The sequence below is a fragment of the Pelobates fuscus genome, chromosome 6 (assembly GCF_036172605.1).
Source record: "Pelobates fuscus isolate aPelFus1 chromosome 6, aPelFus1.pri, whole genome shotgun sequence".
Classification (NCBI taxonomy): domain Eukaryota; kingdom Metazoa; phylum Chordata; class Amphibia; order Anura; family Pelobatidae; genus Pelobates; species Pelobates fuscus.
Genome location: NC_086322.1, coordinates 31,182,483 through 31,326,661, shown reverse-complemented (window position 1 = coordinate 31,326,661; position 144,179 = coordinate 31,182,483). Strand labels below are relative to the sequence as shown.

The following is a 144,179-nucleotide window of genomic DNA, read 5'->3' as shown; positions in this document are numbered from 1 at the left end:
GTTTTCAAAGAGAGAGAGGTGGCAAGACGTTAAGCCTGTTAGTAAGGAATTATTATTGATTATAAATGTTCTCAAATAAAGTTTATGTAATATTTTAAAGCAAGGAAAACTATTTTCATTTTTAATTGATTGAGTATAGAAATGGATCTACATTTGTTGTTCTACAGTAGCATGAACAAAGTCAAATGGTTGATCTACATTATTTCTGTGAATAAAGTTGTTATCCCAATTTAAAGTCTGTAGCAAAATTTACAGATCACATGTGAAGGATGAAGAGGTGGTGCGCAGGCTTTTGCCCAGGTAGGTATCGACCCCTGTGCCTATCCTCCTTCTCCCAGGCAGGTATCGACCCCTCTGCCTGTCCTCATTCTCCCAGGCAGGTATCGTCCCCTCTGCCTGTCCTCATTCTCCCAGGCAGGCATTGTCCCCTCTGCCTGTCCTCCTTCCCTAAGACATGTGCTGTCCCTTTTACCTGCCCTCCTGCTCCCAGGCATGTATCGACTCCTCTGCCTGTCCTCCTTCTCCCAGGCTGGTAACGTCCCCTCTACCTGTCCTCTTTCTCCCAGGCAGGTATCAACCCCTCTGCCTGTCTTCATTCTCCCAGGCAGTTATTGTCCCCTCTTCCTGTCCTCATTCTCGCAGGCAGATATTGTCCCCTCTTCCTGTCCTTCTTCTCCCAGGCAGGTATCTTCCCCTCTGCCAGTCCTCATTCTCCCAGGCAGGTATTGTCCCTTTTCCTGTCCTCAATCTCGCAAGCAGGTATTGTCCTCTCTTCCTGTCCTTCTTCTCCCAGGCAGGTATCGTCCCCTCTGCCAGTCCTCATTCTCCCAGGCAGGTATCATCCCCTCTTCCTGTCCTCATTCTCCCAGGCAAGTATCGTCCCCTCTCCCTGTCCTCATTCTCCCACGCAGGGCCGGCCTTAGGCCTTCAGGTGCCCTGTGTGAAAAATCTTAACAGCGTCCTCCCCTTCCCCCCCATCTATGTGTATGGGGATTTATTAAATGAAAATGTGGGGAGGCACTATAGGGGAAGATGGGGGAATAGGGGAACTATAGGGGTAGACGGGGGAGCAGAGCAATTATAGGGATAGATCGAGAGCAGGGGCACTATAGGGGTAGATGGGAAGCATGGGCCCTATAGGGGTAGATGGGGTAGCAGGGGCACTATAGGGGTAGATGGGAGAGGTGCGACATTATAGGGGTATATGGAGAGCAGGGGCATTATGGGGTAGTTGGGGGAGCAGGAGCACTATAGGGGTAGATGAGGGCACTATAGTGGTTGTGGGGAACAGGGGCACTATAAAGCAGATGCACTATGGGGTAGATGGGGGCTCTATAGGGGTAGTTGGGGGAGTAGGGGCACTATAGGGGTAGATGGGGGCCACTATAGGGGTAGTTGGGTAAGCAGTGGCACCATAGGGGTAGATGGGGGCACTATAGGGGTAGATGGGGAACAGGGGCACAATAGGTGTAGCTAGAGGGAGCATGGACACTATAGGGGTAAATGGGGGCACTATAGGGATAGATGGGGAACAGGGGCACTATATGGGTAGAGGGGGTACTATAGGGGTAGATGAGGGGCACTATTGGGGTAGATGGGGAACAGGGGCACTATATGGGTAGAGGTGGGTACTATAGGGGTAGATGGGGAACAGGGGCACAATAGGGGTAGATAGGGGGAGCATGGGCACTATAGGAGTAGATGGGGGCACTATAGGGATAGATGGGGAACAAGGGTACTATACGGGGAGCAGGGGCACTATAGGGGTAGAGGGGGGCACTATAGGATAGATGGGGGCACTATAGGGATAGATGGGGAAAGGGGTACTATAGGGGGAGCAGGGGCACCATAGGGGTAGAGGGGGGCACTATAGGGGTAGAGGGGGGGCACTATAGTTGTAGATGGTCTCACTTACCAGGCAGCAGATTTGGGCCTCGGGTAACTCCGCTCCCGCCGGCCCCTTAGCTCCGCCTCCTAGTCTCTCTCTGCTAAGCTCTCTCTGCTAGATGATAGGGAGGGCAGGGAGTGTGCAAGCTGTGTCGGCCACATGGCGCTCCCTACTGCCATGTCGCCCTGTGCAACTGCACAGCTCGCACACCCCAAAAGCCGGCCCTGCTCCCAGGCAGGTATCGTCCCCTCTGCCTATCCTCCTTCTCCCAGGCAGGTATCGACCCCTCTGCCTGTCCTCATTCTCCTTGGCAGGTATCATCCCCTCTGCCTGTCCTCTTTCTCCCAGGCAGGTATCGTCCCCTCTGCCTGTCCTCCTTCTCCATGGCAGGTATCGACCCCTCTACCTGTCCTCCTTCTCCTTGGCAGGTATCGACCCCTCTGCCTGTCCTCCTTCTCCCAGGCAGGTATCGTCCCCTCTACCTGTCCTCCTTCTCCCAGGCTGGTATCGACCCCTCTGCCTGTCCTCCTTCTCCTTGGCAGGTATCGACCCCTCTGCCTGTCCTCCTTCTCCCAGGCAGGTATCGTCCCCTCTATCTGTCCTCCTTCTCCAAGGCAAGTATCGACCCTTCTGCCTGTCCTCCTTCTCCTTGGCAGGTATCGACCCCTCTGCCTGTCCTCCTTCTCCGTACCCAGCCTCTTCTTTGATCAAACGTTTAATTGACCTCCAATAACCAGATCATTGTGAGCAGTTCCAGAAAATATGACTTATAGAACCTACTTCCGTATTACATCTCCAACATGCTGATGGAGAACCTAAAAACATTTTTTTGGACAGGCGCTGGGGAGTTAAAAAAAAAACCAACTCATCCAAATTTTATTTGAAGCTTCTATATGGTCAAGACAGATTTTTTTTGTTACTCTCATTGTCAGTTGCCATTGAGCTGGGTCAATAATAAAATTTAATTCCTTTTCCCATTTGATCATATATGGTAGTTTGTTAGGCCTAGCCACCTCTATCAAACATTTATAGCATAGTGATAGGAGTCTTGTTTGTTTTAATTTACCCATACAAAATTTCCCAAAGCCACTTATCTCCTTCTCTGTATGAGAATGTGTTTCACTCTTAAATAGGAAAACATTTCTTTACTGTCAAGTCCATACTCCAATTGTAAATCAGAAAAAAGGTTGTATACCATTAAGATCACATAATTGGAATATTTGCCCGATACCCTTCTTTTCCCAGTCTGAGCAGTAGGAAACACTCCCTATTGGAGCATATAACATAGATGTTTCCTTTTTCATCAGTTTTGGTACCCATTCATTCCACATTTGTATAGAAAAACAAGTTGTAGCTAGCAGCTTAATCCCTTTAGGCTGTTCCTGTGGCATCACCCATATCAAATCCATCAACTGATAGGGGTTCAATATTGCCTGCTCTATTTTATACCATAGAGGTGTGTCTGTTTGCCTCTTTCTTTCTATGCATATTATGGTTATTGAGAAATCATTCAAATCATTCAACAATATAATGGCACAGGCTTCACCAATGAGTCATGTGCACGTGTGAAAGGTGACTATTCTAAAATATCACCTAAATTATCGTGTTTTAACCCATTCTCCTTAAATTACATTTACATTTACATTTGCCTCTTGTTTTATTTTGTGATGTATGTTGCTCACATACTTTCGATATTTGATTCAATGCTATATCCAAAATGATTACACTAGTTAGCTGAGATCATCTTTTTTCTTGAATAATGTAGGTTACTTTTTAGTGTCTAGCGACGCTTTAGCACAGGTTTCCTGTGCTATGATCCAGGAAGTTCCCTCTAGTGGCTGTCTAGTAGACAGCCACTAGAGGTGGAGTTAAGCCTTCAAGGTAATTATTGCAGTTTATAAAAAAAAAACTGCAATAATTACACTTGCAGGGTTAAGGGTAGTGGGAGTTGGCACCCAGACCACTCCAATGGGCAGAAGTGGTCTGGGTGCCTGGAGTGTCCCTTTAAGTTCCCTCTGCCTCTTATCTATATATTTGGCAGCCAAAGTCATATTCCCCTGAGAAGATAACAATATTTGTGATGTGTTGAAAAATAAGGAAAACAACACATGAGAAGAATTTGGGAATTGTTATAGACAACAAACTTGACAACGTGTTAGCATTTGCTAAGGCCAGTAAGGTATTGTCATGGATAAAAAAGTGCAGTAATTCTTGGGATGAGAATATAATTTTGTCTCTTTATAAATTACTGGTAAGACCACATCTTAAATGTGCTGTGCAATTTTGGGCATTTGTTCTAAAGAAGGCACTGGAAAAAGTGCAGAGGCGGACTACATAATTTATAAAAGGAATGAAAGTTTTTTGTTATGAAGAAATGTTAACACATTTAAATCTGTTTAGTTTAGAAAAACAGCACCCCAGAAGGGATGTGATAGCATTATACAAATATAATTAAGCCAATACAAACCATTGTCTGGAAATCTATTCATAAACAGGACTTTACATTGTACACGAGGTCACGTATTTAGACTGGAAGAAAGGAGATTTAGTCTGAGGGAAAGGAAAGCTTTTTTTGCAGTATGAACAAAAAGGATGTGGAATTATCTGCCCGAAGAGATGGTTTTATCAGAGTATATGCAGCTGTTTAACCCCTTAAGGACACATGACGTGTGTGACACGTCATGATTCCCTTTTATTCCAGAAGTTTGGTCCTTAAGGGGTTAAACTGCAACTGGATGAATACCTGCAAAAACATAATATTCAGGGATATACTGTTTTGGTAGGGTAACAGCTGCTTGATCGAAGGAGAGATCTAATTCCACTCTGGGGTTAAAAATAGCTTCAAACGGTGTTTTGCCTTCTTTTAGATCAACAGCAAAAACAGATGTAAAAAGGTTGAAGTTGATGGACACATGTCTCTTTTCAGCCAATGTAAATTTGTGTAATTTTGTGTAATATGTGCAACATATTAATTGGTTTCAAACATCTGCCAAATCTTCACACCACCAAATAACACTTTTCTCTTTCGCTATCCTACATGCTTCAGTCCTGTGTCTAAATTCTCAAAAATGAAACACAGGCAAATAATGACACAGATTGAATGGTTAATCTACAGGAACAGTAGATCACAGGCAAATGAAGATACAATTAACGCCATTGGACCTACATGTATATTTTGTATTTGAACCAGAATATCAGCCCTTTAATAAGTTGTGTCTTCAATTGTCATTATTATTTGTATTACCATTTATATAGTGCCAACAAATTCCACAGTGCTTTACAATATTATTAATGGGACTTTAATACTGAGGCAAACTATTACAGATATTGACATGAATAATAGGTTGATTAGGACCCTGCACGAATGAGCTTGCAATCTAGAGGAGGAGGGATATCAAAACACAACAGGAAGAGCAGTGTGGGGTAATGAGACCAAGGTACAGGATGGAACAATAGCAGAATTGAAATGTGAAGGGGTGAACTATCCCACTAATTAAGCTGAAAGTGTAATGACAGCTAGCCTTGGAGTCCATAGACTATTCTAAAGGGGTGGGATTTAAGGAATGCATTAAAGGATTGACAAGTAGGAAGCCTGGTGGGGTCATGGCTGTGAACGAATGTGATGTTAGTGATTTGCTGTTCCTGAATAGTGTGTCGGGTAGCAATATCCAATTGTGGAGCTCTGTGAGGGGCCAGGTCTAGGCTTTTACTGTTTTTATGTGTAACACCTAAACTTTACCCATTATTGTTTAATATAGCGATTTGCTAATTAACTGGCTATGTGAACTGTACGCGATAGGATGAGAGTTTCGCATTCGCCAAAATTAGCTATTTTTTTATTAATATGATAAGCTAAGCAATTTTCTCTGTAATGTGATATTTCATACATTATATTTGCCTGAGAGATGCAGCCTTCAAGTGTAATGGAGCCTAAAACATGATTAATTGGATCAAAGGATAACGATGGGCTGGCATATTGGTCAAAGTGATACGTTTTGATTAAAATCAATTCTTAATTCTAACAGAATTAAGCCCAATCCCTGGCAGCAGTTGAAAATCTACCTTTCAGCAGATGAAACTAAAGCAATAGCAAAATTCATTGATTCTCAGACACCATCCCTTCTATGCCTAAACCCAAGCCTCTGAGATAATTTATATTCTTTCTTGTATCCTGTCATGCTGTGCCTGTTGTTATCTGGCCCTGGGACTCTCACATTTAACTATACATTCATTTCATCTACCTTTTTAAGAAACACATTTCTTGTAACAGAAATTCACATCGTTAGAAATCCCATTAAAATGACATATCTAACACCACGTTATCTTTGCTCAACTGCTGCTAGTAAATAATGCGTAACCTGTAGACCTAAACTATCTTACTGGAAACAAACGGTAACCTTGACGACTCAGATAAGGTGATCACACCTACCACTTCTCAGTGTAACAGACATAAAAAGGATCTCCCTCTTTTGGTGCTGAGCAGAAAAGCTTAGAGACGTTCAGCTCCAGTCAAAGGACCTACATTTATAAGGATGCAAATTATGGCGATTGCGTGTATATTCAACCATGATGTAAGTGAAACAAACACCAATTAAAAAAAGGATACAAAGGATCGACTATGATATTAACTGCGCCAGACATTTTGTCTCTGACTATTTACTTTGCTACTTTATTTGGAACAGTAGCAAACCTCGTCTTGCTCTTCGCCTTTATCGGCAATGCTATCAAACACAAAGCCTTTCAGCCTCTGGACAGAATAATAACCAACATGGCCTTTGTCAACCTTTTGCTTTGCTGCTATAAGGAGATACCCACGCTGTTTGTATTGATCAGCTCCAAAGTGTTTGGATCCTTAGGGTGCCGAATTTTGTTATATGTTTACCATACCCTCAGGCTGGTCAGTATTTGGTCCGTAGAGAACCTGAGCTTTCTTCATCTCATAAAGATAAGGAGACCGAGTCACCGGTGGTCAAAATTCATCCATAGACATCAAGGTCAATATGTAAACTGGTCACTTGCCGGCTGTTGGGTAATCAGCATCTCCTTCCACACGCCGTATCTTTTATATAGTGATCCAATCAATTCAAGTAATAAAAGCAACCCACTGATGACAAGCACCCACTGCATAGGTCCCACCGATACTACTCAGCTTAAAATCCTTACCTATGCTACAGTGACCCTGGATTTCATGTTAATAATCCTGGTAATTGTCCTAAATGGATTTACAATAGACCTTATCTGTAGACACAGGAGGCAAGTGAGAGACACGATGACTGTCAGGCGTAGCTGGAACAAACATACAGCTCAAGCTACGAGGATATTGCTTTCTTTGCTCTCGATCTATGTGGTCTGTTGGATTTCCAGTGATATGGTGTGGATGGCTATTGTTTCTGGCCTAATACAGAATGATTATGAGAATGACATGCTTTCTGCGCTGTATGGGATTTTGTCGTCAGTTTACTACTCTGTCAGCTCTTGCATAATGGTCTTTGGCTACAGACAAGTGAGAGATTACTTAATGGATATTGGTTGCTGCTGCCATTGTAGACTCCCAACAGCTGTACAAAGCATGGAAAATCCACCATAGGAAATAGTAACACTGTAAGTCTCATCAATAAGCAATGAGACACCGTGTTAGGGAGTAATCGAAACAGAAAGTTTGCCATCTGTTTTGTTATAATAAATATTGACAGGAACTTGAGGTTCCATGCCGCAAACTCATTGTAATCGAGTTAAACAATCATTTTTTTTTTTACAGGGACTATCAAAGTGAGTACTGGACATGAAATATATTGCATGGGAGATATTTTGTTAATCATTTGTATAAGGCTTAGTTAGAGAACGTTTGCTGAAATGGAATATTGCTTTCTAGCCAAACCTTAAGGCACTCTATAGTGTCTAACTTATTCTTAAATACATTTCTGCTAGACTTTAGGATTCTTAGAATTTACTTAATTAAGTTGTGTCAATGAGAAATATAATATGTATTAATCCTAATATCGGTTTGCCAGTGGTCAATATGAGCACTTGCTTTGGATAGCCTTAAAGAAACACTCCGAATGCCATACGAGCTTCAGCCCACTGCAATGCCCCATCATCCTTCCACTTAATTTGTCTGTTTTAAAATGGTTAGTTCCACTGAGCTAACTGGGGCCATGCTGAATTCAGTGAAAAAAATCAGTGAAGGCTTCTTCTGTAGGAGAAGATGTATGCTGCACAGGAACCCTGAGGTCTCAGGTACGTTAATTAAAAAAAATTCTAGAACGGTGTGACAAATTATTCTGGGAGCATGCCAGGGCACTCCTGGTACCATAACCACTACACCAGGCTGTAGAGGTTATGGTGCTTGGAATGTTCCTTTAACCTAGAGCTTTCAGGGGTAAAGATATTAAAGGACCACTATAGGCACCCAGACCACTTCAGCTTAATGAAGTGGTCTGGGGGCCAGGTCCATCTAGGGTTAACCCTGCCTGCTGTAAACATAGCAGTTTGAGAGAAACTGCTATGTTTACATTTGGGTTAATCCAGCCTCTAGTAGCTGTCTCATTGAAAGCCACTAGAGGCGCTTCCGCACTTCTCACTGTGATTTTCACAGTGAGAAGACGCCAGCATCCATAGGAAAGCATTGAGAATGCTTTCCTATGGACTGACTGAATGTGCGCGTGGCTCTTGTCGCGCATGCGCATTCAGCCGATGACGTCAGAAGGAGGAGAGTCCCCAGCGCCGAGGGAGCCCGGCACTGAAGAAAGGTAAGATGTTAACCCCTTCCTTCCCCTAGAGCCCGGCGGGAGGGGGGCCCTGAGGGTGAGGGGGACCTATTAACACTATAGTGCCAGGAAAATGAGTTTGCTTTCCTGGCACTATAGTGGTCCTTTAAGCTTGTATTCCTTGGTCAGAAATGCAGCTAAGAAGTAAACCAATGAGGGTCGGTTTTAAATCTCACCATAGTATCGCCAGGAGAAAACTCATCACACTGTACGTCAGTGATGTCTTTGCACTGTGCATGCTTGCTAACCAATTTCAAGCTGCAGTTACCATTATGCTCAGCCAGTGTTCACTACCGACAGTCATGGAAATGTAACTGACAAACATCTGCCTTTCCCAGGTTATCTGTTGTGTGTACGTCATGACAGAGCAGTTCACAAATGTTTTGGAGAGGGTTGCCTATTGTCTTTAGAAAGCTCATTTTAAACAGTTTGTTGCACTGGTCATTATCTGCTTAATAGACTAAATAAGTATGAATTTAAAAAATAATCTCCCTGTTTTAATGTGTCAGTGGTTTCTGGAGACAAGGAACACTCCAGCGATATAAATTGTTGTGGAGTCTCCTGGGCTCCTTCTCACCCATATTTTCTTGTAAATATAAAGAGTTAACTTACCTTAAATTCAGTGGCAAGATGGTCTCTTGAGGCAGCTCAACTACACCTGCTGGGAGGTCATCTGATTAGGTCAACTGATTAGACTTATACATTCACATTCTCCATTCTCCTGAATTGCAATTCATCCAAACTTTGGGCAATGAGTGGTTCATCTAAATTTTGTAATTCCAAATCGCCATATGAGCGCATTACGAAGAAACCAATCCAAACCATGGACTGGTTCGGTTTATTCATGATTCAGTGTTCTTCACCTGGTTATGGGACCCTAAATAAAATAAATAAATAAAATTAATAAATAAATCTGAAATTAACAAATGCTTACATTTGCAATAAAATTCTAAAAAAGAGCTCATATAAATGAACATTGACTGAATGTAAAACGCCATTTTATTTGGTCTTCATTTCAAAGGAATCGGGTTGGCCGAATTTTGAACAGAATTAGCTTCAGGAATTGATATAGATAGATAGCTAATTACATATAAATACTATATTATATTTTGCAGTTGCTAGTTGCTAAATTGTCCCGCCATTCTGGTCCGCTCAAATCTTTTTTTAATTTCTTTGGAAGAAATTTGGACGAGCTGAACTGACGCATGGACGTAATTTGGACGAAATGTATCCAGTGGAAACCAGATTTTTCCACCTTGAACAGGTTTTGCAAAGATCATCTCTCCTTAAATGCATTTGACAGAGAATAACAATTGCCACTGTGCACCTGCAATACTTCTATGAAATGCACTGACTTTTGCTGTGTTCTATAGCACAAACCAATCAAGAATAGCACCGAACTGGTTGTCTGGCTATGGTAAAATGATCATTTCTCTTCAAATCAGCACCTTCATAAAGTGAGAGGGGGTGGCTAAGGCAAGCTGAAGTTTGTTATGGGTTGGAGTGCTGCTATAAGCAAACAAATAATACATATCAAGTGGAAATAATGCTCGATAACCGTACCTATGTATTTGTGTGCATCAGTGTTACTGAACCCATAAAACTGGTTTAATGTATTGATTATTATTAATGGATTAAAGAAATAGTAAAAGGAATAATAAGTCAGCCATTAACCCCTTAAGGACACATGACGTAAATATTCCGTCATGATTCCTTTTTATTCCAGAAGTTGTGTCCTTAAGGGGTTAAAGACCCTTTTTTTAAAAAAATTACTAATTAGCCTGCATACTTTTTAAAATGTAAACATTTCTTCCGAAAATGTTGAATCCATATATACCAGTATCCTTACTAAAGTGAGAATGTAAAGGGAATGTGCAGTTATCTGCTGGCTTTGGGATGTATAACCTATTGCTATTTATTGTGAAAGCTGCTTGTGTGCACTTATCAGCTTGAGTTAATTCAGGGAATCGTTACTTCATTTTCAACTCAGTGACTTTGTGTGCACCTATATAACCACTGCACATACATACTCCGAGCATCATGGCCATTTCAAATCCTTGAAGTGGTCATGGTGGTTGGAGTAACCCTTTAGCAATTTTTATTAATTTGACCTGCTTTTTTTTTCTACACCTGCTTCTGATTTGCATAGGTGTTATATTAATATGTGGTATATTAACTGCAAACCTATTGGATTGGCTAAAATCGTTAAGGTGGTGGGGTCATATGCTGTTTTGGCCAATCAGCATCTCCTCATAGAGATGAATTGAATTATCCATGCAGAGTGTTGGGACGCTGAACGGCAGGGCTGCTTACTGTGCAGCCCTGAGCCAGGAAGCCCCTCCAGTGGCTATCTAAGGAGTGGCCACTTGGAGGTGTCCTTAGGGGCAATGTAAACACTGCCTTTTCTCTGAAAAGACAGTGTTTACATGAAAATGCCTAAAGAGAGCTATTATACTCACCAGAACAACTACATTAAGCTTTAGTGTGACTATAGTGTCCCTTTAAATTAGGCAAAGTAAATGTGGCTGCTGCATCTAGGATGCAAATGAAATCTGTGACTCTTAGCCGCTCAGAATGTTTATGAAGTCCTGCTGAGTTCACAAATTGTTCAAGTAAGTAATTATCTCTGATAATATAATCCAGCAAATCAGGAAAATTGATAGTTATGATTATATGCACCCTGTATTTTATTTTCTATGTCATTGTCAATGGGACACAGAAGGATGAGGTTTAGCACACCTTTTGGGATAAGAAACAAAAAAAATAAAAACATGCAAACATAGTTACACAAAATCACTGGCGTACATACCGCGGTCGCGGCCGCCCTGCGACCCGGGTATGTACACCAGTGCAGCCATGGACGCATTTTGCCAGGCTTCTCTCCTGGGGGGCCCAGGAGCTGGCCACCTCAGGGCCCCCTGAGGCTGGCAGTGGCGTCACTTTGCTAAGCATTCTCCCCTGCCCAGCTCCCTTGCACGCACCGCAGTGACGCCGCAGTCGGAATATGACCTCACTGCGGCTGCAGCATCAGTAAGCGGCGTGCAAGGGAGCTGAACAGGAGGATCAGTGCTCCATCGCCGCCAGCAGTGACCGTCCATCCAGCAGCCCCACTGGACCCCAGGGAAAGCTGGAATCTCTCAGCACTCCCAACGGTAGGGAGGCCGGGGGATTAAAAAAAAAAATGTGAGTGTGTATGTGTGTTAGTGTTAGTGTGCATGTGTCAGTGAGTGTGTTACTGTGTGTGTTAGCTTGTGTGTGTCTGTTATTGACTGTGTGTCTGCTAGTGAGTGTCAGTGAGTGTGTTAGTTTTTGTGTGTCAGTGAGTGTGTTACTGTGTATGTGTGTCTGTTACTGAGTGTGTTAGTTGTGTGTTAGTTTGTGTGTGTCTGTTATTGAGTGTGTGTCTGTTAGTGAGTGTGTGTTTGTCAGTGAGAGTGTATGTTTTGTAAGTGAGTGTGTATTTGTGTCTGTCTGTGAGTGTTTATGTATGTCTGTCACTGAGTGTGTGTCTGTCAGTATATGTGTGTGTCTGTTAGCTAGTGTGTATGCGTCTGTTCGTGAGAGTGTGTGTGTGTCTGTTAGTGAGTCTGTGTGTGTATGCTTGTCTGTTAGTGAATGTGTGTTTGTTAGTGAGAGTGTATATGTGTTTGTCAGTGAGTGTGTATGTGGGTCTGTCACTATGAGTGTGTGTCTGTATGTGTGTGTGTGTGTGTGTGTATGTATGTGTATATCTGTGTGTGTGTGTGTGCCTGTATGTGGGTCTGTATGTGTATCTCTTGGTCTGCATGGGTATCTGATTGTCTGTATGTGTATCTGAATGTTTGTCATGAAAAGACCACTATAGTGCCAGGAAAACAAACTTGTTTTCTTGGCACTATATAGTCCTTAGATCCCCCCCCACCCTTGTGGCCCCCCTCCTGCTGGGCTGATGGTGTTAAAACCCCTTCAGCACTTACCTTTCTCCAGCGCTGGGCTCCCTTGGCGCTGGGGATCTCTCTGCCCCGATCCCCCTCAGCTCTGAATGCGCATTTGCGGCAATAGTTGTGCGTGCATTCAAACCGCCCATAGGAAAGCATTACTCAATGCTTTCCTATATACGTCCAGCGTATTCTCACTTTGATTTTCACAGTGAGAATCGTGAAAAGCGCCTCTAGCAGCTGTCAGTGAGACAGCCACTAGAGGCTGGATTAACCCTCAGTGAAACATAGCAGTTTCTCTGAAACTGCTATGTTTTCAGCTGCAGTTTTAAAACTAGAGGGACTTGGCACCCAGACCACTTCAAGTGATCTGGGTGCCTATAGTGGTCCTTTAAGTGTATGTGTATCTGCATGCACTGGCGTACATACAGCATTCGCAGGGGTCACATCCCTGCGACCCCTGCGACCAGGTGCCCGCCGCCATGTGTTGCGGCCCCGGCCCGCGTAGTGTAAGCGCCGGGGGGGGGGGGGGGGGGAGGGGCCACGGACCAGTTTTCGCACCAGGGCCCCATGAATCGTGTGTACAGCACTGCATGCAATTGAAATCAAAATCATTCAACCCCATTGAAAATCAGGTTGATTGATAAAATATACAGATTTTCAGCTCTTTGCAATAAACAAATCAAACAAAAACAATTGAAATAGCTCAACACAATGAATGATTCAAGTGGTTTCCACAAATTTTACTGAAAATGCAACTTATAATGACTTCTCCAGTCTCAGAATTATTCAACCCCTTCATGGCAAGCATCTTCCTATGTCCTATGTAAAGTCCTGTTTATGAATATATTTCCAGACAATGGTTTGTATTGGCCACGGATATATTTGTATAAATCTTATCCCCTCTGAGATGCCGTTTTCCTAAACTAAAGAGGTTTTATTTTGTTAACCTCTCTTCATTGCTAAAATTGATTGAAGTTATTTTCACTTGGTGCACTGTACATATCACAAAATAACTTTGCTCAGGAGGATTTTATGCATACCTTTAGGAAGTATGATGCTAGGACAGGATTGTGAGTGAATTGAATAAAGTACATAGCAATAACAAGTGGAGTGGGCTAGCATGCCCACAAAGGAGATTAGTTAGCACGTTGACCTTGTGTAACTGGGTGTCTTCTCTAGCAAATAATACGCTGTAAAGTCTGCCCATTTCAGTGTCTAGGTGAAATAGGGCGTACATGCCTATGCTCAGGGATAGATTAACATAGGGGCTGATGGAGCTGCACCTCCAGGCCCATGCCTATGGCATAAGACCATTGACTGAAAAAAACCTCTACACATGCTCTTGCTTAAGTATGGAAACTTCAGAGGGATGTTGGGAAACAAAACATTTGTGGGCTGGCTGACAATGAAATTAGTTAAGGTAAAGCTGACTTTGCACACTATGCAAATGGTCTTGCTGCTTCAGTCTCTCTAACACTGTGGCATGTTCCCTTTCATCTACACTCACTACATACACCTTTTCTTTGTCCCAGACCCCCTTTTTGGGCATGTTCGTCCCTTTCGGCGGTTCTGGTTACGTCATTCATGTTATCCCGCCCACCGACATTCATCTTTACCAGACACTGCTGTTAGGGGGTATGGATTTACTTGAAGATGAAAGCGAGAGATCAGCATAGGTTAAGTGTTTTCTTATGGTTATATCCTGTGAGTTTCCATCCAGCACCACCGTTGCCAGATACATGACGCTTCGGAGGTATGACAGGTTTAGTTACCAAAAACAATAGGACATGCTATGGATAGCGCTAAATAGATTAATTTTACAACTTTCTAAAACACTGTTTGTATTAGCAGCATCTTATTAGTGTATTAGCTCCACAACTCTTAATTAGACAGAAAAAACAAATATAAAGCGCGCTGTGCCTTTAGACTGTGCTCACAAAAAACTCTTGTGTATTGCAATCAACCCCGGCAAGTAAAATATTTCAAAGCAACAAAGTGCTTGTCCTCAAGATAAACCTGTAATCACTTGTGTAAGAAACCAATATTTGTGCAATATGTCATGCAAATACACCTCAAAACTTATGTTTAAATATTATTACAACATTCCACATTAAAGTGCATAAATATCATTATATATTCTGTGTAAATCAATATTAAACTTAAAATCAAAGTGATAATAAAATCAATGTGCAAATAAAATTTTCAGTCACAAACGTTGTTCACAGAGAGTTAATTTTCTACAAACAAAAAAATACATAAAAGGCAGATAGTTTAATATTGCAAACACAATTTAATATTTAAAAAGAGGTATATTATAGTATTCACAAACATTAAACAGGTAAAGAGACTGCTCAGGCTATTTGCGCTTGTTCACTGTGTTACAGTGTACCCAGGATCTATTTCCTTGATAAATTCGATGGACAGCCAAGAATAAAGATAAACAACTTTATTCCACTTGATAAAAACAGCAGGCATTAAAATGTGGGTCCTTTTAATCACCGTCAATACAATAAACAGGATTAACATACGGTTCACAGATACCGCCACTTCTGGCATCCGAAGCTTGTTCCGGGAGGCGGAGTCCACAATGTCCTGCGTCACAACGTGATGACGCATTTTGCCACTATTGGCTTCATCAGATCACTGTTTTAGTGTTTTCTGTCGATACAATTCTATAATTAGGCCCATCATAATTGCCAGCCCCAGGCCGAATGGGCTCTTAATCCGGTCTTGTCTGTGCTAAGTAATAGTCATGTAGGTTTACAGATTGGTGTAGCAGAATTGTATCCATTATGTGAAATTTTAAAATTGTTGCACATGACATCCTTCTTCCTTTTGAACAGTTTTTTTTTATTTCAAATAACCAGAAGCATTGTATTTGACCATTTTATGTATTATAATTTCACAAGAATACACTCTATATAAACCCTTTTTCAGTATAATCTAAAATATGTCCTGCTTGCCCACGTATCTCTACGTATTTTCTACAAAATGTAATATTTTTATATATACCACTTAGCAGCGATCTAATCCCACACATAATCCCACTCAGACAATCGCACACACAAATGCACTTAGACAACTCCACATAGAGTCACACAATTCTTCAATTGCCTGTTCATGTAGTGGGTTTGCAAAGTAAACAAATACTTAATCTCCACACTATGAATGTGTGTTTGGTGATAAGTACTGGTCTCCATCTTAAAAAAAAAAAAAAAAAACACACTCACATTAACAGAAAAGGCAAATGTTTGCTCTCTAACACACAATAGAATCCTAGTTTTCACCCTTTTAACATATGTCTCTTATCACAAGAGTACAAAGCTTCCTCGTTTACATTAACCAATTTTGGCCCGGTAAAGGTATAACATTAATTCTCAAAATATGACCAGTAAAAAATATTCAGATTGCATTAATATGACTCATGCTGACTAGGGACTGTTAATAAATGAAATAACATTTATAAGCAATGGGTAGAAACTTCCATTTCTGATTTTCTGCAATTTCTACAATTGTGCTCAGAATATTTATCCAACTGACTGCAGAGTGGTAGCGGCCCCCCTTGACCCTAACACTAAGTCCCTAATTCTTAGGCAGTTTTTAAATAGTTTTGTTATTGATGGATGGATTGGGGTAAAGGCAGTGAGCTATGGCATGCTGTTTCAGTGTTACTCCAAATAATGGTCAACTTTTGAAATGCTCTGTTTTGGCAGCAACATTTTCAATAATAACTACACATTGTAATTGGATGACAAGACAAAGTCCCCATTAAAAAAAAAAAAAAAAAAAAAAAAAAGAAATAATATTGGAAACTCAAATTGGTTCACTGAGAAAGAGGATAGACATTAAAACAGGACAAGAATGGTTCACTTTGCACATCATTTATTCCATCGAGAGTTTTAGGGAGGAGGTAAAATTAAGAGGTATAATAATGAACAAAATGGTGTATGCAGCCTCCCAACTACATCACACTTGACTTACTAAGGTACAAAGAGTCGTAAACATACAGAGGAATAAGAGCAAAATATACTGCTAGCAATATTATTTTATTCAGATAAATATTAAATAAACGCATTAGAAAATTGTTACAAAAATAAGTATCTGTCCATGAGTGAAAGGGTTAATTGTACAAACCTAGTGAGACCTTACACCTGCTTTATTTCAGCCTGTGAAACTGTGACACCATTTAGTGAACGGAAAATATTTGGGAAAGAGTGCAGGTAAGATTTATCTTTGGTTTTTACTGAATAGCAAATATCATCACCTTTTTTTATGGTTTCCTATAGAGTCCTTGCAGGCTGGTTGGAAACGTTTACTAACTGGTGAATAGCATTTTTGGAATTACTTTGTTGGTGAATTGAACTGTATGATTTGTGTTTCTAAATATAAACAAAACTGTTAAAATCTTTGCCTCTTGAATGCAGATATATTTTTTAATTTCACATTTCCTGATTCTCCACTGCTCAGTTTGGTTAGGTTATGGACAGATGAACATAAAAGATAAGAACCTCCTTCAAAATATAAAATGCATTGTACATATCATCAAATATGCTTTGGTTCTCTCTTCCCCAGAATTTATATCCATGTTAGAGTGTGTGATGAACCGCCTGGCACTCTGACCGAGTGCCTTTCACCAATCGATGCTCCTAGTGCTCTGGGGTCTCGCCGTCCTTCACCCACCCTGGACCTAAGACCAGGATCCAGCTTCCAGTGGGCAGACCTTTCCTACTCCCAGAGAGCATAGCAGGAACAGCTCTTATAAGAGCTAGTAGTGATTATAATTCCTGGGGAGTATAGTGATATAGCAATCCCCAGGATAGATACAGCCATTTCCCCGACAAATGAGATGAGACTTTATGTTGAAGGTAAGAAGGAACATAATTGTAATGGACACACACTGGCCGTTTATGCAAGTTTCCCAACAATGGTGACACCCAGGTGGACCTTGTTGGGCACAGGGATACAAAGTGAATAAACCAATAAAAACAGAGTCATACAGTGAGACACCCCCATACACAAACAAGATAATCCCTCCTTTGTGCTTGGGAAATAATTAAATCAGGACTAATCTAACCCAATTATCTCCAAGCACAGAAAAACATAAATTTTTATGAAACCCCAAAAAGTCCCTTAAAAACACATAAAACCCCATAAAAATTACATCCCCTGGTAGCCCCGATCTGGGTGAACAACATATCCTAAAATTCACCCAGATCCAAGTAGAGTTAGATTTTAGTTTTATTGAATCACTTATGTGATTACAAACCCTTCAAATAACCATCATCACTTCGGCAATTCGGAACTTCGGGACTTTGGCTCATCGGTTCGGTTCGGCACTTCGGAACGTCGGCACTTCAAAATCTCGGAACTTCGGTACTTCGGCACTTCAACACATCGGAACTTCAGCACTTCGGAACTTCAGCACTTCGGAACTTAGACATTTCAGAATTCCGGGCCTTCGGCACTTTGGATGTTCTCTTGCAGCTGCTTAGTAGATAATTCCCTAATTCTCACAATATTAGGGAGCTATCTACCAAAAGGCTGAAAGACCTAAATTGGTCTTTCAGACAAATTTACTGATACTAAGTAAAAATTACTTAATATTAGTCAATTCTGCCCCTACTCGCCATACCGCGAGTAGGGGCATGTCTATTAAAAAGTAAGCAGCAGGTAGCTGCTCACTGTAAAAAAAACAACAAAAAAAACACAGTGATCCCCCGCCCAAGCCCACACACGTGCTGCGCGAATGGGGGCTTCTATAGCCCCCCCGGCCCCCACCCCTGAGCGGTGGGTGGGGGCCCAGAATAGGAAAAATGGGGGGGGGACATATTGTCCTCCCCCAGGCCCCCACCCCTGAGCAGCCGGTGGGGGCCATAAATAACAATGAGGGGGGGACCTATTGTCCTTCCCCACCGGTCCCCCCCGAGCGGCGGGTGGGGGCCCTAAATTAGAATAAGCAGGGGACCTATTGTTCTCCCCCCGGCCCACACCCCTGAGCGGCAGGTGGGGGCCCTAAATACCAATAAGGGGGGCCTATTGTCCACCCCCTGGCCCACACCCCTGAGCCGCGGGTGGGGGCCCTAAATAAAAACTGTAACCCCCAGGTGACTAGGGGTCCCCAATCCCCTAGTCACCCCCTCCCCAAAAAAATGATGAACCCCTACCTACCCCCCTCACCCTAAAAATAATGAGGCGGGATCAATAACTCGGTACCTGTAAAAATAAAAAATAAAACTTACCATTTGATGTCTTCTTTTTTCTAAAATCTTATTTTTTCAGCCCCAAAAAAGACAAAATAAAAATCCATAATAACCGTTACACTTTGAAAAAAAAAAAAACCTAAGCGCGAAAAAAGTAATCCATTTTCACCCATGGATGGCACCGCACAGACTGAGCTCCGCAGGGCGGGGGAAGGCTTCTAAAGCCTTGCCCCGCCCTGCAATTAGGCTCAGAGCATTCTGGTTGGTTGGTTTAAACCAGGGGTCCTCAAACTACGGCACACGGGCTGGGTCCGTCCCACCAGGGTCCTGAACCCGGCCCCAGCACTCATGGCCACCTGATGGGCCCTATATCTTTAGGGGCCCGGTTAGCGCTGTGGCCATGCAATAGCGCGACCGGGCCCCTTTAAAAATTTGCAGCCGCAAAGTAGTGCTGGGAGGAAGTGACGGCCGGTCACTTCCTCCAAGCTCCCTCCACACGGGAGGTAAGAAAGACAGGCCGCAAGGATCGAAGAGCCACACCGACTCCCATCAGCCACAGCCACCCTCCTGCAAAAAAGTAAGAAAAATTAGCTGTGTGTATGCATGTATGCCTGTGTGTGTGTTTGTATGTATGTATGTCAGTATGTGTTTGTATGTATGTCTGTGTCTGTGTATGTATTTCAGTATGTCTGTGTGTGTGTATGTCAGTTTGTGTCTATCTGTATGTATTTCAGTATTTGAATGTAGTGATGTCCCGAACGGTTCGCTGGCGAATAGTTCCTGGTGAACATAGCTTGTAAGCGTTCGCCATGGCGGGCGAATATATGCGGTGTTCGGTCCGCCCCCTATTCGTCATCATTGAGGAAACTTTGACCCTGTACCTCACAGACAGCAGACACATTCCAGCCAATCAGCAGCAGATCCTCCCTCCCACCTCCTGGACAGCATCCATTTTAGATTCATTCGGAAGCTGCATACATTTTTTTTTAATTTTTTTTGTGTTTATTATACAATATCCTCCATAGGCAGTAACCTGTGTTTATTATACATTATCCCCGATAGCCAGTAACCTGTGTTTATTATACATTATCCCCGATAGCCAGTAACCTGTGTTTATTATACATTATCCCCCCACAGCCAGTAACCTGTGTTTGGGAGGGGGACCTAATGTCCTCCCCCCTGGCCCCCACCCCTGAGCGGTGGGTGGGGGCCCTAAACACAAATTGGGGGGGAACCCTAATGTCCTCCCCCCTGGCCTCCACCCCTGTGTGGTGGGTGGGGGCCCTAAACAAAAGTAAGCGGGGGAGGACCTAATGTCCTCCCCCCTGGCCCCCACCCCTGAACGGTGGGTGGGGGCCCTAAAAACAAATTGGGGTGACCTAATGTCCTCCCCCCTGGCCCCCACCCCTTGAGCAGTGGGTGGGGGCCCTAAATACAAATTGGTGGGGGCCGGGGGGAGGACAATAGGTCCCCCCCTATTGGTATTTAGGGCCCCCACCTGCCGCTCAGGGGTGGGGGCCAGGGGGGAGGACATTAGGTCCCCCCTTATTAGTATTTAGGGCCCCCACCCACCGCTCAGTGGTGGGGGCCAGGGGGGAGGACTTTAGGTCCCCCCTTTATAGTATTTAGGGCCCTCACCCGCCGCTCAGGGGTGGGGCCCAGGGGGGAGGATATTAGGTCCCCCACTTATTAGTATTTAGGGCCCCCATCCACTGCTCACGGGTGGGGGCCAGGGGGAGGACCTTAGGTCCCACCCCTTCTTAGTATTTAGGGCCCACACCCACCGCTCAGGGGTGGGAGCCAGAGGGGAGGACATTAGGTCCCCCCCCCTTATTTTACTGTAGGGCCCCCACCCACCGCTCAGGGGTGGAGGCCAGGGGGGAGGTCATTAGGTCCCCCCCCTATTAGTATTTAGGGCCCCCATCCACCGCTCAGGGGTGGGGGCCAGGGGGGAGGACATAGTGTAATACAGGGCTACTGTGTGTAATATAGAGATACTGAGTGTAATACAGGGATACAGTGTGTAATATAGAGATACTGAGTGTAATACAGGGATACAGTGTGTAATACAGGGATACAGTGTGTAATACAGAGATACTGAGTGTAATACAGGGATACTGTGTGTAATATAGAGATACTGAGTGTAATACAGGGATACAGTGTGTAATACAGAGATACAGTATGTAATACAGGGATACAGTGTGTAATACAGAGATACTGAGTGTAATACAGGGATACTGTGTGTAATATAGAGATACTGAGTGTAATACAGGGATACTGTGTGTAATACAGGGATACTGTGTGTAATATAGAGATACTGTGTGTAATACAGGGATACTGTGTATAATACAGAGATACTGAGTGTAATACAGGGATACTGTGTGTAATATAGAGATACTGAGTGTAATACAGGGATACTGTGTGTAATACAGGGATACTGTGTGTAATACAGGGATACTGTGTGTAATATAGAGATAATGTGTGTAATACAGGGATACTGTGTATAATACAGATATACTGAGTGTAATACAGGGATACTGTGTGTAATACAGGGATACTGAGTGTAATATAGAGATACTGTGTGTAATATAGAGATACCGAGTGTAATACAGGGATACTGTGTGTAATATAGAGATACTGAGTGTAATACAGGGATATTGTGTGTAATACAGGGATACTTAGTGTAATATAGAGATACTGTGTGTAATATAGAGATACTGAGTGTAATACAGGGATACAGTGTGTAATATAGAGATACTGAGTGTAATACAGGGATACTGTGTGTAATATAGAGATACTGAGTGTAATACAGGGATACAGTGTGTAATACAGGGATACTTAGTGTAATATAGAGATACTGTGTGTAATATAGAGATACTGAGTGTAATACAGGGATACAGTGTGTAATATAGAGATACTGAGTGTAATACAGGGATACAGTGTGTAATACAGAGATACTGAGTATAATACAGGGATACTGTGTGTAATATAAAGATACTGAGTGTAATATAGAGATACTGAGTGTAATACAGGGATACTGTGTGTAATATAGAGATACTGAGTGTAATACAGGGATACAGTGTGTAATACAGGGATACAGTGTGTAATACAGAGATACTGAGTATAATACAGGGATACTGTGTGTAATATAGAGATACTGAGTGTAATACAGGAATATTGTGTGTAATATAGAGATACTGAGTGTAATACAGGGATACTGTGCGTAATACAGGGATACTGAGTGTAATATATAGATACTGTGTGTAATATAGAGAAACTGAGTGTAATACAGGGATACAGTGTGTAATATAGAGATACTGAGTGTAATACAGGGATACAGTGTGTAATACAGAGATACTGAGTGTAATACATGGATACAGTGTGTAATACAGAGATACTGAGTGTAATACAGGGATACTGTGTGTAATATAGACATACTGCGTATAATACAGAGATACTGAGTGTAATACAGGGATACTGTGTGTACTATAGAGATACTGAGTGTAATACAGGGATACAGTGTGTAATACAGAGATACTGAGTGTAATACAGGGATACTGTGTGTAATATAGAGATACTGAGTGTAATACAGGGATACTGTGTGTAATATAGAGATACTGAGTGTAATACAGGGATACAGTGTGTAATACAGGGATACAGTGTGTAATACAGGGATACAGTGTGTAATACAGAGATACTGAGTGTAATACAGGGATACTGTGTGTAATATAGAGATACTGAGTGTAATACAGGGATACAGTGTGTAATACAGGGATACAGTGTGAAATACAGAGATACTGCGTGTAATACAGGGATACTGTGTGTAATATAGAGATAATGGGTGTAATACAGGGATACAGTGTGTAATACAGAGATACTGAGTGTAATACAGGGATACTGTGTGTAATATAGATATACTGAGTGTAATACAGGGATACTGTGTGTAATATAGAGATACTGTGTGTAATACAGGGATACTGTGTATAATACAGATATACTGAGTGTAATACAGGGATACTGTGTGTAATACAGGGATACTGAGTGTAATATAGAGATACTGTGTGTAATATAGAGATACCGAGTGTAATACAGGGATACTGTGTGTAATATAGAGATACTGAGTGTAATACAGGGATATTGTGTGTAATACAGGGATACTTAGTGTAATATAGAGATACTGTGTGTAATATAGAGATACTGAGTGTAATACAGGGATACAGTGTGTAATATAGAGATACTGAGTGTAATACAGGGATACTGTGTGTAATATAGAGATACTGAGTGTAATACAGGGATACAGTGTGTAATACAGGGATACTTAGTGTAATATAGAGATACTGTGTGTAATATAGAGATACTGAGTGTAATACAGGGATACAGTGTGTAATATAGAGATACTGAGTGTAATACAGGGATACAGTGTGTAATACAGAGATACTGAGTATAATACAGGGATACTGTGTGTAATATAAAGATACTGAGTGTAATATAGAGATACTGAGTGTAATACAGGGATACTGTGTGTAATATAGAGATACTGAGTGTAATACAGGGATACAGTGTGTAATACAGAGATACAGTGTGTAATACAGAGATACTGAGTATAATACAGGGATACTGTGTGTAATATAGAGATACTGAGTGTAATACAGGAATATTGTGTGTAATATAGAGATACTGAGTGTAATACAGGGATACTGTGCGTAATACAGGGATACTGGGTGTAATATATAGATACTGTGTGTAATATAGAGAAACTGAGTGTAATACAGGGATACAGTGTGTAATATAGAGATACTGAGTGTAATACAGGGATACAGTGTGTAATACAGAGATACTGAGTGTAATACATGGATACAGTGTGTAATACAGAGATACTGAGTGTAATACAGGGATACTGTGTGTAATATAGACATACTGCGTATAATACAGAGATACTGAGTGTAATACAGGGATACTGTGTGTACTATAGAGATACTGAGTGTAATACAGGGATACAGTGTGTAATACAGAGATACTGAGTGTAATACAGGGATACTGTGTGTAATATAGAGATACTGAGTGTAATACAGGGATACTGTGTGTAATATAGAGATACTGAGTGTAATACAGGGATACAGTGTGTAATACAGGGATACGGTGTGTAATACAGGGATACAGTGTGTAATACAGAGATACTGAGTGTAATACAGGGATACTGTGTGTAATATAGAGATACTGAGTGTAATACAGGGATACAGTGTGTAATACAGGGATACAGTGTGAAATACAGAGATACTGCGTGTAATACAGGGATACTGTGTGTAATATAGAGATAATGGGTGTAATACAGGGATACAGTGTGTAATACAGAGATACTGAGTGTAATACAGGGATACTGTGTGTAATATAGATATACTGAGTGTAATACAGGGATACTGTGTGTAATACAGAGATACTGAGTGTAATATAGAGATACTGTGTGTAATACAGGGATACTGTGTGTAATATAGACATACTGCATATAATACAGAGATACTGAGTGTAATACAGGGATACTGTGTGTACTATAGAGATACTGAGTGTAATACAGGGATACAGTGTGTAATACAGAGATACTGAGTGTAATACAGGGATACTGTGTGTAATATAGAGATACTGAGTGTAATACAGGGATACAGTGTGTAATACAGGGATACAGTGTGCAATACAGGGATACAGTGTGTAATACAGAGATACTGAGTGTAATACAGGGATACTGTGTGTAATATAGAGATACTGAGTGTAATACAGGGATACAGTGTGTAATACAGAGATACTGAGTGTAATACAGGGATACTGTGTGTAATATAGATATACTGAGTGTAATACAGGGATACTGTGTGTAATACAGAGATACTGAGTGTAATATAGAGATACTGTGTGTAATACAGATATACATGCCACAGTCCAGGTGTTAGTCCCCTTGAAACTACTTTTCCATCACTATTGTGGCCAGAAAAAGTCCCTGTGGGTTTTAAAATTCGCCTGCCTATTGAAGTCTATGGCGGTTCGCCAGGTTCGCCTGTTCGCGAACATTTGCGGAAATTCTGAATATTTTATGTTCGCGACATCACTATTTGTATGTATGTATGTATGTTTTTGTGTGTATGTATGTCAGTTTGTGTCTATCTGTATGTATGTATGTATGGATGTGTATGTATGTCTGTGTGTATGTCTGTCTCTGTGTATGTATTTCAGTATGTCTGTGTGTGTGCATGTCAGTATGTGTCTATCAGTATGTATGTATGTCAGTATGTGTCTATCTGTATGTATTTCAGTATGTATGTATGTCTCTATGTATCTGTCTGTGTTTGTGTGTATGAGTGTATGTATGTCAGTATGTGTTTGTATGTGTATGTCAGTATGTGTCTATCTGTATGTGTGCATGTCAGTATGTGTTTGTATGTCTGTCTGTATGTATGTATTTCAGTATGTTTGTATGTATGTCTGTGTGTGTGTATGTATGTCAGTGTGTGTATGTATGTGTTTGTATGTTTATGTGTGTATGTCTGTCTGGATGTATTTATGTATGTATGTGAATGTCAGTATGTATGTGTGTGTATGTAAGTATGTATATGTCTATCTGTCTATGCGTGTCAGTATGTATGTCTGTCAGGATTTATGTGTGTGTATGTATGTACTTATGCGTGTTTGTGTCTGTAAGTAAGTTAGTATGCGTATATTTGTCTGTATATGTCTATGTGTCTGTTTCACTATGTATAGGGATTTGTTTAAAAAAAAAATGTAAAACTAAAGTCCAGCCCCCAGCAGTGTCTGAGGGACCGTGAACTGTCCCATTGCTTAAAAAGTTTGAGGACCCCTGGTTTAAACCATACAATCAGAGTGATCTGACAGGTAAATGAAGGGACTGGCAGGTAAGTCTCTACATTTACCTGTCACAGCACTCTGATTGGTTAGCTTTAAATCCAGCCAATCCGAGTGCTCTGTGTCATTTTACACAGCGTGGGAAATTAACATTCGGAATGAAACAAATTGCACTTGTCTAGTAATCTCACTCCGGCTCTACCCAAGGTTCCCAAACACCAGCTCGTGGTTTATTTTACTATATATAAAACACCAGTAATGAAGCTGAAATGCAACAAAATTATTTGTTTCTCGGATTTGTGGCTCCATTGTTTCCCCCTGTTTTACCTCTGTTCACATTAACAAAATAAACAAACGAGAAATTATAATTACTAGAAAAAGAGATGCAGTTGCAATTTGATGGATTTGTAATTCCGTAAACAGAGAGGAAGGCCATGAATGCTGCTGATTTGTTTCAGGAAACATGTTTGAACTTGTGCCTCTTTGTTTTACATTGGGAGTGACACATTGGTGAACCGAAAACAAAATAAAATGAAACAGGAATATAAAAAGGCATCGTAAGGAATATTTCGGTAAAAAATTAGGAATAAATAGTTACAAACAAGTAAAATGTCAGAAAAACATGCAGAAATTCAGCACGCAACCTATCATATATATCCCTCATTGTGTGTGGCTATGTGTGTTTGTGAATGATTGGCTGAATGTGAGGAGGTAGGATTTTGGCTAACGGTGGATGAATAGCACTGTGTCCTTGGTCCCAGACAGCAGTGTATTGGGCTAGCCCTCTTAATACTTTGAAAAAGCCCATTATATTGCATCCCCAAATCTTCTGACATTGATTATGCAGATACGTGTGAGTTCACGAAAAGCCTTAGATGATGAACATTGTCACAGGAATCTGAGGCTCTGTGCCTAATACGAACTGTAGCCATGAAGCTCTTAAATGGAAAATCCACTGTCTGGAAGTAATGTCATTGTCATTGTACATTTACACAGAATGTAATCTGGTGACAAAGACATGCAACAGCACAGCCAGGTTGATGTTCGCATAATGCACTTCCATTTCTCACTGATATTTTGTTGCCTTACAGGGAAAACAGATATTCTAGGGCATAAATGCAATTGTTTTGAACTAATCGGAATCACTAAAACAAATTGGCAGCGGCCGTATTTAATTTATTTAGCAGTAGTACTAATGCAGTACATGGCGCTGTTGTTGATGACTGAAAATCTACTCAAAACCAAAAACAATTCAAAGGAATCTAATCATGCCCCAACCAACTTTTGCTCATAAGGACATTTTTTTTTTAAATAGGCTTTTTTTCCCAGATGCCAGTCATTGACTGACAAGGGAGAGCAGAGAGGAGCTCTCACAGGAGGTCCCTCTTGTCATGGTGTTAAGCCGGTCAGGTAAGAAACTTTGGTCAAAGATAACGTTTGGTTCTTTATTGGTAACTTTAGACATGGTAACTCACAATTTATTATACTATCAAGCCAAAGTGGGTGGAGGAACTTATAAAGAGGAAGGTAAGTGAAAAAGGGAAACTGAAAGAAAAGAGATTTGGACAATAAGTCCTAAACAGGTTAATCTATAAGTGAGATATTGACAGAAGGTAGATGGAGAACAAATAAACGAAATTATAGGCATGTATAAGGAGAGAAAACAGAAATCAGGAGTTAGGCAATATGCCCCTGACAGGTTATTAACAATATATAACTAGATAGTAAGGAAAATCTATAGATTAAAGTACAGGTTGTTTGGAGGGACAAGACAAACAGAACAGAGCTGAAAGGTTTCAGAATTGCAAGTTAAATAGACGTTTATAGAATCAGCCCCCTGTTTCGGAAGGAGTACTGATAATTCAGGTAAATTATACTTTGCAATACTGGTTAGTAGTGTAGACCAGGTTGATATAAAGCAGGTTGGCGACCTTAAGCAGGCTGGTAATGTAGATCAGGTTGGTAATATGAAGTAGATTGGTAGCGTAGATCTGGTTGGTAGTGAGTCTGTTAGTTTCAGGTAAGTTTATAGGAGCCAGGATCAGAAATTCTTTCAGATAGACCATGAACTTCAGTCAATGTAAAGGCCCCCTTCCGAGCAGGGTGTGGTTCTTTATGTAGTCATTCAATCAAGGCAAGTGAGAGAGAGATTGTGGATTAAGACCAGTGGCTAGGGAGGCCACTAGTGATGGAAAACTGAAATTGTAGAAATAAAACAAAAGAAATGAAATGATTTTGGATCCTGATACGTCTGCTCTCCCCCATAGCATTGCTATGGAATATCCCCAGCTGGCGCTTCTAGCACTGGCTTAAAAGTATAGGAACGGAGTGACGTGATGTCACTCCATTCCAACAATGGCACGCTGGCAACAAAGCCACGGACAAGATTTGTCCTGCCTGGGGAGTCCTAAGCAGGGCAAATTTACAGAAGACTTTTGGAGAAGCAGAGGAAGGCCAGGAGGTGGTTGTATCTTTATGATATGTTGTGTATTCAATGTGTATGTTTTTCATAAGAGGTCTACTTTAATTTGTATGTATCTACTTTTTATTTTGTGTCAACAAAACTGGAAACAAAGGATTTTTCTATCATTTTTTGTTCAACCCTAATGTAGCTGATGAAAATACCTAAAGATTATTAACTTACTCATCTTGATTTTGGAAAAAAACTGTACTACCTTACATCTCTGACAAAGTCGCAAGGCGCACATTGCTGTTCTGATGTTGTATATCTTCTGAATTGTGATGGTTCTGTAATCAACAAAGAACTATAAAAACTGACAACACAAAATGTGTCAGTTGACTTATTTTTTTTACATAGTTTTAGCCGATCTTAACCAAGACATTGTTAAAGTAAGCAAACTCTCAAAAATCATCACTTTCGCTGAATAAACAGAAAGGCTGATTTAGTAACGCCGTTCGCCATATGTGTTTACCAAGCCAATGGCAGGAACATTATATATCAATCTCCCTCTCTAAATCAGCCTATTACCTATTAATGCTGCTGGATGAGATACTCTAATACAGATTTAATACCATGGTAAATAGATTGGGATGGAAAATCCATGGTCTGAAACTAATGTTTGTCCGCATTATAAGATATCAAGTCATCAATATCCTTCAACTAAGACCAAAGAATGAAATGGATAGTGATTTAATCTTTCAACTGAAGGCTAAAATGCACTCTTGGATAAACAGTAAAGGATCTGCTTTGCTTTGTTGCCAAGAGTGAGATAAATGGAATACACATTGATTTATTTTTCCATATTTCTTGCCTTGAACTCAAAGTGTTTATAGAATATTTAAACGAAAACATGTTTTCCTGCAGTGCATCCTCTGGATTATTTAGCTTTGTTTAAATCCTCTTCTTACAGGCAGACTCTCTGGAGTTCAACAATTCTAGCATGCCAATTTCAACTTCTTCCGTTAATTCTTAAATCACATAGTAGACTGGTCCAGTTGGGATGTCCGTTTATTGAAGCTTCTGATTGAGGTTTCTGTGTATCATTGTCAAGACTGAGTTAAATGAATTCTAGAAAGGCCTGTAATGGAATCCTGGGTCAAGGTGACTCCACTTACAGATGGACGAAACCATTTTTGTTTCCTATTTCAATAACTCTCTCTCATAGTCTGGGAGCAACACCAAAACAGATCATGGTGCCACCAGGGGTGTCAGGAAGACTGTTTCACAGTCTGTTACTGTCTATTGTTGCTCTTGTTTGTTCAATGATTGTCTTTGCAGTAGAGGCAATGCATGTAGTGAATGCATTGTGTGTGTGTATAGTGAATGAAGTGTGTGTAGTAAACCCAGTGTCTGTCTGTAGTGGATGCAGTGTGTGTAGTGAATCGCCTAATAAATGCATGTGTCATTTTCCCTTCACCAGCCATCAGTTTGTCACATTGTCCCCTTCTCCAGCCCTTATGTGTATGTAATTGTCCCCTTCTCCAGTCCTTATGTGTATGTCATTGTCCCCTTCTCCAGCACCTCTCTGTATCATTGTCCCCTTCTCCATCCCCTCTATGACATTGTCCCTTTATCCAGCCCCTCTGTGTTATTGTCTCTTTCCCCAGCACCTCTGTGTGTGTCATTGTCACCTTCTGAGTCCCTCTCTGTTTCATTGTCCCCTTTTCCCCAGCCCCTCTGTGTGTGTCATTGTCACCTTCTGAGTCCCTCTCTGTGTCATTGTCCCCTTTCCCAGAACCTCAGTGTGTGTCATTGTCCCCTTCTCCAGCCCATCTGTATGTGTAATTTTGTCGCCTTTTTAGCCCCTCTCTATGTCATTGTCCCCCTACCCAGCCTTGATAGGTCACTGTCTCTTTCCCCAGCCCCTCTGTGTGTGTCATTGTGCCCTTCTGAGTCCCTCTTTATGTCTTTGTCCCCTTTCCAAGCACCTCAGTGTGTGTCATTGACCCCTTCTCCATTCAATCTGTGTGTTTCAAATTTGTCCCCTTTTTAGCCCCTCTCTATATCATTGTCCCCTTCCCCACCCCCTCTGTTTTATAATTCCTTTCCCTTTTGTGTGCCCTCCTCTCTTTCCCCCTTGCACACCAGCTTATCACCCCTTCATGTAACGTGGCCTTGTGGATCATGATTAAGGAGCTTCTGTTTTCTCTTCCCAAGAAGCTTGGTGCTCTCACTGAGCACTTCCTGTCAAATTGGGTAGAGGATAAAGCTCCTCTACTACAGTGTGGTCTGCTGGGCCATGCTACATGAATTGACTGGCAGCAGTGCTGTCCGCCCTACACCTGACGGACACCCAGAGCCCAGATATTGGGCCTCCAGGGCCAGTGCACCGTAATGTGGCCGCCTGTGTTCCTTTATGTTATCTCTGGCCCTGAGTGGATGCAGTGTCTGTATTTGCGTAGGGGATACAGGGTCTGTGTTTGTATAATGGATGCAGTGTATGTAGTGATTGCAGTGTTTGTGTAGTGGATGCAGTGTCGGTGTAGTAGATGCAGTGTTAGTATAGGGGATTCAGTGTATGTGTAGTGCATGCACTGTGTGTTTGTACTGTTGAATAAGGGCTATGAAAGGTGAACAGTTTTTTAAAAATATTTATAGTTATGTTTATTCTCCCCTCCCTGCCTCTTACCTGTTGCTAGGAAAAAGGAGACACTAGATTTCCTGGTGGTCCGATGGCACAACTTGCTTGTCCAAAGAAGGAAAGGAAGGGGTCAAGGAGTATACATTTTCCACCTCCACCACCATCAGGTCCTCTCCTCTCGAAAGTTGCAAAACCGTGGCAACGTGTTGGCATGGCAATCCTCCGCACAGCACGCAATGCATGCCGGAGCTTTGCCATGGCAACCTGCGGCTCGGGAGAAAAAAGGCCCTAATGCTTCAGGAGGTGGAAAATGAGACTCCTGGGCCTCCTCTTCATTTGACAAGGCAGCAGAGGCCTGGTACTCGTTATATATAAGCGGGTGCAAGGAACGTGATGGCCATGGGCCAAGCCCGGCAGGGGAGATCACCGGATCTCCCCTGTTGGCCCATGCAGAGCTGGCACTATCCAAGCGTCGGCCCTGCTGTGTGCCTTCATGGGTCGGTGGAGAGATCAAAGATCTCCCTCATCGACCCACAGGCACTGACAAGCCAGTGGCTCCGCCGGGTTCCTTTCACGAGGTTGGAGCGTTGCCACGGTTACCATGGTAATTCCTTAGATCTCGCGAGAGTAAACTGTAGCTCCGCAGGCTAGAGTTCACTACCCACTAGGACCACCAGGGATGGCTGCACGGTTCCCCCTCCCAGTCAAAAGGTAATAAGAGAGGGGGAATATAAAGTTTGTTTTTTAATAATACACATTTATTTATAAAATACATATTTAATATATTTAAATTAACCTGTCTCCGCCACACACACAGGCCCTCCAAACATATTCACACACAGCACCCTCACACACACACATACACTCACACAGCATCCTCACACTCACAGCACCCTCACACACACTCACAGCATCCTCACACTCACACAGCATCCTCGCAATCACAGCACTCTCACGCACACACACACACACACACACACAGCAAACTCTCGCACACACAGGATACTTACAGCACCCTCACACACACACACACACACACACACAGCACCCTCACATACACAGCAGCATCACACTCACAGCATCCTCGCACTCACAGCACTTTCACACACACACAGGACACTCACAGCACCCTCACACATACACACATAGCACCCTCACATACACAGCACCCTCACACTCACAGCACCCTCACACACAGCACCCTCCCACACAGCACCCTCAAACACCCTCACAACACCCTCAGACACACTCACAGCACCCTCACACACAGCCCTCCTTACACACACACACAGCACCCTCACACTCACAGCAGCCTCGCACTCACAGCACCCACCCACACACACACACACAGGACTCTCACAGCACCCTCACACACAGCACCCACACAAACAGCACCCTCACACACACAGCACCATCACACACACAGCACCATCACACATACACAGCACACTCACAACCCCCTTTACACTCACAGAACTCACACACACACACACACACACACACAGCACCCTCACACACACACTGCACCTTCACAATCACACACAGCACCCTCACAAACACAGCGCCCTCACACACACTCTTGCAATCTCACACTCACAGCACCCTCACACACAGCACCCTCACACACTCACATCCCCCTCACACTCACAGCACCTTCACACACACACACAGCACACTCATAGCACCCTCACACACCTCACACACACAGAGCCCCCTTTACACTTACAGAACACACACACACAGCACACTCATAGCACCCTCACATCCACACACACACTGGGTCCTTCGCACACTAGATCCCCTACACACACACACTGCACCACCTACACACACTACATTCCTGACATACAATCTCCCCTATGCACACACTACATTCCTTGTAAGCAAACACATACTACATTCTCTAAACACACACTCTCTACAACCCCTACACACACTACATCACTTATACACACACATTAGAGCCCGTATGCACACACTCGCTACACCACAATCAGCTCACTCTACACACACGCAATCCCAGAAGTAGGCTCCAAATAGTGGATGCAGAGTATGTGTTTCTGTAGTGTCTATGTGTAGTGGATGCAGTGTCTTTGTAAAATAAGGCCTGTAAAATAAATAGGGCCCATCTAAGGAATTAGTATAGAAACGTGTTCTGAAAATTGGGAGTGGAGGGTGGGATACGTGCTGTGCCAATCAAGATACAGATACTAGCTAGAGGCGGTTAGTACTTTAACCCCTTAACGACCGAGGACGGTTCAGGACCGTCATCGTCATTTTTGCATTGCCGACCGGTGACGGTCCTGAACCGTCCTATGGGTCTTATGTACTTACCCGATCGCCGTCGTTCCCCCGGCGGCGATCGGCGGTGCTCCCGGTGTGGGGAGACTGTCTGCAGCCCAGACAGTCTCCCCGTGGCGGATTAGGACCCCTGTGGCCATGTGATCGCTCAACACAGTGATCACATGGTCACAATAGGTGTCCATGTGTCTGCCTGCAGGGGGACTGTCTGTGCTGACAGGCAGTCTCCCTCCTAGTGTAAAATCATAAAAAAAAATAAAAAAAGGTTAATAATAATAATAAATACAAATATTATTATATATGTCTCATATATATAATGTCATATTAAGTGTATTTTTATATTAATACACACGTATATATATATATATATATATATATATATATATTATATATAATAACTATATATATTGTATATATATATTATTATAAAATACAAATAATAAGTAAATTAAATTAAATAAACAATTTTAAAAATAATAATACAAATTTAAAAAAATATATATATCTATATGAAATTTTATTCTAACTGTATTTTGATATTAAAATATATGTATTTATATCAAAATACACTTAGAATGAAATTGTATATATATTTATGTATATATAAATAAATAAAAATAATACGAAATATACATATGTCCATATACAAAATTACATAAATAATTATATAAATATACACGTAGACTTCAAATATATAAATATTCATAGATATTTAAATTCTATGTGCGTATTTATGTAATATTTTTACATAATTAAGTAATTTTATTAATTGCAATTTGAGGGTCCAGCCTGCCAACCCAGGCCGAAAGTCCAGATAATTTAATCTGCTAGCACTGTATTTTACCCTGTAACTTTCTATTACACCCTAAAACCTGTACATGGGGGGTACTGTTTTACTCGGGAGACTTCGCTGAACACAAATATTAGTGATTCAAAACAGTAAAACATATCACAGCGATGATATTGTCAGTGAAAGTAACGTTTTTTCCCACATTTTTCACACAAAACAGCACTTCTACTGATGATATAATTGTTGTGATACGTTTTCCTATTTGAAAACACTAATATTTGTGTTGACAAAGTCTCCCAAGTATAACAGGACCCCCCATGTACAGATTTTATAGCGTTTTTGAAAGTTACAGGGCCAAATATATGGGTCAAATATTTTTACATTGAAAATGGCCAGGTTGGTTACGTTGCCTTTGAGAGCGTATGGTAGCCCAGGAATGAGAATTACCCCCATGATGGCATACCATTTGCAAAAGAAGACAACGCAAGGTATTGCAAATGGGGTATGTCCAGTCTTTTTTAGTAGCCACTTAGTCACAAACACTGGCCAAAATTAGCGTTCAATTTAATTTTTTACTTTTTTCACACACAAACAAATATGAACGCTAACATTGGCCAGTGTTTGCAACTAAGTGGCTACTAAAAAAAGACTGGACATATCCCATATTGAATACCCTGGGTTGTCTACTTTTAAAAAAAATATGTACATGTGGGGTGTTATTCAGAGATTTATGACAGATAATAGTGCTACAATGTCACTATTGAGAAATTTGAAAAAAAATGTATGTTTTGAAACCGCAATATCCTACTTGTACATATAGCCCTATAACTTGCAAAAAAAAAAAGCAAACAAGCATGTAATTACTGGGTATTTTAAAACTCAGGACAACATTTTGAATCTATTTAGCAGTTTTTTTTATTCGCTTTTGTAGTTGAGTAAAAGATTTTTCAAGTAAAAGAAAAAAACAACATGTATTTTTTTCAATTTGTCATCATATTTTTTTTAAATTAAATTACATGAGATTATATAAATAATGGTATGTAAAGAAAGCCTTTTTTGTCCTGAAAAAAACAACATATAATTTGTATAGGAACAGTAAATGAGAGAGCGGAAAATTACAGCTAAACACAAACACCACAAAAGTATAAAAAGAGGCCTGGTCGCAAATGTACAACATCGCAAAAACAGTCCAGTCCTTAAGGGGTTAAATAGCCAAAACTAGTCCCTTCCACAACTCCAGGCTCCCGCCTTTATATTTGTGGTTGGGAAACGAAAATCCGTAAACTGTAAGGTATGGGCATAACATAATAAACACATAATAGGGAATATACATAAATCGGTTGAGGTGTGCAGATACCAACGTACCAATAGGCCTGTGGAATAAATACGGCAACAATTGAAAGCAAAACACGTAATTTGTTAAATCAACAAGATACAACAAAGGACAATTATTCCAATAAAACTTGGAAAGCTTGTCTGAGTTCTATTTCCAGTTGAGGAATATAGAGACAGTATGCTGACGATTTTCAGCGTCCCAATTTCTTAATAACATGGGCTGGTATTGATACCGGAGAAACTGACGGAAGCGAAGCACAGAGAGATGGACACAGGTTTCTTCAGGAAGGAAGAGATTCTTTATTGGATCACCGATCGGGACTCAGAGGGACTAGCGTCACCAAAATACAACAAGTTCTGAGCCCCGGACAATAGTGCAGGCTCCTTATATAGGCACATAACTCCTCCCATATTAAGCTCCACCCGCACATTCTCTTGACCAATCAATACAAGTAAGAATTAACTTCCTGCTTGACCGCATGGCTTGTCCAGCACAATGGAGGAGGGGAATACTACATCCTGTATTCTTGCACATGCTCCGTACACTACTGATCGTATCTTGCCTCGTGCAACCAACTGATCGATACGTCAGCATATGCACGTACACATGCCACGTGGTAATCTCGGCCTACTAAATTTATTTTTACCGAGATTCCACCACATTCCCCCCTTTGATGCCTCTTGATATTTCACAATTACTTGAGGCATCACTTAACCTTGGTTTGCATACACCGCAAGTTACCCTGAACTAGACCAGACTTATCTTATGATGTGAATCTTCAACACTCATCTTCCTGCATTGGTTCTCCCTGATCTAGAGCCTCATATTTATAAATTGCCATTATCTGTGCAGCAGCCTTCCTCTCTGCTATATTTTCTATCAGGCTTTGCACAGACCTAACTACTAAGGGTATAAGACACGGTAGGAGTAGACACAACATTAAAATCAGTAGGACTCCACCTACCACTGCCTTAAGCCCTCCAAACCACTCATACCAGCTACCAAACCAACTACTTGGATTGTACCCTTTCCATACCTGAGTAGGCACATGCGCTAGTTTAACCATATGGCTAGTAAGCTCAGCTATTGCTTGCCCTTCGTCATCTATTTGAAGACAGCAATTGCTCAGGTTAAACTTCCCACATACACCTCCCTCTACTGCCAAAAGGTAATCCAAGGCTAATCTATTTTGGTAGACTGCTGTCCTCATCCTGGTATTATGCTTCGCTAGAAGATTGAGCGCTTGTGATGTTTCGTTAGTAATAATCTCAACCACCGCCTGTAATCTTATAATACGGTTGAGCATATAAATAGGGGTTCTATAACCAAAGGTACCATCTTCTGCCCACGTGGCTGGCCCATAATAATCTATGATACGCTGGGGAGGCCATTCATCATCTTCCCAGGCACCTATCTCTATGGGTCCCCTTTTCTTCCTATGATTCACATCATACACTTTAACACCTAAAGTCTCACCTGTTTCAATCGGTAACAAGAAGAAGGATGGTTTGAGCATACCCAACACACATGCCCCTTCCCAGTCCTGTGGCAACTCCGAATAGGCTTTCTTACCACAGATCCAGTACAAATTTGCTGGGGCTCTCCAGGTAGATGTGATGGATAAATCAAACCACACATCCTTTAAATTGGCGTATCTAGCAAACGGGTTAGATGGTTCTGAGACATTTGAAGCCGACCACCAAGTTGTATTCTTTGTATCATCATCATAAGCTTTTTGCCCTAGACAAGTTAATTCTCCTACAGAAGTATTATACATTATTCCTTTCCTTGCTATGCAAACATAACCTATGATGGAGGTCTTTAATCTCCACTCAGATTTACCTCTAACACTCATATGATAATCGGCTTGTGTAGATATTAGTTGGTCAACTGCCTCAGAACCGGACATTACCTCCTTTGCTTCCCAAGGCCATTGGTCTCCCATGTTAGTACCTCCACACACATAGCAGTTGGTAACATTAAGACTACCGGCAATACTTTCGGCTAAATCAATGAACAGGTTTTTAGCATTATGGGGGATCTTATTATCTATACTCATCTCTTCATAAAAGGAATGGTATACTTGATGAGTTTGGGAGGATACCGTATCAGTCTCTATCCCTATAAACAATACTGTCCCAGGATCTAAACCCGTCCCGTATATTTGAAACCCAAATAAATTGCCATACTTGTCTAAGAACTTATCGGGGTTATTTATAAGTATATGGACTGGGTTGCATTCCATAGACTTACAATATGGGCTGGTAGGCAACTTAGTCACTATCATGTCTTTGTCTACTGTCTGTCCCCAAGTTGCCCACCCCACACAAGACCAATATGGGCAAAAGTTATAGTCTTTATTTGGGCATCTAGGACTCACATATTTATTTTTACTACTGGGACAAATATATTTATCATTAGACCCATACGTCCTCTCCCATCTAAGATCCCCACATACATTCCACGGCTTTCTACCACTTGATATCGCCTTACACGCATCAAATAGCAGAACACCCGAAGAATGTACGGATTCTAACACCGTCTTATTAATTAGGGTCCCCTGAGGATCTCCATTCCTGAGAGTCAACCAAATTGTACGGGGTTGATACTCTGGACTGAAGCACCTAGGTTCTCCTACTCCTAAATGGCACACACTATAGTCTATATTTAGGTATCTACATCTTGATACATCTCCTTTACACTCATATTGTGAATGCCAAATTAGGGTTTGGGAAATATGGTTACCTGTTCTTGTAGTCTTAATGCATACCTCACAGCTAGGAGTGTCGGTACCTCTACCTTCCTGAATATAAAAATACACATAAATAAACATTATCATCAACACATCTTTCGCCGCCATCCTCAGTCTTCGTCCGTGCGAAGGCACCTCAGCTTCCAGGATGTAAGGGCTGCAGGGAATGGAGTTCTGCTCGTCTTCACAGGAGTCCCTTCGAGACTTTCCCTGGCTTATATACTATACGTCGGTGGGCGGACAGGCTTTATTATGGCCTTCTCACTCACGCACCAAATCCCAAAAATAATAAAATTTTGTAATCCACAATAGTTCCTCGTTACTCCGACTGAGTCGTGCGTTTTAACCGGATCTTGCAGGGATTCTCTGGATCTGCTGTAACTTGCCAAGAATCGACTGCTGCTGGTTTAACCCTGGAGTGATGTATCCACGGAGTCACTTCGGCTAATTTTATCGCTGTAGGGGTAGACAAAAGAACAACATAAGGACCTCTCCACTTGGGCACTAACGGTACATTATTCCACTCTTTAATCCACACTTGATCTCCTGGATGATAACTATGAACTGGGGGATAAATATTTACAGGTAATCTATCTTGTACCCATTTCTGTACCTCCTCCATAGTCTTACCCAACTCTACAACCTGCTGCCGGGTAATTCCTTCTTCCAACTGACTCAAGTCCCCCCTTAAGTTACCAAGTACGGGAGGTGGTCGCCCATACATGATTTCAAAAGGAGAGAGGCCCATCCTTCTGATAGGGGTACTGCGGATTCGCAATAAAGCTATGGGTAAGAGAACGTTCCACTTAAGTTGGGTTTCCTGACACATTTTAGCCAACTGATTCTTAATAGTTCTATTCATTCTCTCTACCTTACCAGAACTCTGGGGTCTATATGCCGTATGAAGCCTCCACTTTATACCAAGCATATGAGTCAGTTGTTGTAGGCACTGATGAACAAAAGCTGGACCATTGTCCGATCCTATAGAACAGGGTAGTCCATATCGGGGTATTATTTCTCGTAGCAGGAATCTCACAACTTCTCCTGCTTTCTCTGTACGAGTAGGACATGCTTCTACCCAGCCTGAATAGGTGCACACAATTACCAGCAGGTAACGATGTCCACCCGATTTAGGCATCACTGTAAAGTCAATTTGTAAATCGGACATGGGGAGTCCCCCCATAAACTGGACTCCTGGTGGCTTTACTGGTCCTTGTCTTGCATTATTTTTAGCACACGTTACACATCTTCGTACAATGGCCTGAGTCAAGTTGGACAATCTTGGTATGTAGAAATGTTTTCTGAGAGATTCTTCTGTGCTGTCTCTCCCAGAATGTGTCCCGTTGTGATAATTTTGGACAATTTCTACCGCTAGTGATGCTGGTATGACTATTCTTCCATCTTCTAGCTGATACCACTTGTTCTCCAAATACTTTCCTGGTTCAGTCTTTAACCACTCCTCTTCTTGAGCTGTATAAACTGGAGTCCATTGGGACAGTGGAGTTGGTATAAGAGCAGCTATATGCCCCACATATTCCTGTCTTCCTGATTCAGCAGCACGCTTAGCTGCACTATCTGCCATCCGATTTCCTTTGGTTACATCACCATCTCCTCTCAGATGCGCTCGACAATGTATGATACCGACTTCTTTCGGCTCCCACACTGCTTCCAATAGTTGTAGGATTTCAGCTGCGTACTTGATTTCTTTGCCTTCTGAATTCAGTAGTCCTCTTTCTTTATACAAAGCTCCGTGGGCATGAGTGGTTAAAAACGCATATTTGGAGTCCGTGTAGATGTTCACTCTTAAACCTTCAGCCAATTGTAACGCTCGTGTCAGTGCTATCAATTCTGCCTTTTGTGCTGATGTTCCTTTCGCCAGTGGCCGAGCTTCTATCACCTTGTCTATTGTTGTTACTGCATATCCTGCATAGCGGATCCCTTCTTTCACATAACTACTGCCGTCGGTATAATATTGAACATCGGGGTTCTGGATGGGAAAATCACGAAGATCTGGTCTACTTGAGAATACTTCATCCATTACTTCCAAACAATCATGTTGACTTTCAGTAGGTTGTGGCAAAAGGGTAGCTGGATTTAAGGTGTTTACAGTCTCTAAATGCACTCTTGGGTTTTCCCACAACATTGCTTGATACTTGGTCATACGGCTGTTACTAAACCAATGATTTCCTTTGTAATCCAACAACGTCTGTACTGCATGTGGGACTCGTACATAAAGTTCTTGACCCAGAGTGAGTTTATCGGCTTCAGCTACTAGCAGGGCGGCTGCAGCTACAGCTCTTAGACAAGGTGGAAGTCCGCTGGCCACTGCATCCAATTGCTTAGACATGTAGGCAACAGGTCTTTGCCATGATCCCAAGTACTGTGTCAATACTCCCACAGCCATTCTTCTTTGCTCATGTACATACAGGTAGAATGGTCGTGTGTGATCAAGTAGACCTAATGCTGGGGCACTCATCAAAGCCTTCTTCACATCTTCAAATGCCGTTTGCTGTTCTTGAGTCCATAAGAAGGGGTCGTGCTCTGTACCTTTGATAGCTGCATACAGAGGTTTTGCCAGTATCGCGTAGCTGGGAATCCATATCCTACAGAAGCCTGCTGCCCCCAAGAATTCTCGCACTTGTCTTCTATTCTTGGGTATCGGTATTTGGCACACAGCTTCTTTTCTCTCTGGCCCCATAATTCTTTGACCTTCAGAGATATGGAATCCCAGATATTTGACAGTTGGCAAACACAACTGAGCCTTCTTTCTAGACACCTTGTATCCTGCCTTCCAGAGAATGTGTAGTAGATCGTGCGTTGCTTGCTGACAGATTTCTTTTGTAACTGCTGCTATCAACAAGTCATCTACATACTGTAACAATACACACTCTCCTGGGATGGACTCGAAATCCAGTAGATCTTGACTTAGAGCTGAACCAAATAGGGTAGGTGAATTTTTAAACCCTTGGGGCAGTCTTGTCCAGGTCATTTGGCGTTTTGAGCCCGTTACAGCGTTCTCCCATTGGAAAGCGAAAATACATTGACTTTCTGCGGCAATTCGGAGGCAAAAGAAGGCATCTTTGAGGTCTAAGACTGTAAAGTAAGTAGCCCCGCCCGGAATTAAAGCAAGCAGGTTATATGGATTGGGTACAACTGGATGTATACTAACAACCGCATCATTGACTGCTCTCAAGTCCTGCACAGGTCGATACTCATCTGTACCGGGCTTTTGAACAGGCAGCAATGGGGTGTTCCAGGGGGAAGTACAGAATTTTAGGATACCATACCGTATGAACTTATCCAGATAAGATTGGATGTTCTTCTTAGCCTTCTGCGGGATGTGATATTGTCTTAGGCTCACTGGATAAACCCCAAGTTTTAGTTCAATTTTAATAGGTGGAATATTGCGGGCCAGTCCTGGTGGGTTGTTCTCTGCCCAAACTCCTGGTATGTTGAATAAGGACTCATCACTCCTAGGGTTTTGGCTAGTCAACGCTGTATAAAGTCGCCACTCTTCTTCCTTTGGTACAGATAATGTCATAATACCTGAAGGTCCATTAAACTTTAAGGATGTTGTTCCATTTGGTAGGAACGTAATCTGCGCTTGTAATTTTGATAGCATATCACGTCCCAGCAATTGGACTGGACATTCAGGCATATAAAGGAATTGATGTTTTACTACGTGGCCTCCCAATGTACAGAGTCGACTTTTAAGAACCGGTTTTTCAGCACTTCTTCCAGTTGCTCCTATTACAGTAATAGTCCTTCCAGATGGAGGAGCAACTAGATTAGTCACCACTGAATGTTCAGCACCAGTGTCGATCATGAACGCACTCCTTTTTCCCCCTATTGATACATCGACCATAGGCTCCGCTCGACCAAGGGGGATGGAGCCCGGTCGGTATCAATAGTCCTCCATGACCGTGTCAGCCAATCCTACAAAGTCCCTGCCTTCTCTATCGCGGGACCTTTGCGCTGCTGGGAAATACCTATCTTCCCTAACACTTCCTCTGTTCCCATTGCTCCCTCTATTACCATTACTCCCTCCGGGGCCTCCTCTACCTCTCGCTCTGCCTCTAAAGTTTCCGTAACCTGCCCTGGGTTGGTCTCTCTCGTACTGCTCTCTTTGTGGACATTCGTTCCTCCAATGCCCTTCTTCCTTGCAATACGCGCACTGATTCCTACTCAAAGGCTCCCTACTCCATCTACTATCGCCTCTATCTGGGCCCCGTCTATCTACGCCTGCGATCGCTACCGCTAACATATCTGCCTTTCTACGCATCTTGCGCTCTTCCTCTTTCTTACTTTCTGTTTACCTATTCATATATACTTTATTCGCTACCTCCATTAGTTGGGTGATGGACATACCTGCAAACCCTTCTAACTTCTGTAGCTTGCGCTTAATATCTCCGTAAGCTTGGCTGACAAAGGCGGAGTTCACCATTCGGGAATTATCTGCGTCTTCCGGATTAAAGGGGGTATACAAGCGGTATGCCTCCAATAATCGGTCATAAAAGACACTGGGCGCTTCATCACTTTTCTGAATCACCTCAACTGTCTTCGACATATTAATGGCTTTCTTTCCTCCGGCTTTCATGCCAGCAATTATAGTGTCTCTATAGGCTCTGAGTTGAACCATATCAGCACCATTTACATTCCAATCGGGATCGGTGTTGGGATAATGTGTTGCGGCCCATGCTGATGGATTGGCTTGGTTTAAAGTACGGGCTTTATCCTCTAGCGCTTTAATGGCCGCTTGATTAATTCTTGTCCTTTCCTCATTGTTAAACAAAGTCATTAATAACTGCTGGCAATCAGCCCATGTCGGGTTATGTGTCTGTACTATTGAGGTGAACAGATCAGTCATAGCTTGTGGTTTCTCAGTATACGAGGAATTGTGGGTCTTCCAATTTAAGAGATTGGTTGTCGTGAACGGGACATATACGAAGACTGGGTCAGCATGTGCCATTTGGCCTGCGGCATCGATATAGGCTTACCCGGGATTCAGACGAAGAGGCATCTGATAATGTTTTAATTGTTGGGTACCGGTCAGTTGTCGGGTTTGTATGGGGCTACGTGGAGGGGCGTCAGTTATGGGTTCCAGTTGGGGAGAAATAGGGTATGAGGATGTGGGGGCTTGGTTTTGGGAAAAGGTTGTAAATAAAACACTTCGAGCCGAGCTAGAAGAAGCTTGACCGGAAGTCTGAAGTGGCGCCAAATCAGGATATTCAGATCTAATGGGGATTGGCTCTGGTTCCGGAAGGGGAGATTTAGTACGAGAGGGGGTGGATTCTGTACTGGAGGAGGAAGCGGAAGTGGATGAGGGCAATGAGGGAAGGGTTGCAGGACTTCCTGCATTTGCGTCACTTCCTCTTAACGGAAAGTAAGGGGGCGGCAAAGGGATCTCGGACTCAGGGGGCGTGTCCAAAATGGGCCTAACACCAGTCCTAGTGGACAAACAAGTCCTAGCTACCATGAGGCGACACTGCTCCTCGTGGCACGTCTGAATCCATTTTGGCGAGTCATTTACGGCCTGTCTCCAACAATCAATATAAGGAAACTGGCCGTAAAGTTCAGGCCTACCCGATACAGCCACGTGTAAGCGCTGTACCAGAGTTGGATCCAAACTGCCACGTGGCGGCCATGCCGCAACCAAAGTAGGCCACTCCCTAGTACACAAAGTGACCAAACGTACAGGAGACATTTTAACCCCAAAATCACAAGTTTTGAATCCCTTTTTAAAATTCTTCACCATACAACCTAAGGGATCCGGAATCGTTGACTGCGACGCGCCCATACTTATCAATGGAACGTCGTTGACAACGAATACTATGCACGCGTACTATTCAACAGTCACACCCGTTTCCTCTGGCAACAGCACCATGTGGTACAGTTACCAAGTGAAACGTATACAATAACACAATAAACACTCAGGGAATTCCCGTACACACACAGCTGTTACACCAGTCACTAGATAATCAATATTATGCCCTTTGGCGAAACTATACAGTCACCCACGCTATAATTCTCTATATACGAATTACCCGTCTATAACACACCCCAGTAACATCGTCTTTTACAAATAGCGGTTACAGTACGGTTAGCATAGGTCAAAGCACAAGTTAAGGTCACAATACAATTATTAGTGGTTATGGTGTTAAACATGCAATGGACGACAATGATTAGTACTTATATACAGTGTCAGTAAATATACAGGGTTATGGTACCGTGCACTATAATACAGCAACACACTATTAACACTCTCGCTAGACGGCTGAGCTCGCGCTATCTAACAAGATATACACTTTACTAAACAATCTTTATCACATTTACAATTCCCAACTAAACTATTGGCCAGTACCTTGATGGACTACCTAAAACTATGTACACCCGTTTTGGTTAGCCACACTGCCCAAGCACCACATATAGCGAGCTAGAGGACCGAATTTACACAGGCGCCTCTTAGTCGATTACTATCAAAAATCTAGTGGGTTCCAAATTTACACGCCTTCCCACTTAGCCAAGATAGGTTGAGAGCTAGCGAACCGAATTTACACAGGCGCAGCTTAGTCTCCCGGTCCCTCCGACCTAGCGAACGTAATATACACCCTAGAACGCTAGTCTAGACAAGACACCGGTGTCCGGCTAGGGCTATTTACACAGGACCCCGCCTGACTAACCAAATCAAACGGTCTGACTAAAGAGCGTTCGATTGAGCGGTGCGCCTTCGCTCCTTCCCTCCGACAGAGGGGGCAGATTCCATACACAAATAACCCCTTATGGGCCTACCGCACAATCGGTATACCCCTAGTGGGTCTGCCGTCTAAAACAGCAGTTATCTTACCTCCTCGTTCCTGAACCTGAGTTCACACTCATCGACGGGGACACCCCAGCACTTCTCACGTAGAGGCCGATGATCTCCTGGACAACAGACCAGTGGCGCCGAGACGAAGGGAGGTCCACGCAGAAGTTCAGGGGTGCAGCCGTAGAGAACGTGGGCAAAGATAGACCGTCTCACGCCTCTGCCTCTCAGCTACCGTTGAACGATGAGCTTCCCGGCCAATGCACCAAATGATACCGGAGAAACTGACGGAAGCGAAGCACAGAGAGATGGACACAGGTTTCTTCAGGAAGGAAGAGATTCTTTATTGGATCACCGATCGGGACTCAGAGGGACTAGCGTCACCAAAATACAACAAGTTCTGAGCCCCGGACAATAGTGCAGGCTCCTTATATAGGCACATAACTCCTCCCATATTAAGCTCCACCTGCACATTCTCTTGACCAATCAATACAAGTAAGAATTAACTTCCTGCTTGACCGCATGGCTTGTCCAGCACAATGGAGGAGGGGAATACTACATCCTGTATTCTTGCACATGCTCCGTACACTACTGATCGTATCTTGCCTCGTGCAACCAACTGATCGATACGTCAGCATATGAACGTACACATGCCACGTGGTAATCTCGGCCTACTAAATTTATTTTTACCGAGATTCCACCACAGTATGTTTTTTACTAGAAGCAGTTAATGCTGCCCCTATCCAAAATGAATGTGCCGAATAAAGTGTAAGATTCAGGCCTAATTTAATCTTCAAAATTCTTAAATACGCTTTCCTGGTCCTTTTGTCCTCTAGTACCCCACACAGTGAGCACTTATCAGACCTATCAGACCGCTCGGCCATGCTACACACAGCATAGCTCTCCCCTCCTGCCGGACACCCGGGAGCCACGGACCCGTGCCAGAGCAGCTGTGCACCGGCCCCGAAGGTATCCAGACGACCCACGGTCACTGGAGTTAGGGGCTCGGTCGCAGTCGCGACCCCTGCAAGCGTGGTGGGTACGCCACTGCCTTGGACACACACTGACTCACACCCCAAAAATTAAAGTGTCCTTCTTTGCCCATTTGAAATGTTGGGAGGTAACTGTGTCGAGTACATGGGGTAAGTGAGTCCAACAGATCAGCTAGTGGGGGTTTCAGGGATAAGTGTGGACCCAAATTCTAGGAATGGGGTTTAGCACAACATCTTATAACAACTAGGAGGATTGGAGGAGCCTCTAAGCGGCAAAGAGCTTCATTCCCCCAGAGTGTTTTAATTTATTAGAGAATTCAGTTGTGTTTTTGTTTTACAGTTAACCAGCATTCTAAATGTTAAAATCCCAGTTGTAGTTTTATTTTTGACAATGACATTTGACATAATGAATAAAATAGATTTAAATATTAGCTACACTAACCTGCATGCACAATGCTTTTAGTTATGGATTTTTTTAAATAATGCAATAGTAAATGCACAATTCATGACATATGGTCTGAGTGCAACATGAAGTAAAAAAAAAAAATAGCAGTGCGGCGCTGTTAAACACAATATTGAATTTTAAAGTTTCACTCTACCGCTTTCATCTTCCAACAACACAATCTGTTAACCTGAAAATTAAACAGAAGTTTCCATCTCAAACCGAAAAAGGGGGGGCGCATTTCACTATCTATTTTGTACAGTAAGTTTCAAAAACATCCAAGAAACACTATATATACTGGAAATAAATTATATGCGTTTCCATAAATAGCTGGGATAACATTAGAAATGAAGGAAGGCAGAGCTATCTCCCCAAACAGTTTACCCCCCTCCCCTCAGTGTTGTGTATTGGTTGGGTCCACGCTTGCTCCGGCAGGAGCGGACTGAGGGGGCGTGTCCCGGGATCGTGACGTGTAGCTATGGATCCCGTGCTGTACATTGCGGCTGCCGCGCTGCTGGCAGTGGTGCTGGTGTTCGTAACCAGAATCAGGGGGCGGGCGGAGCAAGGTAAGCCAGGGGTTAAATACAGCATGTGAGGGGTTAATGTGACCTGTATACAGAGTGTGAGGGGTTAATGTGACCTGTATACAGCGTGTGAGGGGTTAATGTGACCTGTATACAGCGTGTGAGGGGTTAATGTGACCTGTATACAGCGTGTGAGGGGTTAATGTGACCTGTATACACTGTGTGAGGGGTTAATGTGACCTGTATACAGTGTGTGAGGGGTTAATGTGACCTGTATACAGTGTGTGAGGGGATAATGTAACCTGTATACAGTGTGTGAGGGGTTAATGTGACATGTATACAGTGTGTGAGGGGTTAATGTGACATGTATACAGAGTGTGAGGGGTTAATGTGACCTGTATACACTGTGTGAGGGGTTAATGTGACCTGTATACACTGTGTGAGGGGTTAATGTGACCTGTATACACTGTGTGAGGGGTTAATGTGACCTGTATACAGAGTGTGAGGGGTTAATGTGACCTGTATACAGAGTGTGAGGGGTTAATGTGAGCTGTATACACTGTGTGAGGGGTTAGTGTGACCTGTATACAGATTGTGAGGGGTTAATGTGACCTGTATACAGCGTGTGAGGGGTTAATGTGACCTGTATACGGCGTGTGAGGGGTTAATGTGACCTGTGTACGGCGTGTGAGGGGTTAATGTGACCTGTGTACGGCGTGTGATGGGGTTAATGTGACCTGTGTACGGCGTGTGAGGTGTTAATGTGACCTGTGTGAGGGGTTAATGTGACCTGTGTACGGCGTGTGAGGGGTTAATGTGAGCCGTGTACGGCGTGTGAGGGGTTAATGTGAGCCGTGTACGGCATGTGAGGGGTTAATGTGAGCCGTGTACGGCGTGTGAGGGGTTAATGTGAGCCGTGTACGGCGTGTGAGGGGTTAATGTGAGCCGTGTACGGCGTGTGGAGGGGTTAATGTGAGCCGTGTACGGCGTGTGAGGGGTTAATGTGAGCCGTGTACGGCGTGTGAGGGGTTAATGTGAGCCGTGTACGGCGTGTGAGGGGTTAATGTGAGCCGTGTACGGCGTGTGAGGGGTTAATGTGAGCCGTGTACGGCGTGTGAGGGGTTAATGTGAGCCGTGTACGGCGTGTGAGGGGTTAATGTGAGCCGTGTACGGCGTGTGAGGGGTTAATGTGAGCCGTGTACGGCGTGTGAGGGGTTAATGTGAGCCGTGTACGGCGTGTGAGGGGTTAATGTGAGCCGTGTACGGCGTGTGAGGGGTTAATGTGACCTGTGTGAGGGGTTAATGTGACCTGTGTGAGGGGTTAATGTGACCTGTGTGAGGGGTTAATGTGACCTGTGTGAGGGGTTAATGTGACCTGTGTGAGGGGTTAACGTGACCCGCGTACGGCGTGTGAGGGGTTAACGTGACCCGCGTACGGCGTGTGAGGGGTTAACGTGACCCGCGTACGGCGTGTGAGGGGTTAACGTGACCCGCGTACGGCGTGTGAGGGGTTAACGGGACCCTTGTACGGTGTGTGAGGGGTTAACGGGACCCTTGTACGGTGTGTGAGGGGTTAACGGCACTGTGTGACCAGGGTGCTAACATGGCATAGACCAGGGATAGGCAACCTTCGGCTCTGCAGATGTTTTGGACTACACCTCCCATGATGCTTTGCCAGCATTATGTGTGTAAGAGCATTATGGGGGATGTAGTCCACAACATCTGGAGAGCCGAAGGTTGCCTATCCCTGGCATAGACTGTGTGTCATATTATAACCCTGCGTACAAACATGGCATAGACTATGTGTTATTTTTTTAACCTTGGGAGCTAACATGGCATAGACTGTGTGTCAAGTCAAACCCTGGGCACAGCCTGGCTTGGTACAAACATGACCTGTCAGTGCAGCTATACAAGGTACAGCTCCTGTAAGTATATATTCAGAGTAGATCCAAATTGAATGGACATCATGGACACTGCAACTATGAGTGTACATCCCAGACTGTATGGTTGATGTTTGTAGATCTTGGGCACAGACTCGCTGGCATATGGGCACATCGAGTTTGCAATTCCAGAAGTACACTATTAAAGATTTGTTCAGTTCATGCACACGTTACCTAGTAACAGTTTAGGTGTCTTATGTAAAAAATGTTTTAGTTGTGTTAACCCTGCAATTTTTTAACCTAAAGTGTAACTGCAGCCAGACCACATCATTGAGATGAAGTGATCTGATGGTCTGGGTGTCTTTAGTGGTCCTTTAAAGGGACACTGTAGGCACCCAGTCCACTTCAGCCCATTAAAGTGGTATGAGTGCTAACTCCCATTACCTAGTTTTTAAAACTGCAATAATTACCATGCAGGGTTAAGTCCTCCTCTAGTGACTGTCTTCTAGACAGCCACTGGAGGGACTTCCAACTTCTTAGACGACTTTTGGTCGTCTAAACGATGCTGGACGTCCTCAACCTATGCGGACCTCCAGTGTCGCCGGAATCCCCATAGGAAAGCATTAAATAATGCTTTCCTATGGGGAGGTGTAATGCGCATTAGGTCTCCCCCGCCAGCGGACGAGCGTGGGTGAAGCCTGAACCGACGCTCAGGGACATCAACGCTGGATTCAGGTAAGTGTCTGAAGGGGTTTTAAACCCCTTCAGCGACGTCGGCTGGGGGGTGCACTCCAGGATTCTACATTGCCAGGAAAACTAGTTTGTTTTTCTGGCACTAGAGAACCCCCTTTAAAGCCACTCTCTGATATCACAAAAATCCACTAGGGGTCAGTAATCTACTTCAATAGCATGCCTTTGCCATACAACCTTTCGTTGTATTTACTTAGTTTGTATTTGTCGTAGAACACCTTTAATCAGTGTGATTTATGAATAGTGAATTTGAATAGATAAGAAGTAATAGAGAAATGTAATCCTCGTTTATGCATCTTTACTACAATAATCCCAAAAAGAATTTGCCTTACGCAAGCTAAATAAAGTCTTTTATTCTGTTTTAGTATATAAAAGTAATGACATACATTACAAAACATTAGGCAAAGGATGGCTGCAAACCCTTTAATATTTTGCCAGCCTTAAAGGAACACTCCACTGCCCAAATACAAACAAAATATATAAAAGAAAAATATACCTCCAATGAAAATAGATACGCTGGATTCATATTTCACTGATAAAACTCAGCAACTCAGGTTTTTGCTCAAAAAAGCAGGAGCAGCTGGATAAAAGGTGAGTTTAGCTAGTTTTATTTTCCAGGGAGGCCAGGTAATTTTAAGGAAGCAGTGGGACGCTGTGATGTAAAATAGTATATTTAATTATGACCGTGTTTAAGCCTTTAAGCCTGGCAAAGCTTTAATGGGATATACATTTGACCATCTTCATATTAAACTGTTCATATAACTAACCATATTGGTGCTCTGGGATCTGCTGGTAAGTGCAACGTTTAGGATTCACATAGCTGCTTTTTTGACTATGAATACAAAGCTCTCTGGATTATCACATTTCTTATAAAATCTTGTATATACGGTTGTTCAAATTTACCTTTTGTTACTAATGTGTGTTTTCTGACTTCAGACTAATTGCTATTTTGGTTATGCATGCGTTCCTTTTTTTTTAAAATATATTTTCTTTATATTCTTTTTTTAAATAAAAGCATTTATTGTTCAAAAGGTGTGTGTTTTTTGTTTTTTTGTTTTTTATCTCGTTGTTTGGTGATGAAAAAACTAATTGCCAATTTTAAGACCAAAACAATGAAATTATGTACCGTAATATTTCCGATACGGTTATCTTGCTCTCTATCTATTATTCAGTATTTAATAAATCACCCAATAAGTGGATGTCATGAAAGCATTTTTCATTGTACCTGCACTAAATGTCTTGCCTCAATAACTGCAGGGAGTTCTGAAATTACCAGTTTTATTATGTTTCTTTATAATCCATTATTTATTTTATTGTCTACTTATTTGCATGTTTCAAATGACTTGTATATTTTTTAACCATTTTTTTGTTTGTTTAATTTGAAGCTGACCAGGAACAGCAGCATAATGTTGCCGCCACGGCAGCGGCAAGGCCTCGGCCCCAGCCAGTGGAGCGTAGGGAGGGAATGCCGCGACCCAGGAGGAATGTTAACAGAATGATGGCTCAGGCAAGAGCACGACACTTAGAGGAGGAGAGAGAAGGTAAAATGAAACATGCCATGCAATTTTTTGATGATCAAGGATGGCAGATCTCAGTAGCCTTTGCTGGTGGGGAAATAAAATCACAATTGTATTTTGAAAGATAAAGAGAGTGTGTCAGGTTGCTAATGAGAAATGGGGGTGGGGGGGGGGGTAACCTTACTGGATAACTAACTAAAAAGAAGAGGTACAAGTAAACCTGGAGGATACAATAAATCTAGGTAGTAAACCTACAGGTTACTAGTACAATTTCAGCAACCCATAATCTGATAAAATATAACTTTTAATAATAAAATATTAAAACGAAAAAAAGCACAGTCGCTATGTGAAAAGAAATAGATAGTTAGAGGAGAGAGAAAACATAATAGGGATATTTATCTAAATATCATTCCCTGATAGAGATCTAAACTGTGGACTCGACATTCACCGTGGCTTTTCCAATAGTACATAACCTTGTTCACTAAACAATTAGCTGCACGACGGGTAAACTAGCACCACCTGCACTATCGCTGCTATCGGTTTTTAAAGTAGATCCACTCATCCTTCACATAGTAAAATACACTTTTACACAAGTTACTAAATAAAGTAAATGTGTCAAACTACAGATAACATCTAGCAGCAATTGTATACTCTAAGGCAAATAGGTTGTGACATTAATATATCTCACTCTAGCATGGAATTATTAGTTCCCCTTTTAAGACCAGGAAATCGAATATTTTTGGCCAGTTATTTCTCTCTTAGCATTTATATGTAGTATTTGTACAAATGTATGTAGTTTTATGTGTATCATAATAGTGTATGTGAAGTATTGATTTTAAATGGTACCATGGTCAATCGCAGCAGACTCCATTTTAGCTACAGTTAGAGTAGCACCATTTATGTCAAAATGGAGGAGCCCAGTTGCCAGATAAACCTGTGTGAATTTCTAGATTTCATTCGATTTTTCACACCTCTCAAATACATATTTGTTAAATACTGGGGCACGTAAACATATTAAATCTTAGAAAAATACAGTTCCCTTTAAAGAATAAATATATTAATATTATTATTTTTTAATTTATAATTGTAATTTTAATTTATTTGCTTGTGTGGCATCGTGACCACATACTTACGCACACTGCACCCGATACCTAAAGTGTCATGTTCGTTTTCCTTGCACTGCAGGACCCTCTAGTGCCCCTCTACCTTCCACCCCCCCATCCCAAGTTTCTGAAGGGGTTAAAACCCCTTCAGTGACTTATCGGAGCCCAGCGCCGATGTCCCTCGGCGCTGGGTCATGCTCCGCCTTCGCTCCTCCCCCGCCAATGCACATGCGCGGCCGTTGGTGGGGGAGACCTAATGCGCATTCGCGGCCATTGCATTAGACCTCCCTATAGAAAAGCATTGAATAATGCTTTCAATGCTCTCCTGTGGGGGTTTTGGTGACGCTGGAGGTCCTCACATAGCATGAGGACGTCCAGCGTAGTTTTAAACCACTTTTCGTGTTCTATGAACACGGAAGTTTCCTCTAGTGGCTGTCTAGTAAATCACACTTGCAGGGTTAAGGGTAGTGGGAGTTGGCACCCAGACCACTCCAATGGGCAGAAGTGGTTTGGGTGCCTGGAGTGTCCCTTTAACCCCTTAAGGACACATGACATGTGTGACATGTCATGATTCCCTTTTATTCCAGAAGTTTGGTCCTTAACGGGTTAAATCAGAATATCAGACTCTTCTTAATAAGCCTCTGAGTGCCTATTCTGCAGTGTGGTTGATTGTGAACATGATCATGCATATGTTGGTTGACCATTTTAGGGTGAGAAGTCACTCGAGTATTATATATGCTCAGAAGGGCATGGGTGCGTTAGTGGTATATACGATGTTATTGCAGTTCTATCCAAGGCTAAAAGGTTAACTCTTTGAATGCCAGGGCAGTGTTGGAATTTATGCAAACTGGAAAATGTGGGCTTTCTTTTACTACTGTACATATATGCAGAAAGTGGCACTTTCATTTGTGGGGTATTGCAGAAATGTACAAACACCCGCCCCCTCACCAAGGTGACATTTCGGCTTGCATGGTGGTGCATGAGGGGAAGCTTTAGTAAAGAGATCTACTTATGTGTAACCCCTCTCCTCCCCTTGCTGCTGCCATTATTTATTTATTTATTTATTTACTTATTTATTTATAACTGGCATTTAGATATCGCCAACATATATTCCGCACTGCTGTACAATTGGAGAAAATAAACACCTTGTTGTACACAGACAAATACAAAAGGTAAAAAGGGCCCTGCCCGAGAGCTGAGATCTAGCCATATTCATCTCTTGCGTCTCTTTAGCTTCTGGTGGGTTCATCTGCAAGGAGATATGCCAAGTATGTACTCATGCTTCCTGCACACGGACAGCAACATTCTATCAGCATCAGTTGCACATTTTGTAAGATGTCTGTTGCTAGTAGAGTGTGATGCTGATAGGAAAGTGCAGAATAGAGTGGTAGAAGCTCTACCCATTGCCACATTTTCACAAAATATGGCTCATACATAAAAGTACATACATTTTCTCAGTGAAAATCCAATGTAGTCTATTTTATTTTTTTATTAAAGGGACACATTAGTCACCAGGACAATTACAACTTTATGTAGTTGTTCTGGTGAGTATAATCATTCCCTGCAGGCATTTTCATGCAGACACTTCCTTTTTAGAGAAAAGGCAGCGTTTACATTGCCCCATAGGGACACCTCTAGTAGCCACTCCTCAGATGGCCACTGGAGGTACTTCCTGGCACAGCCATTCAATGCATCTCTGAGTCGGTGCTGATTGGCCAAGCCTGCCCTCGTCACGCCCCCTTGCCGATTTCAGCCAATCCAATGCTTTCTCTATGGAAACACATTGGATTGGCTAAAAATAATAAATTCTAGGAGGCACACCAGGGGGCCGGGCCAGCTCCAGTGGAACTGCTTGAAATAAGGTACATTTTATTACCTTTTAAGGGGGCAAGCGACCTAAATTGTGGCGTTAACGCTATAGGATCAGGAATACACCTTTGTGTTCCTGACCCTATAGTGTTCCTTTAACCCCTTAAGGACACATGACATGTGTGACATGTCATGATTCCCTTTTATTCCAGAAGTTTGGTCCTTAAGGGGTTAAAGGTACACATTTGACAGTACTGTTTTAAAGGGTAAATGTCACTCCTGGGAATTGCACAAGTGGTAATCTAGGAAAATTAGCAGCGGGGGTTTTATATAAAAAGCGTTGTGTTCTAAAGTACTGAAACCAGTGGAATCCGTTAGTACATTGCGATGGTGATTTGGGTAAATGCACATGCTTCCGATATTATTGACAAACTTAACCCTGTCTGCAGGGATGGTTCTGCCATTGTAATTCAAGCTTATACACTAAGCACTAAAACTACTGCATTAACTGCGCCATCAAACACATCTCTATGAAAAGCATTGGATTCATGTAGAATGGCAAATGCCTGCATGAGGTGTGTATGCTCCGTTTTCTATAGGAAGCAGTAAATTGGACGAATTTTTATTATTTTCTTTTTAATTTGGGAGTTTAGAATTTAGACACTATAAGGAACATATCTAACTTTTAGTTTGATTTATTCTTTCTTTTATTATTATTCATACTCTTTAAAGACATTTAAAACATTTTGTCAATATCAACAATCAGGACGGCCACTCGACCTAGGGAGCTGCCTTGCTGTCAAAAGTAGCATACATGTTTTGTACCTAGGAGTTTATGGGAATTGGATGAATTTATATGCAATGTTGATAGTTGAGCCACCTTTCAGGGCTCAGATGTCATGCAGGTAGAGAGATGTTTATCAGTAGAGAGGGGATGTGAAGGTGTAGTCGCTGTTATTGCAGATGTGATATGCACATTTTCAGAAGCGAAAGGTTACATTCTGGTAATGACTCATAGGCCCCTTAGATCTTGTTGTACACATATTTTCATAGTGATAGGGCATATTCACCAAGAAAATAATCTTATTCCTGAAATGTATTGTGTTTATGGTCCCTGGAGACATTCAGCTGTTTGTTTAACTGACAGCTATTCTTGTTAACCTTGTATGTTGGTTAATATAAAGTAAAAAAAAAAAAAACAAAACGATTCTCTCTCTTCACTTTAAAATCCTGCTTCTTCTGTGATGTGTCTTGCACAGTTGCCTTTTGCTGTAACTATAAAATAAAGACAATAATTTAAGTGATATAGGGAAATGCAAAATTCATAGTGTATTAGTCGTTATAAAGATCTATACCAGAGGTGTCCAACTCTGTATCTCCAATCACTTACATAATTACATTATTCTCTGCCTGGCCAGCTTTAAGCCTACAACAGCAGTTGGATTAAAGTGGCAGTCAAGAACTGAATTTATACAGAGTTGGCATTTTATTATATTTTTTTCTCTCCTGTCAGTAAACTCTGTGCTGAATAATTGATTAACAGATAGGGAAGTATCCTATTTTGAAATGAATTTATAGAGGGAAATTCACTTTAAAGTAACTAGTTATATTCAGCCCCCCCAATTAATAAAAAATATATAAATTTACTTCCCTTTTTGCCTCTCTGTGGTGTGGGTGACCTTAGTGGTCGTTTAGTGTGCCAACAAAATGTCTTTGAGTCCTTAGCTATTTTGAATGGAAAATGAATTGTCCCCTTTTTTTTTTTTTTTTTTTTTTTTTTTTACTTTTAGATTTTATTAAATAAAACTATGCTGATGTACAGCTTTACATTTTGGAGAGAGAAAAACAAACCAACAAACGACCCACAAAACCCCAAAACATGCATACTGTCAGATTCTTGAATGCTACTAATACAGTACCTCCAGATTACATATCAAAATTGGTTAATAATTTGATAAAAGTTTTATATTTTACAGTGTTTTAAAGGTACGCTAAGGGCACCCAAACCACCTAATCTCAACAAAGTGGTCTGGGTGCCTGTCTTTTTATCCCTGCAATTAAAAACATTGCTGTTTTGCAGGAGCGACAATGTCTTTATTGCATGGTTAACATTCCTCTGGCTGTATTCCTGAGAGCCTCGAGAGGTGTTTCCGCAGCTATAAACACGGTTCTAGATCAAATGACTCACCTAGAAAGAATTTGATTGGTGCAGCGTAGCAGTTTGCCGAGCATGCGCACTAGCCTCCCAATGCTTCCCTATAAGGTAATATCATCGAGGGGGGCAACACTTGCATATGTAAAGAGAACCCTGCAGTTGCCTACCCCTGATCTATGCTGTCAACCTGCCTCTGCAAGCTGAACTAATCCATAATTAGCTCAGCCAATTCAATGTTTTCTCATAAGGAAGCATTGGGAGGTTAGTGCGCACAAGCAGCAATCAGCATGGTTGGCAGGAAGCGACTAGAGAGTCATTTAGTTGCAGGGTTATAAATGTGTTGCTTTCTATATTTAAATTGTATATTTCATACATTACAAATGCATATTTGTTGAAGGGACACAATAGTCAGCTAAACAACTTTAGCTTAATGAAGCAGTTTTGGTGTATAGATCTTGCCCCTGCAGTCTCACTACTCAATTTACTGCCAATTAGGAGTTAAATCACTTTGTTTATGCTCCCTAGTCACACCTCCCTGCATGTGACTTGCACAGCCTTCCTGAAGACTTCCTGTAAAGAGAGATTTAATGTTTATTGCGCAGTCTGTTTTTATAATGTCTTATCACCTGCTCTGTTCATGGCCTGCTAGAGCCTGCCTCCTGTGTGTGAATAGTTTAATTGACAGAATGGCAGAGAAATAAGCAGTGAGCCTTCAGTGGCATGATCTATACACCAAACTGTTTTGATGCCTGTAGTGTCCCTTTAAATATAGGAATTTGTAAATATAGTAATACAAATTCAGGCACATGACAGTTCCCCTGCAAATTCCTTGCTCAGTTCTAGTACACAGTTTAGTGGAACACCTGTATATTTTACTTCCCAATGAAATTTGTTGGTTACAGTATATTTATTTAAGCAAATGGAATGATTATGCAATAACATTATTAATTCAATAACATTCTCAATTATATATTGCTCTTACGTAGCCATTTTTAGTAACTGCAACCTAAGTATTTATTTAAAAAAAATATCTATATGGATGGTTTTCAAGGACTGACACAGAGACCTATTTCTACTGTGATTTTTATGACTGTTAATCTTGGACATAGATTTGTGGTTTGTATATGTGCGTTCGTGTGTCGTACTGTTGTAATAGTTTATTTGTGTGCATTCGTTTGGAAACATTTCCTCTTTTTTATTTATTCTTATTTCTTTAAGACTTTTAGTCTTTAGTTGGTTGCACATACTTGTAATTATGACAGCATGCTCTTCCATTACAATATTAGTTCTCTCCCCCATATTAATCTGAACCTGACAAGGCCAAACCCGACAACCTAATTTTTATTTTTTTTATTTTTTGTGTGCTCCCCTTTAGTAGCAACATATAAATATAAGAAAATGTGGCAATTCTTCCCCTTTTTAATAAGTGGGCAGACAAAGTTGGCTGCAAGTTTACTTATGTTTTTCTTAAAACCAATATGTGGGTGCAAGTCACTTTGCAAAATGTATCTAAAAACAGAAGTGTGTACACTGTAAATATACTCTAAAAATATACTCTAAAACGGAATGGAAGTTTTTTTCCTCGTTTATGTAGTAGACTGAATGAAGGGCTTTAGAAAAAAAAATTGTGAAAGTCACAAATCATTCAGCATGCAGTGCCAAGGTTTTATTCTAACTTTAAATGAATATACTCCCATCTCCTAAAGCAAATATGCTTTCTGCTGGAAAGCTATTGTGGTAATCTGATCTTTTTGACTCATTTTGGCCTTGCTCCCAAGTATAGAAAAAATAATGGTTCAGGGTCACTTTTTTTTTTTTTTTAAAGATAATTTTGATAATAGAATAGCTAGGTTGTTATTCACTAGAGGAATTTTTAAGCTAAGTAGAGGAGAGAAAGGACAGCTTTATCTGGTACCATTTGTTATAAGAAATAGAGTAGAGTTTAAAGCAGTTTTGTCATCTTCTGGGGTCTTTGCATATTTTTCAAAGATTGCTGATGATCACTTTGCCATTTGCAATTCGGAGGTCCAGGATTTAGAGGAAGGCAAGTTGTACTTACCTGAAACTGTTCTTTGTGCTAGTTGCCATATTCATCCAGTGGATCCTCCTCAACTCAATCTGCCTTGTCAGTGCAGTACTCTCTCACATGTGCAAGAGTGCAAAACTGATGTCTATGGAGGGTCCTGCAAAACTGCAGAAGCATCCATAGACAATCACTTTTTCCTCACAGGTGGAAATAATAACATCTGAAGGCAATAGCTCTGCCTTTTGACTTGTGAGGCTTAGGAGTGTAATGTGCGTTCCTCCTCATACAGGAGCATTTGGAACCGTAGGCACATGTGCAGTGCTCGACTCAAAGGTTCTGCCATAGAGCATTATTGAATATAGTGATTTCTCTATGGCAGACCGTAATAGTACTGTGCATGCCTGTAACATCGAGGTATGGTAGGTGTAATGGCCACCCAGGTAGTGAGAGGGTATCAGCCATTGGAGACGTCCTTTTCCCTGGCAAGTTGCTGTATAAAAGTAAAGCTGGTATAATCCTATCCACGAGATCCAGAGGGAGAGTCAGGTTCAGCTGTAGAAAGAGCAAGGTAATAATCCAATAGAATTCCCTTTCAAGAACGAGACGAGGCTACGTTTTGAAGGGTCAAGTAGAACTGAGGTGCTGGCACACCCAGCCTGGTTTTTATTACAGTTGTGCACATACAGAACACACCCAGGGGAGGCATAAAATAACCAATCAAATAACAGTACAACCCACACATCCCCTCCCCTCAGATAAACAGTTAACATAATTATAAGGCACACATTTTTACCCTAAATTCAGTATCCCCGGATAGCTCTAGTTTAGGGGAACCACATATTCAAAAATCAGTCGATTCGGATAAACGGTTCGGGGGTTATGGAGTTCCAAAGTTTTGACCGACCGCACAGACATACTAGCCGAAAATAGTTCCATAAGTTTTGGCCTTGCGGTCGGTCCTCGTTCGTGCGGTAAAAAGGCACGGAAATCCTGCCATCCATTCAAATCCTGATGGTCGCTAGAATCCCCATAGTCTATTAAGTCTTTCTACCGAACAGCAGGGTGTTCGGTAGTTTTGGCACGAATCCCCGGTGCTATGGAGGTCTCAGCGGTGTTCGCCTGTTTGCGTATCCGTTTTTAGTTCCAGACGATTGCTGGCAAACACCGCTGTTCGTGCGTAAGATGGCCATGAACACGTGCAAAGTCCCGAAATGGCGGCCACCTATACTTAACACAAAGGATTCGTGCTGACCCATGCGAACGGCTGAAATAGAACTGGGAGGTAAAATATCCCTTAATTACCAGCAGGGTGGTCCGGTGTTCGGTAGTTTGATTTGTTTATTTATAGCTTGCATTTCTACCGAACAGATGGCATGAAGTACAATTCCCCTGATTATTCCATATGCCCCAGGGAACTGTAAGGTTCTGTTACAGTAGGCATGGCTTAAAAAAAACGTGCTTCCTAGACTTCAAACTATTACAATTAAGTGTTTGGGGTGGTAGGATGGGGTAGGGTATAGAACTGAAGGCACTATAACAAAATACTCGACAATGTATGGTGTCAGAAAAATGACTCTGCCTCCTATAAATATGATGTATTTACATGAACTATCAAATGAAAGCAATGGGTGCACAACCATTGACAAGAGAATCTTAGAACAGAGTCTTTACAAAATATCAGCCTATTATCATAACATGGTATTTAACAATAATCTTTTAAACCCATCCTGAAGATTCTGTAAGGTGTCTGAAAGACTGAAATATTGTATTGTAAGAAACCTTATTTATTTTGGAGGGCACTGAATTGAAATGTGCATTTTATTTTACTAGCTGTTTAGCTGTGTGCTGCTCTATTCATTTTCTCCTACTCAGGGACTGTCAGACAGCCGAGAGCTGTGAGCCGCAGCAATAAATGCAGAATTAGCATTTGGCTCACCTTTCCATTAGCAGCCATGCTTTGTGTAGGGGGTGTATGTGATTTAGAAGTTCTTATTAAAGAGGTGGGAATGTAATTCTTAAAACCAATAACATTAGTTATTTGATGACTAGTAAAGCATTGTGTAGGTGCAGTGTAGCATTTTGTAGATATGGAATCACATAAGGTGTAAATGATACTTTCTTAGAAGCTACTAATTAAAATACCATGTGAACTTGGGCACTTTGGCTTATGTACCATATATATAATTTTTTTATTTTTTTTTAAATAGATGTTTTGGTTTTTACATGGTGTGGTTCAAATATTACGCATGGAACATAGATTATAATATTTTAACTGAACGCCTCTTCTCTCCCTGCACTAGTTGCTTTTTATTTTGGTCTCTGTGTTTACATTGGTGCCTGGTGTTCAATGTGCATCACTGACGTTCAGTGTCTCCACTGTCTCTATGAGGAGATGCAGATTGGCACAGTGTGGTGTTTTGCCGCACCTGCGCAGTAGCCTCCCAATGTTTTATTATTGGGAAAACGTTGGATTGGCAGATGTTATCAAACTTGATGATTTCCGCCATGGAGGAGGCACCAGGAGGCCCCATCTGTGGCAAAAGTGTTGTGTCTTGGTAGAAAAGGTGATTAAAAACACCTTTTTACTGATATTGGAGTGGGGCTGGTCACCTAAATAACTAAACACTAGGCAGGCATAGGCTACCTTCGGCACTCCAGATGTTGTGGACTACACCTGCCATGATGCTTCCCAGCATTAAGGGTGTAAGAGCATTATGGGGGATGTAGTCCACCACATCTGGAGTGCCGATGGTTTCCTATGCTTGCACTAGAGTGTCAAGAATACATGATTTTATTCCTGACACTGTTGCTTTCATGCTGGGCCGAGTTTATCATGTGCTCTGCCTCTTTAAACTCTGTGATGCACTATGACACTCTATTTCTGTGTAACGGTTGTATCAAGAGCAAGGTAAAAGATACCTGCTGTCTCTGCAAAGTATAAACTTGTCTATGAAAGCTTTGCCTCCATTTTTGATCTGTGCACTGCACTCACTTTGGGATTTTGTGAAAACTGTAAGCAACCTAACCCCTACAGCTCTATGCAGTGGTTATTTTACCATGACCTTATGGGGTCTTTCCTGCTTTTTTTTTTTGAGAGGGGTTGGACAAAAAACAGGGCTCCTGTCTGCACCTATAGCCCTACCTGTCTCCAGTATCCTTGATAATGCAGAATGTATATGTTTACTTAATCAATATCATTATCCATCCCAAGATTACATTCATCTGCTCAACTGCAGCTTATTTACAAAGCAGCGCATAGCCGAGCCGCTTTTATAACCCACCTTCACTTTTTCTCACCAAAGCTCCTCGGCCGGTAATGGCACTGATTCAGCAGAGAGGAAACCTGAAGACTATGTGAAACCTACTTGTTTGGCAATGGCAGCTCTGTGAACATTCAGTTGCTGGGCAGGTGGGAATGCTCTTTGGGTAGTTAATGAATGATTCTTACTCAAGATCACTCATAACGACTGTGCAAACAGAAAACATTGGAAACGTGTCAGAGGAAGATTGGAAAAAAAAAAATTAGCATGCATTATTAAAGAAAAAGATGGGGGGAAAAAAACATTGCGCAAAGCATGTCTTTATAAATAACTGCAAATATCAATCAAACTGCGCAGAGTGACTGGCACCATTGAGAACTGGTTAATATATTGGCAGTTTAAATGTAAAAAAGAATAAACATAAAGATGTCCAGCACTCCTTATTGTGAAAAGATGATATCCCTTTTCTGACAATACAGCAACGTTTCGCCTGTGTGTCTTTATCAAGCAATGTGAACTCCTCCCCAAACCACACTTAATTTATATCCCCTTATTTAATCACATGATCGAGTAAGGGGCATATCAAGCCCATACAAAGTAATAGTAACCATAGTTATGTAAACATAGTGTTGTTGTTCTTGTTTACATAAAGTCACTATTTTGGGTTAGTACTTTTGTCAAAATATCCACAAATTACTATGGTGACTGGCAATAAAGAATCCAGAGTTTAAATCCTGCTATAGAGAAAGTCATTGAACTCCCCCATCCAAGCACTCTTTCTCATTGCCGTCCTCAGCTGCTTTAGACTAATCACAGCAGAGGAGGCTGGACTTTAAGTGCCTTGTGTTTTTTTTTTTTTGTCAGACCATTTAAGTGGAAACTGTAGCATATTTGTATTCCTAATGCTACAGTATTGTTACAGAAGTTGTTACTTTGTTTTAGCACCCCCTCCCCTGCTAATTAAAAAGCAAAATAAAACAAAACGGAATCGTTTTACTTGCATTCTCTCCAGTGTCGAGTCTCCATCAGAGCTGCTGCGGCCTACTCTGCCAAGCAGGAGCAATGCACCTATGATCCCGCCATAGAAAATTATTGCATGCAATGAATCTCTATGAAAGACCGTGACAGTCCTGCGCATGTGCATGTGACATCGCGGTTTAGTAGGGGTTTACCCAGGGTCTTATACCCAGAGGAATTGAAGGTGTGGCTAGAAGCTGCACTTCCAAGCCTTCTGATTACTAAAATATTTAGATTTGGGGCCACTGAGGAGGGAGGAACAACTGCAGGCACTATAACCACTTAATCTAGATAAGGTTTTTAGAGTGAGTACAGTATTCCTTTAAATATTATAAATATTATGTTTAAATATATTTTAATTACTGTAATGAGCTGCTGTGGTTATGGTGCTGAAAGGGACTGTTTAAAACATTCTGCTTTTTTTTTATTGGGATGAACCCTTTTATTCCTATTCATATTTTTCCTTTACACATGACCTACTTCTGAGCAAAACTAGGCCATTTATGAAGAATTTTTATATTATTTTTTATTATTTTACCATTATCGGCCCTGCTATTTTCTAAATGTTGGCAATGATTTCCACTCTGGTTGTTCGTAATTACTACAGGCATCATCTCCCTTCTAGTAAATGAGCGTGTACGGTGTTCATATTTATCACTACACTCATTCATTCATGAGTGGGCAATATTTTGGAAGAATTGATTCAGCCCACGTTCAGGAGATTATCTAAGACTTTTTCTGATTTGTTGGTCCTTTAAACAGAATACATGATTCATTTATTTCATAATAAGCGATGGAAAATGAAATACAAAGATGTTTAGTAATAGTATCTACAACCAACGTAGGACGTGAGAAGCAAGTAGAGTACTTTACATTTGTATCTGTACGTTGGAGAAAATGATGTAAGGTGCACTAGTCACATATGGCAAAATATGTGTTCTCCCGAAGAAGGTTTCTTTTGTAATCATGTGGGGTGATCAGTTTATTTTTGGAATATAGGCTTCGATGTTGGTGATAAAGAACTCAGTTGCCCATCTTTCTACATATGAGAGTCTGGGTTAATTATATTTCTATATGATGCAAGTAACTCTTTTTCCTGTTTCCTAAACATAACCTTCTTGCAGAGCTTAATCGACAACTGTTTTTATATGCTTTGTGATTCAAGCTTGGGTAATGTAAAAGACAGTTCTTTACTTACCGTACTTACTATTCTTACTATTCTTTAGACCAGTCATAGCAAAATCTTTTGAGCTTGAGTGTCCAAACTACATTGATTCCAATGTAATAATCTGAAAGTGCCAAGCCTGCAGTTAAACAAGCAAATGTGGGATTTTTCCCTTCGTATAGTGGCAGTACTTACAAGTGGGATGTTCCTTAGGATTCTGGACAAGAAGCTCCCCCTTCTTTAGAATTTAAATGCTGTGCTCCGCCTGCTGCCTCCATATAAGCTGTAACTCAGAGACACTCACCAGTTCTTCTTGTCCCGGCAACGGGACGGACAGGTTCCCCCACAGTGCAGGTGGAGATTTGGTGCGTTCAGCACAGGTTGCTGACCGGGAGGTGAGTGCCCGATAGTTTCCCGGGCGGGAACTGAGCGGCAACAGTACTTCCGGGTTCGCGTTACGGAACGTGACCGGGTACTGTCTTTTGTGGTTTTTTCTGACGGAGTTCCCTGGCGGTTCTCCTTCATTGCTCATTACGCATGCGCACAGCGGTGGAACGCACGCCCGGGAGGCTTTGCGTTCCACCAAACACAGAATCACGCTACTGAGCATGCGCGAAACTGTTTGGCGCCAAATTTAAAATTTGGATACATGGCTGTGCAGGACCTTCCTGACCCCAAGGGTGGGTGTACAGTTCTGGTTCTCCGTGTCACCTGCCCTCCTACACGGATCTTAGGTGATTTAAGGTGAGGTTTAACTATTGAACTCTCCTTTTTTTCACCTTTTGTTGTTATGCATGCTTCTAGAATATGTCCTATGTCTCCATATAAGACAGATATAGACAAGATGTCAACTTCTGTTCCAAACACCACAAGTAAATCTTAGCACTTATGTTGTCTGGAATGTGCGTTACCTCTACCTGACGGATGTCACAAAAATACATACAATCAGTGCGCAACGGATCGGCTAGTAATAGCCGAGCAGACTGATATGGCATCCTTCCTGGGCTGGTTTCAGGAAAATTTGTCCCAGACATTTGAAGCTATTTGGGAGAAACTGCCCACACAGCGTAGGAGGAATAGATCTCCTTCTGTGTCTGTCGTCTCTTCGCCTTCGGATATTTCCAGCCTGGCTTCAAGTGTGGAGGAGGGGTTTCCACCAGAAGAGCTGAAGAAATTTATTAAAGAAGTGACGACGGCGGTACAAGAAATTGAACCTACCAAGGGTAAGGTTAAAGGTTTCCCAATGTCTCCTTAAATCTTGGATCTCCATCATAGAGAATGAAAGAATCTTGAAAGACGTACGCTCAAATCAAGCCTACAGTCTGGAGAAAAATGGGAAGATCTTCCTAAGTGGATGTTCAGATTGCCCAGCTATCAAAGAAAACCACTATACCCATTGGCGAAGTCTCAGGGCTTAAAGACCCAATGGACGAACGGGCCGAAAATTCGTGTAGTAGAATATTCCAGGCCGCAGGATATCAGGGCAGAGCTGAATTTGCAGGTTCAGCGGTTCTCAGAGCTCAGAGCGTTTGGCTACAAGCCCTGGAAGATTCCATTATGGGAAATCTTATACAGATCCTTCCCATCTCTTGTTCCTACTGAAAGATGAGTTTTCTTTGTTTATCAGCGAGGATTATGGGTTTGTCGTCAGTAGCCAGAAGAGCTCTTTGGCTACGAACATGGACAGCTGACTCTGCGTCTAAGGCATCCTTATGTGAATTACCCTTTGAAAGGAACAAAAAATTTTTTGGGGCATTCCTTTGGAAGACATTGTTAGACAGATGTCTGATATGAAGAAAGCCCTGCCTCTGGATTCAAGAACCCAGGGATATTAAAGTTTTCAGTACAAGGGTCAGAGGTCCTTTCGTTACCAGGGCGGTTTTGCAGGTTTCAAAAGCATGATGGCCTATGGCCATACCAGCCTGAAAATCCCTGATCTCGTCAGATCTCAGAAGCCATCCAAACTCGGGCCTGATTAGTACTTGTATGGGAGACCAACTATGTACCTCAAATAAACAGCCAGTGGTCTTGACAGGAATCCAACAGGCATGACAAAAGAGGAAGTTTTGACACCATAAGAATGGGAGGACGCCTTCGGTTCTTCACCCAAGACTGGGAAAGAGTGCTTCATAGGTGGATTACAAGAACCATTTCAGAAGGTTACAGAATAAAGTTTCATCGAAACCACGTCCATCCTTCCTACTGTCAAGCTATCCATCAAGAGTAAACAAATTCTCATCTTCTTTAAGAAATGTGGTAGAGAGGTACCCAAACGTTGGGTATTTCAGGGAGTTTACTCACGCCTTTTTTTTCTGGTTCAAGAACCAGATGGAAACTAGTAAACACCTGCTTACCATGACAGAAGTTCCGTATGGAACGTATTTTATCTTTTGACACACATTTTACAAAGGTAGATTACATGGTAGAGTTGGTTTAAATATGCTTATCTCCATGTACCGGTTTCAGAATCTTCCCGGAAGTTTCTCAGGTTTGCGGTTCTAGCAACACTGGCTTGTTGGTCTAGTGGTATGATTCTCGCTTCAGGTGCGAGAGGTCCCGGGTTCAAATCCGGAAGTGCCCAAGCATTCTTGTTTCAAGAAAGCGAAGGATTCTCCATTTTACATTTAAACTCTTCCCTTTGGCCTGTCCTCAGCTCTTCGAGCTTTTACGGAAATCCTGGCATCCGTAGCAGTGGTTTTACGTCTGAAAGGTATCTCGATTGTTCCATACCTGGACGTTTGGTTCCTGAAGGCCCAATAAAGACAACTGCTAAATCTTCATCTCACGATTACAATGAAGGTTTTAAGAGATCACGGTTGGATCCTGAACCTGGAAAAATCCAAGCTGACTGCGTCACGAAGTCTAGAGTTCTTGGGTCTTAGAGGAAATTCACAGTCCCTCTCTATTTTTCTACCATTAGTGAAACAAATGAGGATTTAAAAGCCGTATCAAAGCTGCATAAAATCCTAAGTTCAATCAGAGATGCTATGAGGTTCTAGGCCTCCTCGCTTCTGCAATCCCAGCAGTGGCCGGGGCAAAGGCAGAAGCAAATCCATTGCAATGGGACATCCTTTCCCAATGGACACGAAAACAGGAAGATCTATACTCTCCCTTCCACCTATCCAAAGGGGTGAAAGGACTCCTGAACTGGTGGAAACACAGAAGCAAAATCTCAAAGGGCCTATCGTTTGCTCAGAAACAATGGTTTATGATATCCACATATGCCTCCCAGATGGGTTGGGGCGCCCATCTAGCTTCTCAGTTCCGTCAGGGTCTTGGAACAGAGTGGAGTCAGGCGCTTCCTGAAGTTTCAGGGATTATTGCGGTTTGGAAGGCACTGGTTTCCTTCCGTTCAGCCATCACAAATCAGGCAATGAGGATTCAGTCGGACGACGCCACTACAGTGTTTTTTTTTTTTTTTTTTTTTTCGCCAGGGTGGCACGAAGGTAAAAGCTCTTCAAGAGCTCTGCTACCTCATATGTCTTGGGCTCAAGCGAATCTTCTCGCTATATCAGCTACCCATGTCAGAGGGTCTCTAAAGTTAGTTCAGACGGCCTCAGCCGTAGACTTTGGTCTCAGGCAGACTGGGCACTGTCAAGCTAAATTTTTTTTTGGCGCTGGGTTCACGCTTCGGCAGGCCGGAGATAGACCTGTTTGCCACAAGGAGATACAGGAAAGTTCAATGTTTTGCTTCTCTCCATTCAGGAGAGTACCCAGTTGTCCTAGACGGTCTATCGATACCTTGGACCTTCGACAGGGCTTATGTTTTCCCTCCTGTCGCTCTTATACCACGGATTGTTCATAAGTAAGATGAAGAAGGCAAGTAATTGGCAGTCCTGCCCTTCTGGCCGAACAGGAGTTGGTTTTCGGAAGTGGAAAACTTGACAATCTCACGTTGGCATCTCCAGTCTCTTCTCAAGTATTGGAGAATGTGACTCTCCCCTTGGAAACTCTGGATATTTTTCACCTGACGGCATGGTTGCTGCAAGGGTGATCCTTCAAGGCCATGCTCTCTCTGACCTTTATGTGATGTGTTGCTGTCTTCTGTCCGCTGGTCCACTTCGTAAATCTATTTCAGAGTTTGGATGAAGTTCAGAACCTGGTGTTCACTTCGAGGTTGGATCCGGCCAAAGCCTCTATCCCGGAAAGTCTTTCTTTTTTGCAAGATGGGTTTGAAGCCGGCCTGGCAGTTTTTACGCTCAAAGGCCAGATTTCAGCTCTAAATCACTTCCTGGTTCGTGGCTTTGCCTCAAACCTGCTTTTTCTAAGATTTCTTAAGTCCATAAAGCTTAAGAGGCCTCCTAAGTAGTACCTTTCCCTACTTGGGATCTGTCTGGTGCTTCGAGCCCTTTGTGAACCACCATTTGAACATTTACTGGAGGTTCCTATCAAGTTTCTTACCTTCAAGACGGTTTTCCGGGTGCCTATCGCCTCTGCTAGTTGAGTAGGTGTGATCCGAGCTCTCTCTTTCTCTCCGGAATTCACCTTTTTCATCGTGACTAGGTGGTCCTGCACACCAAGCCTTCTTTTTTGCCTAAGGTTTTTTCTGGTGCTGCAATTACCAACCTATTGTTCTACCGGGGTTTTATCATTTCCTACGTCGGATCTGGAAAGAATGTGACATCTCCTAGATGTTAGAAGATCCCTGAAAATCTGTCTTCAGATGACTCAGGGATTAGATCCTTAGATCTATGTGTATTCTTTCATGGCGCTAACAGGGGTTGTGCTGTCTCAGGACCCTCTTTGGCCTGATGGCTAACGTATACAATCAGGTTGGCTTATCATTCCAAAGGGATTCCCCTTAGTTTCCCTTTAAAGGCTCGTACCTCTAGAGCTATGACGACCTCCTGGGCTGAAAGAGCAGCCGCCTCACCTGAAGACATCTGCAAAGCTGCTGCTTGGTCTTCCTTACATGCTTTTATCAAGCATTGTAGGCTGGACGTATTCTCATCATCTGAAGCTGCTTTGGGCGTAAGATGCTACAAGCTGTGGCCTGCTGAGTTCCCACCCTTTGTTGTTTGCAGGGGTCTTGCTATATCCCACTTGTAAGTACTGCCACTATACGAAGGGAAAAACAGTAATTTTACTTACCGTAAATTCCTTTTTTCTTAGTATAGTGGCAGTACTGGCTTTCCCTCCGCTTTCAAATAGATTCAATTCTATGCATCATTCGGTCTCCGTTTTGGTTCTTTTGTATTACTGGTGAGTGTCTCTGAGTTACAGCTTATATGGAGGCAGCAGGCGGAGCACAGCATTTAAATTCTAAAGAAGGGGGAGCTTCTTGTCCAGAATCCTAAGGAACATCCCACTTGTAAGTACTGCCACTATACTAAGGAAAAAGGAATTTACGGTAAGTAAAATTACTGCTTTTTTTGCACTTGTAATTTTTTAAATATAAAAAAAAAAAAGATTTTACAACTGTCTGCATTAATTAACTGTCTTTTTTCTAACTTTTAATCCGTCTCTAACAGTACTTTTTAAACTACCGGTAAATAATTTTAAGAGCTCATGTATTATTTTTAAACTGACAATTACGGCATTTGCATTGATAAGTAAATTAAGCACACAAATTTGCGATGTACTTGGAGCAAAAGAAAATGCTTTTTTTTATGAAACAATAATGGTGAAGGGCATTGTGCGAACCCTTTCTAATGCAAATCCAATTAAGTATATATTATTCAAATAATGATTTCCTTCTCCTTAAACTTTATTTTGTCATTATTATTTAAGAAACCTAAAGGTATATTTCACTATATGCTCACTTTGAAAATGACGATCTGTACAGAAAAAGAAAAATAACAAAGGATTAAAACTGATATGGCCAAAATTATACAGCCCCTTATGAACCCTGTCCTGCATCCCCTCTACTTACCCAGAAGATGAATGAGGACATAGTGATGCTGACAGCCCGCCTCCCTAGAGGGCACAATTCAAACTGTCCTCTCCTTAATACAAGTGAGTTCGCTTGAGTAGCTACACTGCATTACACGCCAAATGGCGAACCTTTAGCTTCAAGTCAGCAGAGGGACCTCTGCACGCCATAGGTCCGCCATCACTGCTTTAGACTTTGTTTCTGTATATTTTGCAGTTATTTGGCTTGCACAATGTTCTTTTATATAAAATACGTATGCACATGTGGAAGAGTATGCAACCTTCCCCTCCTTTTGCTGTATTTTCCTATCCTTTTTGGGGTTTGTGAGGTAGCCCCATCCTTTAGGTATGCTGCCTTTTCCTTATAATTTGGTTTGGTTGAATAGTGTTGATTATTTGTTTTTCTTTTTCCTTGTTGAGGCTAATGCTTTGTCAGCCCAAAGAGCAGAAGTATAGCATAAAACATCCAAAATGGTAAAATTGGGTTAAAGGAACACTATAGGGTAAGGAACACAATCATGTATTCCTGACCCTAATTCCCCACCATTTAGGTGGCTTCCCCCCCCCCCCCCCCTTAACTCCCTCAGAATGGGTTAAAACTCACCCTATTTTCAGCTGTCCATGGGTCTGCCCACACTGGCCCCGCCCCCCCCCTTAGTGACATGCATTAAATCAATGCATCTCTATAAAGAAAATTCAGCGTCCCCATGCAGAGCGTGGAGACACTAAACGGCAGAGCTGGCTATTGTGCAGCACTGAGTCAGGAAGCACCTCCAGGGCCTTTTGAGGAATGGCCACTTGGAGGTGTCACTAAGGGCAATGTAAACACTGTCTCTTCTCTGAAAAGGCAGTGTTTGCATTAAAATGCCTGAAGGCAATGAATATACTCACCAGAACAACTACATTAAGCTGTAGTTTTTCTGGTGACTATAGTGTCCCTTTAACATTTAATTTAAGGATTCCAGACACTAGCACCACTTCAATGTGATGAAGCATTTACAGTGCCTACTGTGTCGCTTTAAGGAGTTAAAAGAACATTCCAATGCCCAAAGCACTTCAGCTAGCTGAAGGGGCTAATTACACGTCTCAGTTGGCTTTTTTAATTTATATTTAAGCAAAGTGCCAGTTTCAAGCACAATCCTCACTTTTATAAATCCCCTTTACATTAGAGTTTTTATGTTTATGCAGAGTCTACTTTTTCAGATCAATATTCCTGTCTCTTCATTTGCAATGCTTGTTATTGCAATTTGTGGTGAGTATACACAGTGGGAGATGTGGGTGAATGATTATTTTTTTAATTTTTTTTTTATAACTATAGCTCAGTTTTGTCTAATCTGTAAGCTTGTCGAGTTTATCTTCATTTGGACACAACAGCACTTTGTACTTTTCTGCCAGTGCAACATATTCCCAAATTATTAACATTAAAGAGAAAGACACTAACTTAAATTGTACTCTGAGAACCAGTACAACTATGCATTTGATTGATTTGGGTTCATTACTATTCTGTATTTTATTTTTTTCACATGGTCAAATCTTTATAATTTTTGCACAAAAAAAAAAAACTGTTTTGCAGAATGCTGCACCATAACCTGCCTCCTTAGCCACACACCCTCATTCCAGAAAAGACGTCCTTATCAAATACATGCACACAGACTCTGCCCCAACAGCACAGAATGAGCAGCTTTTAATTCATATCCTTGCTGCACTCAGTCAGAGAAACCATAAACGGGTAGTGAATAACTTACTATATGCCTCCCTGGGTGTCCTCTCCTTCTAATGCAGGTTGTTTTGTTGTTCAGGTCATTCAGTAAGGTCAGTGTCAGTGGCTGAGCTGCGTACATTCGTTTGATAAGGAAGTATTTTCCTGGAGTGAGAGGGGTGTGGCTAAGGAGGAAGGCTTATAATGCAGCATTCTGCAAAACGTTTATTTATTTATTATTTTTGTAGTGCATGCATCAGATAATATGGGCATTTATCAGCATGAGGCATTGAAGTCACAGTTATAATAAGAAACATCAAAGTGAAACCGATTCTCTGAACTAAATTTCTTTTGTATCAAGAAAGCTTTGTCCTTAGCAGCTCAGAGAGGGGATCTAGCAGTAATATATCATTGTGTATCGTATAATTGTGTGGATTAGTGGCACTCCCAGGGGCTTAGGGTTGGAAGTTGAATATGCAAGAGGTATTTTATTTGGGTTTTTTTAAACTGCAAAATCTATAACGATTTTTGCATACATAAAATACAGTATATTAATGAGGCCAAAACCTAACTAAAGTTGTACTGTTGAATTGAGTGTCCCTTTAAGACCCTATCACAAGGTTATGTATAGTGTTCATAGTATTGCACAAATTGCCCTGTAAACAGATATACAAAGCTGCTAGAGTATTTTCATAAGGAAACCTATCAGTGTTACAAAATGGGAGACGTTTCATATTATTATTATTATTATTATTATTAGTGCTTAATAATTGTAGAAATTGGGTAATTTGAGATTAAGAAGGCCCTGGTCAAACAAACCTGCAGTCTGTGAGGTTTTGGGCCAGATGCGGACATTACTGCTGCTCTACTCCAGTGAATGACAAGTTAGACCTACAAGTCATTCAATAAACTTTGAATTGTTGCAATGAAGCATGTTTTCTGACCTAAAATTCTAAATGTCCTCTCCCTCCTTAACTCTTAATAATTCCCACTGAAGTGAATGATCTCTTGCCTAATGTACCATTGTAAAAAAAATTTGGAAACACAAGCACACTTATCATGAAAAATATTCTCCACTCTTATCTTTAATATCTTTAAAGTGCTAAACTTACCTTTCCCCAATTGCTTCCTCTTCTCTTCCACTGTTAGAATCTGTTTCTTCTTTTCTTCCTATCTGATCTAGTTTTCTTTAAAACATTAGACAAACTAGGGATTATTTTGATGTATGTATTTTTCCTGTGCTTGACCTTCTTTGACCAAAGGAGGAGCTTAAGTCCCCTTCATTTTCTGTGGTCAAAGAAATGTTCCCACAATACTCACTCTTCCTCCGAGATCTCGCCTAATTTTGTCCTAACAGAATGAATACAGTTTGTCCATTTGTGTTAGGACTACATTCTGTGCTTTTTGAATGAATGAAATTCTGATCGAATCAGTACCGCGGCTGTATATTGCAGCCACTTAGTAGATGGCTCCCTAATACCCACTGTAAGTAAGTAAAGAACTACTGCCCTCCCCTCTTCTGGCCCCCCACCCATGAGTGGCAGGTGTGTGCCCTAAGTGACAATAGGGGGGAGGATCTATTGTCCTCTTAACCTGGCCCGCACCCATGAGCTGCGGGTGGGGGCTCTTAGTGACAATGGAGGGGACCTATTGTCGTCCCCGCCCTGAGTGGCTGGTGGGGGCCCTAAGTGACAATGGGGGGGAGGACCCTTTTGTCCCACCTCAGCTCCCAAACATGGGCAACGGGTGGGGGCCAAATGTAAAAATAGCCCCCCCAGGTGACATGGGGTCCCTTAGTCACCACCCCAATACAATAAAACCCTATCTGCCCCTCTTGAACTAATATCGTTTAGAAAAAAATGTAACTTAAAAAAAAATTAAAAAAAATCCATATGGTAGTTTTCGTTTGACACAGCACTGACCACCCCCCTGGGTTGTTAACTTCAAAAGAAAAGCTTAACTCAAGTGCTCTCTCTGGGTGGCCGCTATTTGTATAACCGAAAACACGTTCTCTAGGAAATGGTGGGCATTTTGTCTCCCAAACTTGGTCGGCAAGTGTACGGAACTCTAGTTCGGGCACTCGACCTTGCGAACCCCTGGTAAATCGTAGCATTGCCTGCTCCGTTTCCAGACAAACCACAAGAGAGCTTTTCGGGGAAAAGACACTCCCAAACAGAGAGAACATTCGCTCCCTACGAGCCGGGGGGAAGCTTTTCGCGTAGGAACTCCCGAAAGTCGACCGACTGCTAACTCCTCAGTCAAAACGTTACCCCGGTGGCGATTTGGCTATACTACATAGATCTGAGCGATATTTGGACAACTTTGGTGCCCAGATCCGGGCTATCCGGGGATCTAATACTTATTGTATGTATTTTGGGGTGTTTTTGTGTTGTACCTCGAGTGCCTGGGAGATAATTTGTTTAAGTGACAAACTCGCTTATCTCCCAGACCCATAGACGCCTGGGCGGGCATACCTATGCTTTTGCTGGAGACTCCATGCTTGGGGTCTGTGTATCTAAACAGGCAACTTGGCCTTAATAAACCAGTTCATTTTGTACCCTTCATCAAGTCTCAACTGATGTTTGGGTATGCGGGAGTTGTAATCACTGCTTCACTATGGGATTGGGGAGAATCTGCAGCAGAGGTACCACTCTGGGTACAGGCGCCCCATTACAGGTATTTTTCTGCATTACTCCGAATGTGAATGCCATTAAAAAGCCACACAAAGAGGAAATGCCTATAGTGGTAGTCTGATTAACTGTCTCTAAAGGCACACTGACTGACCAATATGAACATTGTTGTTTCACACAAATGTCAATGCTTCCATTCGTCACAGTGGAGGGACATAAAACCGTATATAAAAACAATATTCCTCCTTTGTGCATTGCATACATAATGAGGATGCCCTGTGCATTTCATAATCACAATAATGCAGATTTATTAATCCATTTACTATTTTTAGTTGTCGAACATGATGATGGTGAAGATGCAGAGGAGTCTCCTGAACCCCAAGCACCTGGAAAAATTGGGGCTAAAAAACAGAAGAAACTGGAAGAAAAACAAGCACGAAAAGCGCAGAGGGAGGTAGGAATCACTCTTGCTACTTTTGCAGCTAATCTCATTAGATTGTCATATTTAGGACACTCCCAAGAAAGCTTACCTTGAGACTGCATAGGTTGCATACACCCGGGGACAGTGCCATTCATTTTACTATTTTTGTGGCACTCCGCTTTTTTTTTTTTGCTTTTTTTTTTTATTGTTTAAAAGCTCTACAATGTGGGTTTCATAACTTTCAGATCAACAGTTAGCATGTCCATGGAGATAATCAACTCCAAATCAGCAGTGCATGTACCTGTTCAGCGGGAGATACAAGTACCAACTACTGTAGATATCTCTTAAACCCACATTGTAGAGCTTTTAAACAATAAAAAAAAAAGCGGAGTGGCACAAAAATAGTAAAATGAATGGCACTGTCTCCTGGTGTATGCAACCCATGCAGTCTCAAGGTAACTTTCTTGGCAGTGTCCTTATAAGAAGCTATCCATCTCCTGTTTAACCCCTTAACAACGAGTGACGGACGAGGTCCGTCACTCAGGGGAAAGCAGTAATGACGAGTGACGGACGAGGTCCGTCACTCAGGGGAAAGCAGTAATGACGAGTGACGGACCTTGTCCGTCACGCGTTAAAATTAACCCCTGATCGCCGCAGTACCGGCGATCGCGGGGTTAACGCTGTTGCTAGGTGCCTCGGAGTCAGGGGCAGACCAGCAGCAGCAAATCCCGATATCCCAGCCCAGGTGATCGCTGTGACAGCCAGTCACTGTGGTCACAATGCTGCTGGGATATCTGATCCGCCTCCCTCCACCTCGTGTGGGTTAGTGAAGTGGAGAGAGACGGATCGGTGCTACATTGTGTCCCAGAAGAATAGCTACGTTTTAAAAAAAAAAAAAAAGTCCCTAATCCCTTTCCCCTTTATTAAAAAAAAAATTACAAAAAATAACCCTTTCCCTGCTGCTCGATCACTGATTTATTGCAAGTCAAAATTTCGTGAATAACTCTCAATGTCTGAAGAGGTCTAGACACGGTGCGCCAGATCCTCCGCAAAGGGTTCTGTCAGAAGAAAAAACACTTCCTCTCAGGATGCCATTACTGTATCAGAAGGAGAGAGAAAGATAAGGTGAAGAGAGTTTTCCTATGTGCGCCTGTGTTTTATATTCTTTTTTAATTGTTATTGTTATTAAACGATAACCTTTTTTTTTTTCCTCTTTGGATATCCATAATGTAATTTGGGAAAAAAAGTGAGCTTGGTTTCCTCTTTAGTCCCATCCATATGAAAGACAATACTAAAATGGGGAAACTAAAAGCACCAAGTGCTTAGAAATTCCCTTTACGTAGCAACTGACTGCTTCACAAGTTATAGCAACAGATCTGATAAAACATTTTGCCACCTCAATAAACTGTTGGGTTTTGTCACCGACTTAACTTTACAAACTGTATGCATGCTTTACGTGTGTTACTCTGTTGCTTGGCAACCTGTAAGATTTTTTTTTTTTTATATATCTCTTTTGACAAAGTGAAAGATTTTGCAGTTTTTCTGTAACCGTATCTTATGGACTGGATCATATTGCAAAACTTAAACTGACCCTAATTGGAAAGTAAAGGTTATCCGAAGTACTGATTTTAGCGAGATCTGTGACCTCAAAGGCATGTGCCTAACTTAATTGTTCGTTACAAGTTTTGGGTTGTGCATTTTCATTTCCCCTTCCCCTTGTACCTTTGTTTTGTGGTTTATCACTTTTATATTATTAGCAGCATATTGCCATGAAACTACCAAGGCATGGCATACAATTTAAATCTGGAAACCCCCACTATACCATGCCATTATGCCTGTGTGCACATGCTCGGCATCATGGGAGAAGAGCTTCAAGGGTTACTCCAACCTCATTGAGCAAGCAATCAGTGTTTCTGTTTGAAACGCTGCCTATACAGTGAGATCTGCTATTTTGTGCTGGGATCTAGTTGTGTGCCTGCATGTCTACAGGAAAAGTTACCCTCTTCCTAATGTGAGTCCTTTGATTTCCTCCTGGCCTCCCCTATATTCTTTCAATTATTTTTTGGTCCTCATCCCATATCCATAAACATTAGTCCCCTCCTTTATTCCTCATGTGATCTCGCTCAGGCAATCTCACCCGCCTACTCACTTTCTCTATCAATCTTCCTTTTTTTTTTTTTTATCCCTTTGCACTTACATCACCCCCTTGCCCACCCCTCCACGGCTTAAAGCAAGCCCAATCTATGCATGCGCATTAAGCCTGTGAGGTCAAGGTTTCAACTTTATTTACTAGGGTTTTTAATAAACATAAGGGGACCATGTGACAAGTGCCTAATAGGCTATTATAAAGTAAAAGGCAAACTAGTGAAAAAGAGTTGGAGTACCTCTTAAAGCATAGGTCTCTTTGTTGGATTTAGTTAACAGTGTGTAATGGTAAACAAATGAAATGCCAACCCACGATCTTAATCTTTGTAAAAATAAGAATACAAGGATCTGATGCACTCAAAATTATCTCTAAGTTTATCTTAACTATGTAAGAAATGCATACATTTAGTTTGTGGGATTATCGACCTGGATGGACAAGGTCTCTCTTGTTCTTCTTGTGGGCATTTTAGCATCCGCACTGTGAATATCTTATTTTACAAAAAGCAAGAAAATTATCTTTCATGTTCAAGATATTTTGCCAGTTCATATTCACTGCTATGGAATGATAACCTTTCACATAATATTATGCTTTTAATTGGGGATGCACCCAAATTTCGGCAGCCGGAATTTTCGGCCGAAAATGGGAAAAGAGCACTATGGGACGGGGGAGAAAAGAGCACTATGGAACAGGGGAGGGGGGAGAAAATAGCACAATGGAACAGGGGAGGGGGGAGAAAATAGCACAATGGAACAGGGGAGGGGGGAGAAAAGAGCACAATGGGACAGGGGAGGGGGGAGGAAAGAACACTAAGTGACAGGGGAGGGGGGAGGAAAGAACACTATGTGACAGGGGAGGAAAGAACACTGTGACAGGGGAGGAGGGAGGAAAGAACACTGTGACAGGGGGGAGGGAGGAAAGAGCACAATGGGACAGGGGAGGAGGGAGGAAAGAGCACAATGGGACAGGGGAGGAGGGAGGAAAGAGCACAATGGGACAGGGGAGGAGGGAGGAAAGAGCACAATGGAACAGGGGAGGAGGGAGGAAAGAACACTATGGGACAGGGGAGGAGGGAGGAAAGAACACTATGGGACAGGGGAGGAGGGAGGAAAGAACACTATGGGACAGGGGAGGAGGGAGGAAAGAACACTATGGGACAGGGGAGGAGGGAGGAAAGAACACTATGGGACAGGGGAGGAGGGAGGAAAGAACACTATGGGACAGGGGAGGAGGGAGGAAAGAACACTATGGGACAGGGGAGGAGGGAGGAAAGAACACTATGGGACAGGGGAGGAGGGAGGAAAGAGCACTATGGGACAGGGGAGGAGGGAGGAAAGAGCACTATGGGGCAGGGGAGGAGGGAGGAAAGAGCACTATGGGACAGGGGAGGAGGGAGGAAAGAGCACAATGGGACAGGGGAGGAGGGAGGAAAGAGCACAATGGGACAGGGGAGGAGGGAGGAAAGAGCACAATGGGACAGGGGAGGAGGGAGGAAAGAACACTATGGGACAGGGGAGGAGGGAGGAAAGAACACTATGGGACAGGGGAGGAGGGAGGAAAGAGCACTATGGGACAGGGGAGGAGGGAGGAAAGAGCACTATGGGACAGGGGAGGAGGGAGGAAAGAGCACAATGGGACAGGGGAGGAGGGAGGAAAGAACACTATGGGACAGGGGAGGAGGGAGGAAAGAACACTATGGGACAGGGAAGGAGGGAGGAAAGAACACTATGGGACAGGGGAGGAGGGAGGAAAGAACACTATGGGACAGGGGAGGAGGGAGGAAAGAGCACAATGGGACAGGGGAGGAGGGAGGAAAGAACACTATGGAACAGGGGAGGAGGGAGGAAAGAACACTAAAAAAGAGGGGGGGGGAGAGGAACATTAAGGGTCAGAGGGGGCACCACTGAAAGAGAATGGAGAAGGGAAGTTTTTGATATTAGATTAATTTTATAAAAAGTCCAATATTAATAAAATTATAGGAAAATAATTTTTTTAAATCATTTGGGGGAAAAAGTCATTTTTGGTTTCGCTTTTCGGGCAAGGGCATCCTAAATTTTCGGTTTCGGCCCAGAATTTTCATTTCGGTGCATCCCTACTTTTAATTATAATTGTCACGTTCTCTTTGGTATTCCAAGGAACTGGAATAATTTGAAGAATTGAATGGTTCGTGTTCCAACAAATCCTTTCAATGCTTATTTATTCTTCATTAATTGTTTCTATTTTTCTTTTGACAGGCAGATGAAGCAGAGCGAGAAGAGCGTAAAAAGATGGAATTAAAGAGAGACGAAGAGAGACGCAAAGATGATGAGCGGGTCAGGCTTGAGGAGGAAAAAAAGGTATTTTCAGCTCTCTTTGTTATTAGCTTTTTAAAATGTAGCTGTTAAAGGGATGACCTGTTCACCACTCACTCTGTTTTGGTGGTGAGTCACATGATGTCCATGCTTGTAACGCTTTTGGTGAATGGGCTTAGTATGCAGATAGAGAGAGCAAGGCACGGTCTCTGAAACTTAGAATGTATCAAGGCAGACATAAGTATTTACATCTTTGAGCATGAAGATGTTCCTTGAAGATGCCCACCAAACATGTTTTCTTACGAAATCTAGTGTTTTAGAATGACCACACTGGGCTGCTGTGGGAGAAATGTGACATAACTGTAAGACCTCATTTCTTATTGCTTGGGTAACATGTATCTTTCTGAGATGTGTATTAAACCCATCTGGTGATAGAAGCATAGTTGGGTCTTTGGCCTAATTTCACAGTCTTTTCCTTTCAGTCTTAATATTTTAAGATTAAAACTGGTGTACTCTTTTATTTCCCACTCTTAAGCCTGCTCCTCTTAGATATACAACTAATAGCACTTTATTAAAACATGTGATTTAGAAGCAGGTTTCACATAATCTCCTGTCCTGTTATAGGTTCCTTACGATACATTAATGTTTTGGGAAAATACTAATCTAGTTAGACTGGTGTTGCTGTGGGTAAATACTTATACAGATTTATACAGCTTTGCAATGATTATCTCCCAACAGGAGTACCCAGCAGGTTGTGTGTGTGCATCCAAAATAAGACTGTTGAGAAATTAAAACTTTGTAAGCTTGTTTGAACACGACCCTCTCCACGGTCCACCCCTTCTTTCATATCATCTTAATTTGTTTGTTGTTTTCTTATTGTTATTGTATATCCCCATTGTGCAGCTCAATAAGATATGATGGCTCAATATAAATAGTAATAATAAAAGATTGCCTCTTTTTCTGTTATTATTCTGGTTGTGCCATTGCGATCTTGCATTTGGCAGCATTCTTAAATGTTACAGTGAGGGGTAGCAAATGTCCCATTAATGTATATTACCCAGTGATATACTGTTGTCCTATTTTCAGTTTTGTTTGCGATAAGGGGAATGGGCCTTTTCCGTCCCCCACTGATTATTCCAGTTTTGTTTTTTTTGTAGTGTTAACCCATTGAGTGTGAAATGTCTGCATGTTTCCTGTGGTCATGCTTAGAGCTGCAGACTGTCATTGACACCCTCCTCCTACACGCTCCCATTGAAGCAGTCTGTAAACAGAGTAAAGGTTACAGGAGCAGGGGTGAGTCACTGGTAATCAGACAGTGGGGGCTCTTTCTGCAGTGTGTAGGTTGCAGTACCAAGGGATGTAGAAAACTATGTTTTCTTGAAACTGAGCACTTGACAGGCTGTGTATATCTTGGCAAACAATGGGTTAACCAAAACCAAGAATTAGATGTAGTAGTTAGTTTAGCCATGGTTGGTAAATATGAAATATGGGAAGTGTAGTCTCACATCATCCGAGGAGGATATTTCAACACATTTTCTGGTTTGCAAAAATGGTCCAAGATTCATATTTTTATTTATTTATTTTTATTTAAATTTTTTTTTTTGGTGTGTGTGTGTGTGTTTAACACCATCTAGATTTCTCTAATTTTACATGATTTTTCAGACATTCAAGTTACTCCATGCACCATGACCAACTCGCGCTTGCAGGACTTCTCGCGGGCGGCTCCCTTCCTATGGAATAGCCTGCCTACCGCCATCAGACTCTCCCCTAGTCTTGCATCTTTTAAGAAGTGCCTTAAAACCCATCTCTTTAGGAAAGCTTATGGCCTCCAAGACTAACCAATACCTCACATACCTGTCTCTTGCCCTCTCCTAAAGGGCAGTCCACCTTATTTGATTGCAAATTCCTGTCCTAATGTGTTTTACACCCCACCTCCTATAGAATGTAAGCTCGATCGAGCAGGGTCCTGTTCAACCTATTGTTTCCTGTAAGTTTATTTGTAATTGTCCTATTTATAGTTAAATCCCCCCTCTCATAATATTGTAAAGCGCTACGGAATCTATTGGCGCTATATAAATTGCAATAATAATAATAATGACCAGTTCAGGTATTTAAAGTGGTCATGGGGCCAGGAGTCTAGACGTGCAGCATTTCAGTTTGAAACACTGCATATACTGAGATTAACCCTTTTGCTGCCGGATGTGTAAATCCACCAGCGTCATTGGGGCGGTAGTGGCCAGCCCAGGACCAAAGTTTTGATTTGGCTAATGTCAATTCTGTGCACATTTTCATGCGCATTGTGTCATTCATTGATTGAAGGCAGTCAGCGGATGAAGAGGAACTTCTGAATCCGGCATGTACCTAGGTGAGAGGGCAAACAATTACTAATCTGTATGCCCCATTTCCTCAGTTCCGTCAGAGTCCAGTGCATTGGTGTCTGCATTGGTAGAGCAAAAATCTCCAGCACCATCAGTAATACATTCTAGAACATGCATTGTCATGATAGAGTGAGAATTATGAGAACATATTGAAACATAAGGCTTATTATTATAACTTAATATTTTGTGGATGTTCTTTCTGACCCTACCTCACTCTCGATAGCACAGCACTTAATATCCAATAATCAAAGGTGTTCAGGTCACAGAATCCAAGACAAGATAATATATATGGAGGGTTGTATAAATAAATAAAATGGTGGCACAGCAGTACAATTAGTTTTTTGCAAGCCAACAGTCTGACAGTGTAACCACCTACGTTTGTCCGTCTCAGTATAAATCATAGGTTAAAATCCTGATCTTACTAGTAAATGAACCGTCTGCTGTTTTGCCTGCTCATTGTTTTTTTTTGTGCTGAAGGATTTATACCTGAGTGATGCTATTTTAAAGAGTATTAAAAATGGTGTTCATTGTGTTTTTTAAAGGAACACACCAAGCACCATAACCACCACCGCTTGTTTTATTGGCCATAGTTCCAAGAGTGCCTGGCTTTCCCCCTTGCCTCATAGTAAAGAGTAAACCTGTTGCTGAACTAATTTATTTTATACGAGGGATCCGTCAGACGCCGCTCCCTGTCTATTAGCATTGCATTGCAAGTCTTGGCTCATTGGCTGAGCGACATCAACTGTTGCCCTCTATATATAAAATATACTTTTTTTTTTCTTTTCACATCACTGGCAGTTTTGTGACATACTGTAGTTTTGGTCTGTGAGTGTTATTACAATATGTGTTCTATATGACTGTTTTGGCTCATTTTGCAGTCTTTATTTTGTCTGTTTTGTTAGGTTTTGTGCTGAGGACACAGTATAGAGTTTGCAGTTATTTTATTTATATAATCCCCACATTCTTGCACTTGCCATTCTCCTCGTATTTGCAAAGGTGTACATCCAGCCATGTAAACACAATCTCCCCTGAAAGAGCGCACTCAGTAGACTTCTTTGTAGTGTAACAAAAATGTGCTGTATTTTACAACAAATGGACCACTCTAGGCACCCAGACCACTTCAGCTTAATGAAGTGGTCTGGGTGCCAGGTCCAGCTAGGGTTAACCCATTTTTTTATAAACATAGCAGTTTCAAAGAAACTGCTATGTTTATTAATGGGTTAAGCCTTCCCCCTAATCCTCTAATGGCAGTCTCATTGACAGCCGCTAGAGGCGCTTGCGTGATTCTCACTGTGAAAATCACAGTGAGAGCATGCAAGCGTCCATAGGAAAGCATTATGAATGCTTTCCTATGCGACCGGCTGAATGCGCGCGCAGCTCTTGCCGCGCGTGCGCATTCAGCTGACGGGGCGGAACGGAGGAGGATCGGAGGCAGAGATCTCCCCGCCCAGCGCTGGAGCCGGGCGGGAGGGGGTCCCTGAGGGTGGGGGCACCCTCAGGGAACTCTAGTGCCAGGAAAACGAGTATGTTTTCCTGGCACTAGAGTGGTCCTTTAACGTTCCAGGCCTTATGCAGACTGAAACACTGATGTAAAAAAAATAATAATAATTAAATAGACTTTATTGCAACTAACTTGAATGTCCTTTTTAATAAATCTATCAATTTTAGACTACTGTATTACAGTGTTTTCCATACTTTATCGTAACATTGTTTTCATGAGTTGTACTTTTATCTTAATAAAAAAAAAAAAAAAAGCCACAGTCTACCCTCCTACTCATAAACATGACCTATATGTATGGCAAATGCATCTGTGAATGTTTTCATATTACTGAGTTTTGTTATGGGCTGAATAACCCCGCCTGATATGGCTGCACTCCTACTTTTGATATGATTGTCTGGAGTTCTCATAATTGGAAAGAGGCCTGGAACACTTTCATTTTTATTTATTTATTTATTTATTTTTAGTTATCCTTACCTTAAAAAACAAAACAAAACAAAAAAACACTAGACATACCAAAACTGTATAATATCAACGTTTGGTGTATTTATGAGTGAAGTAATTATTGCTCTATTTAAAAAGTGCTTTATTTTATTTTATATTTTTAACTAAAATCTAAACTTGAGACTATAATAAGTCACACGCAGACGCATTAGGATGTGGAACATGCATCGCCCGTGCCAAGCAGCCATTTATATTTTTCCCTTTACTCTTGCTGTGGGCATGCGGCAGGGCAGCTACTTGGGTATCTGGGGTGCCGGGGCAGGGGGCATATGGTCTGCACATTAATCGCTCCCTCACAGGCCAGGTGCTCACTAATGAGTCAGAGTGCAGCCACAGATATTCCCAATCTGCATTCTGACTAGCTAAGCACTGGGAACAGAAGGAGCGTTTATGCTGGAGATGCAGACTACACACTCACCGACTGGCCCACCAGGCCAAAGACTCCCACTAGGCCACCCGGGATCATTGCTTCCCTCCCTGCAAAAAACTAAAAAGAATACCATCACACAAAGCACACAACCCATCATACACCACACACACTACACAGAGCAGCACTCATCACACACATACATTACACACAGCCAGCACACACACTACGCATAGCAGCACTCATCACACACATGCATTTCACACAGCCAGCACACACACTACACAGAGTAGAACTCATTACACACAGCCAGCACACACACACTACACAGAACAACACTCATCACACACATGCATTACACACAGCCAGCACACACACTGCACAGAACAGCAATCATCGCACACATGCATTACACACAGCCAGCACACACGAGAGGGGAAGACGGTGCTACACTGTGCCTAGAGCTCTCGAAAGGGGCCCCAATCTTTCTAGTTTAAATTATTTTGTGTATCCCAAGAATATTCATATGATAGACAAGTAGATTGGACTATTGATTTTTTTTTTTTTACTAAGATATACTTCTTGCACAATTGTGTCTGCCCCTTTCAAGACAGTTTAATACATTTAATGTGAGCGGATGCACCTATGGCATGCGATCCTCACTCATCATTTGGAGGTATGTAGATAAGCAGCATCCATCTTTTTAGAATTTACCTTTATGTTAATTGCCAACATTTCGATAAATTAAAGGAAATAGTACATTTGCTAGAATTGTGTTTTACACAAGATATACAGTATTATTAAAAATTAAGGTAACATTTATTGCATTAGATATTTTAATTTTAATTTTTTGTGTAGATATTTAATAAAGCAGTGCAGCATGGTTTCTGATTTAGCCTTTATATTGCTATAAATTGATTTAGTCTGCCATTAAAGAACAGGTCTGCAAGAGATGTTTTTTTTTTTTTTTACAAGAAACACTCCAGGATTATAAATAAATGCACTGGGGTATTAGAGAGTCGCTGGGGCCCCCTCCCTTTCAAGCTGTAAAATAAACTGTGCAAAGTGTTGAATCCGTGGTGAGACAGTTCTTCAGGGGAAGCTGTCCTTTATTCACAGAGGGATCGTTGATCTAACCAAGAGAATGCTTCTGGAGTACAAAGCGTCTATCGAAAGAGCATCCACCCGGCTGTCCCACAGCTGGAGGCTGCAAGTTAACACCTCTATAAACATGCTGATTTGTTTGGAAAGAGGGGATACTCTGTTTTGTAATGCTCTTTTATTTATTTATTTGCAATCCTGGATAATCTATTTAATTGATAGAACACATCGCACCTTCTTTACTCGTGTCTTGTCAAAAGGACCCTGTGTTTGTCTGTTTCTAGCATTATTTAAAAATTCATAAAAGATAAAAAGAAAATCAAAAGTAAACCTTTGCATTTCTTTCTGCTTAGAAAGAAACTAAAATGAGCCAAAAATTGGGAGGCAGGCAACATTTTATTAACTATTTGAGTAAAATAATTACTGAATGCACTCAAATTTGATAAACAGCACTTAAATGGAAACTCCAAGCACCATGACGACTATGATTATTGTAGTTGGTATGGTACTTGGAAGTTGTCCGTTATTATTATTTATAAAGCTCCAATAAATTTCGTAGCACGGTACTATTAAAACATCAAGGAACACTTAATGTTAAGCATATAAATATGTATACTTTATGCTAAAGTGTTATACTAACTATTTAAATTATTGTACGCACACCACATTCATTTGAAGGACCACTATAGGCACCCAGACCACTTCAGCTCAATGAAGTGGTCTGGGTGCCAGGTCCATCTAGGGTTAACCCTGCAGCTGTAAACATAACAGTTTCATAGAAACTGCTATGTTTACATTAGGATTAATCCAGCCTCTAGCGGCTCTCTCATTGACAGCCACTAGAGGTGCCACTGAAAATCACAGTGAGAGGACGCTTTCCTGTGGACTTATTGAATGTGCACGTGACTCTTGCCGCTCATGCGCATTCGGCGCTAACGTCGGAGGAGGGAGGAGATTTCCCCAGCGTCGAGGGAGCCCGCGCTGGAGAAAAGTGACTAACCCCCTTCAGCCCAGCGGGAGTGGGACCCTGAGGGTGGGGGGGGGGGGGACTTAAAGACCCTATAGTGCCAGGAAAACAAGTTTGGTTTCCTGGCACTATAGTGGTCCTTTAAGAAAAAAATGTTACTCCCCCAATGATCAAAGCAAGTACTATGCTTTCCTATAGAAAAGCATTGGAAGGGGCTAGTGCACCTGCGTAGCAATCACTGTGCTTTGCCAATAGCCATGTTCACATAGCAGTGCATTAATTCTATACATGTCTTTGATGGAGCATGCAATGTCTTCATGCAGAGCTTGGAGTTGCTGTATGTTGGTCCTGCAATCTTTTGCCGGGCCACATGCAGGAAGTCCGTCCAGTAGATGTCTGAGTGACAGCAATTAGATGTGGCATTAGGCAGCAATGGAAACACTGTATTTTCTCAGACAAGGCAGACTTTACACTGCTGTACCTGCAGGGATAATCTCTTTTCCCAGAATCATTACATTAAGTTGTAGTGTCCCTTAATGTATCACCATTTTTACAATCTTCCTCCTTTTACTCTCCAGCGCACAGGCTCCACTCCCTTTTTCCTGTGATGTCATATGGGAAAGTGTAACTTGGCCAATTATTTGGATGGTGGAACGCACACAACCTGCTTATGAAGTTCAAGCCAGTTTTCTTTACTTTCAGGAGTTGTGCTGTGAATGCACACATCCTGCCCAGCCCTCCGTGAAACATCAATAGGGGTGTAAGTTAGCACTAGCTGGGGGTAACGTATGACATTGCTTGATTCTTCTCAAATTGTTTGCTAAAATACTGCACTTTTTGATCTAATGCTGGGAGCTATGTCGTGGCCATGCTAGTTTTCTACCGTCCAAGGAGATTGTCAAAATCTTCTGTTTTAATATATTTGAAGATAAATTAAGCATCTGTGCGGAGTAGCTTAGCTGTTCATTTTGGCACGGCACTCATTTGGGGAATTCCCTTTCACCCGTGGAGTTTTTCTGGTGAGGAAATGGTTTACCAACTGACACTTTATCACCGAGAGAGAACTTCCTTTTCTATTGCAAAGCAGTGCGTTTTTTTTATTATAGCATAAGCGCTAGTGGTCTGACTTAATCTGTGTGGCTGTCTCTTCCTGTGCTCATAGGCAGGATTAGAACTCATATTTTTCCCACTGCTATATTTTGTTCTGTGTAGTATTATTATTATTACTGGCATTTATAAATCGCTAACAAATTACACAGTGCTGTACAATTGATGAAGACTTATACAATATACACAGACCGTTACAAACGGTAAAGATGGCCCTGTTTGGGAGCTGAGATCTAGCTATTAAAGTTTTTTTTTTTTTTTTAGAAAGTACTAATGAGCTTACAATCTAAAGGTAACAATGTAGTTAAGACAAGAAGTAATGGGAAGTGTGAAGTCAATGGCTATAATATGTGTAATTTCAAGCAGTTGGATGCAGGGGATAATATAAGAAAATGGTTAAAATATTTACTGCTAGGATGGGGAAGGAATTAAGAATGTTTGTGTTTGGGGAGGGGGGGGAGGGGCGTGGTTGCATGCAATTAAAAGGTTTGCCAACCAATTTGTGTCGCCCAAATTATTAACTGTATGTACATTGAATATTGGTGAATTGCATTCACAGATAAATAACAATGAAAACTGCATGTATAGAAAATTACAGTGGTAAACTACAGTTAAGGATAGTTCCATTGTTATAGTAAAATAAAAAACATGTCTGCAGCATACGGCTATATAACCCACCCTCTTAGCTACACCCCTTCTTTTCACAAAGCAACATCCTAATTTGATGCACTCTGAGTACGTACTCCGCTCAGCCAATGAGATCGTTGTTAAAGCTGAGCTGCTTACATCACTCCACAGTCAATCACTGTTTTTTTAAGGTTTGCCCTCTTTCCTCTTACCATGATTTTTTATTTTTTTTTATTTTTATTGGGATGTTACTTTAGCTGTCATACACAGTGCAAAAGTAACACCGAAGCCTGGCACCTGCCTGGTGGTATGAGGCAAGAAGAAACTATATGGCTTTAAAACGTGCCCTTGAGCAAAATGACACCATTTGCTTTAAACGTAATGTCGGCATTATTGTTTAAAATTCTTACTAACTCAGAGCTGGCTAATGTCAGTTCTGTGCAAAATTGGCAGACGGCCATTGCTGACACTGCAGGACTTGGCTCAGACAGAGGGAATATAGCTTTCATATAAAATGTACTCTCATTGTAAGCTTTCAGCTGTCTGAACCTCATACCATAGTACCTCTAGTACTTCAGAAATACAATCCTTTTTTCATTAATAAAAAGGTAACAACCTAAATAATACATTAACATTACGCAATAGTATATGGTGGCAGTATTGCGTAATGTTAATGTATTTTTAGGCTGTGAATGTTTTTTTTTAATACTACAGGTGCTATGGTATGAGGTTTAGACACCTGAAAGCTTACACTGAGTACATTTTATCTAGTGTTTTTTTATTATTGTTGCTGCATTTCTGTTCAGAGGCTGGCTGTGTGTCATTGTCTTTGTACGTACATTGTACAGTGATCATAAAGTTGAATGTGCAGTAGTGAAGAAGGATTCCACGCTCAATAGACCCCCAATAAAAAGTCAAATCATTCTAAAGTGGTTTGGCTACTTAAAATGGAGGGTGCCAGGCCACTTCTGGTTATGGTGCTTGGAGATGACTTTAGATTACAAAATACATTTAATAGGAGAGAGGCAAAAGACAGCCAATAATAATAATGGGGAAGAACAATGAAAAAATATATTGATGACAAAGTATGCTGTTGTACACAGTTAAAAAAAACTTTAATTGTTTTTCTTTAATACAATCACATAACATTATACAATATAAATAATACAAATAAATATTAAAAAAACAAACATAATTTAAGGTGATTTCTGTTAGGCATTTTGCAGTGATGGAGATTATCTAAATATTTAAATTGATAATGCACTGTGCAGAGTGACAGAAAATATTGGCAATACTGTTTTTTGTTTTGTTTTTTCTGTCAAGTGAAGGTGAGGATGATATTGGTATAATAGTGTATTCGAGACCATGTGTCCCAGATTTTAGTATATTGGCCCATGTAGGCATTAGTCTTGGCTGTTACTTTACACAGAAATGTTCTATATTTTGTTACCGAGATAAGAAGAGGTTGTGCATAGTCCTTCCAGCATTTTGCAAAGCACGGGCATCTTGCAGTGCATATACGGTACATACCCCCCTTACAGTCCAGTGGGCCAGTGACCTCTAGGAGATTGTTTAGGATTAAAACAAAAATTGGCAAATGGGTATTCTGTGCTCTGTGTGTAAAATCGGTGCACTCCTCGAATGTAAAGTTAGATCATGCATTTAATTAGTGACAAAACAAGTATTTTGTTGCACTTGTATGGTAGCTGTATGCAAAGTGTAACACAAATAGGCATGGCTTTTTTTTTTCTTCAAAATAATTAGAATATCTGTGTGCTGTGACATTTCCAGTAAACCACTTTTTTTTTTTTTTTTGTCTGTTATCAGTGTAGAAAACCATAATTTGCTTTGCTATTTTAAGGACAGAAATGTTTTAAAACACACGTTAGCCAATTGTGCTCCTCTTAAGATGGATTCTGGCTTTTGCTTCCAGGGTGTGACGCCCAATTCCAGGTAACAAGTCAAACCATAAATAAATAGTTTGGCTACCTAAATGGAGAGGGGTGGAGGTGCCAGGACACTCCTGGAACCATAAACACAACAGCATGCTGTAATGGTCATAGTGCTTGTAGAGTTCCTTTAAAGGAACACTATGAACACCATAGCTACTACAGCATGCTTTAATAATATTTATGGCAGAATGCTCCTGGCAGTGTCCCCTGATATAGATGTTGAAAATAATTTTCGAATGGAATTACACATACTGTACGTCCCCCTGTAATCTGTGCTTTATGCGTCCTGTCCCAATATTCTGATTTTGCTTCCTGGTGTTGCTCATCCGGGGGCACCAGGGAACTGCGGCACAGCGCGAGTGTATCATTAGACACTCTCGAACTGTGAAGTGCACTAGGACCCTGCAGGGAGTGCCTCAGTTTTTCTCCAGTATTGGGCGGTATGCATATCTCTAAAGCAAAAATTACACTTCTGCATGAACAGTATCAGTTTTGTCCAAGTTTGAACGTCATTTATTATCTGTGTGTGTGTGTGTGTGTGTGTGTGTGTTTTGCTACTGTCTCCAACAGGCCCACTTATTTATTGGGAATTCTTCAGCTGTACTGCCTAAATTCAGAGCAATTTGGGGCCACTTGTCTCTAATTCAAGAATGTGTTGTTTTTTTTTTTTAGTTCATAATCTGGTTTCTTTTTTTTTTTTTCACATAATACATTTTGTGGGTTATAACCTATGGAATGTGGCCTGTCAATATCGAGGCAGAATTTATATATGTATTATTTTATTTATAAAGCACCAACAGTAGAACTACCAACGGAAAGCTTTATTAAGAAGCAGACCCGGACTTTTTGCTCCAATAACAATGAATGTCCATAGCTACTGATTATAGGCTTTTCTGCTCTCTTTCTCCCCTGAGTGGGTGTCTAGAATGTCTGCTTATAATGTAGAGGGGGGGGGGGGGGGTTAACCTATATACTACCAAGCTGCACTCAGAAATTGACCAGGGAATTTTAGATTTGGGGGCCAGAAATGATGAAATCTCCAGTTCAGCAACCTATCCAGCTCAGCTTCTTTGCCTAAAATTGGAAATTCCCTGGTCGCTTCCTGACCGTTCATAGCTTGAATGACACTGCTTGTTATGCAATCATGGGTTAAAGATACAGTAAAGATTCTGCTTTACATCAACTTAAATAGTTCAACACTTCTATAGAATCTTAAATATAGAGTATACGCATGCTTCAAATGTATACTCTTCTGGGAAAGCTGAATTTAACAATAGACATTGCAGCATTTTCTTCTCTTTCTGCATACTTTCGGGACAGAGACTATGATCCAATGGCTAATTGTATTCTGTTTTTTTGTGGTGCTGTTCAGTTTTCAAAAAAACAGCTCTTGTTTGTTTATTTTATTTATTTATATACGGTACTTTTTATGAATTGTCTCTCTTCCTCTGCATGCTGTTTTTATAGATAGATCTGACACTTTGAGCTTGAAGAATCTAATATGCAACATATTTTAGATATACTTACCTGAAGCTTTCCTATATGGCTGAGACAAAAATTTGACCCAGTGATTTGAGGCCAGAGGGAAGTGATGAAATGCATTTAGATGATGAACATGCCCTGTATTTGTTTTTGCCAAGAACACAGGGTAGTGTGTGTGTGTGTGTGTGTGTGTGTAAATACACTGAGCAGCCACAACATTGAAATTACCTGCCTAATATCTTGTTGATATTGATATTGTGCTGCCCAAATAGATTTGATGCATCGAGGCATAGAGTCCACAAGACCTCTAAACGTCTCCACTCTGTGTCATGTTCCTCAAACCATTCCTGAACAATCTTTGCAGTGTGGCAGGGTGCATTACCCACCTTAAAAAGGCCACTGTGTTCTGGAAACACCATTGCCATGAAGGGGTGTACATGATCTGCAATATGTAGGTTGTACATGCCATAGTTACATCCACATGAATGCCTGGACCCAAAGAGTTTCAGGCCAGTAGCCGATAAACAACCGATATTCTGTACATTTACCATTTTAAAACAAGAAGATATTTCTACACAAATCTACTGTTAACTCAACAGTAATAACTATTTATTTTTTTGCAAATCTTTTTTTATTAAGGTAAATGCACAAAATATACATGCCAGTCAGATTTTTTTTTGTTTTCAAGAATATATGTGTGTGTAGTGGATGCAGTGAGAGTATTTGATTAGTGAATGCAATGTGTGTGTTTGTGTAGTGGATGCAGTGGATTTTTGTATAGTGAATGCAGTGTGTTTGTGTGTTTGTGTGTATAGTGAATGCAGTGTGTGTGTGTTTGTGTAGTGGTTGCAGTGGATTTTTATGTAGTGGATGCAGTGTGTGTGTGTGTGTGTGTGTGTGTGTGTGTGTGTGTAATGTGTATATAATGAATGGTAACCCGTGGCAACGCTCTGACAGCCGCGTGACTCGCAAGCGTTAGACAGGGGAGCTGAAGGAAGCTGCTGGGACAGTAAGTAAGAGTGTGCTGGGCCCCCCAGAACCCTGATGGCGGCCCTGGTCTGCAATATCGTATCTTTATTGGGCGATACAGATATTGCTGAAAATACAGAATTTTTTTTTTTTTTTTTTTTTTTTTTTTTTTTACACACTACTCTTAGGTTTTCCTCCTGACTGACTGGTATTTAACGGCACAGCCTGTAATTGAGGCTGCCTGGCCGTGCTGTTATTGCAGTATTATCGGCAATACAAATGCAAATATTTTTCTCAGTATAAAAGGAGATTACTCTGCAATACCAGCACGGCCAGTAGGGGTCACTGTGTATGGAGAGAGGCAGGGATAGGAAGTTACAGCATATCTCTCCCTGCCTCTCTGTACTCACGGGTACACAGGGGAGCAGCTACATGGGGACACAGACACATGGGGAAGCTGTGAGACATAGGTAGACACATTGGGACACATGTCTCCCAGTGTCCCCATGCCTCCCAGCCAGTGTCCCTAGTGTCTGTGTCACCATGGCTCCCAGTATCCCCATGGCTCCCATTGTCCCCATATGTCTGTGTCCCCATGTCTCCCAGTGTCCACATGTATCCCAGCTAGTGTCTGTGTCCCCATGTCTCCCCATGTCTCCCAGTGTCTGTGTCCCCATATCTCTGTGTCCCCATGTCTCCCAGTGTTTGTGACCCCATGTCTCCCAGTGTCCCAAATGTCTGTGTCCCCATGTCTCTCAGTGTCCCCATGTCTGTATCCACAAGTGCCCCCATGTCCCCAAGTGTCTCAGTTCCCCCCCGTGTCTCAGTGTCTCAGTGTCCCCGTGTCCCCATGTATCCTAGTGACACGGGACACACTGAGACATGGGGACACTGGGCGACATGGAGACACAGGCACTGGGAGACTAGGGACACTGATGCCAGGCTGGCCTTCCAATTCTTTGGACAGACATACCCCCTTTTTGGGCATGTTCGCCCCTTCTGGCAGTTCTGGTCATGTGATTCGCATCAGTGGCCTACTCTTTTACCCCGCCCAATGGGAGTGTTTTAAAGCCGTAAAGCATAAAATGCAGATATCAACATTTGGAAAAATTACTTTTTTATTTTAAATGCAGAAGAACAAATATAAATGCCATCTTTGGCTAGGGTTTGACTAAATAGCTATTAAAAAGACCATGTAATCATAGTACATATTGGTATGATCATCATTTACATGTGAAAATTCAGGCATGAATTTAGATTTATTTTTTATTTTTATTATATCCTATGTGATTTGTGATGTGTTTTCTATTTGTATTATGTTTTTCATGTTTAAAGTTAATTTTGACATCTTAATACCGGCTCCATGTGGGATGGTCCCTTGTGTATCAATCAATTGATGTAATTAAGAGGGTATTTAAACTAACATGTGTTAGTTGGATCCTCGGCTTGACAAAGACACGGCATGTGTCGAAACGTTGCTGGGTCCACCTAATGGTGGAATAAATCTTAATTTGATTATGCTATAGAGTTATGGCTCTATTTTTCCTTTTACTTTGTGAAGGTGATTGGAGAGTAATCTTGGAACCTGCACCTGTGCATCTCCAACAAGTACATACTAAAAATACTGGACATACCCCATTTTGAATAAACTGGGTTGCCTAATTTTGCAAATGGTATGCCATCATGGTGTGAACTTGACAATAACAACATTTCTTAATTTCGCAAACCTTTTTAGATTTTATTCATATTAAATTGTTTCATAAATATTTGATGTGAAATGAAAGCCCTGTTTCTCCTGAACACAATGATATATTAGTGTGGGTGCAATGAGGTAAAGTATGTTTAAACATGCATATTGTCACATTTTAGGGATTGGTCACATTTTGTTTTGATCTGAATTTGTACGATTGCCTTCGTCCTTAAGGGGTTAATATCACTGTTTACTGGTGTTACAAGTACAATGGAGGTAGATATAAAAGATACTTTTCTGAAAAAATTGCAACATCTACATTGCTGCTTAGTAACCCCTCTGTTGGCAGTATCCCTGGTGGCCACTAGAGGTGCTTCATAGTTCAATGCTGCACTGCATGGAGACCCTGAAAGCTCCCCATAGAGATGCATTGATTCAATGCATCTCTATGAGCAGAAACCGAGAATACGAGAACTCTGAGAATGGACAAAAGCTTACATTTTACTGGCGAATTTTGGGTACATTTGATTGGCAACTGAAACAGAACTATGCTTGAAGCTCCGCCTATTGTCTAGTTTTGTCTACTTGACATAAGGAAGGTATGTTTCTTTTTAAATTCGACCACAACTAGAGCGGTCAGGAAAAAAATAAAGAAAATGAGATTCAAACACAGGGAGCAGATACGATCTAGTTTTGGTGACCAGTGAGCGAGAATGTAATATGTACAGTCTGTGTGCATTCATATTATTCCTTAATGCAGTTGTTTTGTCCCCATGTTCTAACGATCATTAGTGTGATTTTTTTGCGACCACGTTGATTTGTGGGCTATACATTAAGTCACACTGTTGTACCGTAATTCTCAGAAATTAGAAAAGGAAACCTATTTTACATGTCTTAGTGTATTTTCAGAAGCTACACTTAACTGTATAAAATAAAATCTGTATTAATCCAACATGGATTCTCATTCCGTGTGCAGAACTGTGGATGAACAAGCTCTCCTTGTACACTGTGAGCAGACCTCATTAGCTTTAGTATCTAGGACAGTGGTTCTCTAGCTTTATCTAGTGCTGTTTTAGGTAAGCAATCCGAATTATGTACGAGAGCCTAATAAGTCCCAGATGCCTGTTTTGTTTATGTAATCAAATATAGTTTTTAGTTTTTCTTTCCGTATGTGCCATGGTTTTTTTTAGGCACAGTGAGAGCACACAGTGTATATTATTTTTAACCCCCACCGTGCTGCACACACCAGCAGCAAGCAGATGCAAATGTGTTTTAGACTTGTCTCCACTCCACTCTTCACCCCAGTAAATGCTTTACATGTAATTACTGGACTGGCAGATTGAGGAACCATTTCATTCAGATTGTTAGTGTCCAAGCACTAGATCAGGGGTAGGCAACCTTTTAGCAGCACTGTGCCGATATAGGATTGTGATGTCTCGTAGCGTGCCGATCCTCAGGCTCGTCGCTACCAGGCAAGCTAACCAAGCAATTGCTTTGGGTCCTGAGCTGGCCTGGGCCCCCAAGCAGGGCCGGCGCTTCCTATAAGGCTGCAGCCACCTGAGCGCTCTATAGAGAGCCTCAGGCGGCTGCAGCACTGCCTCTCTCGTCACCTTCCCTTCCCTGTAGCGTGGCCGAGCTCCTTTTCCTCCTGTCAGTCCGGCCGGGTACCACGCGGTACAGGAGATTCAGTTTCCTGTTCCCAGCCGGACTGACAGGAAGTGCACCCTGAGCTCGGCCACGCTACAGGGAAGGGGAGGTGAGAAGAACGGAGGGAGGGGGAGGGGGGAGTAAAAAGAACATAGGCGGGGGAGGGGAGTAAAAAGGACACAGGGAGGGGAGTAAAAAGGACACGGGGGAGGGGAATAAGAAGGACACAGGGGGAGGGGAATGAGAAGGACACAGGGAGGGTGGAAGGGGAGTAAGTAAGAAGTAGTAAGAAGAACATGGGGGGAGTAGTAAGATGAACATAGGGAGGGGGGAGGAGTAAGAAGAACATGGGGCAGAAAGAAGAACATAGGGAGGGGGGAAGGAGTAAGAAGAACACGGGGGTGAGGAGATGAGGAGAACACGGGGAGGGGGAGGTGAGGAGAAGGGGAGATTAGGAGAACACGGGGAGGGGGAGGTGAGGAGAAGGGGAGATTAGGAGAACACGGGGGGGGAGGTGAGGAGAAGGGGAGATTAGGAGAACACAGGGAGGGGGATGGTGAGGAGAAGGGGAGATTAAGAGAACAGAGGGAGGGGGGATGAGGAGAAGGGGAGATTAGGAGAACACAGGGAGGGGGTGAGGAGAAGGGGAGATGAGGAGAACACAGGGAGGGGGTGAGGAGAAGGGGAGATGAGGAGAACACAGGGAGGGGGGGTGAGGAGAAGGGGAGATGAGGAGAACACAGGGAGGAGGGGTGAGGAGAAGGGGAGATTAGGAGAACACAGGGAGGGGGTGAGGAGAAGGGGAGATGAGGAGAACACAGGGAGGGGTTGAGGAGAAGGGGAGATGAGGAGAACACAGGGAGGGGTTGAGGAGAAGGGGAGATGAGGAGAACACAGGGAGGGGGGTGAGGAGAAGGGGAGATGAGGAGAACACAGGGAGGGGGGTGAGGAGAAGGGGAGATGAGGAAAACACGGGGGGGTGAGGAGAAGGGGAGATGAGGAAAACACGGGGGGGTGAGGAGAAGGGGAGATGAAGAGAACACGGAGGGGGGGTGAGGAGAAGGGGAGATGAGGAGAACACAGGGAGGAGGGGTGAGGAGAAGGGGAGATTAGGAGAACACAGGGAGGGGGTGAGGAGAAGGGGAGATGAGGAGAACACAGGGAGGGGTTGAGGAGAAGGGGAGATGAGGAGAACACAGGGAGGAGGGGTGAGGAGAAGGGGAGATTAGGAGAACACAGGGAGGGGGTGAGGAGAAGGGGAGATGAGGAGAACACAGGGAGGGGTTGAGGAGAAGGGGAGATGAGGAGAACACAGGGAGGGGGGTGAGGAGAAGGGGAGATGAGGAAAACACGGGGGGGTGAGGAGAAGGGGAGATGAGGAAAACACGGGGGGGTGAGGAGAAGGGGAGATGAAGAGAACACAGGGAGGGGGTTGAGGAGAAGGGGTGATGAGGAGAACACAGGGGGGTGAGGAGAAGGGGAGTTGAGGAGAACACGGGGGTGTGGAGAAGGGGAGATGACGAGAACACAGGGAGGGGGGGTGAGGAGAACACAGGGGGGTGAGGAGAAGGGGAGATGAGGAGAACACAGGGAGGGGGTGAGGAGAAGGGGAGATGAGGAGAACACAGGGAGGGGGGGTGATGAGAAGGGGAGATGAGGAGAACACGGGAGGGAGGTGAGGAGAAGGGGAGATGAGGAGAACACAGGGGGGGTGGAGAAGGGGAGATGAGGAGAACACAGGGAGGTGGGTGAGGAGAACACAGGGAGGGGGTGAGGAGAAGGGGAGATGAGGAGAACACAGGGAATTTTCAATTGTTGGAAATGTTCAAGTTTTATGCACATTATATGCAACAGCAGTATTTGCACTGTAAACCTTTTTTATTTATATAAAGTGTGGGTGAACTTAAACTGTATGGCTATGCTGTGGTTCCTGTAGGCTTTGCGTGTGGGGGGGGGGGGGGGGGGGCACTATGTCCATTTTGCTTGGGGCCCCCAAATTCCTTCAAACGGCCCTGCCGATCCTATTTTTTTAAATTGAGGTGTGTGTGCTGCCGTATTCTGCTTGTGTTATTTATACTGTAATTGCTTTGTATCGTTGTATTTGTGCTTATATGAGCTATTATATTGTATATGTTCATTAGTAGTTCATGGTATCGTGTATGATACATATGAATGTGGGCTGTGTATGAGGGCTGCTTGTGGAATTGTGTGTAGATGGATATGTCACATTGTGTGTTAGGTAGTGTATGGGGGCTGTTTGGGGTTTTGCATGTGAGAGGCTGCATGTGGGATTGTGTGCATGTATGTAGATTGTTAGTGATGTTGTGTTTGTGTGTATGTGTGTATGTTTGTGTGTGGGCTGTTCGTATTATTTGTATGAGGGGAGGCTTATTCTGCAGGTCTGTGTATATCTAGCAGTGTGGGTGGCTTCCCTGGGTTCCAGTGGAGACCAGCCTGGGCAGGTACAGGTCAAGGACAGGAGCTGCAACATCAGCTGTGGGCTGCTCTACTACATTGTGGATTCCTATTCACAAGTGCTGGCAGGAACGGATCTGAGATCACTACCTCTACGTGCTGCAATGCATAAATTGAGGATTGTCCTTCACTACCTCTTTGTATTAGCAGATATCTGAAGTTTCACTGAGACTCCTGATAGGCCAGACCCTGTTTGGCTCTAGCAGCCTTGAGTGCCGTGGAAAGACACCTCGAGTGCCGTGCATGGCACTAGTGCCGTAGGTTGCCTACCCCTGCACTAGATCTTTCAATAGGGTTTCTAATTATTCTTGATATGCATAACTTGTTTCCAAATATCCTAAAACGGCTACATCTAGAGGGTGTGTGTGTATATGTGTGTGTGTGTATATATATATATATATATATATATCCGTTAATGAACCTATTTTTATTTTAATGTCAATGTATGTTTAGCAGACAGCAATTTAAAATAGTAGAAGTATGATACCATGTTAGTGTATTATATAAAAGCCAATTGGAAATATATAATAATTTGTTTACTTGGTAGAGTTCATTTCCTGTGTATGCAGTGCTATATAAGGATAGGCAATAAAATATAAATTAAGCTTTAAGTATCTTTTATATTAGGATTTATTCCTCGCCCCCTCCCTCCCCCCCCCCCCCCCCCCTAGTTATGGGGTTCAAGATTTGTTTGAAGCATCTTAAAATGTGTCCTTGTATGTATGAGATTGATGGGAGTTAAAGTCCCTGCTCCTATTTGCAAATGCTGTCCATCATTCAGCCCATCTCCTTTAAGCAATATGCTGGGAAAGGAACTGGGGAGAGAATCTCACTGTCCCCCAGCTTTTCCCGACATATTAGTCTTGGAGAGGAACTGAAGTAATGATCGCAGCTGCCAAATGTGTAACCCAAATGAATCTTAGGCAGATGGGTACATGTATCCTAGTTTTCCACAGCATGACTCACACTGCAGATTATGGTCTGTCCATATAATAAAAAAAATTACGTTTGCGGTCCCTTTTGGATCACATACATTTTTTTATTTTTTATTTTTTTTTAAACCGTGTTTAAAACAATGCTCTATTAAGTCTGAAACACAATGCCTGTCTCTGTTCATTTGCATGACAAGCTGGGAATTATGGGAGAATTGTGTTTAACATGATTTCTCCAAACTACTGTGCCCAAGGACGACTTTTCCAAAGTTCATAGTTAAGATATGTAGATGATGCACAATAGTAAGTTTTAAATGTTTGTCAATGTATCAACTTGTGAATTTGTTGCAATATGGCTTATAAGAATTGTTAAAATCATCTTTATAAAGGGCAGTTCTGAGTTAAAATGTGCAGATTAATTAATAGGAATATTGGTTGTACATATAAGGTTCCATGACGATTGATTCTCAATCAGTACTTTGCACTGTGATTGTGTTTTGTGCATGATTCTCACTGAATAAAATATATTGCTATATGTGGTAAAGGTAAATGTGTCTCTCTAGCGCTAAGTGCATATCAGTATTTTTTTGTGTGTGTGTTTTTTTTGTTAACACACACAGCAGAGCCTAGTCCTGCTGTGACATGGACCACAGACAGACATATATTGTCTTAAAATGAATACACGAAAAAAGGAACTTCCCACAGCTAAGGCTGTTGCAGGGTGTGTATATGCAAATTCAGGAACTCGCACACTATAAAAAGACTTCGGTTTGGCTGAGAGATTGTAAATGCTGGTCATGCAGGGTCTTCTTATCTTTCTATTACTGGTGCAGACTCCAGGCTTTGACCCGGAGTACTTGTAGCAGTTTGGAGAGATGACACATCTCCAGCAATATGGAGTCCCTGTTGTATGCCACCCTGTATTGTGCCAGCACCTCACAGATGTGTTCTCTTCTCGTAGGAGGAAGAAGAGCGGAAAGCCAAGGAGGAAGAAGAGAAGAGGGAGTATGAAGAATACCTGAAACTAAAGGAGAGCTTTGTGGTGGAGGAGGAAGGGGTTCAGGAGTCCATGACAGAGGAGGAGGTAGGTCCCTTATTAGGATGGCTGTTTATACCGTTATAACCCAGCTTACCTGTCTTTTGGGGTTTTTTTTTTTTTTTTTTTTTTGGACCTGAAAATATAAAGGTTCTATAGACTTGTATTATTGTGTGGAAATGGAGGGAGATTATCTGTGAAGATGACTGTAACGTAAATTACCTGTATGACAAAACAGTGGGCAAAACTAGCCAAGTAATTTGTTATATAGAAACTGGGATTAGTAATAGGAAATAAGGGGGGGGGGGGAGGGTACCACTTTCTCTCTACATCTCTTATAAAATATCAAAAAGAAGGCAGCCTCCTAGCTGTTGCTGACTACGTCTCCCCTGGTGCTTTGCTAACATTTTGTATGTAAGAACATTATGGGAGATGTAGTCCGTAGCACCTGAATGCTGTATGTTTACTACCTTTGACCTAGAATACCGGATAACTTTATAAAACAATGGTAAAGTCCTATAATGAGAATCCTCAGAAACCCTTGGATTTAGCTGGTTCATTCCATTGGTTTTCATGGTGATAGTGTCTTTAAACAGCAAAGTGAACTTGCATACATTGCATCTATTTTGTCCTGGTCCAAAGACCTTGCCTTCAGTACTTAATGATCAAATGCCCCTACACCGCTATAGTCTGGTGTTTAAAGACCTTTTTCCAAAAGGGAATGAATGACCTGCTTTTTACATTTGGCAGCTTTGCAATTGTTCATTAAGTAGAATAATCCATTTTTGGATCGAATCTTTAAAAAGCAACAGATTGTTCTGACATGGACCATCCCTAGTCTTTTAAGAAAGTTATTAAACATTAAAGGCAGTGCAAAGACAGACAGCTGCAGTGATTACATACCATGTGAGAGCAGAGAAAAGGGTTGAAACTTACACAGACATGCACACATAGATTACAAATTTGCTACAGCTGGGCCTAAACACATCTTTGTTTTTGTAATCTTAACCCCTTAACGACGAGTGACGGACGAGGTCCGTCACTCAGGGGAATGCGTTAATGACGAGTGACGGACCTCGTCCGTCACCCGTTAAAATTAACCCCAGATCGCCGCAATCGCGGCGATCGTGGGGTTAATGGTGCTCCGGTCTGCCTCTGCATTAGAGGCAGACCGGGAGCACCGGATCGGGCTGTCAGAGTACATGTGCCCGCTCTGACAGCATGTCTGAGCGGGCACATGTGCTCTCTATACTCACCTCCGCCTCCCTGCACTTCCTGGTTCTGTGTGAAGTGCAGGGGGACGGATCTTCAGTGATCCTGCCCCCTGGTGTTAAAAAAATAAAGTAAAATTAAAATCCCACCCCCCTTTACCCATTTTAATAAAAAATTAACCCCTTCCCTGCCAATTGATCACTGACTACAGTGATCAATTGGCAGGGATTACATTTTACTAAGATCTGATTTTTTTTTTAACCCCTGAGGGTTAATTCTTTTTTTTTTTAACCCTCAGGGGTTCAATTTATTTTATTAATTAATTTAAATATTTTAAAATTATAAATTTAGCTAGCTGGGGAGGGTGGAAGTTAGTGGGGAATTGGGGGATTTAGTATTACGCTAACTAGGGGTTAACGTTAAAAAAAGTTTAAAAATAAGCTTTAAAAAGTTAAAAAATTAAGTTTAAAAAAAAAGTTTTAATAACATTTAAGTAAAAAATTTAAAAAAATAAACCCTTTACCCAGTCCAAATAAAAATTAACCCCTTCCCTGCCAGTCGATCACTGCCTACAGTGATCAAAATACAGATCACAGTATTATACTGTTCTAATTTTTTTTTTAACCCCTGACTATTAACTTTTATTTATTTTTTAACCCTCAGGGGTTAAATGTATTTAATTAACTAATTTAAATATTGTATAATTAAATATTTTGCTAGCTGGGGTGGGTGGGAGTTATGGGAAAATGGGGAATTTACTGTTAGTGCTGCTTACTGCTAGTTAGGGGTTAACGTAAAAAAAAAAGCTTAGAAAAATGTTAAATCTGTAAAAAAAAGTTTTACGAAAGTTTAGGAAACTTTAAAAAAATGAATAATCAAAACAAAAGTTTAAAAAATAGTTTTAAAAAGTAAAAAAAGGTTTAAAAAGTAAAAAAAGACATTTAATAACGCTCATTACCACTACACCTGGTACAAGCTAGCGGAAAAATGATCCCACGCTAAGGTTCAAAATATGCATTTTGAAATACCCTGGGATGTCTTCTTTAAGAAATGGTATGGCTTTATGGGGTATTTGGTTTATATAGCCTGGTAAAATACTCTAAAATGTGACATGGGCACAGCGTAAAAATTCAAAATTTGAAAAAAAATGGAATGGCTGTGTCCCAAATGTGCCCCTCCGATGTCCACATATACCTGGCAAAGGTACATACGGGGGTATTTTTGTACTCAGCAGACATAGCTGAGCAACATATGAAGTATTATACAGTGGTAGTACACATAAGGTTTGCAAAATATACTGTGCAAACTCACTTTGTGTGCCAAAAAGGCAGAAAAAACGCTTATTACCACTACACCTGGTACAAGCTAGCGGAAAAATGATCCCACGCTAAGGTTCAAAATATGCCTTTTGAAATACCCTGTGATGTCTTCTTTAAGAAATGGTATGGCTTTATGGGGTATTTGGATTATATAGCCTGGTAAAATACTCTAAAATGGGACATGGGCACAGCGTAAAAATTCAAAATTTGAAAAAAAATGGAATGGCTGTGTCCCAAATGTGCCCCTCCGATGTCCACATATACCTGGCAAAGGTACATACGGGGGTATTTTTGTACTCAGCAGACATAGCTGAGCAAAATATGAAGTATTATACAGTGGTAGTACACATATGGTTTGCAAAATATACTGTGCAAACTCACTTTGTGTGTCAAAAAGGCAGAAAAAAACGCTTATAACCGCTACACCTTGTACACGCTAGCGGAAAAATGATCCCACGCTAAGGTTCAAAATATGCCTTTTGAAATACCCTGGGGTGTCTACTTTAAGAAATGGTAGGCCTTTGTGGGGTAGTTTGAATTTAAAACCTGCAAATATGCTTGGAAATTGCACATAGGCCCGGCGTCAAAATTCAAAGTTCGGTCAAAACTGATATGGCTTGGTCTCCTATATGGCACTGTAGCTTCACAAAATAGTGCCATAGACATACAATGGGGGTGTCCTTTTACTCAGAAGACTTAGCTGAGCATAATTTGGGGGTTTGAACTTAGTGGCACACATGAAATATACAAAATGCCCAGCAAAAATGCAATCCGTATGTAAAAAATGCACAAAATTATTTTTTACCACATACTTTGGCATGTAATGGTAAAAAAATGGGGGCATGTTAAGGCACAATATGCACCTTATGAGATACCCTGGAGTGTCTTCTTTTACAAATGGTAGGCCTTTGTGGGGTGTTTTGAACAGTCAAACTGTTATAATACCCCAAATGGAAGCATAGGCTCATTAAATCCGTCTCTCAAAATTCTACTGTGAATACTGAAAAGGACAGGTCTCCTGTATGGCACTGTAGCTTCACGAAATAGTGCCATAGACATACAATGGGGGTGTCCTTTTACTCGGAAGACTTAGCTGAGCATAATTTGGGGGGTTTGAACTTAGTGGCACACATGAAATATACAAAATGCCCAGCAAAAATGCAATCCGTATGTAAAATATGCACAAAATTATTTTTTACCACATACTTTGGCATGTAATGGTAAAAAAATGGGGGCATGTTAAGGCACAATATGCACCTTATGAGATACCCTGGAGTGTCTACTTTTACAAATGGTAGGCCTTTGTGGTTTTTTTTTTGAACAGTCAAACTACTATAATACCCCAAATGGAAGCATAGGCTCATTAAATCCGTCTCTCAAAATTCTACTGTGAATACTGAAAATGACAGGTCTCCTATATGGCACTGTAGCTTCACAAAATAGGGCCAAAGACATACAATGGGGGTACCGTTGTACTCAGCAGAAGTAAATGAACACATAATAAAACTTTGTACAGGAATAGCACACACCAACTTTACAAAATACACATGAGAAGTTCTTTGTTATAAGTTTGTGTGCGAAAACCACCAAAAAACAAAATTTTACTCCAATATTTAGCAGAGGTTGGCGGTAAAATGGCTACGTAGAAAGTGTCAAAACAACCTTAGGTAAATAGCCTGTGGTGTCTACTTTATATAAATATATACTTTTGTGTGGCAATTTTGTTTTCTTTTATGGCTATTAGGCTTACAAGACAAACATACCAAATTCTAAAATCGCTCCACATAAAAAGTTTATTTTACTCCTTGTGCTTTGTGACCTGTAACTACCAAAAAAAACTTAAAATCCCAGACACATTATATATTCTGTAATTCAGAACAACTAAATGAATTTATTTTTAATTACTTTCCTTAACCTGCACTAATTATGTACACATTATTATTGCAAAAACTGTAAAAAAAAAACACACAAAAATTATTTTTTTTGCATATTTCTGTATTTTTTTTATAATAAATAAGCATTTATATATATATGTGTTACATCAAATTAAAGCCCTTTCTGTCCTTTAAAAAACGGTATATAATATGTGTCGGTGCAATAAATTAGTAAAATGCAAATTGCAGTTGAACGCAAATAGCAAAAAATGCAAAAAATGCCGTTGTCATTAAGTGAAAGACAAGCTTCTGAAGCTCTGTCCTTAAGGGGTTAATGTGTTTGCAATTTATTTTTGTGTTCGGTAAATAAAGATATACACATAATATAGACCTATATAGGGATTTTAAAAGTACAAGATAGTGATATCTTCTGTTGATTACATTCATGGGATATATCCTGAATTTGGAGGAATAACGTATGTTGTGGTAAAGTAGTCATATTAAAAAAAAAACATAGTATTTCTTTTTCGAAAAAAAAAAAAAAAATAATGGAAAAGCTTGAAGAAGCTTGGTTTTCAAGTGGCTTCCTTGGGAAACAAATCCAAAAAATAATCATTTTGCTCTTAGATATGGAATAGGATGACTGCTCAACACGTTTATCTGATGTGAATATTTGCCAAGTCCAACATTAAAGCCAGAAGTATTATAGAAAGGTTTCTATTAAAATATCCTGCGATTTCTCTCATTAATATTAGAGGTACAAATCTCTGTGACATTTAAAGGTATTCATACCATGCAATAAAACCTGACATTTTTGGCTTAGAGTGAATTAAAGTTTTTATTTTGAAAAATTGCTTTCAGAGTTTATTACGGCTAAAGGAAATGGGTTAAGGCGTATTGTGATTTTTATATCATTATATGATAATTATAAAGGAAAACGGTCATTTCATTCGCTGGCATGGTTGAGTACCTTACTTCTTTTTATTCCCATTTCCCGTTGAAAGACACAATCGTGTATAACACGGATTCGTTTTCTTGTTCTTGAAATCCAGTCATTTTTCAATATTTAATGTTAAGTTTATTTGTCTTCAAAGACGTGGACCAAAATAAATAAATATATATATATATACATAAAAATATATGGTACTTCTATGTCGCTAGTTTGGAGCCAGAAATCAGGAACTGGCGATACTTTAACAATTTTGATTATCCATATGTTTCACAGGCAATCAACAAGCATACATGTATGGCAAATTAGTAACAGGTTAAAACTAGGCTCTTTTAAGGTTCTGCTTGACTGTCCCTTTAACAAACATTTGAAAAACTTAGTTTGTCTTCTAATACTGGACTTTTCCAAGATCCCATGAACCCCATAAACATATAGTCACATAAAAAATAAATACATATAGAGTTCTAAGATATGTGCAACAGTACAGCACGATCCAAATAGGGGACACTCTGTTACATATTATGAATGGATTTTAGATGTCTGCGCATGTCTAAACACATGTTCATTTGTTATTATTTTATTATAAATTTAGAATAATAAAGAGAATATTACACATATTGACATTTAGAAAGGGCTCTTTACCGTTTGAGTATCCTTAGGTAATGCTGTCCAAGGCCATATAAGCACAGGATTATTATATTGTTTTGTTGTGCATTAAGTTCAGAGTTGAAACTAGTAATCAACATTTGCTGAAAGAGAGGCTGACCCTTTTTTTCCTTCCAAGTGTCTGTCTTTTCATATGTGAGCAGCCTGTTTTGAATGAATTCACTAATCCTGGAATTGAATGTAACTGCAGCATTTAAGCAAATACATCCACAATTATTACTTGCCCCCCCACTCCGCTATATTAGCCTTGTTGTATGTTGGTTCTGCAAATATAACCACTAAATTGCAACTGTCCTAGACTGATATTCTAAGGTGTTCTGATGTTCATTTATTTTACCCAAATTAAGAGAATCGGTGATGGCCACAAATGGATAACCGTGTTCGAATTGTATAGTTTTTTTTTGTTGTTGTTTTTTTTTAATAACAGTGTAATACAGTCAAATTGTGATCTTTGTAGGCAGGCTGAGACTGAAAAACGACATCTCATTACTTCTAGTCACTAATTAAGGAAGCAAATATTTTTTTTTCCCCCAATACTTCATGCAAAGTTGTTTTTCTGCTTTTAACGGTTAGGAGAAAATAAAAAGTGCTAGAGTATATCAATGTGGCAATGTAAATGTCATACAGGGAACACAGAGTATTTTTATTTTATTTTGTAAGAATTTGTGAACCACAGGTCCCATCCTTTATGGAATTATTTTGGAGTATGGAGATAATAATCAATACATTTCTATAATCATCTTTAATGGTGGCATTCAGCAGAAGAGTAAATAATAAAAAAAAAAATATCACAAACCTGTGGAAGTGCAGATAAAGAGAGGCGAGGGTAACCCTATGTAAAAAGAACTATAGGTACGTGACCATTTTGTATTTTAAGACAATGTTTGGAAAAAGTACAAATAATAATTCAGTTTCAGAGTAGCATAGAGTCATTTTTTCTTTGAAGTCTTTATTTAAAGAGCACATAGGAAATGAGGTGTTGTTGAAATATTTTTTGTGTTATGTTATGATGTGTGTGTATATCATGTTGGTAAATCTGTACTTGGCCTTCCAAATAGTTTTAGTATTGACAGTAGAGTATTTTAACATGGCAAATTCCGTTTACATTACACAGCAAGTGGCTCTAAGGTGCTCTAGAAATCTGAAGAAATAGCCTAAATAATTATATGGTCACAGGATTTCTGTGCATATCACTTTTATTATTTGTTGCACTAATGTGTCTCATATTCCTGTCAATAATCTGCTCCCAGTGTTTCTCTCTGTCTTATCAAAGCTATTCAGTTAATGACTGCGCCATCATTATTCATTCTTTTCCAGCGATATCTCTCTGTCCCTTTCAGCCATAGCCAAGCTATTCAGCCTGTACTAGCCACACTATTCCACTAGTGACCCTGTAAGCCAGGCAACACTATTTTTTTAAATGACATTCTCTGTCCTTTTGTAGTTTTTCAGCTTGTTATTCATGCTATATTCTACTAGTGTCTCTCTTACAAAGTCACGTTAATATAAATGCCAGCATCCCTATACTAGGTTATAGAGTATATGATAATCTATTGGTTGGAACAATGTAGCAGTAACCCCATCTTATAAATATAATGTAACCGGTAGCACACTATATATCAAACAGAAATAACTTGATAATATATATCGATTGGCTTGTTAAAGCAGTGGTAACATCACTGTCTTAGACCTGTCTTAGAAATACCTGGTCCAAATGCCTTTCAGACCACCTTACCAGCAAGACACCTATGATATCTATATCTGCCTACCTCATATCCTCGTAGATTGCAAGCTTGTTTGAGACGGGCTTTCTTCACCTTTATATATCCGCTTTCTCCAATTGTAAAGCACTGCGGAATACGTTATAACTATATAAATAATAATAAACATTCCTCCATATATACCAGGGAAGCAGCCAAAACGATAAACATAAAAGGGAATGTTGACTTTTAGGCTATATATACTGCAGGGGTAGGCAACTTCTGGCACTCCAAAATGTTGTGGACCACCTCTCCCATGATGCTTTGCCAACATAATGGCTGTAAAAGCCACACAATTATGAGTGGCAAAGGCTGCCTACCCCTGATATACACTATGGCCTAGTTTAGGGTTGCTGACATTTATAGTGGAACAGCTTTGATTTATTTTATTTTTTTCATTGTATATATTGGAGATAATTTGTTTTTGCTTGCAGTATTAGTGCCTCGGCTTTTTTTTTAAGTGAATACTAATCACACAGTAATAGTGACAGAACTGAAATATATATTGTTTAGAGTGTTTATCATTGTTCTAACCGTGTATATCTCTACTCTATCCACACTAATCACCCAGTGTCCCTCTCTCCTCTTTCCACACTCTTCATCCATAGTCGTTCAACTCATTCCACGCAATTACTCCAATGTATCTTTCACACCACTGCCTCCAGTTCCCCAAGTGTCCCAGCCATTATCTATATTCATAAGCCGCTGTTTAGAATGGCAAAATATCACGGAGGTTGTAGTTATGGAACAATCTAACATTTCTGCACCCTTGTACCAGAGCACTGATCACTGAATGGGAGGTCGCTGCAATGAGAAATTAATTCATTATCGTAACATAATTATTCTAAAATAATACATTACAGCTATCCTATAACCGGATTAAAGTTCTGCTCTAATTATTTTTTGTGTTCCAAGTCTCATCTTGTCTCTTAGTTTATAGTTATCAGGTTGTCTCTTCTAGATCTAGATGACTACTAGAATGTACTAGGCATGGGCGACATGAGGGGAAACTATGACATGTCCAAAGCAAGTTAACATAGTATAACAGTGTGACATGTTCTGTAGTAAGTTGGTAGCTACACTACAAGTATGTAACCTGGAGGTGGAAGGAGGAGAATTTATGCCAGAAAAAATATATATTTTTTGAGCTGTGAACAAGAGCCATCCTGAGCAAGACACACAGTCATTAATATATACATTCCATTACTACATTACTGAAGACAGCGATTCTTAACTCTTTTAGACCGTGACTCAGTGTAAATGGCATTGCTTGCAAAAAGAGAAAAGAAAAAAATCATGTGAAGATCCGTGTGCTAAACCGGACCAAGGGTCAGCACCAGCCCCAGGGAGTAGATATCTGTGGTAGAAACAGGATCCAGGCACTCCAAGTATCTTCAAATGCATTTATTAGGACATGTGAGACAGCGCAAACGTCTCAGGGGTGGAAACATTGCAGTGTCTCACTTGTACTAATAAATACATTTGAAGATACTTGGAGTGCCTGGATCCTCTTTCTACCACCAATATATAGCATTGCTTGACCTTGTCCTCAGCAAATTTAGGTCACTGACCCAAATGTTATTCTAAACAAAAATATTCTGCAACACACCCATTTTAGAATTTTCTTGGTGTCACCATGGGGTCTCTGTTGCACTGGTGAATTTGCTGCTACAGTAAACCATTTATTGTGAGCAGTTGTGTAGGAATAGATAAATAGAAGTGCCCATACCAACCTGTGGAGACCAACGAAACTGGCATAGGTACCCATTCTCAGTGATTAATTAAGGGAATGGGCAAATTGTATTTTCATCTTCTACCAAACACAGCTGTACAGAGCATTACCAACAGTAATTATTCTGACTTAAGGAATATTTTAGTTTATATATTTCCAGATAGTTTCCCTGGCACAAATAATTTATAATACTTGCCTGACACAGATTTCGTTATCAAAATTCAAATCTTTTTACTGATACATGACAGCCCCACTGTCAAGAAATTTGCTATGCTTTTATCTTTAAATTCAGAATCTTTTAATAATTTTAACACAATAATTATAAACAAAAGCACCAGCATGTAGATCTGTATTCCGAAAATAGTTATTTTTTTTCATATTGCACATTTTATGAGACTTTTAGTATCTAAGTAACGTTTTGCTTTAAACATCTTTAACAACGTATAGGAGAAATATATTGTCAGAGTAGCAGAACCTTGTTAAATATCTTTGGCAGACAATACAAAAAAACCTTCAATATATAATTTTTTTTTTTTTTTTTTAAACCAGTTTTGATCATTAATACCATTTTACAGTGTTCTTTATCTGTTGGGTGACTCACACAGGACATTTCTAGGTTGCTAGTGAACCATGAATAAAATACAGTTCTTGGCGGATTGTGAAACTCTCCCTCTCCCCCTCAAACGTTTTTATTAGACATGAAACTGCACACAAGTTATATTTTGTTTCTTTACTTTGACCTTCACTGTTTGTGCATTGGTAGTGTTTTGCACACAATCCAAACCACAAGGATTCTTTGCTGCACTCCCAGCCCCGCGACAGGTCTGACAACATCAGAAATAATGACCTGTGAAGCCACATCTCATCTCAAGGTCCGTGGAAAGGCGTGTAGTACTATGTTTGTGTGTGACTTTCAATGGGCAGATCATGGCTCCCATATTTGACAGATGTTGACATGTTTAGCACTGTTATTTCTCTTAAGGAAACGGTAGTAGTAACCAGATCACCTCTGTGAAGTCAATGGGCCCTAATCTCAATCTTCCAAAGATTAGTGAGAGTTGCTCTCCTCAGGGGCACCTGCTGTCCTTTTAAGCTTGTCCTTGTAGCTCCCACCCAGGACTATAACTTCCACTAATGTCAATCAGTACTGACCATGCACACTACATACAGCCAACACACACCACACACACACTATTTACAGCCAGTCTCTCATAGGGAGAGACTCTAAACTCCAGATTTTTCCAAATTAAATCTGAAGTTCAAAACGGAGGCATAAAATAGCCAGTTGTGACTATATCATAGTTGGAGAAATTTGCCAGAAATTACATTTTCAGGCCTCAGGTTTTTAATTCCAATTTAATTTTGGAAATTTCGCAGTTAAGTGAATAATCCTGCCATGTTCAGATCTTAGCAGGAACCCCAAACATTTTAATATGAATTCATTTTGCGTAAAGACAGGTAGATTTTTCTACCATTTGAATTCAATAGAATGAATAAAAAATTAACCAAAGAAACCGAATGTTAATTTTTTTTTATTTTATTTTTTATTTATTTACAACTTCAGAAATGCTTTTGCAACATAGTGTTGCACATAAGGGAAATATTGGACTATATTTATTTTTGTACATAGTAAACATGAGAAGTGGCTTAGGAAAGCAAACAAACTAAAGAACCAAATACAAACTTCACATTTGTATGTTATCACATTTTTCATATGCGTCCCAAAATCAAATTGTTATCTTGCAGATTCTCAATGTCTATAGTTACTTGAAGGAATTAAATGTGGAACTTCTTGTCAAGTGAAAATGAAACTCACTGGGTGTTGGGGGGGGGAAGTAAAAGGTCAATGTGAGCCTGCCTCGATAGTGGCTTTGTACTTTACCTATAGAAGTGGCATTGGCATACATTGCTTTTCACACGTTTCCTATAATATCTGTGTGTGTAATTATTATTATTAAATCTCAGCCCCACACAACTTGTACACACATTGTGAATTGGTGGCAGAGCGTCATGGGAAATGTACTATACAATATTTGGATTGTCAGGAGTACCAGGGGTTGTCTATTCACATTATATATTCTATGATTATCTCACTACCATACTCTTTCATTGACCTAGGTATTTATGTGCATTGAGGTGGATTGAATTCTAGTATATTTTCTCTGCTCTAATCTGATTTCTGTTTCCCTTACAGTCCCGCAGCTTCCTTACAGAGTTTATTAACTACATCAAGGTAACTATAATTAATGCAAATGTATGTAGACACTTTCACAAATTATATAGACACTCGCAGTAACCCACTTTTTAAAGTGAAACTGTCAATTTCTCACCCTATTAAACACTACCGAAGTGGGAAATAAAAAAACATCCCAGAAACCGTGCACGACTTCTATGTACTGAGTAGCTTTATCATCTCATGATGCTCCAGGCATGATGTCAATAAATAGATATTACCTAGAATAACTATAGATCACTTTTTTTTTTTTTTTTTTTTACTCCAGTGCAGGTATAGCACATATTCAATATTAGTGGCATGATATCATCTCCACCTAATATGAATGGCTGTCTAGAATGTAACCAGTGGTCGTACAGACTGCAACTTGTTTGGGTAATATTTGGACAACCCAGGCTTCCATTAAATGTAGGACAAATCAGTTATTCCTATGAAGTGAATTAATATTCATGTTGTTACCAGCATTGATTGTAAACGTTTTGCCAATGTAATGTACGGAGGGCCTGTCATGTCTCACAAGGCTTTTCTGTCATTTTCAAATATGAAGTTAGAAAATATTTGATTTATACTAGTTAGTTACACCAAAAAAAATGACAAAAAACAGACACTACATAAAATTTAAATATATAATATGTAAATAACTGGTCAATAGTAAAAAGAATAACATTTTAAGAGTTTTACTGTTTCGTGTCACTTAACTCTGGTCTAGTTTGAGCTGTAATCATAAATCGTATTATGCAAAAGCGAAAATGAACGTGACACTTTAAAGTAAAAATAATGATTTTCTTAGGCCAACAGAGGCAAATTTATAAAAGGTCAAGAGCGACACCGAAGTCTGGTTTAAAATATTGCCTCTCCACCGACATGTAGTGTGAAATGCTGCATTATATTTTAATTTTGTTTTTCTGTATTATTGTAATTGTCCTATTTATAGTTACATCCCCCCTGTCATAATATTGTAAAGCGCTACGGAATCTGTTGGCGCTATATTAATGATGATGATAATAATAAGAATAATAATTAGAAAGCTCTCTCTAATGCTGTCACAGAGCTATATATGCAAGAAACCAGCATTACTATAGCTACTTTGTTTACTATAAACTCCAATAAGATGCTCATTCATTTTAAAATCTATTTTTTATTATTTTCTTCAAACATTTCATTAGATTTTTTTTAAATTTATTTTATGTTTCTTCCTACGCCAAGAAGATGAAGACGAATCTTATGGCAGATCCAAGCTCTGAGAACTGAATTCCATGGACTGGTCCTACTAAAGCATTTTCCGTCCATAGTGGTCAGTTCTCCAGCTTGACTGCTGCTATCATCAGAACAATTTATTGAGATTATTTATGTTAGGAAGGGTAGAGGCCATATATTCTAAAAGCTAAACCTGAATGTAATTTAAATAACAATTGCTGCTTTTTTTCAGTAGTACAAAAAAATGCGTTTGCCATTACACAATCTAGACCATATCTTGGGTTTTAAGTGTAAAATCTCTACGATTTTTGTTGTAACATCAAACTTTGGAAGGAGGAGGTTGGATTGAAGTGAACAATGAACACTTGACACGTTGTAACATTACACAAATTGAATTGACATTCTTTATGCTTTTCTAAAGTGTCAAACTTTTTTAGTGATGAGTGTCTTCCCACCAATTAAGAGATCTATTCAGCAACTACACTTTATAGGCAGTTGCCAAACAATTCATAAATACATGAACCAGAAAAAAATTCAAAGACTAAATATCACTTCTTATTATTGGGTGACTGCCATTGTGTATGCTTTAGAGTTTAATGTTGGGTGCTGGTGATATTTTTGTTTTGTACATTTCCTATGATGCCCATCGAGTCTATAAACAGACTGAGCATTGTTGGAAGTGCAGTCTACAAGCCTATTCAATACATTTAAAGAATCATTTTATCACATTATCCTTAGAGTTTCCTGTAACATTTCACTCTGAGTAGTATCCTTATTGATATCAAAGAGCTAAGCAGAAATTTGTTATAATGACGTCTGTCTCCCTCGTTGTCTCTCTCCCATTGTCGTTTAAATTGTTTGATGCTTTTTTTCTTAGCTGATGACCCCACCATGTCTTTCTTCTCTTTTTAGAATTCAAAGGTGGTAATATTAGAAGAATTGGGAGCTCATTTTGGCCTTAGAGCACAGGTATAATTTGAAAGTTGAATAACCCTGAATCATAACAGACCTCCACCATTGTAGGTCCATGATGAATGTAAGAGATTACATGACAAAGCCAACAAGAAGCACTTTTCACACGTTTTTTCCTGTTTTGTTTGTATAACATCTACATCAGTAAATTAATTAGCCTACATAGTCCACCAGTAGACTGGTGGAACTCTCAAACATGTCATATTAGTCTTCGTAACATTCCAGATTTTGTCACCATCATTGCAGAAATGGAAAACCATATGTAAATCCCTTGTTGCTACACGTCCTTCATGACTTCTTTGTTCTGCAGAGCAATTCTAATCACATCAAAAAACTCCTGGGCTGAGTTTTAAAGTAACCTGATATTTTTAAAAATAAATCAAAATGTCCCTTTAGGGTGCAATATAATAGATGGCCAATGCATTGTGCTAGAATATGTATTGTGTATTGATTAAACAAAGTGTTTTCTTTTAGTATTATATAAAATAAGATCCAACATGTTTTGCTTGATATATAGAGTTGATAAAAATATTACTAGCACATTATGTAGGTCACACAACAAAGCATAAGACAATCTTCACAAGCCATTTGAAAAGAACAATGCTTAACTATCTTCAGAAAAATGTGATGTCAACATGTTTGGTGATATTAAGTTATTTTATGTTTACTATCAAATGGTATTTTTTCTCCACAGGATGCCATCAGCAGAATACACGATTTACTGGCAGACGGATCAATAACTGGTAAGCATATTCTTATTCCCAGTATAAATAACAGCCTGTGATGCATACATGGTTCTCTTTTACAAAGCTCTCTAAGAATGCTCCTGAACTTTAATATCGTCTTATATCATTGATTCCTTCTCTTTTCCCAAAATCAACGACTTAACAGGGCTTCTCTAGGGCAGAGCCACCCCATTCCTATTTAATCTCCCACCTCACCATAATACCATCTCCTTTACTAGTCGTAGAAAGTATCTTTCCTGGGTCCACAGTTTCTGGAATGGGAAATGTGGCCTTTCTTTGCTTTGAACTTTAAGCTCTTGAGATCAGTGCTCTCCTCACTATTTGTTGTTCTAAGTATAAACGTGTAATTCCCCTAGCTACATGTGTGTTATATCTGCATATTGCACAGGACTCAACAAAAAAAACTAATTTCTAAATGTTAAATGTTCCACAGGTGTAATTGACGACAGAGGGAAGTTCATCTACATCACTGTAGAGGAAATGGCTGCTGTAGCTCAGTTTATCAGGCAGAGAGGACGGGTCTCCATATCAGAACTGGCCCAAGCAAGCAACAAGTTAATAAACCTGACTCCCGACACCAGCGTTGTTCCTCTAGAAGTTTCCTGAACAGCTGTTGATCATAGACTTTGTGAATTAGAGCGGAAACTGTATGAAAATAGTATCTTAAAGGTTAATTTTCATTAAAAAAAATGTATATCAAAATGACTTTAAGGAAAGCTCTGAAGCCTTTTATTTTTATATATTTTTTTTTATGGGGTGTGTCGATGGAGAACTCGCTGGGTGTGATTGCAAGATTTATTTATTTTTTTGTTTTTTTGTTTTTTAGCTAGGAACATACATTATGCTTTTGTAATGATATACCATAGAATAAGGTGGGCTAGATCAGTTAATGTACCTCTATCAATGTATAAATTAAAAAGCAAAACACAAATGTCCTAAAATAAAACTTTAAGGGGCATTTCTATGATTACGGATTATTTGATCATTTTATTGCTTTTTCAGTGGCGTGAAGCCCTCCATTTCTTTTTAAAATATCAAGTAGTTCAGCTAAATTCAATTTGTGTATCGTGCCAATGGCATAGTAAAATATATACACGAATACTTTTTTTTTTTTTTTTTATCAAACTAGTCTTTTAAAGGCACTGCTTGCAAATTGACAATTTGATTAACGTTTTAGGGTTTTTTTTGTTTTTTTTTTGGTGTGTTTTTTAGGACATTATTATTATTATTTTTTTTTTATTGTGCTTTAGCCCCATTCCTTGTAACAGGAAGCTTTTATACAGTTCAGAAAGCTGTACAATTGTAGAACATTATTCTATTTCTGCTCAATTGTCTAAACCATATGTATGAAAGCTGCAAATTAATAAAAATCCACCAACTCATGATGTTGTGGACAGAAGAATTAAACCAAAATAGCTATTTACTAATGTCTATTTATTCTGTGTTCACTATGTTAAAACTGGCTGCTAGAGTAAATATTCCCTTCCCCCTTTATGGTTCAGTCATTATTTCCTCTGCAAGTTTCTTGTTACACATTCTTGTGTTAATAGGTAGCCTCCTTTGCTAACTCCTCCCCCACTTCCTTTGTGCCAATTCCACGTGCAACAAAATGGAGAATCACTGTTAAAGTAACAAAGAAACTACTCACTTCCCCTTTCTTCATGTATCCAAGCCAGAGCTGGAATATGGGGGGAAGAGCTCTGTAATGATGACATCACATCCTGTAGGGTGGGACCCTTTTTGAATGTTAACCAATTGTTGAATTGATATTGTATGTTTAAACTGTGACGTATTTTTGCTTTAAGAAGGAGACCCCCCTCTGGGGAATAAAGCATTCCTTAGTATTTCACTGATCAGAAACTTTGTCTCCGGTGTGAATTACTTCTAGGGAAAGCGTGCACGCATTCATCAATCAATTTGGAAGGTGTAGATAGACAAATAATCAAAGTTTTCTTTGATCCAAAACAATTTGGCGCCCGAACAGGGACATTAAGGGTAGTTAATTCACTTCAAAGCCGTATATACATTACAAGACGGGAGAACAAAAGGACTACCAGAGATTGGAAAAGGAGACTGATCAACTCTGGCTATGGTAAATGAGTTAATTACCTACCTATATTTTCCTTTCTTTGGATTTCGTTTATTCTCCGTGGCTTCACTACGGCTTCGTGTGAATGACGTCTTCAGACAGGTATATATATACCCATATGTCCCCTTATAGAACTGTATAAACCCTGTCACTTGTCTATCTACAGCCTAACTAAATCCAGAGTTTGAGTTTTTATGTGTGAAAGTGTCTGTTTGAGAATCTGTTTTGCTTTCTTTTGATTATTTGAGGTCGGGGTGTTGAAACCTGGCGGTTGTGGCCGGATTATATTAATTGTAAATCCTGGCGTAGGTTTTATTTTGAGATCAGGGGGTGTTGAACCCTGGCGGTTTTTGGCCGGATTATATTAATATTTTAATATTAAATCCTGGCGTTTCTCTATTGTTTTTATTTTAAGTTCGGTTTTGGGAAATACCAAACTGGCGTAATTGGTTTTAGTTTGTTGAAATAATAAAAACAACAAACAAAGAGTTAAGTTGTTGTATGTGTGCTTGAGTGTGAGTTTCTATGTGTGTATGTACTGAGTTTATTTTAAGGAGTCTATTTTCAGCTGGCATTAATTTTAAAGAATTTGTGTGCTTTGGCATATATATATTGTGCTTTTGCATGTATACTGTTTTTTTGTTTGGTTTTTTTTGGGGGTATATGTTACTTGTTATATATTCTGTGTCCTGTAGTTCTCCTATTCTATCTTTTGTCTTCAGGAGAGCTGTGCTTAGGCACTCACATGGTTAAAAACTTTGTGCTTGCAACTAACTTGTCCCCCCCCTTCCACCCCTCCCTCTTTCCTTTGACTCGCTCCTTCCTCTGAGTGAGGTTTGTCCAGTTGGAATTCCTTTGTTAGTGATATGATTGCAAGTGTATGTGTAGCTTGATGTATCCTTGATTTATGTTTGTGTCCTTACTTATTTATGTAATGTAACTCCTTGTGTTTTTGTTTGCAATGAATGTAGAGTTATTTCCTGTTCTTTTGTATTCTTTATGTTTCTGTACAGCACTCATATAGTTGAATGGGTGATATGCTTGTGAGCCTCAGTGAGGACTGTGTGTGCTGGACAAATATTCTAGTTAAGAACTTTATGTAATCACAGGGACTGATTCTAATTTCCCTGAAGCTCAGTTAAGTAATGAATTGTAATTGCTAGAGAAAAAAAAAAAAAAAAAAAAAGTACTTTGATGGAAGTTGGTTTTATTCTTAGATATCAAGAAATGAAGGGGTTACACTAACTTGTGAAGAGGCAGAGAGAGGAGTGCAGATTCGACCCCCTCCTTTTTTTCCTTTAGGACTATAACTACTTAACTATTACAGTTATTTGTGTTTGGTGCAATAACCAACATTATTTAAACCAACATTATTTAAGATCTTGCAGATATTTGATTCCAGAGTTAAAAACCAGCACAAGAATAGTGATCTATGTGTGTTTGTTTGTTTGACTACGTTGTTAGTCTGTACTGTCTTTTTTTTTGGTTTTTGTGTTTTTTTTTTTTTTTTTTTTTTCCATTGTTTTTATGTATGTTATTTTGGTGTATGCAATTATACAGTAAACTCCATTCCTTTTTACGGAAGGAAAACCTTGTTACTTCTGGGGTTGAATTAAAATCTTTGATTTAATTCATGAGAATGAGATTTTAATATCATGACCAAAATGGATTACTGTATATTGTATACTGGACATACATGTGTTTTGGATATACAGAAGACAATGGAATAGTATATGAGAATGGATGAGGCAGATTTACTACTATCCACAGCCACGCCTACTCCTAACTTAACATTACTTCAACTCTTACTATGCCCTTTTACGGTAGAATTGCCCGAATCCTAATGACCCATTCCACTTCATGGAGTGACTTGTTTAAGCCCAAGATAAATTGGCTGATTAGGCTACCTGTATTACCAATGTCCTCCACGATGAGTTAGCATCTGTGGAAAGTATCACTTCAGGTTGTCCCAAATTTTCCTCTGACTTAGATTTCAGTACATTATAAGGCCCGTACCCATCGGCTATATGTGGCCTTGTATAGCAGGCCACATGGAATCTATTTGTAGCCTGCCTGACTCCTCATTCCTGTCTAATATTGTTCTCTCCTGCATACATGTAGATGGCTCTCCTTGGAGTAGCCTGTTAACTAAGTCTTGCTTTGTAGTTACCTCTACCTGTCCAATCAATCTGCTAGGTGCAGATGTCCTTCCCCCATTTGCAGGCCTCTAACACCTTTCTGCCTGATGGCCAAATTCATATGTCTGAACCAATCTCTGCTGCTGACAAAACAGCCCTCTGCTTATTATTTCTTCTGCTCCACATAGTGAAACCTGACCAGGAGGCAAGGGTCCTAGCTAGTTGCCCCAATACCCTTACCTGAATTAGACAGGCCCTGAAGATTTGCACACCTCAATGTTTTCCCCACTCCAAGTTCCTGTGAAGTTGCTCCCAGGGGCCAGCCTGTCCCTTAAGCCATACTACCCCCTCTCTATCCTCCGCCCCGAAGCCTGTCCAAGCTCTTGCTATTCCCTAACAGGTTAAGGTTCTGGTGTCAAACGGTGCCTTGGTTCCCTGAGACTCTCCCTGCAATATCCCACTTCTCCCTGTAATAGGCTAATCCTGTGCTGGACACTGTCACCATGCAGAGATGACACTCTATTACCTGGCCACTCTTCTACCACTTCCCAGGGGGGGAAATGAGATGACACTGACTCTATTATTTTCAGCCTTCTTCCTCATTACATCTTGTGGTTCAGAAGACCTGTTCCTGTTGGAGATGAAACTCACCATAACAGATCTGTTCCAGATTTACTGTCACTACAGTGGACCAAGTATCTCACCTCAACAATGTCTGCACAAGAAGCTGAGCTATAGGCTCTCACCACAGCATGCAAGACCTCTGAAGGAACTAAGAAGATTTCTTACAGCAACTGGCACACCAGTTAAGTACAGCACGGCTAAAAAGAGCTGATGGATGCCCTACACCTTCCTGAAGAAGTGGCCGTACTGAAGATAAAGGCTCACGGAAGATTGAACTCAGAGGAAGCATGTGGCAACTATTTGGCTGGCCAAGCTGTCCAATAAGTTGTAAGTGCACTAAGGGAAGTGGACAGAAGAGTGTCTGCTGAAGAAACTCCCATATTCACCATGTAAGATCCTACCCACAGACCTCAAGCTCCTGAAGGAAACACAAGCAGCTACTGACCCTGAAGAAACACAAGCTGGAAACAGAAAAGGGCAACCCTTGCAGACGGACTGTACCCCAACAATTTAAAGTTCTGCTTACCCAAGAACATATACTCAGCAGTGGTCCAGTGGGCCTACGGAGCATCATATCTGTCCAGAACCTTCATGAACTCTTTTGATCAGCAAATACTCTGAAATACTAGGAATTGCCTCTCTGACCAACGCTTACTGTAGATCTTGTGCCATTTGTACCAACAGTTACTGTAGATCTTGTGCCATTTGTGCCAAGGGCAACTCAGGAAGAATGGAGGAAAGCCCCAAGCATCTAGCCAAACTTCAGTATCTCTTCCAGAGGAGTCAAGTTGACTACACCCAGAATGCCAAAGAGTGGCTGGTTCAAATATGCATTAGTTATAGTAGACATGTTTTCAGGATGGCTAGAGGCCTACCCAGCCACCAAAGTGATAACCAAGACAACATGCTGAGTAGTGCACCTTGAAAGATACAGGGATCACCACCCCGTGGATTCATCATTCCAGAATAAAGCCTGCCTCTGCTTCATGGGAAGTAGAATTTGTTGATCTTGACAATTTTTGAAACTCCATTCTTAAAGAGCAAAGATACTTGCTGAAGAAAATATCAACAAGTGGGTGTTTTGATGGCCATAATAATGCCTGACCACCTGTCATCGATGGAAAGCCGAAAACCCTAAAAGGGGACCTCGTGAAACTAAAGAGAAACAGACGTACTCCTTACTCTGCAGCCCTCACGCCTGAGGTGCCTACGCACAGTCTTCTTCAGAATGATCTGCTTATCATGAGTTTGTGGTGATATTAATATTGAATTTTTAAATGATCTGAGTCTGCTAGTATTAGGATAGCATGAGACAAGATTTATAAGATTAAGAATAAGTAAATGTGCCCTAGCCAATATTATGTCCATACACATAATACATGACAATCATCAAGGTACTCTTGACATACCACATTCATGCTCCAGGACAAAAAGGAACACTCCTATAAAGGGCGGTGTTACCCACACATATATATTAATGCCATAGGGGTGTTAAGGGGGGTACCAACTGATTTTAAGGTAATAAACTAAGTTTGAATCTATTCTCCCAAGCATTACAGCTAATAAAATCTGAATTGGAAGGGAGGAGGTTCATACAATAAACAGGAGACCTTTTACTTATGGGACATGAAGGACTCACCTGAATGGGTAAGTGCCACGTACATGACTGTTAATCCCCTCAAGCCATACATTAGGACTTTAAAAGACATGGTAGTCATCCCATATTTGAGGATACTATGACTGTAGAGACAGATTTCTCTGACACTAACTTGTGACTTGAATGGATGAAATACAATGCTACTACACATAACAAGTCTACTGCTATGTCTGCGGAGGAGCGAGGCCTCACCCAGGTACTGTATCCCTGAACCTTCCTCCGGATATGAGGTATGCTTTTTAATTCTCTACACTATATGTAAACCTAAGCGGTCAGCATGCGAGTCATGGAAAATGAATACCCAATCATTACTAAAAATATTAACCCAGACGAAGGTATCACCATATATCCAGGGAACTACACTTGTTATGGTATATATGATGGGGTAGGCCAATTCTTTGGTAATTTCACTGGTAAGTACTGTGCCACATATAGCCCAATTTCAGTTGCCTTTATCCAACAACACATAAGATCCCTTGGAGATATATATTGGATTTGTGGGGATATGCAGATTAGAACCAGATTGGAAGGCGTATGGTGGGGAGAATGTGCTCTAGCTAAGGTAATTATGCCTATACACATAATCTCTGACGGACACCAAGATACCCCAGGTACGTTACACCAATACTCTAGAATAAAGAGAGATACTCCTGTAAAAGGCAGTTTTGATCCCCATATTTATATAGATACCATAGGAGTGCCAAGGGGGGTGCCAAATGAATTTAAAGCAAGAGATGAAGTGTCCGCAGGGTTTGAATCTATTTTTCCAATCATCACGGCCAATAAAAATTTAAATTGGATTAATTACATCTATTATAACCAACAACGTTTTGTAAATTATACAAGAGATGCCCTCCAGGGTTTGGCGGAACAATTACAAGCTACTTCCCAGATGACCTTCCAGAATAGACTGGCCTTAGACATGATTCTGGCAGAGAAAGGGGGAGTATGTAAAATACTCCCAGACACCATGACATGCTGTACCTATATCCCAGATAATACAGGCCCTAATGGTAAGGTAACGTTGGCAATAGAAAAGTTAAAAAGTTTATCCAACGAACTGAAAAGGAATTCTGGGGCCACAGATCCATGGGAAAGATGGTTTGGATGGATGTCTGGATGGCAAGGTGCTCTGGCCCAAATAGGTGTTGCCATTTTAATAACGATAATCATCCTCGCTCTTCTTGTTTGTTGTGTATTACCTTGTCTTAAGAAATGCCTACAAAAGACAGTTGATCAGACAGTCGACCAGACCACCCCGACCTTCCTTCACCAAGAGATTGATGACATAGACCGTGATACACCACATACACCCTTACAGTCCCACCGCACTAAATCAATAGCTACTTCTTCTTAAGGACATTCAGGGATAGCGTCTGTCTCTACGGGCAGAAGTCTGGCGCGGAAGAAGTAGTGGACAAGCTGCTATGGGTAACCCGCACAGTGAAGCGTTCGAGGCCTGTTCAGACAGATGTGCAAGATAGCCTTTTGTTATTTTTCTATAGGGACAGTATTAGAGTTAGAGATAGTAGTTATTAGTAAAATAGCCATTTTAAGGGGGGACTGTTGTGGACAGAAGAATTAAACCAAAATAGCTATTTACTAATGTCTATTTATTCTGTGTTCACTATGTTAAAACTGGCTGCTAGAGTAAATATTCCCTTCCCCCTTTATGGTTCAGTCATTATTTCCTCTGCAAGTTTCTTGTTACACATTCTTGTGTTAATAGGTAGCCTCCTTTGCTAACTCCTCCCCCACTTCCTTTGTGCCAATTCCACGTGCAACAAAATGGAGAATCACTGTTAAAGTAACAAAGAAACTACTCACTTCCCCTTTCTTCATGTATCCAAGCCAGAGCTGGAATATGGGGGGAAGAGCTCTGTAATGATGACATCACATCCTGTAGGGTGGGACCCTTTTTGAATGTTAACCAATTGTTGAATTGATATTGTATGTGACGTATTTTTGCTTTAAGAAGGAGACCCCCCTCTGGGGAATAAAGCATTCCTTAGTATTTCACTGATCAGAAACTTTGTCTCCGGTGTGAATTACTTCTAGGGAAAGCGTGCACGCATTCATCAATCAATTTGGAAGGTGTAGATAGACAAATAATCAAAGTTTTCTTTGATCCAAAACAATTTGGCGCCCGAACAGGGACATTAAGGGTAGTTAATTCACTTCAAAGCCGTATATACATTACAAGACGGGAGAACAAAAGGACTACCAGAGATTGGAAAAGGAGACTGATCAACTCTGGCTATGGTAAATGAGTTAATTACCTACCTATATTTTCCTTTCTTTGGATTTCGTTTATTCTCCGTGGCTTCACTACGGCTTCGTGTGAATGACGTCTTCAGACAGGTATATATATACCCATATGTCCCCTTATAGAACTGTATAAACCCTGTCACTTGTCTATCTACAGCCTAACTAAATCCAGAGTTTGAGTTTTTATGTGTGAAAGTGTCTGTTTGAGAATCTGTTTTGCTTTCTTTTGATTATTTGAGGTCGGGGTGTTGAAACCTGGCGGTTGTGGCCGGATTATATTAATTGTAAATCCTGGCGTAGGTTTTATTTTGAGATCAGGGGGTGTTGAACCCTGGCGGTTTTTGGCCGGATTATATTAATATTTTAATATTAAATCCTGGCGTTTCTCTATTGTTTTTATTTTAAGTTCGGTTTTGGGAAATACCAAACTGGCGTAATTGGTTTTAGTTTGTTGAAATAATAAAAACAACAAACAAAGAGTTAAGTTGTTGTATGTGTGCTTGAGTGTGAGTTTCTATGTGTGTATGTACTGAGTTTATTTTAAGGAGTCTATTTTCAGCTGGCATTAATTTTAAAGAATTTGTGTGCTTTGGCATATATATATTGTGCTTTTGCATGTATACTGTTTTTTTGTTTGGTTTTTTTTGGGGGTATATGTTACTTGTTATATATTCTGTGTCCTGTAGTTCTCCTATTCTATCTTTTGTCTTCAGGAGAGCTGTGCTTAGGCACTCACATGGTTAAAAACTTTGTGCTTGCAACTAACTTGTCCCCCCCCTTCCACCCCTCCCTCTTTCCTTTGACTCGCTCCTTCCTCTGAGTGAGGTTTGTCCAGTTGGAATTCCTTTGTTAGTGATATGATTGCAAGTGTATGTGTAGCTTGATGTATCCTTGATTTATGTTTGTGTCCTTACTTATTTATGTAATGTAACTCCTTGTGTTTTTGTTTGCAATGAATGTAGAGTTATTTCCTGTTCTTTTGTATTCTTTATGTTTCTGTACAGCACTCATATAGTTGAATGGGTGATATGCTTGTGAGCCTCAGTGAGGACTGTGTGTGCTGGACAAATATTCTAGTTAAGAACTTTATGTAATCACAGGGACTGATTCTAATTTCCCTGAAGCTCAGTTAAGTAATGAATTGTAATTGCTAGAGAAAAAAAAAAAAAAAAAAAAAGTACTTTGATGGAAGTTGGTTTTATTCTTAGATATCAAGAAATGAAGGGGTTACACTAACTTGTGAAGAGGCAGAGAGAGGAGTGCAGATTCGACCCCCTCCTTTTTTTCCTTTAGGACTATAACTACTTAACTATTACAGTTATTTGTGTTTGGTGCAATAACCAACATTATTTAAACCAACATTATTTAAGATCTTGCAGATATTTGATTCCAGAGTTAAAAACCAGCACAAGAATAGTGATCTATGTGTGTTTGTTTGTTTGACTACGTTGTTAGTCTGTACTGTCTTTTTTTTTGTTTTTTGTGTTTTTTTTTTTTTTTTTTTTTTCCATTGTTTTTATGTATGTTATTTTGGTGTATGCAATTATACAGTAAACTCCATTCCTTTTTACGGAAGGAAAACCTTGTTACTTCTGGGGTTGAATTAAAATCTTTGATTTAATTCATGAGAATGAGATTTTAATATCATGACCAAAATGGATTACTGTATATTGTATACTGGACATACATGTGTTTTGGATATACAGAAGACAATGGAATAGTATATGAGAATGGATGAGGCAGATTTACTACTATCCACAGCCACGCCTACTCCTAACTTAACATTACTTCAACTCTTACTATGCCCTTTTACGGTAGAATTGCCCGAATCCTAATGACCCATTCCACTTCATGGAGTGACTTGTTTAAGCCCAAGATAAATTGGCTGATTAGGCTACCTGTATTACCAATGTCCTCCACGATGAGTTAGCATCTGTGGAAAGTATCACTTCAGGTTGTCCCAAATTTTCCTCTGACTTAGATTTCAGTACATTATAAGGCCCGTACCCATCGGCTATATGTGGCCTTGTATAGCAGGCCACATGGAATCTATTTGTAGCCTGCCTGACTCCTCATTCCTGTCTAATATTGTTCTCTCCTGCATACATGTAGATGGCTCTCCTTGGAGTAGCCTGTTAACTAAGTCTTGCTTTGTAGTTACCTCTACCTGTCCAATCAATCTGCTAGGTGCAGATGTCCTTCCCCCATTTGCAGGCCTCTAACACCTTTCTGCCTGATGGCCAAATTCATATGTCTGAACCAATCTCTGCTGCTGACAAAACAGCCCTCTGCTTATTATTTCTTCTGCTCCACATAGTGAAACCTGACCAGGAGGCAAGGGTCCTAGCTAGTTGCCCCAATACCCTTACCTGAATTAGACAGGCCCTGAAGATTTGCACACCTCAATGTTTTCCCCACTCCAAGTTCCTGTGAAGTTGCTCCCAGGGGCCAGCCTGTCCCTTAAGCCATACTACCCCCTCTCTATCCTCCGCCCCGAAGCCTGTCCAAGCTCTTGCTATTCCCTAACAGGTTAAGGTTCTGGTGTCAAACGGTGCCTTGGTTCCCTGAGACTCTCCCTGCAATATCCCACTTCTCCCTGTAATAGGCTAATCCTGTGCTGGACACTGTCACCATGCAGAGATGACACTCTATTACCTGGCCACTCTTCTACCACTTCCCAGGGGGGGAAATGAGATGACACTGACTCTATTATTTTCAGCCTTCTTCCTCATTACATCTTGTGGTTCAGAAGACCTGTTCCTGTTGGAGATGAAACTCACCATAACAGATCTGTTCCAGATTTACTGTCACTACAGTGGACCAAGTATCTCACCTCAACAATGTCTGCACAAGAAGCTGAGCTATAGGCTCTCACCACAGCATGCAAGACCTCTGAAGGAACTAAGAAGATTTCTTACAGCAACTGGCACACCAGTTAAGTACAGCACGGCTAAAAAGAGCTGATGGATGCCCTACACCTTCCTGAAGAAGTGGCCGTACTGAAGATAAAGGCTCACGGAAGATTGAACTCAGAGGAAGCATGTGGCAACTATTTGGCTGGCCAAGCTGTCCAATAAGTTGTAAGTGCACTAAGGGAAGTGGACAGAAGAGTGTCTGCTGAAGAAACTCCCATATTCACCATGTAAGATCCTACCCACAGACCTCAAGCTCCTGAAGGAAACACAAGCAGCTACTGACCCTGAAGAAACACAAGCTGGAAACAGAAAAGGGCAACCCTTGCAGACGGACTGTACCCCAACAATTTAAAGTTCTGCTTACCCAAGAACATATACTCAGCAGTGGTCCAGTGGGCCTACGGAGCATCATATCTGTCCAGAACCTTCATGAACTCTTTTGATCAGCAAATACTCTGAAATACTAGGAATTGCCTCTCTGACCAACGCTTACTGTAGATCTTGTGCCATTTGTACCAACAGTTACTGTAGATCTTGTGCCATTTGTGCCAAGGGCAACTCAGGAAGAATGGAGGAAAGCCCCAAGCATCTAGCCAAACTTCAGTATCTCTTCCAGAGGAGTCAAGTTGACTACACCCAGAATGCCAAAGAGTGGCTGGTTCAAATATGCATTAGTTATAGTAGACATGTTTTCAGGATGGCTAGAGGCCTACCCAGCCACCAAAGTGATAACCAAGACAACATGCTGAGTAGTGCACCTTGAAAGATACAGGGATCACCACCCCGTGGATTCATCATTCCAGAATAAAGCCTGCCTCTGCTTCATGGGAAGTAGAATTTGTTGATCTTGACAATTTTTGAAACTCCATTCTTAAAGAGCAAAGATACTTGCTGAAGAAAATATCAACAAGTGGGTGTTTTGATGGCCATAATAATGCCTGACCACCTGTCATCGATGGAAAGCCGAAAACCCTAAAAGGGGACCTCGTGAAACTAAAGAGAAACAGACGTACTCCTTACTCTGCAGCCCTCACGCCTGAGGTGCCTACGCACAGTCTTCTTCAGAATGATCTGCTTATCATGAGTTTGTGGTGATATTAATATTGAATTTTTAAATGATCTGAGTCTGCTAGTATTAGGATAGCATGAGACAAGATTTATAAGATTAAGAATAAGTAAATGTGCCCTAGCCAATATTATGTCCATACACATAATACATGACAATCATCAAGGTACTCTTGACATACCACATTCATGCTCCAGGACAAAAAGGAACACTCCTATAAAGGGCGGTGTTACCCACACATATATATTAATGCCATAGGGGTGTTAAGGGGGGTACCAACTGATTTTAAGGTAATAAACTAAGTTTGAATCTATTCTCCCAAGCATTACAGCTAATAAAATCTGAATTGGAAGGGAGGAGGTTCATACAATAAACAGGAGACCTTTTACTTATGGGACATGAAGGACTCACCTGAATGGGTAAGTGCCACGTACATGACTGTTAATCCCCTCAAGCCATACATTAGGACTTTAAAAGACATGGTAGTCATCCCATATTTGAGGATACTATGACTGTAGAGACAGATTTCTCTGACACTAACTTGTGACTTGAATGGATGAAATACAATGCTACTACACATAACAAGTCTACTGCTATGTCTGCGGAGGAGCGAGGCCTCACCCAGGTACTGTATCCCTGAACCTTCCTCCGGATATGAGGTATGCTTTTTAATTCTCTACACTATATGTAAACCTAAGCGGTCAGCATGCGAGTCATGGAAAATGAATACCCAATCATTACTAAAAATATTAACCCAGACGAAGGTATCACCATATATCCAGGGAACTACACTTGTTATGGTATATATGATGGGGTAGGCCAATTCTTTGGTAATTTCACTGGTAAGTACTGTGCCACATATAGCCCAATTTCAGTTGCCTTTATCCAACAACACATAAGATCCCTTGGAGATATATATTGGATTTGTGGGGATATGCAGATTAGAACCAGATTGGAAGGCGTATGGTGGGGAGAATGTGCTCTAGCTAAGGTAATTATGCCTATACACATAATCTCTGACGGACACCAAGATACCCCAGGTACGTTACACCAATACTCTAGAATAAAGAGAGATACTCCTGTAAAAGGCAGTTTTGATCCCCATATTTATATAGATACCATAGGAGTGCCAAGGGGGGTGCCAAATGAATTTAAAGCAAGAGATGAAGTGTCCGCAGGGTTTGAATCTATTTTTCCAATCATCACGGCCAATAAAAATTTAAATTGGATTAATTACATCTATTATAACCAACAACGTTTTGTAAATTATACAAGAGATGCCCTCCAGGGTTTGGCGGAACAATTACAAGCTACTTCCCAGATGACCTTCCAGAATAGACTGGCCTTAGACATGATTCTGGCAGAGAAAGGGGGAGTATGTAAAATACTCCCAGACACCATGACATGCTGTACCTATATCCCAGATAATACAGGCCCTAATGGTAAGGTAACGTTGGCAATAGAAAAGTTAAAAAGTTTATCCAACGAACTGAAAAGGAATTCTGGGGCCACAGATCCATGGGAAAGATGGTTTGGATGGATGTCTGGATGGCAAGGTGCTCTGGCCCAAATAGGTGTTGCCATTTTAATAACGATAATCATCCTCGCTCTTCTTGTTTGTTGTGTATTACCTTGTCTTAAGAAATGCCTACAAAAGACAGTTGATCAGACAGTCGACCAGACCACCCCGACCTTCCTTCACCAAGAGATTGATGACATAGACCGTGATACACCACATACACCCTTACAGTCCCACCGCACTAAATCAATAGCTACTTCTTCTTAAGGACATTCAGGGATAGCGTCTGTCTCTACGGGCAGAAGTCTGGCGCGGAAGAAGTAGTGGACAAGCTGCTATGGGTAACCCGCACAGTGAAGCGTTCGAGGCCTGTTCAGACAGATGTGCAAGATAGCCTTTTGTTATTTTTCTATAGGGACAGTATTAGAGTTAGAGATAGTAGTTATTAGTAAAATAGCCATTTTAAGGGGGGACTGTTGTGGACAGAAGAATTAAACCAAAATAGCTATTTACTAATGTCTATTTATTCTGTGTTCACTATGTTAAAACTGGCTGCTAGAGTAAATATTCCCTTCCCCCTTTATGGTTCAGTCATTATTTCCTCTGCAAGTTTCTTGTTACACATTCTTGTGTTAATAGGTAGCCTCCTTTGCTAACTCCTCCCCCACTTCCTTTGTGCCAATTCCACGTGCAACAAAATGGAGAATCACTGTTAAAGTAACAAAGAAACTACTCACTTCCCCTTTCTTCATGTATCCAAGCCAGAGCTGGAATATGGGGGGAAGAGCTCTGTAATGATGACATCACATCCTGTAGGGTGGGACCCTTTTTGAATGTTAACCAATTGTTGAATTGATATTGTATGTGACGTATTTTTGCTTTAAGAAGGAGACCCCCCTCTGGGGAATAAAGCATTCCTTAGTATTTCACTGATCAGAAACTTTGTCTCCGGTGTGAATTACTTCTAGGGAAAGCGTGCACGCATTCATCAATCAATTTGGAAGGTGTAGATAGACAAATAATCAAAGTTTTCTTTGATCCAAAACAATGATTATTGGCCTCCGTTGATGTAAGCAAAAATAGAGAATATCAAAACTGTGAGAATGGGGAAATGCTTAGAAAACTCGGTAGCTTACCCTTTGGTATACCCCACTCAGGACTCAAAGTTTTGCTTACTCCATTACAGAGAAAATCGATACTAATTGTAGGCAAGCTTTGGCACTACATATGTTGTGGACTACATCTTAAATAATGCTCTTACAGCCATAATGCTAGCAAAGCATCAGGGAAATTGTAGTCCACAACATCTGAAGTGCCAAAGGTTGCCTACCCCTGATTACACCATTTGCATACCAGACTGATCCCACCCATAGCGACAGTCCGAATCCAAAATGGCAGCAGATTCCCACTGCAGGAGAGATACAGCAACACAAGACGATTTATTGTGCCTTATCAATGCTTTGTAGCTGATACCACTCTTGAAACTGTCTACGTCTGAATAACCCTTTACAATAGGGAGGCAATAAGAAAATGCATTAAAACAAAAAAAGAGAAAATGAGAGAGCTGATGCAAAAATGTAAAGAGCTCAGAAAATTGCTTGCTCTTCTGTAAATCCCAGGTCTGCTTTGATTTAAATCAACTCCTGGTATACAATTCACCCATTTCATGCATTGGGGGATTATAGTTTGGATGACACATATATTATCTAGGTAATTTTTAAAACGGAGTATACGGGTGTCGGTAAAAGATACAATGGAATGTTCCCTGTAAGGAGAACTTGCAAGGCCCTTAAAAGGCTTTACCAATACTGCTTTGTTTTTGTTTTTTTAAATAAAACTAGTTAAATCAGGTAACTCACCAAAAATAAACTGTATGTAATCTCTTTCTATATAGCTCCCTGGGTCTGAATCCTTTTTATATATTTTTTTTCTTGCAAGTTCTAGTTTTCATAAAGTAGGGGACTACTTTTTTTTTTATATATGCACTTAAGTTGACAAAACTTGACAATGCTTAGGCAATGTTAACGTTTCAGTTGCCAAATTTGCCCACAACCCGTCAGTAAAATCAACCCCGTAGAAGGGCACAGTGCAGACATGTACAGAGGACAACAAAAATCTTGCACCCAGGTATTTCGATCCGGCACAAGGAGGAAAACATAAATTTTAATATTGGCAAGGGGGAGTGAAATCATTAAGATATAAAGGTCATCAGGAAAGGAAAACCAAAAGAAGAAAAAAAACATGATGTAACTGCTTTAACCCCTTAAGGACACATGACATGTGTGACATGTCATGATTCCCTTTTATACCAGAAGTTTGGTCCTTAAGGGTTTAAAGAGGCACTCTAATAACAATAATCACTACAGTCCATTTTAATGGCTCCAAAATTCTTCTGGCACTTTTCCACAGTAGTGGAGAAACCCATTTGCTGGCCGTCTAAGAGGTGCCCTGACTTCCCCTTGATGGCTCTGATGCTTTCAGTATTTTCCCCAAAACTAAACTTAGTATTTCTCATTAGCAAGGACAATATTTTGCAAGTTTTCAGATCATTAATTTGCTGACTGTCATAACAACATTTTCACTTCCATTTCAGCCGTCTGTTGAAATCAACTGAATCTCGATGTATCTTTACAACTTGTAATATAAACTCCCTTTGTTCACTTAATTAGATGTATTTTATGCAGACCATAACTCCGCATAAGTCCCGAATTGTGTCCTAACACGAATGAACAAACTGTTCTCATTCGGTTAGGAAATTCGGTAGTTTCGCCAGTGTTCTGTTTAAAATGACAGGATGTTCGGGAATACTGACAGGAAGCATCGCAAGATCACGGAGGAAAGGTAAGAATTGAGGGAACATTTTTTTGTCTTTCAAGCCAAAATTTTATATAACCCCCCCCCCCCCAAGAAAACATGTAAAACAACATGCATATCTAATAATTATTTTTGTGTGTGTTTAATGGATTGTTTCTTTAAGCAATACTAACGCTACCACTCCACCCCAATCTTCTCAATTGGTTTGTCACTGATTGATAGTAAATTCAGTGAGGAATTTTAATATATAAATGGTATTGAGTTGAGCCTAATAATAAAAAGATTAAAAAAGTTGTATTTGCTTTAGATCTCAGTTGTGTTATTAAAGGGAAACTATAGTGCCCACCTCCACCACCCCTCACAAGTGCCCGTGGTGCAGAAGAGGATTAAAAAAAAAAAAAAACTTTTATCACTTACCTTGATCCAGCGCCGATGTCCCTCGGCGCTGGCTCAGGTTCTCTTCTGCCAAGGTCAGCCGGCAGGGAGACCTAACGCCCATGCACGGCAATGGCCGCACTCTCATTAGAATTTCCCCATAGGAAAAGCATTATACATTCCAGTGATGCTGGATGTCCTAATGCATAGTGACCAAAAATTGCCTAACGACACGGAAGTCCCTCTAGTGGCTGTCTGATAAATGGACAGCCACTAGAGGAGGAGTTACCCCACAAAGCTAATTATTTTTAGTTTATAAAAAAGGTTTCAGGTGCTGGGACACGGCACCCAGACCACTTCAATGAGCTAAAGTGGTCTCGGTACATATAGTGTCCCTTTAACTATAATTAAATAAATTATTTCACTGGAGTCATGAAAATATTGGGCGGTAACCCCTATGGGAGGGTAAATTATTTTTAGACCGTGAAACTCTAACTTTGCAACATATACAGTTCAGATGCTAGTCACCAGTGCAAGGCATATAAAGTACACTTCCAAATATTCTTACCTCGAGATTCCAACATGTGTTTTTTATTTTACATTGATTTAATGTAATAAAAGTGATTTTTCTAGTTACCTGTTCAAGTCTGAATGTCTGTCCTTTGTTTAGGAACGAGCTGTGCAATTGCTCTTTGAAACTCTAGCATTCCTGGAAATTATAACACAACTGATATTATAAACACATTAGAAATCAGGAAGTAAAGAAAAATACTGCTAAGAGCCTGTGTGCTTTACTCATGCTATTTGTGGGATTGTTAATAACTGGTGACTGCTAAATACAGTTATTATTATTAATATTATTTATAAAGCGCCACCAAGTTCTGCAACGCTATACAATGGTTGGACTGACAGACACGTAGTTGAAACCAGACCAGATGGACGCACAGAAACAGAGGAGTTCAGGGCTCTGCTCAATTATTATTGTTATTTTATTATTTATATAGCGCCAGCATATAAATTTGCTTTCCCGACTAAGTGAGTTTTCAATGCTTTTTAAAGGATTGGAGACCTTGGTGAAAGTCTAACGGAGAAGGGAAGAAGTTCTATAGGAACGGTGAAACCCTTAACAGCCTCTAACGGTGGTATTTAAACTGTATTCACTAACATATGCTTATTGCTTGCTGTTACGTACTTCATTTGGCTAGATCTAAACGGTACATTCAAGTACGTTACCCAATTCTAGTGAAAAGCGCCATCTGCTAGACCACCTCTTTCAACATAGGCCTTGATCTAATACGTTTATTATAGTTCGAAAGTTTAAAGATACACTGCCCAAATAAAAAAAAGAAAATCACTTTTTAGCAGATGTGCATGCATTAACTCTTACATTACTTTTTTGTATTGAAAGTATTTCTAAAACAAAGCCTGAAAAACCTGCAGATCTCTTGCCTGGTGCCTTTACAAGCCATCCCCTTCTAACCCCGCCCAGACTTTCTGTGCTGTCCAATCATAGACTTCCAAATACAGCTCAATGAGAGGTCTTTGCGAGGCCGGTACTCTGAGCAATTGCCTCCCAAACTAGGAAGTAACAGGACCTGTTTGACAGCCAGGAGGTGTAACAAGGTTACTTTATAAAAGTGCCAATTTCTATTGAAATCTGCAATTTTTATAAAATTGAAAAAGTGGGCATACTGTTCACCCATAAAGAATGTGTGTAAAGTGCTTTAGTGGCGTGGAGTGTCCCTTTAAGTCTCTGTCAGTGATTAGCTAGTTTCCAAAAGTTTGTGGTCAGACTAAACATATGAAAACTCCCCACAAAGTTATGCAGATATAAAAATACTGCTGTGCATCACCTGCATATCTCAAGTTAGATTTGATTGTGATATAATTAATGTTGAAAATAGTAAATTTCAATAATTGCTCTTTTCCAGAAATCGGAAAAAGGCATCCATCCACTTTGAATAGCCGTGGATACAACATGATTGCATATTTATTTATTTTGCACTTTATATTATGTTTGGCATTATTTATTTTTTTGGTTTTTTATTTAGGCATTTTATACCAATGCAAGTACATAATGCATTGTACAGTGACAGTGCATAGTATACACGGCAGGATACTGTCACTATAAAAATAAACCTGGCTGTGTAGCACCAACTTGTGGCTTATTGACATATTGTTGTTTGGTACATGTATACATAGCTCTGTTTATGGTGCGACGTTTGAAAATGTTAAAAAAAAATCTAAAGTAGTAGTCTAATCTACCTGTCATTCATGTCTACTACTTGTTCTTACATTAAAAAAAAATTTCAGTTAGAAAATTTTATAAGACACTATGCCCAGTCCTCTAACTATACTGTAAGCTCGTTTGAGCAGGGTAATCGTCAACCTATTGTTCCTTTAAGTTTTCTTGTAATTGTCCTATTTATAGTTTAACCCCCCCTGTAATAATATTGTAAAGCGCTACGGTATCTGTTGGCGCTATTATATAAATGGCAATAATAATAATAATAAAGAGCATAGTGTGTTACCCTTAGCCTACCCCCTTTTATAGTGTACATGTGTGTGCTGGCTGTGTGTAATGTGTGTTGGTGCCCTGTGTTTGCAGGCAGGAAGGCTATGATCCCTGGTGGTACAGCTGGGGTCTTGGATTCCTGGTTGTGCTCACCACAGCAATCTCTTCTGCCAGTCCCGGTGTTGATTGGCGAGTCAGCATGCAGGCTGGGAAACCCAACACCTGTGCTTTGAGTTAAAACCCTTTTTGTCATTTACCTAAATCCAACATGGAGGGCTCCATCCCTGGTCCTGACTTCGGTGACATAATGCGCATGCGCTGTGAGTGCCCCGATGGCATTAGGACAAACCCATGGGAAAGCATTGAATCAATCACTAAGCTTGGGCAGTCAGTTGCAATGCCATTAATAGCCACTAGAGGCATTCTCACAAATGTGAGTGCTGTTATTGTGAGTGAAAGCTGCTCCTTGCCACATGGCCCAGTCAGCCTTCTTGCCCCACACTAGAGTTAAAGGGAAAAAACCCTGCAGAAACGACATGTTCTGTCAGTTGGGCAATAGGTATTCCCGTCATAACACATACTAAAATGTTTTTGTGGTTTTGAACTAAAACTTTTAGTAGTTTTAAATATGGACTGCTTTGCAGCATGTTAAAAACCAGGTACACCGTTTTTCAAGAGACGCTTAGTGCGCAAATTATTTTATCATGAAATTATTCAAATCCAGTGTGAGGATCAGGGCCGCCATCAGGGGGTGACAACCATGACGGTTGTCACGGGCCTGGGGGGCCCGGACTGCTCTGGCAGTCCTGGGCCCCACTTTCCCTCTCTGCACACACAGATAGCGAATATCGCGATCTATGTGTGCAGCCGCGGGACCCCCGGCTTCCCTGTTACCGCAGAGGGGGCCCACGCAGCACACAGCCTCTTCTCCTCTCGTTTCTGCTAATAACTCTCGCGAGACCCGGTTGCCATGACAACGCTCCGCGGGTCTCACGAGAGTTATTGGAGGAGAGAAGAGAAGAGGCTGTGTGCTGCCTGGGCCCCCTCTGCGGTAACAGGGAACCCGGGGTCCCCTCCATGCCACCGGACCACCAGGGATGGAATCTCCCCCTTCCCTAGACACAGGTAAGCAGGGAGGGGGGAGAAACAATTTAAATATTTTTTTTTTTATTATGTTAAAATGCGGCCCCTCCCCCTCACCCCAGATTGCACATTTACACACACACACACACACTGCATACACTGACACAACACACACACACACTACATACACTGACACAACACACACACTGCATACACTGACACAACACACACACACACACTACATACACTGACACAGCACACACACTGCATATACTGACACAACACACACACACACTATATACACTAACACAACACACACACACACTACATACACTGACACAACACACACTGCATACACTGACACAACACACACACTACATACACTGACAGCACACACACTGCATATACTGACACAACACACACTATATACACTAACACACACACACACACTACATACACTAACACAACACACACACACACTGCATACACTGGCACAACACACACACACTACATACACTAACACAACACACACACTACATACACTGACACAACACACACACACACACTGCATACACTGACACAACACACACACACTACATACACTGACACAACACACTACATACACTGACACAACACACACACACTGCATACACTGACACAACACACACACACTACATACACTGACACAGCACACACACTGCATATACTGACACCACACACACACACTATATACACTAACACAACACACACACTACATACACTAACACAACACACACACACTACATACACTAACAACACACACACACTACATACACTGACACAACACACACACACTACATACACTGACACAACACACACACTGCATACACTGACACAACACACACACTGCATACACTGACAGCACACACACTGCATATACTGACACAACACACACACATTATATACACTAACACAACACACACACACTACATACACTAACACAACACACACTACATACACTAACACAACACACACACACTGCATACACTGGCACAACACACACACACTACATACACTAACACAACACACACTACATACACTGACACAACACACACACACTGCATACACTGGCACAACAACACACACTACATACACTGACACAACACACACACACACACTACATACACTAACACAACATACACACTACATACACTGGCACAACACACACACACACACTGCATACACTGACACAACACACACTCTGCATACACTGACACAACACACTCTGCATACACTGACACAACACACTCTGCATACACTGACACAACACACACACTCTGCATACACTGACACAACACACACACTCTGCATACACTGACACAACATACACTGCATTCACTAACACAACACACACTGCATACACTAACACACACACTGCATACACTAACATACACAGTGCATACACTAATACACTAATACAATAGACACACTGCATTCACTAATACAACATGCACTCTGCATACACTACACACTAACACACTCACTGCATCCACTATACTGACACACACACTGCATTCGCTACACATTAACACACTCTGCATTCACTACACTAACACACACTCTGCATCCGCTACACACTAACACACTCTCTGCATTCACTACACATTAACACTCTGCATTCACTACACTAACACACTCTCTGCATTCACTACACATTAACACTCTGCATTCACTACACTAACACACACTCTGCATCCGCTACACACTAACACACTCTCTGCATTCACTACACATTAACACACTCTCTGCATTCACTACACTAACACACTGTCTGCATTCACTACACTAACACACTTTCTGCATTCACTACACATTAACACACACTCTGCATTCACTACAAATTTACACACACACTACATTCATTACACTGACACACTCTGCATTCACTACATCCTAACACACACTCTGCATTCACTAAACTATGCACACACTCTGCATTCACTACACTAACATACACTCTGCATCAACTGTACACACAGCATCCACTACACAAACATCCTGTATTCACAGTACACACACTACATCCACCTCAAATTGAAACACTCTGCATTCACTATACACAGACACTGCGTCTAATACACACACTACATCCACTACAGACACTGCATCCACTAAACACATTTCATCTAGTACATACAAACACTACATCCACTACACAAACACACACTACATGACTGTACACACACTACATCCACTACTCAAACACTCTCTGCATTCACTACACATTAACACTCTGCATTCACTATACACAGACACTGTGTCTAATACACACACATCTACTACAGACACTGCATCCACTAAACACATTTAATCTAGTACATACAAACACTACATCCACTATACAAACACACACTACATCACTGTACACACACTACATCCACTACTCAAACACACTCTGCGTTCACTATACACACTGCATCCGCTACACAAACACACACTCTGCATTCACTGCACAAACAGTATCTAATACACACAAACACTACATCCATTACACACATTCTAATTCACTTCCACTATACACACCACATTCAGTCCCGCATCATTGTCAGCGGACAAGGTAGGGCGTGGGCGGGCCCGGGAGGGAGGGGGCGGGGGAGGGGGGGCCCAGACCTTGTGCTTTGTCAGGGGCCCCAAAATTTCTGATGGCAGCCCTGGTGAGGATCCAGTGCTGCAGCTCAGCATTAGTTGGAGGAATACCTTTTGTCTAGAAGTGCTAATCCATGGGAGTCATGGGTTGTGGATTGTGAAGATTCCATTCTATAAACCAGTGTTTCCCAACCCAGTCCTCAAGGCACACCTACCAGTCCAGGATTTAAGGATTACCCAGTTTTGTCGAAGGTGTTTTTAGAAAAAAAAGAAAAAACACCTTAGACAAAACTGGGTAATCCTTAAATCCTGGACTGGTAGGTGTGCCTTGAGGACTGGGTTGGGAAACACTGCTATAAAGGACCCAGTGGTATGTTAAGATAGGCAAAATAAAAAGATTTCCCCAACTCTGGCGCTGAAGAGTTTATGTGCAAGAGGTATATTTACACAAAAAATGTGCTTTGCTATAAATTAAAAATTATTCTCCAACTCACATATATTACGTAATATATACTGATTTACTGTTTCTGTAGCATCCTATAATTACCTAAAAATAAAAAAATACAAGATCGTGTAGAAAACTCCATACATAATAAATGCACCCCTTTTTCAAAATTCACCCAGTGCAGTTGAACTCACAATTACCAAAGCTCAAAATGCTTGTCTCTGGGTTTCAGCATTTTCAGCATATGGGTAACCCAATTTATGGCAATTTCACAGTATTGTCACTCCAAAATGTTTTTGTTTTTGGTGGATTTTAATTTTAAGTGTGATAGTGAATGCAGCTTCAAGTGTGGAAAAAAAAAATTGGGAGTATAGCATTTAACACTTTCACATTTTTGGGGGTTTGATATTTAAAGGACAACTGTCATCAAATTTTCGCTTCTCATGTTTTAAAAGTTTACTACATTTTTCATAACTTAATGATATTTAATTTTTTCAATGATGTATGTTGCCTTTTTTTTTTTATCTGTCTGAGCAGCCATGTTATGTCAGATTCTACTTTTACCTGACCAACTGCGGCTGGTCCACGAAGCTTGCCCGGTGCTGTAATTACTCTGTGGGAATCTGCAGCGGCAGGCAAGCTATGGTTGGTCAGATAACAGTAGAATCGGAGCTAAGATGGATGCTCAGACAGGTAAAAAACAGGTGGAATGTTCTATAAAAAAAAACAAAAATCAGTATTCACCATTACAAATATAATTGTTTCATTAAATGTAATAACATTTTAAACATGTCCGTTAAGTAAAAAATTGGTATTGCATGAAGATTGACAACTATGTCAGTGCTAGATGGTCAAACTAGGCAATGTGTACTTCTCCTGTCTGTTTCACAAACGGTTAAATTAAAGGGAAACTATACTGCTAGGAATACAAAATTATATTCCCCTCGCTCCTGTGCCGCCTCCTCCGCTGCACAGAAAGGGTTAAAACCCTTTTTGTCATTTACCTAAATCCAACATGGAGGGCTCCATCCCTGGTCCTGACTTCGGTGACATAATGCGCATGCGCTGTGAGTGCCCTGATCGCATTAGGACAAACCCATGGGAAAGCATTGAATTAATCACTAAGCTTGGGCAGTCAGTTGCAATGCCATTAATAGCCACCAGAGGCATTCTCACAAATGTAAACATTACTGCTTCTCAAAAAAAGCATTGCCTACATTTATCAGACAGCAGCGACAATGTCCACTGTAGTGGTTTTGGTGCTTAGAGTGTTCCTTTGACATGATCCTTGGTTGAGAGCTCTGTCTTTGTGTGATACTGACAGCTTCTGGGCAAAGTAGTGTGATCTGTGTTCTGGCAAGTACTCGCTGCTGACAGATGTTCACATAATGGAACACTCTAAACACTTAAACCACTTTATACTAATGTAAACCAAAATAAGCTACTGAAGCGGCTAAACTGAAGTCTTTTTTTTTTTTAAACAAATATTTAATTCCAAATGGATTTTTTTTTAATTTTATTATTATTTTGGTTTTATTTCTTCTGTGTGCTGGGCCGCCATATCTGGCCTGTCAATCGGCCAGCTAGAATTCTCTTTTCTTTGATGGCCATATCAGTTTTGGTGCAACCTTTGTGTCTGGTATTAGCAAAGACAGCATACTAACCCCAGAAACAGTGGGCAGGATACTCATATCTGTTACACACAGAGTTACCCATTAAACTCTGAATTTTATCAAATTAGATTTTTTTATTTGCAAAATTTTCTTAAAATAAAAAAAATTACTAATAATAATTAAGATTTACATAGATAGATATCTCATAGATTGTTAGCTTGTTTGAGCATGGCATTTTTCACGTATTGTCTCTGATAATTTTTTCCAATTACTTGTGAATTATCCCCAGTCTATTAATGTAAAGCACTGCGGAATAAAATAAAATTGTAGCAAAGCTTTGGAAGGGTTAATAACTGCTCATTTGCTTCTGGCAATATAACTGTAAATACTAAGGTTTTTATTTGCCTTTTTCCCTCCCTTTCTTTAAGCAAATGTTTTCTTTTTACAATAAGAAATAATATTTATAATCTGGGAGAGAAAAAAATAATTTGATAAAATAAATCGCATAGCTTTTATCTTTCTATCCTACTGTAATGATCAAAATATATTTCTCATCTCGGAAAGAAAAAAAAATAGCTTCAGAATGACGTAGCTTTCTGCCGCTAGAATATTATTCGGTTAGAGAGAAGATATTTCAGGAGTGCATCAGAGGGACTCACAGGAGAAAGTAACAAGAAAAACAATTAAGTCTCGGTTCCCCAGCTAATTGATTGCCACTTCCCTTCTCCCATACATCCCACAGCGTTTACACCTACTGTACATTTAATAAACAACCAAGTATATGTGCTTGTCAATGTTATACTGAATTTAGAATTCACGTAAACACTTGGCAGCTCTGCATGGGGACTGGCAAGCTCTAGCCTAGCTATGAAATGTACCCATCTGTTTGCGTCAGAGATTTATTTACAATCTAAAAATACATTATATGGACAAAAGTACTGAGACGCACCACTTAATTATTGAATTCAGGTGTTTAAATCAGACACATTGCCACAGGGGTATAAAATTAAGCACCTAGCCATGTATTCTGCATTTACAAACATTTGTAAATGGGTCGTTCTGAAGAGCTCCGTGAATTCAAACGTGGTACTGTGATTGGATGCCACCTTTGCAATAAGTCTGTTTGTGAAATTTCACCTCTGCTAGATATTCCACGGTCAACTGTAAGTGGTATTATTGGGTGGTGGAAGCGTTTAAGAGCAGCAACTCAGCCAAAAAGTGGAAGACCACGTAAAGTCACAGAGCTGGGTGATACGACGCATGCTCTGCTGATTCCATAGCTGAAGACTTTCAAACTTCCACTGGTATTAATATCAGCACAAAATATGCAGCAGGAGCTTCATGGAATAGGTTTCCATGGCCAAGCAGATGCATGCAAAAGGCCTGGCTCACAATCTCCGTTCCAGTATATACCAGAGGTGTTCATTGGGGCTGAGGTCAGAACTTTGTACAGACCAGTCAAGTTGTTCCACACCTCATCCATACATGTCTTTATGGACCGTCCTTTGTGCACTGGGGCACAGTCATGTTGGAATACAAAAGAGCGTTCCCCAAACTGTTCACACAAAGTTGGAAGCATAGAATTGTCCAAAATGTCTTGGTTTGCTGAAGCATTAGGATTTCCTTTTCCTGGAATTAAGGGTACTAGCCATTATCACTCCTTCACCAAGGGATACCATTATCCTCCACCAACTTTACAGCTAACACATTGCAGGTAATGTTCTCCTGCCATCCTGCAAACCCAGACTCGCCCATAAGACTGCCAAACAGAGAAGCATAATTTGACACTATACAGAACATGTTTCCACTGCTACAGAGTCCAGTGGTGAAATACTTTACAACACTCAAACCAATGCTAGGCATTGTACCTGCTGATGTGAGGCTTGCCTGAAGCGGCTCGGCACGGAAACCCATTCCATGAAGCTCCTACCAAACAGTTTCTGTGCTGAAATCAATGCCAGTGGAATATGGCACTCTTCAGCTATGGAATCAGCAGAGTGTTGGTGACTGTTATGCACCAAGCTTCTCAGCACTTAGTAACCCAGCTCTATGACTTTACATAACCTTTCGCTTTGTTATTGAGTTGCTGCTTGTGGTGGACCGCCTGGCAGCCCAACCGGGTGCCTCCGCCAATCGCTGCTTCCTAGTACTTACCAAGTACGACAAGCACTGCACCAGACACCATCAGCACTGTAGTCCCCACTTCCAACGTTACTGCTTGGTCGGGGTCTCGCTGTCCTCCACCCACCCTGGACCCAAGACCAGGATCCAGCTTCCAGTGGGTAGACTTCTCCTCCAAGAGAGTGTAGCATTATGCTCTTTAACCCCTTAACCCCTTAAGGACACATGACATGTGTGACATGTCATGATTCCCTTTTATTCCAGAAGTTTGGTCCTTAAGGGGTTAAGGACACATGACGTATGACATGTCATGATTCCCTTTTATTCCAGAAGTTTGGTCCTTAAGGTGTTAAAGATCAGGTGATTATAATCCCAGGGGAGTATAGTGATATAGCAATCCCCAGAGTGATACAGTCTGTGACGGACCGCCTGGCACCCGACAGGGGTGTTATACTCATAAAGAGCTGTTACTGCTACGCTCTCTGGACTAGGAGAGGTCTACTCACTGGAAACTGGATCCTAGGTGGGTAGAGGACAGCGAGACCCAAACTAAGCTTCAGCGGTTTATGGGATTTATGGTGGTTATGGTGTTCCCGTGCAGTGTCTATGGTGATCACAAGTGGTAGGAAGCAGCGATTGACGGAGCTACCCAGTCGGGGTGCTAGGTGGTCCGTCACATTGCTGGCAGCAGTGGGATGGCTACCTAGTGCGAGGAGAAGCATCCTGGACACACCGGTAACGTGTGGATTATATTGAGGGCAACACTAGTACTCTTACAATGCCCCTGGCTACAGCAGTATGGAACCAGCTAGTTCCCAGACAGCGTTCCTATATGAGGAGGAGAATGACCCAGACTGCAAGGATGCAGTCTGGAATGACGACTGTATGAGGCCCTGGAGGGAATACAGCGTCGGCGGGTGAGAGTCTCCCCAGTGAGGAGCAGTGGCTGCAGAAGCGTGTGGCAATTTGAATGCCTCTCCTGGGAGAGCAGCCCCTGGGTGAGTGGGTGGCAGAACTCGAGAGTCTGGTATGGAAGGAGTTTTGGCTAGACAACACCTAACAGGCCCTGTGGTGGTATACGGTTCGGCATACCCCCTGGACGGCTGAGTACGACTGGCCCGAAAGTGATGACTATGATGGCCTTGGTCTACTATGGGATGCCTTGGAGGAGGACATTGATTTCGGCAGCACGGAGGAGTCTAGATTTTGTGACATCTACGACTACAGAGAGGGCATGCATGTTTGGGCTGACGCCAACGAGGTGAGATGAGACCTGACCTCTCTGGTAATAAGGGAGTGGGAGCTGGAGCAGGACTGCCATAGACTGGGGACCTCATAGACTGGTCCTGGGAAGACCTCCAGATGGCAGGTGGAGATGGGACTGAGGTCTCTCCACCAGCCCTACAGGGATGCTGGGAAACCGGCCTAGATCCCCAGCTACATCAGGAGTTACCAGGAGTAGGGACAGTCGGTCCTACTCCCCAGTGGCCGAGTATGTTATTGGGAGAAGAAATGGTTAGTCTCTCTCTCCAGCAGCAGTGTATCCTACAGGGAGTGGGGAAGGCCGGTCTCACTCCCCAGCATCAGTGTGCAGTAGAGCAAGCGGAAGGTGTCGTCCTTCCTCCCCAGCGGCAGAGTGTGTCACATAGAGAAGAGAATTTCGTCCTCTGTCCCCAGCGGCAGTGTGAGTTACAGGGAGTGGAAACGGTTGGTCTCACTCCCCAGTAGCAAGGTGTGTTACAGGGAGAGGAGACGGCCGATCCCTCTCTCCAGTGGCAGTATGCATTACAGGGAGTGGAGACAGCCGGTTTCCCTCCCCAGCGGCAGCCGGATATACCGGAAGAGGAGACAGCTGATCCCTCTTCCCCATAACAGGGGAACAGCATCCCTGACCCTAATGGTGCAGATAGGACTGCAGTCTCTGCACCAGACTTACAGGGATATTGGATGGCCCGTCCAGTTCTCCAACCAACCCTGCAGGAATACCAGGAGGAGGAGATAGGCGATCCCTCCTCTCCACAGCCAATTCCCAACCAGGTACTGGGGTTAGTGGATGAGACTGCAACACCCACTGAGCCCCTTCCAGCAGAAGAGTTGGCATCAGGGCAGAGCGCCGCTGGCCTCTGCCTTACCTGCCCCCTTGTTACAGGGCAGGACTATGGACCAGTCGCCCCAGTGGAAGAGCTGGCACCCAGGCAGAGCACAGTTGGCCTCTGCCCTGCCCTTGTCCCCAGTCCAAGTCCGGACGACGCCCTGACTTATCCAGCTGTAACCTATCCAGCTGTAAGAGCACAGCTGGCCTCTGCCCCCCAAGTACTTGCAACTTTATGCCTGGGAGCACAAGGGAGAACGGAGGTGATGTATGCTCTCTTAGCAGCCTGGGACAGACAGGACAAAGCTGGACACCAGAGATCTACAGGTCAAGTGCTTGGTTGTGGGTGGGCTGCCAGACTAACTCAGGTACCGATCGGCAGCAGGTCAGGTACCTGGTTAGTCTTCATATGTGGCGAAATTAACCTCGCCACTGGTTTTTGGAGGTGCCTGTTTGCCAGCCTCCTACCCTGTGACTATGGCCTATGTG

At 41.2% G+C, this 144,179-nt stretch overlaps 2 protein-coding genes across 2 annotated transcripts; both read left to right on the top strand.

Moving 5' to 3' along the window:
• Positions 1-6,506: 6,506 nt before the first annotated feature.
• LOC134566036 (vomeronasal type-1 receptor 96-like) lies at positions 6,507-7,475 on the top strand. Its single transcript, XM_063425749.1, has one exon. It carries the CDS (start codon positions 6,507-6,509, stop codon positions 7,473-7,475), a length of 969 nt encoding a protein of 322 aa, XP_063281819.1.
• A 39,055-nt stretch (positions 7,476-46,530) lies between these two features.
• On the top strand, positions 46,531-114,436 carry DDRGK1 (DDRGK domain containing 1). Its single transcript, XM_063459802.1, has 9 exons — positions 46,531-46,644; positions 50,618-50,773; positions 73,817-73,938; positions 78,283-78,384; positions 98,997-99,119; positions 110,778-110,816; positions 112,926-112,982; positions 113,680-113,728; positions 114,165-114,436. Exons 1-9 carry the CDS (start codon positions 46,557-46,559, stop codon positions 114,335-114,337), a joined length of 909 nt encoding a protein of 302 aa, XP_063315872.1. The 5' UTR covers positions 46,531-46,556; the 3' UTR covers positions 114,338-114,436.
• Positions 114,437-144,179: the final 29,743 nt, after the last annotated feature.

What these genes read in the sequence shown, in the direction of transcription:
- LOC134566036 (XM_063425749.1), top strand. Translation starts at nt 6,507, where the DNA reads ATGATATTAACTGCGCCAGACATTTTGTCTCTGACTATTTACTTTGCT.
- DDRGK1 (XM_063459802.1), top strand. Translation starts at nt 46,557, where the DNA reads ATGGATCCCGTGCTGTACATTGCGGCTGCCGCGCTGCTGGCAGTGGTG. An exon ending in CAGGGGGCGGGCGGAGCAAG is followed by an intron (nt 46,645 to 50,617) that starts GTAAGCCAGGGG and finishes TTTAATTTGAAG; the next exon opens with CTGACCAGGAACAGCAGCAT. An exon ending in CACGAAAAGCGCAGAGGGAG is followed by an intron (nt 73,939 to 78,282) that starts GTAGGAATCACT and finishes TTCTTTTGACAG; the next exon opens with GCAGATGAAGCAGAGCGAGA.